The 144,179-nt window shown below is 51.2% G+C and overlaps 1 protein-coding gene across 1 annotated transcript; it reads right to left on the reverse strand.

The window, feature by feature from the left end:
• Window positions 1-4,889: 4,889 nt before the first annotated feature.
• Window positions 4,890-105,470, reverse strand: CHL1 (cell adhesion molecule L1 like; the record flags this gene model as incomplete). The annotated part of the gene is made up of 31 exons (XM_079795049.1): window positions 4,890-5,106; window positions 6,819-6,891; window positions 10,278-10,409; window positions 11,309-11,470; window positions 13,624-13,803; window positions 14,641-14,763; window positions 14,934-15,138; window positions 15,244-15,359; window positions 16,178-16,400; window positions 17,167-17,237; window positions 18,519-18,716; window positions 18,880-18,981; window positions 19,359-19,483; window positions 21,033-21,198; window positions 21,620-21,786; window positions 23,266-23,377; window positions 24,084-24,224; window positions 24,927-25,058; window positions 29,305-29,400; window positions 30,600-30,784; window positions 34,058-34,178; window positions 34,856-34,903; window positions 35,928-36,098; window positions 38,684-38,806; window positions 47,786-47,973; window positions 48,383-48,488; window positions 53,559-53,733; window positions 77,013-77,095; window positions 102,823-102,965; window positions 104,803-105,036; window positions 105,424-105,470. 31 exons carry the CDS (start codon window positions 105,468-105,470, stop codon window positions 4,890-4,892), a joined length of 4,365 nt encoding a protein of 1,454 aa, XP_079651175.1.
• Window positions 105,471-144,179: the final 38,709 nt, after the last annotated feature.

The following is a 144,179-nucleotide window of genomic DNA, read 5'->3' on the forward strand; positions in this document are numbered from 1 at the left end:
CTGGGGACTCTTTCTTGGAAACACTGCCACCTAGTGGGTGAGCCTTTTCATTACACCTTTTATGAAAAACGGTACAACTATGAGATGCCTCCAAGGTTTAACTTCAACAAAGAGGCTTGTTTTGGGTGTTTTTTAATCCATTTCACACACAGTCAGTTCTTACTCTCGACACGGGAACTTAACGTGTGATAATGTAAATGTGTCTCCCCCGGAATTACGCTTCCGCTCCTGAAACGTGCACTTTGAGACAGAGAAGAGAGGCGTGTAGGAAGTCAAACATACAAGCCTCAGATCTCAGAGGGATCCCGGGCTCAAATCTCTCGAGACGCCCTGTGTGCGAGTGACAATCAGGCCTTGGATGGTGAGACAGTGAGGGAGACAGGCGGTTACGACAAGACTTAGACGGAGTCCGCGAGGCGCTGCAGGCTCCGGAAGACTGGCTACTGCGTCCGTCCGGGAGAACGGCCGTGCGGCACATTTACCAGTTTGTTTCAATGATTGCTTTTCAGGCCGTACCATTCCACGGCCGATATGCACATACAGCACTAGAGGCCCAGGGCCCAAAATTTGTGAACGGGTAGGGTCCCTGGCGGCTGCAGCTGCCAGCCAGGGCCTTCCTTCATTCCACACTGCCCCCCGGGGGTCAGTGCACATCATAGCAAGTGATCGAACTCCTGCTTTGTTGAACTCCCGAGGGCACACTTTGCATATTAGGCTTTTATATATAGAGAAATGTATGTTTTGACCATGTATATAAAAGCCAAGTTCTTCTAAACATGATCAATCAGTCAGCCTTGACCCCAAGCTCACCTTCCTTCAGCATTTCTGAGAGAATGTGAGGGGGGTGGGGAGGAAATGTACCAGCGTGGCTCAAGCCCAGGTTCGGGAGTCAGACAGCTCTGCCCAATTCTGTCTCCAACCACTGGCCACACTCACCAGGGAGCGTCCCGTGCCTCCATCCCACAAAGAGAAGGTTGTTCCGGACGTCAGCCGCCAACGTATATAACGTGCTTAGTACACATACAGCACTTTCAAAATTCAGTTTCCAAGAGATTGTCTGCTGAGCCCCACTGGGAATCCCAGTTACCCAGCAGCCTTATTGGAAAGGACAGCGATCGGCCACTTTCTTGAAAAGTGACATTTCTGTGTTGTCTTACAAACAACCAGATATGAGTGTGCATTCGCCTCGGTTTTACATTAACCTTCAGTATAGAACTTACCGGCAGAGGATATGTTGGAGATATTGATTGTAAATGGTCTATTGTAAATACAGGCATTCAAATAAAAATACTGTCGTTATACTGCATTTATACCTCGTTTATACTTTACAAATATATAGTTCGTGTATAATGGTCCGGGATCAGAGGCCACTGAAGGTAAGGTTGATATGTAAATTCTGATTCTCGTCTGGACAGAAAAGAATACAAATGTGTGTAGAGTTCATGAAGTCAAACTTTTATTTGGAAAGTTGAGTGTCGTGTATAATGAAAATAGTTTTAAACCGTACGTATTCACAGGCATAGTACAAACACCACCTACAACACAAACACATTTCAATAAAATTCTGCTATGAATATCAATCTAAGTAAAAAAAAAAAAAAAAAAAAAAAAAGCAGTCCGGTAAGCCAGTTGCACATACCTTTCATTTCTACTGATGACATCATAACGTAGTGTAAGACACACATTGGGGTCAGCTTCGCCTCCGCGTGCCCACTGCCTCACGGGAGCCTCGGTGTCCAGGCTACCACAGCGTGCACACCAGCCCCTTAGGACCCACCCACCTTGTGCCAGGAACCCTATCTTAGTGGCATGTAAACAGAGCTAGGGTTTCGACGGGCAGCCGTGTTTTCAATGCTTAGAAAAGCCAAACAACATTTCTCATGATCGGTCTCTCTCTTTAGCTCATCTCCTCCATGAGTATAAAATAGGAAAAAAATATTATTTGAGGCTTCCCGCACAATTCCATTGTGCTTTTACATTTCTTACAAACATGGGGACATCCAAAATAGCAGACGCCTTTACACAAATAGAACAAACCCACCGAATTCACATTGGCTCATGAACATACGTGCAAAGCTCATGAAGTCACTTCTGTGTAGCAAAGACCCTGCTTCATTCGCGTCTGACTCGTCATTTTTTGATGGCGTGTGCGCATCGCGCTGCTCGCGGAACAGCGGAGCTACTTTGATTCCTGTAGGTTTGTTTTCCTATAAAAATATATTTATGTGCTCACAGGAAAGCGTCGCGTGGGTGTGCGTGGGGTGACTTTTCGATACATCATCGGAGGATGGGTTTGCTTATCAAGTTCAAAGGCATCTTAGCTATTATTATTTTCAAATTTTTCTCCATAAAGAAGAACACCCTGTGACAAAGAGAAGGTAACTGAGATCATTGTTAGCACTTGAGAGTTGAGACCATTTGAAGCAAAGGGGTCCAGCAACGTGCCGATGTCGGGGTTTCTGTACAAAGTCGGTGCTGGGACCGGGAGGGAACTGGGGTCTCCCCAAGCCTCGGTCATTCCACCAAGAGTCCTCGCGAGAACACACAACCTGTTACATCAGAGAAGCACTGACAGTGGGTGCGAGAAAGTCAGTCTCGGATCTAGTCCTTCTGTGCGGAGGTTCCCGGGAGAAGAGGCCAAATGCACGGAGAAGCGGTCACGGGAGATCGAGGAAGGCAGTCGTATGTTCCACGTCCCTTGGTTTGGGCCACTTGGAAGGGACCTCCTTGCCCCCCAGCTAAGGGAGCGCTAAGATTTCGGACAAGGAAACATCTGGCCAGTGTTGACTTCTAACTGGAGGTTATTAAATTCATCATAAACGAGCTCCCGATGCTTTTTGGAGATTGCTTCCTATTTATATGATTCTCTTAAGACCCGATGACAAAGAACAGGAACTAAAGTCGCAGAAGAACACAACTCCCAAGTCACGACCTTGGCCTCGTCAGGAGCCGGGGACCAGACTTCCCCTCGGAGCAGTCAGCACGTGAGGATCCCGCCTCCAGAAAAGCGGATCCTTAGAAACCAGATGCGGACAGAGTTTGGGGTGCACCCACGGGTGTGCGGGTCCCCACCCCCACACAGGGCGAGGACCAAGGCTCCCCGCTGGAAACACGTGCTTGGGGTCGGGGGGACGCTCCGATCCTGACCCGTAAGTCACTGTTTTAACTCAGACATTCTTTCCTGCCCATGCATTTTGGACGACACACGAGGTTTAAAACGACAGCTAGATATAGATAGATGCAACAAATACCGAAGTCAAGGGTTTAACTAGCAGGGACGCCCACAGCCACAGCTCCAAAAGGAAGGCGGAACCTGGGAACCAGTTTGGGGCAAACACAATTATGGGTTCTGTGGTGAGGATGAGCGTTATTTCCACACATTGAGAGCTGAGCGCTGCAGGTCGCTGACGCGCATGCACGCGCCTTCATCTCTTTCTACACGTTTTCGTGGACAATTTTAGACGGAAGGGCAGCCCACGTGCCAGAAAACGAGTCCCCTCCCTTGGCACTGACATCGCCAGGGGAACACGGAACACGCCCCCAAACACGGCCAGCCCGTGCTGGAGGGACGTGTGAGAACGGCTCCTCCTCGGGGCTGGGGTCGGGGCACACGCCCCACAACAAAACTTAGGTTGAAAAAATATGAAGATGTTCCCTCCATGTCTACGGGACATTTTACTGTGAGACCCTTGGCGGAGGCCCTGGAGACAGAGTCCAGGAGCTGTGTGCAGAGCCGGTGTGGGAGCCGCCCGGCCCGGGCGTGGCCCTGGGCTGGTGGGAACGGCGTCTTCCATGTCCTCCCCGCGCACACAGCGCTCTGGTCCTCCCTCTCCCCTCCAGCCCCACCTCCTCCGGTGTGAACATCAGCATGGATGCGGCGTACAGTTAGCGGAACAGCAGGAGGTGGGGCAGTCGCGGTGGGAGCGGAGGTGTCACGGAGCCACGGCGGCCACCCTGGGCAGTGCGAGCAATCACCATCTTTCCTAAGCGGCCTGGGACGCGGCCTCTGCTGCAGCTGAATTCAGTCCAAGAAAAAACACCCCCGGGACGTGTGCCGGGATCACAGCCGACAGGGATGAACCATTCCCGCTGCGCTGAGCAAGTCCGGCTGCTGTTTGAACAGGCCTGTCTCTGGGCAAAGAGCGCTCAATACGCACGAGCGGGCCGGGCACCTAAGACTTCTTCTAAACTTAAATAATAAACTCTGACTGCACACAGACAACCAACGGTTTTAATAAGACATTCATTTTCCTCTTTACACTTAAATAACGGTGTGCTCCCCCGTCTACCTTCTAACCTGCAGGGGAGCAGTCACCCGGACTCCCCAGCGAGGAGCACCCTCGTGCAAACAGAGACCCCGCGGGGCCGCCACGTCTGTGCAAACGCGGCCGGTGGGGACGGAACACGCTGACGGACACTTTGGATTCCTGGAGGTGGACCTGCACACGGCTGCTCCGTGTTCTGCATGTTCAGCACCTGGAAAGAACACGAACAAACGGCAAGAGGCCCGCGGCGCGCGGCGCATTGTGACTGTTCACGGCAGTGCTGTCTGCTCCGCGTGGGCGCAGGGCGTGGGGGTCTGGCTGGAGCCTCTGGCAGTGCTGGGTCCCGGGTGCACGCTCTGGGCCCGCCAGCCAACAGACAGGAGGTCGGTGGGAACCACGGACGCCCACACGAGGCAGCCACGCTTGCAGGGGGAACAGGGCCCCCACAGTGGAGGCGACGCGGGCAGGGGGACCGTGGCTCCCACACGTGGTGGCCACATGGGCAAGGGGAACATGGCTCCCACAGGCAGTGGTCATGCTCACAGGGGAAACGTGGCTCCCACAGGCAGTGGTCATGCTCACAGGGGGAACGTGGCTCCCACGTGTGGTGCCCACACGTGGCACTCACGCGCGCAGAGGGAAGGTGGCCGTGGAGCTGCCGTTGCTCTCCACCGAGCCCTTCTCCTTGGAGCCCGCATAGGCACCGATGAAGGACCCGTCTTCGCTGAACAGGCCATGGTCACCATCCCCGTAGGGGACCAGGCTGTCCGCGCTCTCCGTGGCCGGCAGGTCCCGCGTGAGGGACCGGAGGCTTCCCTTCAGAGGCTTCTCGTCGCTGTCGCTGGGGGAGGAGAGAGAGCAGGTCAGCAGCCTTGCACCGTGGCTGCCCCCGCAGAGCGAGAGGGGAGCAGAAGTCCGTGCTCAGGGTATCGTCACCAGGGGAGACGGATACACTTTCACAGACACACGTTTCAAAAGTCACAACCCCTCTGTGCCATTCTGAGCAACTGAGAAACTGTTTTCCTTTTGTAAAAAATATTTTTTTATTGATTTCAGAGAGGAAGAGATAGAAACACCAGTGATGAGAGAGCATCATTGATTGGCTGCCTCCTGCACGCCCCACACTGGGGATCAAGCCCACACCCCGGGCATGTGCCCTGACCGGGAATCGAACCGTGACCTCCTGATTCATAGGTCGACGCTCAGCCACTGAGCCACGTGGGCCGGGCCTATTTTCCATTTCTCACAGCAGCTCTGCTCCCCTTACAGCGGGGAGCTTCCTGGGAGGCCTGGTGCCTCCTGCTGACACAGGACAGCGGCTGCCTCCTTAGCTGTTCGAACTTTGGAACTCGGGATCCCCAAGTCCTCACCTTCTGTCTGACCTTTGATCTGATATGTTCCCCCAAATCCTCCCAAAAATCACTCTTTTGTTTAGGTTACTCAGTGAAATCTTGTTTCTTGTAACTAAAGAAGTTAATTTAATAGTGTATAAACTCAGGTTTGTTAATTTTTTTTTAAAATGCCTGGCATTTTTAGAACATTAGCATCCTATACTTATGGTTTGGGTTTTATTCTTAAAAAAAAAAAAAAAAAAAGCAGCTGTGGCCCTGGCCTTGGTTGAGCATCATCCTGTGCACCAAAAAACGGCCAGTTCAATTCCTGGTCAGGACACACGCCTGGGTTGTGGGTTCCATCCCTGGTCAGGGTGGAAGGAAGCCAACCAATGTTTCTCTCTCTCTCTCTCTTGCTCTCTCTCCCTCTCTCTTCTCTCTCTCTAAGAATGTCCTTGGAGAAGGATTAAAAGACAGTAATACTAATAAAAATATTTTTAAGAGCAGCTCTGAGTTAGTGAATGCCTGTAACACAATACAGTCTTCTGAATTCCTGATCAGGATTTACTTAAGTACTAACAACGATCACACTGTAAAAGTTCGTCTGCCAACCTGAACAGCTTTGTGGACTTGGAAAAGGAAGGCTTGAGAAGTGTAGGTGGAACGTGGGAGCACTTGGGAACACGTGGCCACGGGGCTGCGGGCCAGGGGTCCTGCCCTCACGCTGGCGGCCGGGCCGGGGCACTGCCCTTCCCCACCTCATGGGACGCATTGTCGCCGAGGAAGCAGGAGTGATGTGCCAGCGTTCAGGGCTCAGGCTTGGCTCCTGGTCTATGGGGGCCTCGGGGACCTCCCCCCAACCCCGGCCAGGCACCTCCGTCACCCCCACCCCAGAGCAGTGAGAGCTGGACACACAACTCGGAGGAAGCACCGTCAGCTGCCCTGACGGATCCGGCCACTGGCTCGGGGCTGGGGTTCTGCAGTTACGACGACAGAAACCCTCAGGGCGGCACCTGCTCCAAGCGCGCAGGTGCGTGGCCAGGCATCCACGCCCGGGACACGGTCTCCTGGGAGAATGTGGGGACAGGGGGTCTCCCGAGGAGCACGCGGTTCGGGGGAGGGACGAGAACGCGCAGTGAGGCGTGCGGGTGACCACGGGGTCTGCACCTGCGGCCCGAGGAGCACCGGCCCCGGGCCCGTGCGGGCCGGACGCCACGCTCACCTGTAGTCACCAAAGGTCTCGTCTTTCCCCGACTGGACGTCCGGGTCCGGGTGCAGGTCCTCCTTGTCCTTCACTGGAGAGAGAGAAGCGAACAGTGGGAACGTGTTTAAAGGCACGCCAGCCGCGAGGCGGGGCGGCGATCCCTAACCTCTGCGGAGCTCACACCTCCGGTGAGCCTGGGTCAGGGGTGTCTGTGGTGGACTCTCACACCGCCCGTTCCCTCGTGAAGGAAAAGGGGTTTTCTGGGTCCTCCCTCTATGTGATCGAGTCCCGGCACCTCGCCGGTTCCCAGGTATTCACTCTGACTCTGTGGCTCCGAAGCTCGGCCGTGGCCGCTGAGGACCCAGTGACCACGCCCACCCGGTGCTCTCCTAACCTTCTGGAAGATGCCACAGGCTAACCTCAGACCCGTCACTACGCTGAAGAGAGCAGACGTCAATTATTGACCCAGCTGCGTGGCTCAGGGGTTGAGCATCAACCTATGAACCTATGAACCGGGAGGTCACGGTTCGATTCCTGGTCGGGGCACATGCCCGGGTTGAGGGCTCGATCCCAGTGTGGGCCGTGCAGGAGGCAGCTGATCAATGATTCTCTCTCATCATTGATGTTTCTCTCTTTCTCTCCCTCTCCCTTCCTCTCTGAAATCAATAAAAACATGTATTTTTTTTTTAAAGTCAGTTAGTTGCCCTACTCTCTCACTAGAACCGTCAGAATATTCGGGTCCATATGACGTCTCACAGGAGGTGTGTTCTGAGCAGTGGGACATGGGACGTGGGACGTGGGACGCAGGCCCTGGAGGGTCTTGCCTCACTCGCTAGGGAAACGCAAGGAGAGCGCCTTCCTCGCGGCACCGCCCACACGTCAGCGACCCTGCGCCTCCCTGCTGCCCACGGGATGAAGCGCTGACTCCGTTCTCTGAGAAGCATCCTCTGACGAAGCCCTGTTAGAATCTGGAGGGGCCCCACTTTGTGATGACTATTCGTGAGCAATACAGAAAGCGAGTGCGAACGGCAAGTGGGAACCTGGGCCCTCCCCATGCTCCAGCACCCCTCCCACCGTGGGCAGGCAGTGAAGGCCGCCTGCGAGTGGACCCTGAGACCGTGGGAGCCTAGCCAGCAACTCGGTCCCCGACCCGCCAAAGAGAAACGGCCCCTAACGTGAGGCTGGATCGTAACAGCTGGTGTTTTGCTGTTGTTGTTTTTTAAGTATATTCTTATTGACTTCAGAGAGGAAGGGAGAGGGGGAGAGAGATAGAAACGTCAATGATGAGAGAATCATGGATCAGCTGCCTCCTGCACGCCCCCCACTGGGGATTGAGCCGTAACCCGGGCATGGGCCCTGACCTGGAATTGAACCGTGACCTCCTGGTTCAGAGGTTGATGCTCCACTAATGAGCCACACCAGCCGGGTCAGCTCATGTTTCGATCTCACACAGCTTGCACATGGGCCTGCCCCCGCCCCCGCATGCCCTGTGTTTCTCTGCTTCCTGTCCTCTGTAAAACTTAGTGCTGGGAAAGTCTGGGTGGTGGTGAAACCGGAGCACCTGGTGTGGGCCTGCTGCAGGCCGAATGGGGCTTAGTGGGACAACTTCACTGGTGGCCGCAGGTGTGGCGGTAAAGGCCCCTAGTCAGCCCCACTGTGTGCACCTAAGTCCCATAAACCCACGTCTTTCTCAGCCAGTCCCCCCAGTGATTCCTTCGGGTCCTGAGGCTCCTGGGGCCGCAGCACATGGCATCACAGAACGCAGGGTCTCTGTAAAGCTGCCAGTGAGTTACCCAGGACAGTCATCAGTCCTGAAAATCGAATTCACGGCAATCCCTCTTCACAGACAGAAAATGAGATGTATAACTGCATAAACGTTACAGAAACTTAGACGTTATGCTCATCTGTTTGTTCAATATAAGGGTCCCCAATAAGCATGTGCTGGACGAATCCCACGCCAATGAACTGTCCCTAATGTGAACATCATCAAACTAACAGCCTTGGGTGTAACCCCTTCCTACATAAAGGCATCGTGGATACAGGAAAAATAACAGGAACAAAACACACTGCGCACATCTGAGTACGATAAAATAAATTTGGAAATTGAATGAAATTAAGGCAAAAACAACCATTATACTAAGGCTAGAGGCCCGGTGCATGAAATTCATGCACTGGAGCGGGGCAGTGTCCCTCAGCCCAGCCTGAGCCCTCTCGCAGTCCGGGAGCCCTCGGGGGATGACCGCCTGCTCGCCGCTCCTTAGCACTGCTGTGGAGGTGGGACAGGCTCCTGCCCCCACCGCTGCGCTCAGCAGCCGTGAGCTTGGCTTCTGGCTGAGCGGTGCTGCCCTTGTGGGAGGATACTGACCACCAGTGGGCAGCTCCTGCATTGAGCATCTGCCCCCTGGTGGTCAGTGCGCATCATAGTGACTGGTCGTTTTGGTTGTTCCACCATAAGGGTCGTTTAGACTTTTATTATATAGACATTTTACGTGCCCCTGATGCAGGGGCAGCGTAGCTGACATCGGTCAGAGTGGTAAGAAGTGCACCCCCAGCAACGGCTGACTCTGCTTGGTTGACTAGTGGGGCCGGTGTTATGAGAATGCATTAGTGCAGAGAAACCCCTGGGTCTCAGATGTGACCAGAGGGATCCTTCCTTCCTGATATATTAAAATATGGAGTCTGTGTGTGACTCAGGAATAAGTCTTCTCACCATCTTTGATATCTTACAAATAAAAACGAGAAGCTTCATAGGTTGAGCATCGAGCTATGAACCAGGAGGTCATGGTTTGATTCATGGTCAGAGCACATGCCCAAGTTGCGGGCTCAATCCCCAGTAGGGGGTGTGCAGGAGGCAGCCGGTCAATGATTCTCTCTCATCATTGATGTTTCTATCTCTCCTTATCTCTTCCTCCCTGAAATCAATAAAAATATTTTTTTTAAAAAAAGAGAGAAGCTGGGAAGTATTGTAAGTCTCCTCAGGGCCCATGTTAAGTACTAGAAACTGGAAAGTGTGTAACCCCCTGGAGACAACGCCCGCCTTGGTCAGTTCATACAGGAGTGGTTTCTCCTCACAGCACACGGTATCTCTAATGTGCTCACGTAAATTTAACCTATGTGTGTAATTAGAAGATAACAGACATCTCGAAGAGTGCCCCCTAGAGGATAATATTTAATCAATCGGAAGTTCTATTAAAAACAAACTTACCTGTTCATTGGTTGCTTTTTAATTTTATTTCACATAGGAGTGAAATCGCATGGTTCGTGTCCTTTTCCGTCTGACCTATCCGCTTGGCATGACACTCCCAAGACTCACCCATGTTGCCACAAATGGCAGCATCCCGTCTTTTTCACGGCTGTGTAGTATTCCACTGTGTATAGGTACCACGTCTACGCCAGCCACTCGTCCCTCAAAGGATGCTCAGGCTGTTTCTGGGAGTGCATCGCTGCCCCAATAAACATAAAAGAGGAACCCTCTACCTGAGTACTTCCCGCCTCGGTTCCTCTTCACGAAGCAGACGGTCAGCAGCACGAGTGTGAGGACGGCGATGGCGCCCATCAGCCCGATGAACCAGCCCTGCGTGGCGATGTCGTCGTACAAGCCAGCGTACTCTGCACACAGAAGTCACACACTGAGGGCCGGAGAGCCAGCAGCACCGGGCCCCTCTGGGGGAAGTGACACCTCGTTGATAAACACACAACACAGCATCCGTTTTGTGTCTCCCTCTGGGGACCCTGGAGGGGAGGGGACCAGGAGGACACTTCCTGGGGAGAATGCGGACCAGGGCGCACTCTGGACTGGGCACGGCCCCGCTGGCCGGGTGAGTGAGGACAGAAGGCAGGGACAGGCAGGCAGTCGAGGCGAGCACGCAGTGGCGGGAGCGCAAGCAGAAGCCACCTCGGTCACTGCTGGTTGCCATGGTGATTCTGGGGTCCGAGTTTCTTTTTAGTTTTTGTTATGCATGTGTGTTAATAAGCAGGAGCTAGTTTAGGCAACTATTCCAGAAAGAGCAGTCAGGGCGAGGGCTCCGTGGAAAGCCTTTCATCTGGGTAGTTTTAAACGCTATGCTGACGCCCTGGCCGGTTGGCTCGGTGGATAGAGCGTCAGCCTGTGGACTGAAGGGTCCCCAGTTTGATTCCGGTCAAGGGCATGTACCTCGGTTGCAGGCTCCTCCCCAGCCCGGGACCTGGTCAGGGTGCGTGCAGGAGGCAACCAATCGATGTGTTTCTCTCACATCGATGTTTCTCTCTGTCTTTCCCTCTCTTCTTCTCTCTCTAAAAATCAATGAAAAACTATCCTCGGGTGAGGATTTAAAAATACCTAAATAAATAAATAAATAAATAAATAAATAAATAAATAAATAAACTGCTATGCAAAACAAATGGAAACTGCTTCCTGATAGCCAGCACACTGCACACTTTTACCTTTAATGTGTGTATGTGGGGGGCAATTAGCAATCTACAGGCCGCAGAGGTACTGCCAAGGCTGCCCCGGCAATCCCGTTCCTCACCTCTCCCTCTCGCCTCAATCACATCTTCAAAAATGCTATTGTTCCCAGCCCAGTTCTTGGGCAGGAGGCGGACTGCGTGTTCGGCTCCGGGCTCGGGCGCCTCGGGGGGCTGAACCTTTTCAGTGGCATTCACTCCTTCCGAGAGCTTCCCGAGACCTCTGCCTGAGGAAGGCACACAGGGGAGCACACGAACCGGGAGCATTGCGAAGCGGGCGGAAAGGTGGGAAACAGAGAGATGGTTATTCGAGACGAACAAGAGAGCCGCAGGTAGCATCGCTCCCCCTGAGATAGTTCTTGAATTACCAGGAGGATCAATACAATGAACATGTCCCGTTTTCTTTTTTAGTATCCTGGAATTTGGTAAATGCCTTGAGCTGGATGCATGGCCTGTTGGGATGATGTACAAGCTGATAAGTAAATGCTGTACATACTAGTAAGTCTACCTGGTCAGGCGAATGGTTCAAAACCAAACATGGACCTCAAAAAAAATTGCACGTTGTCATTTTTCGGAATGTGAACTGTTACGCGCCTAGCAGGCGACGGAATGTGGCCACGGGGGCTTGTCCCTGGAAGCACAGGCCACCTTCACGCTAAGCTGCTGCTTTTTGCCTTGCTCGTCTCCATAGAGATCGATGCAGTAGCATCCAGATATGGCCGCACAGTAAGTGCGGGAAATTTGTAGGGACGTGAGCAACATAAAGTGCAGTTTCCGGGCACACTTAACCAAAATGCACTGAGACCTGGACGTGCTCTGAGAAACGGACACTTTTCAAAGAAAAATATGAGTGTGCCAACATAGTCATTGTAAACACTCATCGCTGCAGAGAAACGTATGAGTCAAGTGTGATTGAAAGGCACACCTAATTTCTGGTCTTGCAACAAAATATCCAAAATACCTATTTCTGCTAAGAATCGACTCAACAGACTAAATGGGAACCGGAAAATGTTAACAACGTATTCGGAAGTAAGATACATTCCCTATGTTGACGGGTCATGAAACTCTGTTTGCAATGGGATACGCTGTGACATGTTGAGCTTTAGTGATGACGTTCCCAATGAGGGGGGAGCGACGCAGAGTTTAGGGCCTCGCTCGCTCGCCACCGAGGGCACCTGGGCAGGAGGGGGGCGGGGACAGTGGCGGAGGAGAGGTAAGCCTGAGCACCATCCAAACAGAAGGCAGTTAGTTCTGACTTTGAGGAACAGAAGTATTAATGGACCATTAAGTAGCACAAGCTTTTGAAAAACAGAGAAGCAAGTGTTTTGTGCAGACCGTTAAAGGCACACAGAAGCCTATTTCTGACGAACCCCGTCTTCTCCCTCTGAGACTATGGACCGTGGACATCGGCGTGACAACCAGACAATAATCAGAAAAAAGGCAGACCCGTCCTCTGAATGCGTGTGCTGCTGAGGCAGAGCGAGAAGAAAGACACGCAGAAATACACCCCAATTTGACAAAAGGCATCATTTTCGGAGGGTTTTGTGATGTCAAGATCTAGCTCCTCAGTGGAAATGTGTGTGTGTGTGTGTGTGTGTGTGTGTGTGTGTGTGTGTGTGTGTTTTCCCAAGGATCGTGCTGAAATCCAGCGGGAGGGGTTCCCGGCCATCTCCCTTTCCTGCTTCCCGTCCCCAAATATCCCTCCAGGTCCTATCGCGTGGACCTCACACAGGCCATCCGTTCTCACTCCGCTTTCTCATTTCTCTCCTGAGGCCCTGCTGGTGGCAGGGTGAGCTTAGCAAGAACACGGCTCACGTCGTGGTTGGAGAAATAATTTGGGGAGAGAAATGGTTCTGAGTTGGAAAACGAAAAGTGCAATTAAATTAGACAAATTGTGCGAATGAAACCAGACTGGCTGGCCATTTCCAGGTCAGACATGCACCACCATCCCCTGGACAGGAACATAAAATCGGTGCACGAGTCAGCATGTGTAGGGGTCTGGCAGGGAAGTGAAATGTGCTAGATCAGTGTTGCACATCGTCCGGAAACATTTCCAAAAGGAAAATATGCTCCCACTAACCTTATGAATGACTTTATGTCCTCACGTCCCCTATTTTCATTAAGTCAAACAGCAGCCCCTGACCTTATACACACGGAGCTACCCCTGGATGAGTCGTGCAGAAACCCATACACTGAACCAACGTGAACGTTACGAACAAGAGAAATGCATTCTGGGTCTATGTGGGTGGAGAACAGGAGGGCGACCGTCCGAGGTCACAGGATCCCTAATTTGCATGACCAGCAGACTAGCACGGCCCTCCTTCCTGGGCATAGTTAAATATCATGGATACAGATGTGTCCTCTCAGCTCCTGTACTTACTGCCCTCTCCCAAGGTGGCCGTTTCCTCCGTGACGGGTTTCCCGCAGCCCCGGGACGTGCAAGCCCTCACGTAGAATTTGTACTTGGTGGTGGCGTTGAGGTTCGACAGACGCCAGCTGGCCTTGGCCGGGGCGGTGATGTGGACGTCATTTAGCTCTCCGATCTCCTCGGTGTCGTTTACTAGGAGACAAAGAACCATACCTTAGCCCCGGCCGGCGTGGCTCCGTGGCTGAGCGTCCACCTATGAACCAGGAGGTCACGGTTCGATTTCTGGTCAGGGTACATGTCCGGGTTGCAGGCCAGATCCCCAGAGTGGGGCATGCAGGAGGCAACCGATCAATGATTCTCATCATTGATGTTTCTCTCTCTCTCTCTCTCTCTCTCTCTCTCTCTCTCTCTCTCTCTCTCTCCTTTCCTCTCTGAAATTAATTTTTTTTTTTAAAGAACCATGCCTCACGTGGCAGTTGTAATAATAAAAGTGCCGCCGCCCTTAGTACTGCTTCTCTGTGTGCCTGGGGTCTGCCCAGCACTGATTATTCAGAGCTACCCCCTCACTTCATTCTCCGAGGCTGAGCAAGGGTGAACTGAGGTCCTGCTGGATGGAGAGCTAGCCGTTGGCTCGAAGTATCTTATACATAAACATCACACACATGTTCCCTGCTACCTGGCGGCATGCTGTTTTCCTAACCCAGGGTTTGGCAAACCTTTTGGAAAAGGACCAGACTGTAAATATGCTAGCCCTCAGGATCCCCACAACCTCTATCTTAACGTGGACACTGTCAGGAGAAACCGCTTTGGACAAATACAAACGAACGCACGTGTCTGTGTCCCAATAAAGTTTCTTTCTAAAACCCGGCGGTGGGCGGGCTGTGCCTCTGAGCCAGTCCTACAGGCCCCGCACCAGTACGAGGCTCGCTGCCTGCGGGGCGGTCACGAGGCCTCCGCAGACGGGCCAAAGGCTCCACACAACATGGAGACGTCGACTGGTGGGTGAATCCAACTCAACTTTCCACCTACTGATCTGGTACTGCAGCAGGTAGCCGGTGAGGTGTCCGTTCAGCTTCCCGGGCGGCCCCCAGGCCAACGTGGCCGTGTCCTTGTCCACTTTGATGACCTTGAGGAAGGCTGGCTGTTCGGGTACTGAAAACAAGAATGGACACTTGGAAAGTTAAAAACAACCACCCCGGAGCCCCAGGCGTTGTCATTTTTCATTGAAATCAAGAGGGGAACTCGTGGGTCACAGATTCGCTGCCATCAGTTCAGCCGCTGGACCACCCCGTGTGGCATACTCCCCACGGCCACTCCCTCACCTCCTTCTGGCGTCTGGAAGACGTAGGGCTCGCTCTCGGGACCAGCGCCCTTGGCGTTGAAGGCCAGGACGGTCAGGTGGAACTCGCTGAAGGCGTCCAGCGCGGGCAGCATGCCGGAGCTCCTCTGGCCCGGGAACCGCAGGACGCTCACCTCCTTGGGGAGCGCTCTCCCGTCCGCCAGGCTTTTGGTCTTCCACCAGTTTATCTGCAATGGGAACAGGAGCCGTCACCCTGACTGCGCGCCGCGGGCTCTGGGGCTCCCTCTGGAAGCAGCGGTGGTCATCAGCACGAGAAGGAAGCGGGTAGGAACCTGGTATCCCTTCAGACGCCCGTGCACTCTGTCCTTCGGCACCGAGGACCAGGTCACCTTCGCCAGCGTGCTGTTCACCACGTCCACGCCGTGGATCACCGGGGCCGCGTCGGGGTCTGCGGGCACAAGAGGGAGGTCAGGTCTCAATAGCCCTGAACGTGGCTACTGGGACACATTCAAAGCTGGATTTTCACCCGGACAGTGTGGCTCAGAGGTTGAGCGTCGATCTATGAACCAGGAGGTCATGGTTCAATGCCAAGTAAGGGCACATGCCTGGGTTGCGGGCTTGATCCCCAGTAGGGGACGTGCAGAAGGTGGCTGATCAATGGTTCTCCCTCATCATTGATGTTTCTATCTTTCTCTCTCTCTCCCCCTCTCCCTTCCTCTCTGAAATCAATAAAAATGTATTTTTAAAAAAGCTGATTTTTCACAGGGTGTAACCTCACAAAAGCTCTGCTGTGGAGCCGGTTCCCAGGGACATGGAACAGGAGGCAGGAAGGGGGCGGGGCATGGAACAAGAAGCATGACAGGGGGCGGGGCATGGAACAGGAGGCATGACAGGGGGCGGGTCAGGAGGCAGGGGGAGGGGCAGGAGGCGGGGCACAAGGTCTCTGAGGTGTGAGGGCAAAGGCAACTGGAAACCAAGGACAGTTCTGCTGTGTACTGACTGCGGGGATGACGGCAGGTCTTTGCTTCTCAATATAGAAATAGCTTTCTTGGGGATTAAAGAGAATGAAAACCTTCCTCACACATCCTCCCACTCTACACCGACCAATAGCGCGTCCCGCCCTCCACCCTAAGGAAGGAGCCACAGTCCAGTTCCCAAGCCCCTCCTGCAGCCAGAACCCTCCCCGCAGGCAGAGGCCGCTGGAACGTCCTGGACAGAGACGCAGCCTCCTGGAGAGAAAAGGGCCGCGTGTGAGGAGTCACTCACAGTCTTCCCCGGAGTAGAGCACCACGGACTGGGGCTGGGGGCCGGCGCCCAGGTGGTTGAGGGCTTGGACCTGGACCTCGTAGGGGGCGTAGACGGCCGGCGTCATCACCCGGAGGCTGTGCTCCCGGACCGTCTCCTCTTCCCACTCCCCCGGGGCCCCCAGGGGCTTCCAGGCCACTCTGTACTCCAGCCCCGGCCCGTTCTGCTCCATGGACTTCAGAGGCTAAAGCAGAGGCAGGACACGTCAGTGACACGGACACGCAGTCAGGATGGTGACAGTGTGTGTGGTGTGAGGAAGGCTGGACAGCCGGGTCACCTCTGGGGAGAGCTCACCCCCTCTTCAGATAGCACTGCTGTCACTCAGGGAAGTGTGCAAGTCAGTCCCTCACCTCCTCTCATCTTAAGAGTCCCACAGTTCAGATGCTTGGATTCTATCCTTGGGGTTAAGTCTAACTTTTCATAAGAAAGAATCAACTAAGAAATTCTACCCAGCCCACCAATGTGGCTCAGTGCATCGACCTATGAACCAGGAGGTCATGGTCCCATTCCAGGTCAGGGCACATGCCCAGGTTTCTGGCTCGATCTCCAGTAGGGGGCATGTAGGAGGCAGCCAATCAATGATTCTCTCTCATCAATGTTTCTATTTCTCATTCTCCCTTCTTCTCTGAAAAATCAATAATATATATATATATATATATATATATATATATATATATATATATATATGTAAAGAAATTCCCCCCAGTTTTGAGTCTTGGTCTAGCCTGAATATCCTTCTTTAAATTATTTACTGCCATAAAACTCTTTTTCACAGCATTGAAATCCCAATGTTCTTTAACACATACAAATAAAATATATTCGTAAAATGATAATATAATCTAAATATCTTATCTTCCTTTTCTTAGAAAATACTGTCCTACCCTTGTACTTAGCAAACAGAGCTGAGAGAGAGAAAAAGAACACGGAGAAACACGTTAAAGAATACACACCTCCCACTTGATAACCATTTCCTTGGGCTGAGAGGCTTGAACCCTTATGTTTTGTGGATTCTTGTCTGGAGCTGAAAAATGACAAGCATTAAAATTATTTTTCCCATTGTATGGCCCATAGACAAATCATCATATTGTCCCCCCTGTAAATAAATATATTAAATAACCTTGATATATTTATTGATTCCTATCAAGTTCAGTCTCTAAAAAGATTTAAGATAGCATTATTGAGATATAGTTGACATATAACATTGTGTAAGTTTAAGGTGGGCAATATAATGATTTGATGATACAAGTCTATATTCAAATATGGACATACATTTTATGCTTATCTATATATATAAAAGCATAAGTGACTGAACAACCGAACAACCAGTCACTATGACACACACTGACCACCAGGGGACAGACGCTCAACGCATAGGACTGGACTCCCTCCTGTCTGGATCAGGCCTGCAGGGATCGGGCCGAAACCAGCTCTCTGACATCCCCCAAGGGGTCCTGGATTGCAAGGGGGCACAGGCCAGGCCGAGGGATCCGACCAGTGTGCAAATTCGTGCACCAGGCCTCTAGTATGTATATATTGCAAGATGATTACCACAATAATTTTAGTTAACTCATCCATTACCTCCCATGAGGTGGCTTTAAAACATATGTTTTATTTAAAGGAGTGCAGTCCTGTTCCTAGAGTCAGAATTATTCCATGGAGAGCAGCAGATGGTTTACTTCCATGTATCTTAATTTTAAAACTGCTCTTCAAATTTGGCTTAGTGGATAGAGCACCAGCCTGCGGATGGAAGGGGCCCAGGTTCGATTCTGGTGAAGGGCACATACCTCGGCTGCAGGCCCGATTCTTAGCCCTGGTTGGGGCACATGCGGGAGGCAACCAATGGATGTGTCTCTCTCACATCAATGTTTCTCTCTCTGTCTCTCCCCCTCCTTCCCTTCCACTCTCTCTAAAAATCAATGGGAAAATATCCTTGGGTGAGGATTAACAAAAAACAAACAAACAAAAAAGTGGAGTCCCTGACTTTCTCTCTATACACTGAGATTCAGCTTGAACTTACTCGGCACGTGATTTTACCATGATATTCCGCTATCAGAAGTCACTCAGAGGAAAGCTCACTCACATCCCTCCCCGCCGGTTTCTGCTCTGTGGCCAACATTTACATCCTTCCGAAGGAGACAGTGTGATCTGAGTATCTGGTGTGTTGTTAATTTACAGAACTTTTCGAGCTCTGTCTTGGGGAAAATCTAAAGTCTAAAAGCCTAGACCACTCTAGCAATTCTTGGTCGAGGCAGACAAATGGGCCAGACTGAAGTGCTGGATGGAAACCCATGCACAGACCCACCTGCAGGAGGCGTTTCGTGGTGCTCGCTCGGCCTGCTGGGGCGGCTCCTGCCCACCTCGTTGGCGGCGATGACCCTGAACCGGTATCTCACGTAGGGCGCTAGAGGCAGCAGCACCGTGGTCTCCTCCCCGGGGACGGCCGCCAGCGCCTCCCACCGGCCCGGCTCCTCCCTGCTGCCCTCAAACTCCACGACGTACTCTGGGGAAACGGCAAAGGAGCGTGTGTGAGTCAGAGGGAGACTCACACACAGCAGCCACAGCAGCGAAGGTTGTAAAGGAGAATCCGCCAGCCGCGGTCAGACGTGGCTTTGAGGTGCGTTTTGTCGGGAGGGTAAGGAGCAGGGGTCCCAGGCCGTCCCTACCGCTGATGTTGCTGTTGTGGTTGTCCCCGGCGTCCCACGTCAGCCGCACACTCCTGTTCTGTCGTTCCGACAAGTGGAGGTTTTCGGGGGGATCCGGAACATCTGGTTGAAAACAAAAGGTAAAGGTGAGGGGAGAGCAGGTGGCCCGACTTGCCGACCCCTCACCCAGGCACCTGGCCAGCCTCCCTTCTCTCTGGGCCGCGTCCCCTCCTGGTCCCTGTCACAGGCTGAGATCTGTGCTGACCCCCCAGCATCCCCAACAGCATCACCTGCCCCCCACTGCGCCTGGCAAGGGTATGCGTGGAGGAGAAGGAATGAAGCACCAATGAACGTCTTTAAGGGAAGATGAGGAGAAAGTATTTGAAACTGGGCTACTACTTAACTGAAAATATCCAAACTAACAACCTAAGTGCAGGGGCCCAAGTAATCACTGGCTGAATGTCATCGTAACAGAGGAGGCCCCACAGCGAGCCGCTCACCGAGCACGGTCACGCGAGTCCCGTCGGCAGCGCTGTCGAGAGCTGTGTGAGCTGAGCAGGTGTAGACACCTTGGTCCTCCAGGGTGAGGTTGGAGATGGTCAGGTGGGCTCCGTCAATCAGTATCCTGCCGGGAACAGCGAGCACAGGATGAGGAAGAAAAGACCCAGAATGACAATCACAATCCTTTCAAAAATACGTATTCCTGCCCGGCCGGCGTGGCTCAGTGGTTGAGCGTCAACCCATGAACCAGGAGCTCACGGTTTGATTCCTGGTCAGGGCACATGCCCGGGTTTTGGGCTCAATCCCCAGTAGGAGGCGTGCAGGAGGCAGCAGATCAATGATACTCTCTCAGCACTGATGTTTCTATCTCTCTCTCCCTCTCTCTTCCTCTCTCTCTAAAATCAATAAAAACATATCTAAAAAAAAAACATGTATTCCCCACTGAACACCATTCGAGGAAGAGTAAACGTCACGCAATGCAAATGTGGTTAGAGAACTGTGCAGTTGGGAACCGGATGTGAAAAGCATCGCTCAAGCACACACACATCCACCCAGCACAAAGGGAGCAGTTTTACTGTATTTTGTTTTGTGTTTGGTGACCAAGCCCAGCCACGCGCAGGACGGCTCCGTGTGGACCTGTGCTGCTGGGTGTGCCTGTCTCACACCTGCCACACGTCTGAGTAACTCTCAGCCGGGTGTATGTTAGGGAACTCCACGCAGAATCAGCTGGGCCACTTCTTTCAAAGGAGCTGCTGTGGCTGCCCCGGACCATGCCCCCTCCACCCCCCGCCCTGTCCCCAACCCCCTCCCCCCTCTCCCAATGGACTCAGATAATCTCTATTTCTGACCTGCTTTCATTTCCATTTGCCCGCCCTCCACCCCTGAGCAGGCTGCCACCTGGAGTCTGACAGCAGCTAAACTGTGGGATTCATCCGACCAGCAGGGGGCAGACCAGCCCTTCTTTTCCTACATCCTCTGCCCATAGCTTCTATCATTCCTTCCACTTTGGCCACTTTGTAATCAGATCACTACACGAAAAATTGTTAAGATGAATTACAACTTTTACCATATCTATGTACTGTTAACTTAAGTATTCAAGTGTTTTCTTAAAAAATAAAGTTTCATTACATCTGAAATATGTTCACAGCAGTTTGCTCTTTAGTTGATATAAATGTGGGGAGAAAAACTGCTATAATTGAGGGGTTTTTATGTTCTTTGTTTTTCTTTAATATGTTTTTCTTATTGATTTTTTTAAAGAGAGTCAGAGGAAGGGAGATGGAGAGACAAACATCAATGAGAGAGAAACAATGATGAGAAACATCCATCAACTGCCTCCTGCACGCCCCCTACTGGGGATCAAGCCCACAGCCTGGGCATGGGGCCTGACCAGGAATCGAACAGTGAACTCCTGGTTCACAGGTCGACACTCAACCACTGCGCCAGGCCAGTTGGACTCGTCTGCATTTTTTCTGTCCCTCTGTACACAGGACGGAGGCACACACGTGTACTTCCCAAGCCTCTCCGGCAGGATTGGAATCAACGCTCAAAAATGGTTCAACCCTGTCTCTGCTGAATTGGCTCAAGCAGTGACAGGCAGCCTGGACCCACTGGTTGTCCGGTTACAGATCCAGTGTTGACCTTTCACCCCTGCGCCGGCTACCCCGCTCGCCCACCTTCCGTCCTCGGTGCCGTTGGTCTCGAAGGCGGCGCCCCCTTTGCTCCAGGTCAACCTCAGACTCGGCTTCAGCTGCGGGTCACACTCGCTCTCGCAGCGCAGCTCCAGTGTGTGCGATCGGGGGACGCGGGGGTCCCTGGGAGAGACCTGGAGCTTCGTGGCATCTGTGGCACCGAAGGAAGGAACACAGAGGTTAGGACTGCAGGACACACCCGTTCCCCGGGCCTGACAACTCCATCAGCCACAGCGTGGGCGGGATGGGGGATCCTCCGGCAGAGCCTGTCGCCGATATCCCAGCAGCACAGCGCAGTGCCGATTCCTTCCATCCGGGCCTGGGCAACTGGCGAGGTTCACGTGGGAGGGGTGACCAATAGCTTAGCGATTTCCCTGCGTCCTGGGCTCAGCGAGCAAGGAGTGTGAGCAAAGAAAGGCCTTGATGTTGTTGTTGGTTTTTTAAAAATTCAATTTAAGAAAACTCAATTTCTTGCCCTGCCGGTGTTGCTTAAATCCCATTTCATGCGGGAAAATGGAGACCTACGGGACCCGCATAAGAATTCACGGCAGGCAGAAACAGAGCAGACTCACTGCGGATGTCCAGACTGGCCGTGACTGCGGTTTTCCCCTGCGCGTTCTCCACCCAGCAGGAGTAGGCGCCCGCGTCCTCCGCCGTAGCCTCGCGAACCTGCAGGGTCCCGTTCGCGTGGACGTGGTACCGTGGGCCTTCCAGAGGCCTGGCTGCGTCTGCCTTCTGCCTGTGGACAGAGGGCAGGGGTCAGCTGGGCTGTGTGAACCGGGCACTAGCAGAGGTCGTGCGAGCTTTCCCTTCCGCGGGAGCCTCGCTGGCCTCACACAGTGTTCCCCGCTCACATTCCCCCGCCCTCCCCTCCCACGGGTGACTGACTGTCGTATCTGCCCCATCGATGGTGCCCAGGGGAGCTCAGGTCTGGGCCCCACGCTTCCGCTGTATTTGTTTAAATATGTTTTTATTGATTTTTAGAAAGAGAGTGAGGGAGAGGGAGAGAGACAAACATCAATGATGAGGGAGAATCATTGATCAGCTGGCTCCTGCACGCCCCACACTGAGGATCCAGCCCATGACCCGGCATGTGCCCTGACCAGCAATCAAACTGAGACGTCCCAGTTCATAGGCCTGAAACACACCTGCAGGGAGGGGCCCTGGATTTCTCCGCTGGTCAGACCGCCCTGCAGCTGTCCTTGGTGCTGAATAAACATTCTCTGGCTTCTAGATGGTGAACCCCTTACTGAACCATTGCTGCAGGGCCCTGGATAGGAGACTGGGAATTGAGGGACCATGACCCTCCACAACCCCTGCTGTGCTGGGGGACAATGGTCAGTGGAGACGTCACAGGCTTGGGGGTCCTTCCTGTCCTGTGGGCCTGGGTTCTGTCTACCCTGCAAACCCGAGTCATTTCCCTACATCACCATCGTCCATGCATGTGCTGCCCCAGCCTGCACACTTTCCAGCAGTAGGCTGTGGGATGAAATTTCCCAGGACACACCACTGTCTCCACCAGATTGCAAGGGCCGGGGCCTGGGCAAAATGGAAGAGGTGCCCCAAATCTCAGTGTTCAAGATCAGTAACATGTCAATGGAGTATTTTTAAAGATCAAAAACACACACTAAAAATCTGCAATGAACAACATCCCCAAATTTTAGGTAAAGACAGGCTCTGACCCACACTGGGCTGGCCCTGCTCCACCCACTCTAGTCTCAGCCCCCAGCATGTCGGAAGTGATGTGGGAACCCCTGAAACACCGCGTGTGGCCAGTGAGGCAACACGCATGTCGGTCCATGTAACAACATGGCTGGACGCATGACACCAGCAACAGAGTGACCTTAAATGCAAACCCACATTGGAGAAGTTGTCAGAGGGTTAGAATGAATGCAGGCTCGATCATTATCTAGACATGACCTCAAACAGCAATAATTCAGGGCACAGGCCCTTCGAGGCACCCGGTGTGGGACACACCCCAAGTTCATTTTTATAATCACCCCGATTCTTTGCTTTCCCCCAATCTCCCCAAATGAGCAAACCCACGGGGCTGGTCCGGGCTCCCGGGGAGGGTGGCGATTAGGGTGCTTCCCCATCTCCCCTGGGTCTGGGTACAGGTGGCAACGCGGAAACAGGGTGCCCGTCACGTGACGGAGGAGGAAACGAAGACCGACCCACGGCCGACCTTCTCTCAGGGACGCGGGACGTGGTCACCTACCAGGACACCATGGCCGGGGGCGAGGCGAAGAACTCGCAGCGCAGGAAGGCGCTGGACCCCGTCACGGCGGCGTAGCTCTCCTCGTCCTCAGTTTCTATCAGTGGACGGACATCTATTCGACAATCACGTGAACAGTTTTAACGTGCAGCTAAGAAACAACACGTGCAGACCCTGGCGACTGTAAATTGTGCTGCTATGAATGTAGGGGTGCACACATTCTTTTGAATCATTGTTTCAGGTTTCTTAGGATATATTTTCAAAAGTGGGATTGCTGGGGCCAATGGCAGTTGATTTTTAATTTTTGGAGGAGACTCCACACTGGTTCCCACAGTGGCTGCACCAGCCTGCATTCCCACCAGCTGCGCACTAGGGTTCCCTTTTCTCCACATCCTCACCAGCACTTGCTTGTTGATTTATTAATGGTAGCCACTCTGGAAGGTGTGAGGGGGTACCTCATAGTCATTCAAATTTGGGGTTACATGGGAGATACCTATAATACTCTCAACCATGATAAATTTAAAAAATAAAGAAATAACATGTGCAAACTAAATGCTCTTTATACAGCCATGGGAATGTTATGAGAATGGAACAGAGCAGAATATTAGCCCCTGTTCTTGAGTCAGGAGACTATCCAAAATGCACACACGTGTGTGAGTATAATCTTAGTAGAAAGTCTGGCGCCCACATGTCAGACAGAAGGGCTCTGCCTGCCCATGTTTTATGCGTGAAGGATTCAACGTGCTGGTGTGCGTGGCCTTGACCGCTGCGCCCTGGACCACGGCCGAGGAAGGGCCCTCTCGTGGGCGGGGGGCGCTCACCGACCACGTCGACGTTGGCGTTGGCCAGGATGGTGCCGTGCGCGTTGGAGGCCTCGCACTGGTACACGGCCGTGTGGTTGGGCTGCAGGTCCGTGAAGCTGACCTCCCCAGGGGAGACAACATCACCGGCAAATGGATTTTCTGCAGGAGATTAGAGAGTCCGTGTGAGAAACATGGGACCTAAAATATTCATGCACCGTCTATCACGCGTGTCACACAGCATGTATATTTTAAGAGCCGTTGAGGGTGAGCGATTGTCCACTGCATCTAATTCTTTAGACTTTCCCAACTTCAGCCGTGAGTTTCATTCCCAGAACCCTCCGCAGTTTGGTATTTGCCAAAACGGCGACTGCCTCAGGCTCCTCGCCTCTCCACAGCCACACCGGAGGGTAACATGCCCAGTTTCCCTTTAGCAGGCCCGTCCGGCTCTGGCCTGGACGTCACTTCTCTTATAAATTCAGGTCCTGATCCTGCCCAGCGTAATGCCCACATTCACCCACCTGGTGCCAACCCTCCAACACTGGCCCTGTCCCCACACCTTCCCTCTGTCTCCCCTCCTGCCCTCTTTGCTTTTTTAAAAAATATGATTTTTATTGATTCCAGAGAGGAAGGGAGAGGGAGAGACAGACAGAAACATCAATGGTGAGAGAGAATCATGGATGGGCTGCCTCCTGCAGGCCCCCTCCTGGGGATGGAGCCCGCACCCAGGCATGTGCTCTGACTGGGAATCAAAAAGCAACCTCCTGGTTCATAGGTCAATGCTCCACCACCACGCTGGTGGGCGTGGCCCTCCGTGTGGCCTTCCATGGCTTTCCGCCCCCGTCACCGCTGGTTGGCACTTACCCTCTATGGGGACGCCGTTGACTCGCCACCGGATGACGGGCTCGGGCTCGCCCTCCGCCTCACACAGCAGGATGCCGCTGGCCCCCGTGCTGTACACGCCACTCTGGGGTTTCTTCGTCCAGTGAGGGGGCTCTGGGAACAAAGTCACGGGCACCTCAGAGATTTATCCACATCAGAGGGTCCACCAACACCAAGGCCCGCACTTCCATGACACACCAGCAGGTGGCAGGCACAGCAGGGTTCAGGGATGTTTGCTGAGTGTTCTGTAAGGTCAGGGTGTGTGTGTGCGCGTGCACATGTGCTTGTGTATTCACGTGCCTGCATGCATGCATGTCTGCACATGTGCTTGTGTTCAGGTGTGCGCGCACTTGTGTGCATGCATGCATGGATGTGCATGTGTGTGTTCTCATTTGGTCTGTCAGCACTGATAAGAAATTGAACATACTGAAAACAGTTATCTATACTCGCTATTTCGATATTTTGCTGCACGGCATCCATCCCAACAGCAGAGCATGGGGGACGAGGCAGACGGCGCTTATGGGGTTCTGGCTGCAGCTCATTTTCAATAGCGGCAGGGAACTGAACGTGGCCGATATTGAGAAAGAAAATGTCCCGCACTTGGCGTAAGTATCTCTGAATGAATGGCTTTGCAGCATTTCACATCCGTACCAACCCCTACCCGTCTATCTAGGAAAGCACGTGGGCAGCATTCATTCCCAGAGAGTCTTTTGTAAGAGGGAGGGAAGCCTGACAGCGGCGTTTAGCTTCTGCCCTTGAAACAATGAGGAAAAGACACACTTCAATTATTTGCACCTCTGTGTGCCGAAGGCTCCGGATTACAATTCCAAGTGGAGGCTCAGGGCAGAAGGAGGCGTGTTTCTTTGGTGCAAACATGACTGTGATGCTTGTCACCTTAAGCGCATCACTGTGTCAGGAGTAAATCACAGATTTCGATGACAGTGTGAAGGTTTGGATAATCTGATTTCGAGAAAACCGCACCATTCCTGCAGGCCGCCATTCCCTTAGAGTGTCGCTGTGTATTTCCCCCAGACGACCAAATTCCCATTTTAGTCAAAAAGGGGAAGTCTTCAAAGCACATGGCTATGTAAAATGAAAAATGTCATGTACCCATCCTTCTAAAGCGAAGAAGGGAAAATGTGATTAGGTGGAAAGAAAACGCCTATAGATTTACGAGGAAAACGAAAAACATACAAGTAACCCTGGCAAGTTCAAGTTCAAGCAAGAGAAGGGCTTCGGTGTCTGTCCCACCGGTGGGGGGGGCGATGTAACTCTTACCCCAAAAGTTAAACATCCATGTTCATGATCTACAACCTGTAAATATTGAGTTTAAAATGCAATCGTCACATTATACACTGCACCTCACTCACTAAGGAGCAGGGGTTTGTTCTTTGTGTGTGTGTGTGTGTGTGTGTGTGTGTGCGCGCGCGCGCGTTTTATGGTATTTTTATTTTTTTGTCTTCTCATAAACTACATTAGAATGAACTACTTGAGTTAAAGCTCCGTGAACCTGAGAATTATCACATTTTCCACAGAAAGCTCTCAGAGCACGCCACCGCGAAGGAGACTCGGGCTGTAATGTACAGCATGGTGACGCGATTATGAACACGGTGCGGTGTGTTTGCAAGCTGCTGAGAGAGATCTCGAAGGTTCTCATCACAAGAAAGACCCTGTAACTGTGGATGGATTTGGAAGTCAATGGGGTCACCGGGGTGATTCGAGCACAATGTACACAAATATTAGTCATGACGTTGTACACTTGCAGTGACTTCATGTCAATCATATCTCAAAACATGTCAATCATATCTCAAAACATGTCAATCATATCTCAATAAAAACAGTAACATAAAGGAGATTTGGTCATAATGATGTTTCCCTCCAGCTTCACACGTAATAAAACCAGGATTCTATTTCTCTTGTCGTTGATTTTGTGGTGTCTGCCTGAATATCTGTCCCTGTCGGAGCTGAAGGGGCTGAGGCGGCACCGTGTCCAACCCTCTCACCTGCGGATGGAGGCTGAGCTTTGAGAAGTCCCCCACTGAGCGTGTCCCCAGGAAACAAGCCCCACTTCCTGTCCCTGCCTGTCCTGGGACCTGCGAACCCACCCACAGTGTGAGCAGCATCGAGAGGCCAAAGCCAACGCTGTGGGTTCTAATTCACTCTGACTCTATCCTTTGGACCGCAGAGAGGAGCTGAGCCCATTTAATCTACCCACGTCCCCGTCCTCTTCCAAACCCAGGTCCTGTCTGTCAGCTGACTCGGGGTTCTGTGTACTCACTGGGAATCCTGGCGAAACCTGCCCCTAACCTATCCTCGCAGCTCTCTGTAGGAAACTGCTTGGACCTTCTTTTTAGCTTCTCATCCCGTCTCTCCTGGAGAAGTGAGCTGGGCTTGAGGCAGGCTGGCCTGGCCATGCTGTGAGAGAGACCTGGTCGGTCCTGCTCAGAATCCTCTCGGGCCACACTGTCCTGCCCGCAGCCCAGACCGAGACCCGCCCACGGGGGTCCTACGGGAGCCCGGAGACCCTTGACCCTAACGGCCCAGGCACCTCTTCCTGCCTCCCTGGCTGGGCACAGTGAGAAAAAACACAGGGCGAGCAATTCTGAGTTGAACTGAAATGATGGACCCCAAAGATTCCCGTGAAAAAGGCCTAATATGGGGGGCAGTCATGGTGGGGGGGGTCACTAGTTCCCGTTGTCCACAATCTCCCTTTCACGTGTGGTTCGCTAAGGACCTACGCTGAGTCTGAGGGCGTCGGCGACAGGGCAGGTGAGGTGAGGCTGGGGGCCCGCCGGGATGTTTTCCAAAATCAGACCCTGCAACTCTGTTCTTGAAAGGCAAGATCTGGTGGAAAAGATTTTTTAAAGAGGCTCAAGCGAGAGAAACTCATGGTTAAAATGGGAAATTCTGAGAGAAATCCATCATCGAGTCCCATTCTTTTATCCTAAGATATAATATGGTAACTGATGCACAGGACCCATGTCGAAACGGCACCCATGTTGTCGTAATGTAATTTAAAAATATGACGACACATGTACCCGATGCTGCTGGAGACTGCGATGCAGATGTCGGGCACTGAGGATCTAATGACGGAATATAACGACTGTCGTGGGTAGAATAAGCTGCAAAACGCCCTTCTCGGGAGCTCTGGCGCCCCCGCCGAGATTTCCCTTCCCGGCAACTCATCCGTTTGGCTCAAACAAACTCATAAAAGTTCTCTACAGGTTTGAACTCTTCTTAGGTTGACATAATAAACAGGATATGTATAATAGAGAACATAATACTATGTGTGTATATCTTAATATGCCTAGCACGTGTTCCCTTACATACGTGATACATCTCCTTTACTACATGTGCAGTATTTACAAGGTGGAATCTGGAAGGAACCGTTTTGCCGAGTCAGCTTCCCGGCTGCTTTCGTTTCTGCTGATCACAGGACATGCAGCTTGCCCCCATCTTCAGACTGTTGTGGTTCAGTCACGGTGTGCTTGTGTCCGGGAGTAAAGAAGGAATCTCACATAGGGGGCAGGGGGGGGGGGGAGCCCCACACAACGCCTGCTTTCACTGAGGCAGAGGGGGCTTTCAGATGGACTCGAATTTCAAAGTTCAAGGCCGCCCTCCCCTCCCCATGTGGCCCATGTGGCCCTTTAATTTGAGTTTCTAAGCCAAAGACAAAGGGAGGGAGAGGAGGCAGGCGAAGGCAGAGGAAAGCTGAATAAAAGCAAAGCGCGCTGGCCTGCCCCTGTGCCCAATGAGGGCTGCATTTATGCGGCTTCCACACTAAAACACGGGAAGGGCTCTTGGAGGTCGCTGCCTTCGCCCTGGTCCGTGAATTTGTGAAGGGCAACCCCAAAACACAACAAGGCAGTTGGTGGTGCCTCATTAAGGGGAAAGGATTAAGTGTCCCCAATAAAAACATGATTTGCATCTCAATAGAGCTCCTGGCTGGTTTATGAATGGTGGGACAGTCTGTGCAGAAAACCTGTATTCCTTTGCAGTCCTCTAGGCCACAGGGCAAAGGGGATAATTTATTCTACACCCTTGACTTCCCTTTCTTTTTTCTTTTTTCTTTCTTTCTTTTTTTTTGCAACCCTTGCAATTCTTTTGAAAGCTTGCCTTCCAGCCGGGAAACCTCAGCCAGATTGCTAAAGTGTGCAGCTCCCGCAGCCAAGCCCGCCATCTGGAGGGGTTTGCAGGAGTCAGCAGCTCCAGGGCCAGCGGCAGCTATGGGCCGGCCTGGGTCCCGGTGCTGGTGCTGGTGCTGGGGCCGAGGCGGGGTCCCGGAAAACAGCCCTGCTGCCCGGCACAGCCAAGCCATCCAGAAACGCCCAGGAGGACTAACACCACAGGTAACAGACACCTCTCAAACGCCTCCTCTCCGAACGATCCAAGTCCCCGGTTGCAGCCTGTGTTCTCGTGTGTGCACAGCAATGGCTTCTCCCGTCTGGTTTGGCGGCTGTTGGACAAGAACGTTATGTTCCCAGCCGTGGGTCCGGGTCCTCCTCACCCAGCGAGTCACCCAGTGGGAGAGGCCTGGGGAACACGGGTTCCCCGCAGACAGCAGCCTGGCTAAGCCGTGGTGATACCCTCTGTGTGTGTGGTGGGGAGGGGGGAACGTGTTTCTCCATCTTCCTTTTCCCCAGTAACTGGAATGGGGGTTGGGGGGACGGCCTGGACCTAGGGGTTCCCTGCGCAAACTGAAGCTTGAAAGGTAAACTCTATTGGAATACAAATGGGAGCCCCGAAGGGAACAGGTCCCCTCATCACGAGGCCCACACGGTGCGACACGGTGAAAGCCGGTGATCATCCCATGGGCTCGGCCAGCACAGTCCACCGCCCACGTACAGGTGACCTGGGTGTGGTCCCGCCCAGGGAGGAAGCCTGCTTCAATCAGATTCCCAGGTGACGAGGGAGCCTCCCCTCCCCCCAGCAGGCACGGCCCCGGTATCTACATTTGGGGCGCCCTTTTTAAACGATGGCTTCATTGCCCAATTACATCTGTCCCACCACACACAACGGCCCCCCTGCTGCTGACCAAAGGCCTGGGTTCACAGAGCGAACCTCACTGTAACAGGCGGGTGTGCACCTGTGGGTAGAGAGTTCGTCTTTCTGCCACAGCCTGGTCCTCGTTCCCCATGACTAACCTAGAGCATATCCTCTGGATGCGGACGGGACAACAGCGTGTCTGCCTCGCTCATCTCAAGGGGGAAGAGCAGGTTCAGAAAGTGGAGGGGACACGTGGCGGACACGGCGAGCTAGTGATGGGGCTGGAAGCACGGCCGCGCTCTCCTGGATTCATCCTGACCCTCCTTCCATCTCAGAGCTCACCGCTCTGAGCTCCGACCTCAGGCAGTGTCACCGGCACATTCATATAAACGTTTTTTCTCACAGTTCGAGGCCAGGAGGCCAGATTGAAGGACTCTGTGAGCGAGTCCCGGAGGCCTCTGACTGAATCCCTGCTGTGACATCCTTCGTCACTGTCCCCTCCCTGTGGTTGGTGGTGAGTGACAGACCAGGGGGTGACATGACTCCCAGAGCCCGCTCCGCAGTCCCCGTGGATCAGTTACTGCCGTAACACACCTGCTGTGCCGGGGAAGGTGCGCCACATCCCCGCTAAACAGAAGAAAAAGTGAATCGCGTGGGTGGCCAACGTACCTTCTACGGTGACGTGGAAATCGTGCGTGGCCACGCCCAGGAAGTTGCTGGCCGTGCAGCGGTAATTCCCTTTGTCCTGGTAGGAGACGTTCTCTATCTTCAACATCTTGCCGTAATTTTCTTTCGTTTCTCTTCCTTTTGGTAAATCACCACCCACTTTCTCCCAGTCGACCTGTGGTGTTGGCCTGAAAAACAATCAGGAAGTGATACATGGCTTTAAATGGGCAAAGGAAACGTAAAGAGCCCCACGGGACACACCCTCATCGCGTGGCTTTCCTGCGTGCCCTCAGAGTCCCACCGAGGGACGCCCGTTCGCATTGCCGGGGCCCAGACCTGCCCACACCACCACCAGGGTGAACGTGGGGGCTGGCTCAGGCCTCCGCCCTCAGCACCTCCTCCAACAGTCTCCTCCTCAGACCCTTCCTCCTGGGAAAGGGGCTCGCTGCAGGGAAGGGCTGGACTGTGGGTGTGGCAGGTGAAGGATGGACAACTGGACGCCTAGACATATCCTATATAATAAAGAGCTAATATGAAATTAGACCGAACAGCAGAATGACTGTTCAGATGACCTTCCAGATGACCGTCCACATGAAGCCGGGGCTGTGAGGGCTGGCCGAGGCTGTGAGGAGCTGCGAGGGCTGAGCCCCTTACACGAATTTCGTGCATTGGGCCTCTAGTGGCAAGAGATGTGTCAGGTGTGAGATCTCCCTGTGAGCGAATGTAAGTGGCCAGAAATAACAGTCCCTTCCCTGTATGAGTTTGAACACAAGATAAAGGAGGACCCAGCAGCCGGCCGAGGGGAGCCCCGAGATACTGCAGACAATGTCCCAGGTGATTCAGCCGAGGGCTGGCTGCAGACCTGAGTCCCCTCCCTCCCCCGCCCCCACCAACACGGGCAAGGCTGAGAGCACACAGCCCACAGGGGCCGCACGAGTGCATTCGCCACGGGCCTTGGAGCTCACGGCCTAACAGGTGCTTCGCCCGAGTCTCCGAATGGCTGTTTCCCACCCCATCTGTCAACATGGAGATGCGCCAAGTCACAGCCTGCTTGGACCGCGGTGCCCCCAGCCCGGAGCCCTCACAAGCCCAGGCTTTGGCAGTGCCAGCCCTCCCTTTCTGCCCGTCCTGGAAATTAGTCTAATCCTCTAATCCCCATCCTGGAAGACAGAGGGGAAGGCGTGGGAGTGTCAGGCCATGACGGGGAAGCATCTTTCCTCAGGGGTGCAGCCACACCTCCGCAGCTCGGCAGCTATATTCTCGCCAAATCGTTTTCTTGCTCTTTTCTATTTAATTGAAGGAAGGTGTACTGACAGCGTTTGAGCATGGAAGAGTTGAGGGAAAATACAGAGTGTGCCCCCCAAAATGTATACACACGTAACAGCTGATAGCTCAACCGCTGCTTCTTCCTTTCCAGATTTAACCCATTGGGGATGTAACTCTTCCAAGAGTGTATACTCTTTAGGGGACATTGTTTAACCTCCTTATTCTGTGAGAAGGTGAAAGGTCAGGTTGGGCACCAGCGTCCCTGCCGAATTTCCTGTCTCATGATTACTACCCACAGGTGGAAACTTCTCCTACATATCCTCCGATTCAGAGACAACCCATCCCTTGACTGCACGGAGCAGCTCCTTGGGTTGAAAAGTGCAGAAACAAGTTAAACATCGAGGTGGCTCTGATTCTGGAGACAGACAGGAGAGGGGACTCCAGGTCTCGGGGCTCCCCTCCCCTTCCCTGCCCCGGGGACATGGAGAAATCCAGCCGACACGTGGTGTGCGAGACGCCGTGCCTGACACAGGAGACCAGGTGGGTGTCCAGAGATGATTGGTGACTGCAGAGGGCGTGGTTTAAAGCTCCTGAGGAAGGTGAATGTGCAGCTCTCTACAATCCCCACAGCATGCCCCCTGCATCTGAAACGACCCAACGGGCTCCGGGAACACCCCAGCACCAGGAGGCAGGGCCGTGTCAGGGAAATCGATGCACCAAGGCCCCGGGTCCCGGGACAACACGTTTCTGTCCTTCCTGCCGATTCCTCCTGGGGCTGCATGTTCTCCACAGCACGGGCAGCACTACTGTGATTCTGAAAGCAGCCACGCACCACCAGCCCCCCAGGAGGAAGACCATGGCCTTGTGGGAAATAGGGAGGAAGGGCTGCTGAAATGTCGCCGGGCCCAGAGGGCCAACGGGCACGGTGACGAATCCTGAAAGAAGGTGACTTCTCCCACGACAAGCTCCTGCGATCAAACCACAGGGCAGTGGCTCCCACATGGTTCCCAGTGGCCTGACGCACCCACCTTCTCACACAACAGAGACCAGCTTCCGGAACAGGCCAGGCCAGGGCACCTGTGAGTCACGTGCCTCAACACCCTTGGGCGGTTTAGGACCGACAAGTGACCTGGCGGTGTTGGCCTGATGGAAAGTGGCATTTACAAAGCTTAGGCTGTCACTCCATGGAAACGTGCCCCTGAAGTCTGATGTAAAACCACTCACTGGGAATGTACACTGAGCTATGGGTGACCACGACTTCCAAACTCCACGTCCCGCCCCGCTGACCACCGCCCAGCGACGGGGGGGCGGGGGGTGGGGGGACTCAGCTCGCAGATGAGGAAGGAACTCGGGTGCTGGGCCTGCTTCTCCCGGAGGCTGGCAGAGGCGGGCAGCACAGACAGGCGGAGGCCGGAGAAAGGCCACCTGCCTGCCCACGTGTTAGAGAAGACGGGCCTTGTTCACAAGGACTTAGGAAGGTTACTCGATAAACGCAATAATTCCAAAATGTGGTGACGGTGGAACCTGTTGCCTTTTGGCAGTGGACATGCAATGCTACATACAGCTCACGTATCATGGAAACGCACACTGGAAACCGGTATGATCCAATTAACCAAGATCGCGCCCCAGAGTGAATTAAACAGAAGATGTGACAGGTGAAGGACCGCATGCTTTCCTGGGGGGTTGGAAACGTGTGTTTTGGGTGTTTTTTTCTCAGATAAAGTCCAGGGAATTCTAGGCTCACGTGAAGCTGTCTTAACTTATGTGGACAGGCCCCTCTCGTGCCACGGGAAGCAGGGGACAGGAGAGGCAGATGGGGTCCTGGGAACCTGATGGGGAACCTGATGAGGAGCTGGAGGGACAGGGCCAGCCCGGGACCAGGACCTGTCCCCGCCTCCGCGGCTGCCGGCTCCAGCCTGGGCCCTCGGGGTGGCACCCACTGACTGAGCAAAGGGGCCTTCTGTCACCGTCACCCCGTCCTCCCTCCCACACTGACAGGGGGAGCGGCTTATAGGTCAATCCCAGGGCCAGCCCGAAGTCTGGATGGTGGAGTGACAGTTACTCCCTCCAGACATGTACGCACTCATGCTCTTTAAAAAGGCAATGGTTGAGAATGGGTGTGCAGGCGCGCCTCAATGGGCATCGTATTCCTGACACAGCGGACGGATGGACGGTCGGACGGGACAGGTACTCACAGGCCTTCGGCGAAGCACTCCAGCACCAGGGTGTCCCCCCGGAGGACGGTGACCGCGGACTCGGGGCCCCTCGCGGCCGGAGGCAGCAGCAGGCTGGGCTTCCTCTGCTTGATGGAATTTGCTGGAGGGAGAAGAACAGTCTCCTGTTTTTCCCGGGCTCCGAGAGTGACCGTCCTCAGGACAGACTTAACCCGAAGCCTCTGTGGGTGCGAGCGTGTGGACAGACACAGACACACCTCCCGCATCTGGTGTGTCTCCACTGAGACGCCCTCCTGCACGCGGCCGGGCACCCCACCCCCACCCCGGGGAGCAAGGTGAGTGAGGCAGAGGAGGAACCTGTCCTGGCCATGCCTCGGGTCCAGGATTCAAACAGGCGGAGAGCTCATTCTTAATGGAAGCCCTTCAGTTCCCTGACGTCTGGTTCTATGGTCTACACGTGAGTCGTGCCCGGCCCCATTCGGTAACTCTGTGTGTCTCTGTGTCTGTGTTTTTCATGTAAACATGTAAACCAGGACGAGGAGCCAAGGGCCTTTGGGTATTTATAACATCATTAGCGGGCCACACAAAATTATCGACTTAAAAATTAGCCTGCTGTATTTGGTCTAACATCTAATTCACTCACCCCTAATATATTTAAGGGGGGTAATAGACACCTCTATGTTAAGGGATCTTCCTTACCGTGAATATTAGTGTTTTAATAAACTCACAAAGGAATCAAAGGACAAATTCAAATTGTGAGACGGCAACGAGCTACGACGCTGAGAATAACTGCCAACACGCTACGCATGACCGACTTACCCTCGGAGCCGGTTGCTGTGGATGAACCCGAGTCATTAGCATGCTTTACTGAAATGAAAAAATGGAAGAAAAAACTCACAAACACAGTGGTGGGTGTGGATGCCAATAGAGAATGAAGAGTCACATTTCTTCCTGAGAAAAATCACAGCGTGAGGCTTGGCATGCTTCACTAGAGCACCGTCTTTAGGGAAACAGTGGGAGGAACATTCGTACGGAGCTTAACCTTGAACTATCACAGGCGAATCCAGGTGGGCGGACACAAATGGCAGCTCCAGGGAGGAGAGCGGAGGCTGCCAAGGACGCTGTAGCGGAGCCCTGGCATCATGCACCACACATAACGATGAAGCAAGTCACCCACCACATTAGACAATGAGATGGCCATGCCCACCCGACGCTAGCAGAGCCGATGGTCCTCCCTCGGAACCTACGGGTCTTTCTTCCCTAACGATGCTTTCCCATTTGGCACCCGGACTGGAGTGGGGGAGAGAAGCAATTCAAATAACCTTGTCAATTTCGGAAAGACAGAAAAAATTATGTGATAAGCATTGTAATGGTGCCCGGCCGATGGGCTCAGTGGTTGAGCTTCAAACTCTTGAACCAGGAGGTTGCAGGCTCGATTCCCAGTCAGAGTACCTCCCTGGGTTGCGGGCTCCATCCCCAATAGGAGGCAGGCAACGAATGATTCTCTCTAACCATTGATGTTTCTCTCTCTCTCCCTTCCTCTCTGAAATCAATAAAAAAGAAAACAAAACTAAATTTATTTTAGAAATGTGTAATATTGCTCCTCTTTTAGTTTTGACTGTTGGGCTTTCCCATCTTTCCAGCCTGCTGGTTTATCCCGGAAATCAAAGCCCGACGCGTGCTTGGGAGACCCTGGAATGTCCTGTATGCTGGCCCACTGGCGTGGTGTTCAGAGACAGAGCCGGGCAGCTGCAGGGGCAGGTGTCTCCTGTCGGGGGACCTCCCTGGGGTCAAACTAAACAACCCGGCTCTCGCTGGCATCGGCTGGAATGAGATTACAGACAAGTCTGTGTTCAGCGTCCGCGACAGAGGGTACGTTATCTGGACTTACAACTGTTGACTGTCAGCTTCATGGGCATTTTCTGCACGATGGTCCTCAGCCTGGGGAAGGCGGCGAAGCAGCAGTAGTCATTCCGGCTGTCATGCTCCTCCACGTTCGCAAAGTACAGGTCCCCCTCCTGGCTCATGTACACTCTCTCGTCCTGCTGGATGTGCTCCAGTTCTGGAAAGGAATATGTCGTTAAAAGGGCAACAGTCCTGCCCCAGCCAGTGTGGTTCAGTGGGCTGGAGTGTCATCCTGTGCACTGAGAGGCTGCAGGTTCGACTGCAGGTCAGGACATATGCCCAGGTGGCAAGTTTGATCCCTGATCAGGGCGCATGTGGGAGGCAACCAATTGATATTTCACTCTCTCTAAAATCAATAAAATCCTGCCTCAGGTGAGGATTATAAATAAACTAGTGATCCAGTGCACGAAATTTGTGCACAATTAAAAGGGGATTAATTAGAGGAAATAATTTAATATTGCTATTTGCCCTTTCTCTGTAATAGAAGTATCAGAGATGAAAGAAATTTAGTAAAATGTATATGAAAACCTTCCTCCTGTCAGAGTCTGGGGCTCACTATGGGACCCAAAGTCAAGTCCCCGCCCACCCACATGCACCTCAAAATTGCATGAGACCCAGACCCGGCTGCCCCCGCCCCCCGCATTGGGTTAGATCCAGACCTGACCAGTCCCACCCTTGTCAAGCCCTGCCGGGCAGGGGGCGTAGCCTCAGGTCCCCTGGCCCAGTGCCAGGATGGGGGGCGTGGCCTGAGGTCCCCCAGCCCAGACCGAGGTGGGGGACGTGCCTTGAGCTCCCCTGTCAAGCCCCGCTGGGTGGAGGGGCATGGCCTGAGGTCCCCCGTCAAGCCCTGCCAGGCGGGGGGCAGGGGCACAGCCTCAGGTCCCCCGGCCCAGCACCGGAAGGGGGGCCCAGCCTCAGGTCCCCTGTGAAGCCCCACCAGCAGGAGGGCACAGCCTCAGATGCCCCATCAAGCCCCACTGGGCAGGGGTGCAGCCTGAGTTCCCCCGACCCAGCACTGGGGGTGCACCGTGAGGTCCCCCATCAAGCCCTGCCAGGTGGGGGGTGTGGCCTGAAGTCCCCTGTCAAGCCCCACCTGGTGGGGGGCTCTGCCTGACATCCCCCAGCCTGGCGCTGGGGCAGGGGGAGCAGCCTGAGGTCCCGTAGCCCAGCACCAGGACGGGAAGCGCACCTTGAGGTCCCTCGTCAAGCCCTGACAGGTGGGGGATGTGGCCTGAGTTCCCCTGTCAAGCCCCATGGGGGCGGGGGAGGGCGTAGCTTCAGGTCCCTGCTGATTGCTTAAGGCTCCTTATGGGAACTTGGCCTCAGCTGTGGGTGCAGCCATCTCTGTGATGGACTGATGGTCAATTAGCATATTCTCTCTTTATTAGATAGGATAATCTCATCTCTCTTTTCTTTTCTCAGCTTCTTGCTTTTCCATTATTTCACTGCATGTGGCAGGTGAAACATTACTAAAACAGAAATATAACACTATCCGGTGAGGCTCAGTAGTTGAGCAGTGACCTAGGAACCAGGAGGTCACATTTCAATTCCCGGTCAGGGCACATGCCCAGGTTGTGGGCTCGATTCCCAGAAGGGGACATGCAGGAGGCAGCTGATCAATGATTCTCTATCATCATTGATGTTTTTGTTGTTTTTTTTTCTCTCTCTCTTCTTCTCTGAAATCAATAAAAATATTTTTTTAACAAAAGAAATATAATGCTCACAGCAGACACCAGTTGTGCTGGGTCCTGACATGGGTGCTGTCCCAAAGGTGAGTGAGTGGGTGCTGTCAAAGGTGAGTGAGTGGGTGCTGTCAAAGGTGAGTGAGTGGGTGCTGTCAAAGGTGAGTGAGTGGGTGCTGTCCCAAAGGTGAGTGGGAGCTGTCAAAGGTGAGTGAGTGGGTGCTGTCAAAGGAGAGTGAGTGGGTGCTGTCAAAGGTGAGTGGGTGGGTGCTGTCAAAGGTGAGTGGGTGCTGTCAAAGGTGAGTGAGTGGGAGCTGTGAAAGGTGAGTGGGTGGGTGCTGTCAAAGGAGAGTGAGTGGGTGCTGTCAAAGGTGAGTGGGTGGGTGCTGTCAAAGGTGAGTGAGTGGGTGCTGTCCCAAAGGTGAGTGGGAGCTGTCAAAGGTGAGTGAGTGGATGCTGTCAAAGGTGAGTGGGTGGGTGCTGTCAAAGGTGAGTGAGTGGGTGCTGTCAAAGGAGAGTGAGTGGGTGCTGTCAAAGGTGAGTGAGTGGGAGCTGTCAAAGGTGAGTGGGTGGGTGCTGTCAAAGGAGAGTGAGTGGGTGCTGTCAAAGGTGAGTGGGTGGGTGCTGTCAAAGGTGAGTGGGTGGGTGCTGTCAAAGGTGAGTGAGTGGGTGCTGTCCCAAAGGTGAGTGGGAGCTGTCAAAGGTGAGTGAGTGGATGCTGTCAAAGGTGAGTGAGTGGGTGCTGTCAAAGGTGAGTGAGTGGGTGCTGTCAAAGGTAGGCAGGTTGTGGGCACAGGGAGGACCTTCCTCACAGATGCACCTCGTCCTATCACTGGCCTGCACGCTCTTCAGATGTGACAAGATTAAGGGATCTGTTTGGTGGTTTTCTAGTGTTTTCATGGACACCCTGAAGTGTGTATTTAAAACTTGGAGCAAACTCCAGGCGATAGTTTCTAACTGTGTTTGACTCCACAGTGATAACCTGCTATTATTATTATTTTTTTATCTTCAGCTCCAGTGTGTCACCTCACATGCATGGGGCTGGACAGACCTCACTCACCAATGTTCATCCAGTAGATGTGCAGCGGGGGCAGCCCCGTGGGCGGGTTGCAGGGCAGGACCAGGGGGTCTCCCTCCTCCACTTCAAGGGGCTCGATCTTTTCTTTGGGGAATTTTGGAACATCTGGTATAAAAAAAGTCATTTCAAGACATTGTTAAAGTTAACTTTCAGCGGCACAAGTAATACTTTGATGCATTCTTCTTTCACAAAATTAGAGCATTCTAAATAAATTCAGCACCCCCATCTTGGCTCTCCGATCTCCCCTGTAGAGAGAGATGCTGGTGGGAACCTGGCTGCGTCCTTACACACGTTTCCAACTACCTGTGCACGTGGGGACTGCCCACCAGACATTTTCGCGGGGACGTGGATCTGGCCACAGCACGCCCCTGCGTGCGTCTGCACCGAGTGGGAGCGCCCAGCCTCAGGCTCTGTGCATGTGAGACGCCGAGAGACGTAGCCCTTCTGCAAACATCGCGACTTCTCTCCCGCAGACACATGCTCCCTGGCTCTACGGTGACGCCTGTGCATGTGGCTGGCGCGTGCTCCGTTCAGAGCGTGACCACGCGGAAGAAGGGGTTCCCAGCCCACAGGGGTGGGGGGAATGGCACACCTGCCTGTGAGGCGGAACGTGACCACGGCACGGGGCAGAGAGCCTGCCCGTGGGAGCCGCTCCGAGTAAAAGGGACTTCGAATGAGGGGCGCAGCGTAGAATAGGGGCCCCTGTGAGAGTCCAGCTTGTGCTTCCTCCTGGGGGGACGCTCCCTGAGAGCGAGGCAGTTACACAGACGCGCAGTCACAGCCCTGCCGGACTCCACACCAACACCAACACCAAGGCCAAGGCCAAGGCCAAGGCCAACGCTGGGATCTCTGTGAAGGTCTTTACAAAACAGCCCTAAGAACACTCAGCACGTGTTCGGCTGGACCTTGTGTTGGCACCTTTGAACCTGTGGGGGGACCTGCGTTGGGGACTCACCCAGCTCTCACGGGGCGGAAGGGCCTCGGGAAGGATTCCTCACCCTGGAGGAGTGGGATGGGCTAGGGTTCCCCTGCCCTGCGCTCCCTTCCTCAGGGCTGGTCACGGAGGTGGCGGGCACTCTCTGAAGCCGGAGACACGCTCACTCACTGAAAAGTTTTTCCCGCTGGAGGAGCTCCGTGCATTTCCCCGGTGCCCCCCTCTGGCTGGGGGAATGTGAGGACATTTCTCTGATGCCGCACCAGCTGCAGGAACTGCTTTTCTCACAGCCAGGACCTTTCCCAGCGCAGCCTTCAGGGGGCAGGGTCTTCCTCCACAGCCTTGGCCACTGGGGAAGGCGGGTTCCCTCCCGGTCACTTCCTTCCAGCACAGGTCTCCCTGCAGGTCTGGGCAGGCACCTGGAATGGCAGCCACCTGGGATCCTGCTTCTGCTCCGGGTAGCTTTCCATCCCCATCAAGGTCAAAGGCAGGAGCCTGCTCAGTCGCCCCCAGGCTCAGGCGCTGCGGGGAGTAACAGCGTCACCTACCTGTGGGCGGCAGCTCTGACTGAGCAGGTGCCCGCGGGTCCCTGGGCAGGAAGTCCAGCTCTCTGAGCCCAGCCTAGTGACTTCCAGACTGTCCCTCCCTGAGCTCCAAATCCCCACCCCTCGCTCAGTGTTCCGTGCCGACGCCCAGCCTTCGTGGCGCTGAAGGTCGCAGGGCCGCCGGGGAGCTATGGGATCTGCTGATCCTCAGACACGAGGGCCGGCCAAGAGAGGGAAATCCAGGTCCAGAAATGCAAGGAGCAAGCAGTTCTGACTGTAACAAGCAGACGCCACAGGCCCACCGGAATGCGCACTTCCCAGGGGACACCCACTGCAAAGCAGGACTAATAAGACGCAGAAAGCCCTAATTAAAGAATCGCCCCTCCGAGCACTCAGAAACCTAACGATTCCCACAGAGCGCACAGCCAGGGAGCCTGCATTAATCAAACCTAGCTTATAAAGCTCCAATTCTGGAGATGTCAATAGTGTAATTCAACTGGCTGCCAAGGCACCAATAATAAAACACAAAGTAAAGTGAAAAGTGTAAGTCCGCCAAACCTTTTATTCCGGGGCAGAAGTCTCCGGAACAGCTTTTGGCCAAAGATGAAATTAGTATCTGGAGGGAGGGGGGAATATTTACATGTGGAATAATTTAAGGTCTGAGAATCGGTATTATGAAGGACATTCATTTGTTGGTTGTTTGGGATTATTTTTTAGGTCTTACTGTTTAACTTTGAAGCCGTTTCGCGAGCTTGATGCCGGCTGCGAAGCAAACGCTGAGGAACTTAATTACCAGAACTCACCAGCAGGCAGGACGTCGGCTTTACTCCAACGGAGGCGTGGCTCCTGTTTAAAAGGAACCCTCACCGGTGACTTTGGCTAATTGTGTTTCTCTGGTGACAAACATCAGCAAGGCCGAGTTTGGACACAGGCAACACTGTCTGAGGCAAATTTACAAACACTCATTTTTCTTCTGGGCTCCAGCTTGCCGACTCATTTCAGAGGAACAGTCCATCATCACGCAGAACAGCCTCCTTCCTGCAGCCTCGGAGAGCCGGGCCCTGACCGGGGATGCTCCCTGGGCGGAGGCTTGGAACCCCCACCCGCAGAGCAGAGAGCTGCAGGACACCCAGCCCTTCCCGCACCTGCTCGCTCCTCCTCTCCAAGTGGCTCCCACATTTATTCTTCAGCAGAAGGATGCACTTCAGGTAACCGCTCCGAGGGTAGAGGGTCCTGAAAACCCAGCCAGAATCGGCGTGGGACACTTTCCCAGAGACCAGTGAGCTGCGCCCTGTGCCGCGTCAGCACAGCCAAGGGTTCTGCGAGCCTGAAGGAGGGCCGGCGAAGGATGAAGAAAAGACAGACAAAGAGAATAAGCTGGGTCTAGGTGGATCTTCTGTGCCTGCCTGAGGCCACAGAACAGATCCAGACTGCAAGCTGATGGTTTATTTTATAGCCAGAGGTAAACAAGGTAGTGGTCACCATAGTTACAATGTTCTTGTGAGTTTCACTTGTTTTGGCAGCACTTGCTGCACCTCCCACAGCCCATTAGGTACCCAGGAAAGATCTAGGGAGCAGTCACAAGATCAAGCTTAATTATGCTTGTAGAGGGCTGTGCCCTCCAAGCTGGGACTTGTTTGCGACTTTGCCAGCAGGTCAGTCCGAGGCTTAACCCTATAACCGCTCCCTACAGCACCCCAGTCTTCTTATCAGAGAGACCAACGCAGCAAACCCACAAAAGCAAACCTTCCTGGCTCTCGAGGTGCGGGAGGGCTCTAAAACCCACCATCCACTCTCAGCACCTCACACAGTGAAAGCTACGGCTTTGCGCCTGAAACGCCGGAGACGCCTGAGAAACACTCATCTGTAGGCTGCCCTGTAGGATGAACCGAGCCCTCATACTAACACTCCTTGGCAACGGGGCTTCGTCCCTTTCTCCTTTTCTCCGGCACCCTAGCGTCCTAAGGGTCATCGCTATGGGATCCTTGGAAGGGGGACTAGAAGTTTCTGGGGAAAGAGACTATGAGACCTAAGCTGCATAGTCCCCCCTGGCCATTTGCCTCACCGTAGGTAGAGTCACCAGGCCCTGGCCGGTACGGCTGTTGGTTGGGCATGTCCTGATTCCTTGTTGGGGCAGGTGCCTGGGTCGTGGGCTCGGTCCTTGGTGGGGATCATGCAGGAGGCCGCTGATCAGTGTTCTGCTCTCACATCAATGTTTCTCTCTCTTTCTCTCCCTCCCTCTCCCTTCCGCTTTTCTCTCTAAAAATCGGTGAAAAAAGCATTAGAAAAAAAAAAAAGAGTTGTCAGGGAGAGTTAACACCACTAGTCACACTAAGTAACCAGTCCAATGACATGTCCTGGGGACTTAGCCCCCAGGCACGGACTCTGCAGAGGGTCCTTCCTGGGACTCGAGGATCAAGTCAGGCCCTGAGTCTGATACCCGACGGTCAGGTGCCTTCGACAAGGCGGACGGCGCCTTCAGCTCACGGAGAGGATGCTGCCCACAAGAGGGGGCACAGGCGGCCCTGGTAGCATAGGACTGTGCGCACACACCCTGGAGCCGCTGCCAGGGCCACGCTCTGACTTCCCCAAGCACCACGTGACCAGAACCTGCTCCCTAATGTGCTCCTGTGTCTCATTCATAAAGTGGCACCGCACTGACCCCTCATCCATTGGTGTGGTCAGAGTTTAAAGAAACCACTTCGCATAAATTAAAACAGTGTTGGCACTTAAAGGTTTGGCTCAGCAGATAGAGCATCAGCCTGAGGATCCAAAGGATCCCAGGTTCGATTCCAGTCAAGGGCATGTACCTTAGTTGCAGGCTCCTCCCCGGCCTGGGCCCTGGTCGGGGCACGTGCAGGAGGCAACTAATCAATGTGTTTCTCTCACATCGATATTTCTCTCTGTCTTTCCCTCTCTCTTCCACTCTCCCTAAAAATTTTTCAATGGAAATATCCTTGGGTGAGGATTAACAACAACAAAAATCACTAGACATGCAGTGGGTCTTGCTCAGGGGTGCTCCCCCCGCCCCCCTGCGATGTTCACCCCATCATGAGGGCAGACACACGGGCCACGGGGGGTTGGGGGGGCCGGACCCTCTTCTCCTGCGTGAGCTTCTGTGATGTCTGTGAATATTTGGGATTAACTTCTTCAGAGGAGGCGGGAAGGGGCCAGAATCATTGTGTAGAAAGGTTTGTTTGTAGGGACAACAATGAGATTTCCAGCTAATGTGCTCACGTTGGAACTTAGGTGGCTATAGCCTTCGAGGTGACGGATGAAAACTTTAAAACATGAGAGAGATACACGATAAAGCTCAAATCACAAAGACCCTGTTAATATCAAAGGAATCCAATCTCTGCCGCTTTAGAAAAGACTCGATGAAGGTGTGGAAAGCCCCGCCTGGTCTCTGATGTGTGAATCCCCTGGGAGCCGGGCTTGGGGTCCTCTTCAAAATACAAATGATCACAGAACATGGCCAGGTGATGAAGTCATTTCAGAAGAGACGGAACACGATGCGTCAGAAACTAATTTATTTTTCTCTCTTCTGAGCAGCAGAAACACGAAGCAATTACCCACCGCTCAGCTCAACTCTGAGCGCGGCTCTTAATGACCATGCCAGCGGGTTCCGGCCAGAATCTCCGCACATTGTTCAGGTCTTGGCTCCGTCGGCTTCGAGAGCCAGAGAACATGTTGGTAAAACCCTTTCATGGAGAATCGTAGGCAAGAATGTGCCGTTTCTCTCTCTGCACCAGGTCTAGCTGCTGCTTTTGCCTTTGTGTTTCCATAGCAACCATCAGAATTCAGGGTAGGGACCAGCCGATGCCATGTCTTCTACAGGGATTTTTAATAACCTCTCTCTGCCTCTCTCTTTCTCATCTTATTTCAGCTAATTGATTTCAGATGGATGATAGATAGGTGGGTAGACAGATAGAAGATAGATAGATAGATAGATAGATAGATAGATAGATAGATAGATTGATAGATGATGGATGGATCGATCTAGTTTTATCATCCTCAACCACAATTTCCATGGCGACAATTTCTGATCCAGAATTCATTAACACTTCCGACTGAATGTCACTTCAAACCCAAACTCTTAAGGTCATTTCCAAGTTTATGTGTCACTGCTCTGCCCATGACTATGCTACAAAGTTTAGCCTGCCAGCTCAGTAAGGTTAATTCCAACAAATCGGCATCCTGCATGCTTATTCACTTCACGTACACGAAAGGGCCCTTGGTAAAGCAAACGTAAGTGATAACGAGAAGGAAAGAGATACCAGGAACACTCTTTCAGCCACCACGCCTTACACAAAAACCATAATCCTGCCACGACCTCTCTGCTGTCCCCCCTCATTCCAGGAGAGATCATTACTCCCCTGCGTTTTATTTTTATAGATCGCTTGTTTTTCACTACATGTTTGCACTATAAGTTTCACACAAAATGATACCCCCAAACAATATTTCATGTTGATATATGTTTGAACTCCCATAAATGAGATCACAGTGTCTGTGTGTTCAACATATTCCCAAGGCTCCTCAGTCTTCACTGCTGGGCTGTATTTTTGTCTGATTATACTACAACTAGAGGCCGGTTGCACGATATTCGTGCAAGAATAAGGCCTTCCTTCCCCTGGCTTCACTCCCAGCCGCCCAGGAGCCAGCAAGTCCTCGCTTCTGTCCGGAGCACCGCTCCTGTAGCTCCCTCTGCCGCGCCCCCTTCCCCTCATAGCAGGCATCCCGCCCCTCCCAGCCACTCCACACCTGCATATGCAAATTAACCTGCCATCGTTGTTGGGTTAATTTGCATACTCACTCTGATTGGCTGTGGGCATAGCGGAGGTACAATCAATTTACATGTTTGTCTATTATTAGGTAATATCTATTTATTCGTCCGGCTGTGATGGGACTCCTGGGTTTCCCCGTGTGTGAAGCTTTAATTCGTCTTGTTGAAGAAAGCCTCCCAACCCTGATGTCAGAAATACTGTTCAAAATACTCTTCTACCACACGGTGCAGTCTTTAATCCCCCGGGAAGGAAGCTGGTCTGTGAGGTGAGAGAGGGCTCCAGAGACAGGCTGTCTGCGTGGATAGTCAGCGTTTCACACCGTTCCATCCCAAAACCAGAACGGAAGAGAATTGGACTGGCTCTTCCATACCTTTGTCAGAGCTGCGTGGGTTTGTTTCCTGGTTCTCCGTGCAGTTCCACGGCCTGCACTCCGCCATGCGGCCTAGTGACACAGTCTTTCCACGGGGTCACGCACCCCGACTTGTCCTTAGTCAAGAGACTCCACCCATGGTCCCTCTGTTCCTCATATCCTTGAGTCAATAGGTCACCCTCCACAGACAGACAAACCAAAGCAACCAACAGAGACTTTTGTTCCGTTGTCCTGTAGACCAATTCATGGAGAATCGACAGTTCGGCTTTCCTAGTCTTTCGATCCATAAAACTGCTATTTTCCCCATTTGTGTAAATCTTTGACAGCGGTTTCCATACACATGTACACCTTTCCGCTATAAAGTTCTCACGCCTCTCTGTTGGACTGACTTTCAGCGTCTATATTATCCCCCCCTTCACTCTCCTTCCCGTGACTTTGCTGTTACCTCGAGCTAGCGCGTTCATTTTCATCTCAACACGATGACCCCTAACATCACCAACCGCCCCCTCTCTCTTCTTTTCTGAGAGCAGTTAGGGGGAGAAGTATCTGTCCGCGGACACAGTGCTCTAGCTGCGCCCGGCAAGTTTCCCGGAGCAGAATCTCCACCACTGTCACTTCAGAACGCATTCCAGGGCCTTTGCCATCTCTCCTCTGACTCAGAAAGTCCTTAGAAATACGGTTATTCATTTGCAAAGATGTAAGACTTTTCTAGTTTTCTTTTCATTATTGATTTCTAACTTAATTGCATAAGGTCATCTTTTCTTCCTAGCTAGGAAATCACCAAATATCGAGAAAATGTGCTATTCTGGCTAGCGACCGCGCTGTGCCGTGGTCATTGGCTGGCTTGTTAAACCTTCTATGTGCCTGGCATCGATGATTTTTCTGCTTGAGTTCCCAAATAAGGAAAAGATAAGGCGAAATGTTTTTCATCATTATGATAGAGTTGTCTATTTCTCCATGTAGTTCTATTGGTTTCTTTGCATAGTTTATTATCATGTACCCCTAGTGAACTAACCTCAGGAAGCCTTTTTAAAGGAAGGTCGGTGGTGGCTGGCATTAATTTAGCCACACCTGCTTTCGTTGGCATAGCATTTAGCTGGGATATCATTTCCACCTTGTGGTTTAATGATTCTGCATCCTTATGCTTTAGGTGTGTTACGTTGTAAATGGCTTATGGCTTTTTATTAACTGGAGCATTTAGTCCATTTGCTTTTATCGTTAATCAGTGATATATACCTGAATTTATTTCTAGTTTTTAAAATGCCTGCTCATTTCACTTTGTATTTTCTCTCCTTTCCTTTTCTTCCTCCTCCTCACACCACATGGTTTGATAATCATTCATTTTTTTCTATACTTTTTGAGTAATTACTCTATAAATATTAAAATGCACATGTAACGTGCAGAGTCTACATTGATTTAGCTGTTCTCCCCTCCGCAATCATTTCAAACCGGTCCCCACCCCGGCTTTTGGGGTAAGTAAGGCCCACGTGTTGTTCATGATGTGTGTTTTAGAAGCGTGGGCCTGTTCTTCCGCTGTCTTCTGCGAGCTCTTCGCTGTTCTTTGAGTTCGTCAAAGTGCAGAGGTCCGTTAGGAGAAACTGCCACATAGCAGCTGATGACGGTGTTCTACATAAGAATGGATTCTGTGAGCCTTTGGTTAGAATCACATGACCCTGCCTCCTTTCAGATCAGGGAGGAGAGCCAATTGTGATGGTTGGTCAGCAGAGGTCTCATGAGCATGGCAGTGATGAAGTCTGAGTTTTGGTGATAATTATTGACCAATGACCCCCTCCGTAGTAAGTAGCTTGCAGTTTCCATGACTACTGTTTATGGCAGGCATGACTGATAAGCATCCTTCTGAGGGACTCCCATGGTGAAGTTAGGTGGGCTTTAGGATTTGCTCTGAGCCACCTCACCACTAGAAGTTACCTGTGTGACTTCTCATTGGAAGCAAATTTTCATGCTCTCTGCCCCAGACCCTAACCTGGTGCCCAAGGTCACATGCTGCAGCCACAGCATGAGGGTGAGTCGCCCAGGAGGCTGTGTGGGGAACAGAACAGCTGCTCCGACTGACAGCTGCCAGATCCATAGTGAACTGCGTGATTTAGGAATGACCTGTGTGAACACCGCTTGGGGATGACTTGTTACTGCAGCATAATGCGCTGACCCTAACTAATACCATGTGCAACTTAGTTCTCATCACAAGGCAATAGATACTATGTTTCCCCAGATTAGACACAAGGTTACTGGATGGAGTGCAGCAACCTCCCATTGCTTTCAAGGTCATCCACTTCTACGTGTCAAGACCTGGAAGAGAATTCCCCTTAGAAAAAAGATATCAGGCACACATGCGCTGATTGGATGAATGATGTGTTGTTTCATTAGAGCCCAGAACACCGCCTACCTCACACGTGATAAAAACAATCTATAAATCCCCACTGTAATACTCACTGGGAACTATAAACTCTATTTCTTCAGACATAGCCACTCCCAGCTTGTTCGAAGCGAAGCAGCGGTATTTCCCTTGGAAGTGAGCTATCTGCCCCTCGTTTGGGATCCGGAAGGTCCCTGAGTTGTTGGAGACAATGATCCGAGGGTCGGAGAAGTCAAAGGGCTTGCCATCTTTCGTCCACATAAATCTGTAACGAAAACTCAGCTTAATGACCTGGGAATATGATACCGTGTCCAAAGGCATTGATACACCAATGCACAGAAACGACAAAACCAGGATGTTTAATTTCTGGTAAAAAACATGTTGAATGGACCATCATAGAAGACATCTGACAAGCTGCTGTGGACTGATCCCAAATCCCTGTACTGAAGCTCAGTCCCCAGTGTGATGGGGTCAGAGGCTGGGCTGTGGGAGAGGATGAGGTCACGAGGGTGGGGTTCTCAAGAACTGGGTTAGTGTCCCTAGGAAAGAGAGCATTCTTGCCCCCCCCCCCCCGCCCCCATGTGAGGTTACAGAGAGGGGGCGGCTGCCTTGAACCAGGAAGCGGAAGGAAAGGGGGTTTCATACCTAACAGCCTCGGGTGGGGGGCTACTCACCTTGGCTCCGGATTGCCTTTGGCTTCGCATTCGATTTGGAAATATTCATCAAAGGGAAAGGCGACTTGCTCCTTGGACTGTTTTGTGATGGTTGGAACCTGTTGAACTAAATGGCAAAAACACGGATGAGGTGAACTAGTTGCCACAGAGACGCTGTCACCTGCTGTCGGTGTTGACGAGAGAAAGGTCTGAACAAGTGGAAACGACAGGATGAGCTTGGCTTCCTCTGTGTGCCCTGGGTTTCACTGCTTCATGCTGTCGTATATTCCATTTTATTAGAAATTAGAACTAAAAATCCTTAAAATGTGTATTAGTCCATTAAAGATAATCCCATCACAGGTTGAAATAAATGACATGTTTTATATTTTAAAAAAAACATAGAATAGAATAAGAGACCTGGCATTGCTTCATTTTGCTGCAAACCTCTTTATATCCTGAGAGACGTGGGTTCTCATATACATCTGCAGCAAATCTGTTGCTGAAACTGTTTTACTTCAAGATCTCAAGAAAAAGAAGAAGAAAATAGCTGAGCAGGTGTGGCTCAGTGGTTGAGTGTCGACCTATGAACCAGGAGGTCTTGGTTTGATTCCAATCTCTCTCTCTCTCTCTCTCTCTCTCTCTTTTCTTTCAACATTTGATACAAACGTTTTTGTTAATCCTCATCCGAGGATATTTTTCCAAAGATTTTTAGAGAAAGTGGAAGGGAGGGGGAGAGGCAGAGAGAGAAGCATCTATGTGAAAGAGACACATAGATGGGTTGCCTCCTACACACACCTTCACCAGGGCCGGGATTGAGCCTACAACTGAGCAAGGTAATGCCCCTTGACCAGGGTCGAACCTGGACCCTTCAGTCCGTGGGCTGACACTCTATCCACAGAGCCAAATCAGCTAGGGGAGTGGCAGTTTCTTCATTGCAATGTGGAGTCTGAAACCATGGCCATAAACTGTTCATACTCTGTTGTAGTAAAATGTCTGACCTACAGATTCTTTTTAATCATGCACGATCTTGTAGCATCACACAATAACCGTTTGGAAAAAGTATTTGTTCCCTGAGTGACAATCATCTGCCAATCTTGATACATTTCATTACACAGTATTCGAAATTCACTTTTGTCAATATCCTCACTGATCTGACCAGAAGAGCCGTCCCTGTTGGGAAGCTGTCAGGCTCCGAGTGGAGACTATTGATTTGCTGGTTTTATCAATGGCAACACATATTGTCAGCTGTCCACCTTGATGTGACAGGGTCCACGGATCCACGGGGAGCAACATCTGCCCCGTATCCGTTTGCGTCACTCGGTCTGTCGTGGTCTTTGGAGTAAAAACGGTGCTCACACCACCACTCTGTGAAGGAGCGGGGCCACCTGGGCGCTGGTCAGAGGCAGAACCCCTTTATGTGGACGTCCTCGCTCAGCCACAGATGATGAAGAATGTGCTCAAGGATGACATTTAATAAGAGCAACAATGTTTAATTGCTTCAACAAGGACAATCATTTTTAAAAATAATTTTTTATTGATTTCAAAGAGGAAGGGGGAGAGAGGAGAGATAGAAACATCAATGATGAGAGAGAATCATTGACGGCTGCCTCCTGCGTACCCCCTACTGGGAGATCCAGCCCACAACCCAGGCATGTGCCCTGACTAGGAATTGAACCGTGACCTCCTGGTTCATAGGTCAATGCTCAGCCACTGAGCCACGCCGGCCGGGCTGCACAGGACAATCTTAAGCAAAACTTTGGTTTGGTTTGGTTTTACTGAGAGTAGATGGTTGTGCAGAACACCCTGCCTGCTGGTCCAGCTGGCTGCCAACACCTCGATCTCGGTCAGGGCGACACCATCTACCCCCGTTGCTTTTGTGACATAATGCACCTGTTTGTGCAGCAAAAAGCAACAGTGCCAGGTGGTGTTACTGTGAAAGGTCTGATCACAGACTGCCTGGATGTGCCTCGGGGACCGGAGAGGTACTAGGGTCATCTAAGACGGATGCTCAGCCTAGAACCATGGTCGGCAAACTGCGGCTCTTTGGCCCCTTGAGTGTGGCTCTTCCACAAAATACCAGGGCCTGGGCGAGTCTATTTTGAAGAAGTGGCGTTAGAAGAAGTTTAAGTTTAAAAAATTTGGCTCTCAAAAGAAATTTCAATTGTTGTACTGTTGATATTTGGCTCTGTTGACTAATGAGTTTGCCAACCACTGGCCTGCAACAATAACTCCATGCCACTTCCAATTTTAAAATTCCGTTTTCTTTATTTGTGCCTAATGAATCTGATAATCGTGTTTTACTAACTGAGGGGCATTAGCCCAGATTCAGGCTTTATCCACTGGGTACGGATAAATACGTCAATAACATCCATAGCTGCACGGACATTTACCTTGTTTCTGGTTAATGCTATGTCTATGTCATGCAGGTCTTGAGCTGAATGCATATTCATGTTATTCAAATTTTACTACAGTTATAAATGGTGAGTGATGGTGCACCATAGCCACAGTCCCTGAGATACCAGCTAATGGCTTGTGAACAACTTGTTTGTTAGAGCATTATTCTGTCCTAAATTTGCTAAGGTTGTAAAGTCTCAGCATAACTAATTATTCAGGGAGTGGAGCTCACCACCTTTGGGTGTTTATAAGAATAGATATTCTACATTATAAATCCTTTCTCCATAATTAGGCCAATTACACAGACACCAGACGCGCTGACATTCCATTTGAATACCTGCCTCCGTTTCATTTGCTCCAGAGTCCAGAAATAAATGGGTAATATTCACTTGCTCTGAAAACAAGTCATTAATATTTTATAACAATTGTTGTCGAAGGACCGTGCGGCACAAAAACTCCTAAGTAGCTGAGACAACCGGAATGAAAATGAGCATTGGGGATGGAGACAAAATCTCACTCCCTTCACCACCAATGGACCCGAGGAGGAAAGATGGAGAGGAAGCGGATGTTCTCAGAGAGGGGGGGGGGGGGTGAGTCAGGAACGGCCCTGGGGCAAGTGTGAGGTTAGCTCCTTTCCCTCGAGGATCACGGAGAACCTCGCTCCGAGTTAGGCATTGCGACTCAAAGCCGAAGAACCTACTGAGGATGAAGTACTTCAGGCCCTTCCCAGCGTTTCTACAGCGAGGCTGGCGTCCAGTGCGTGTGAGCCGGCAGATTTCACCTCGACTTAGAGGACCTCCAATCTGCACGTCTGAGGAGTGGGTCAGTGGGGTTCCTTAAGCAGGGGGCCATGGAAACCTGTCCGGCAGAGTGGGGCAGGGACTCTCATGGGGAAGGGGGGGCTCCAGTACAGGCTGCCCCCAGCATGTGATGTCCGGTAACTTAAGGAAGCCTCAGAAAGTGGTTCCCAGCACACTAGCTAACGCAGTCGGCATGACGGCCTCTTCTGGGCACAGTGGGACTGTCTGGTTTTTCGAAGGGCTAGCGCCTGCGTATTGGACTTTCTGAGGCCCAGACCAATCCCCCAGAACTCGGACGGCCTGGAGGCCCTTCCCAATGCGGAGCGTCTAAGGAGCCCCAGCACATACTGTTTATAACTCTCAGAGTTACAGGCGGAAACCCAGGGGGGATAAGCCGTGAACTTTATGGACAAAATATCTAAGGAACTTCTCAAGGGTCTCTTTATGTCCCATCCGCTTATCTCACAAGAGGATGTCCCCAAATCTCCACACTGTAGTTAACATACTATTACATACATTGCATTTGCAGATGATAGGAGCAGAAATAGAAGGTTGGGGACCAGCTGGAAATGTAGGCAATATTAATCCTGCTCTGTTAACCGGGATTGGTTTGTTCTGATTAAAGAAGCCACATTCTAACCTGGCTGGCAGCTGCACGTGGGACCTGGGAGCTCACCTGGACATGCAGCCCACCCTCCCCATCCGGGAGCTGCCTGTTATCAGGGAAAGATTAACAACCCTGTTGCGCCGAAACTGGTTTGGCTCAGTGGATAGAGCATCAGCCTGCGGACTGAAATGTCTGAGGTTCGATTCCGGTCAAGGGCATGTACCTTGGTTGCGGGCACATCCCCAGTAGGGGGTGTGCCGGAGGCAGCTGATCGATGTTTCTCTCTCATCGATGTTTCTAACTCTCTGTCTCTCTCCCTTCCTCTCTGTAAAAAATCAATAAAATATATTTAAAAAACAAAACAAAACAAAAAAACAACAACCCTGTTGCTGAAACCAGAGCCGCCAGCCCTTTGGAGGCACCCAGCCCTTTGCACATCACTAGCCCTTTGAAGATCCCCAGCCCTTGCATATCACTAAGCCCTTTGAAGATCCCTAGCCCCCATTACCGTTAACTGCCCACGTGGCCTAACCTTTTGCCTACTTCACATGTAATCTTTGTCCTTCTACCCAATATTAACACCTGGCTTATAGTGAGGGGGGGGCAGAACAGATTTTTGTGGATACTGCCGGCAGGATTGGAATAAACCCTCATATAGGATTCAACCCTGTCTCTGCTTAATTGGCTCAAGTACTGACAGGCAGCCCGGACCCACTGATTGTCTGGTTATACAGACACGTTTTTTTTTTTTTAGTTTTTAATTACTCTAACTTAATTAACAGATTTATGATTTTTTAGATCTGCATTCATTCTACCAACATATGCTAAGATGTAAACTTCCATAAAACCACAGACTAAGCTCTTGCTGTAAATTCACAGGACAGGTACCTACATCTGCAATGGGCGCCATCGGATGTGTGTATCTGCGCACTATAAAAATGGCTGCTTAATACTTCCCTATCTCATTTTTCATTCCTAAATATATAATCATTTTTTAAAAAAGAATACAAAGTGTACTCATTTCCTTTTTTTTGTTATGATTGGTTGGGTACCAGTAATTTCTAAATCATACTTGTCCCTAAAATAAACTAACCTGAGTATATAAAAGGAACAGCTGTTGGTCGTATTTGAGACCATATTATACGGCAAAATACCTCCTAATCTCTAGCTCACGTTCTCACAGGCCAAGTCTGCAGGGAGGCAAAAAGCCTGGCCTGGAAGGAATGGCATCGGGCAGCGCAGTGCAAGCGACGCCAACGGGCAGATTCTGACAGGGTGCTGGGAAATACAGAAGTACAGTCAAAAACGCCTCCTTGATCTAGACGTGTCCTACTTGAAACCAAAATGCACACGAGACCCCAGAAAGCCAGCGCTGCTGCTGTCACTGTCACCGTACCTGAAAGCGGGATGTCAGAGGCGCTGGCGAAATGCAAGAGGAGGGAGAGGAGAGAGAAGACGGCTCCGCTGGCGCCGGGCGGCCTCTCCATTGCTCTTCCGGGAGGAGGATGCGCAGAGGGTGGGACTCTGTCCCCTCTGCCCTTCAGGTGAAAACGGAGGGGAATGGGGTCGACCTGGAAATGCAGACAAAAATACAGAATAACACAGACTGGACGCTCATATACCCTAACATGTCAACACCACGGAAATTAAATATATTTTTCTTTTTTGTTGTTGTTAATCCTCACCTGAGGATATTTTTCCATTGATTTTTTTTTAGAGAGAATGGAAGGGAGGGGTGGAGACAGAGAGAGAGAAACATCGATGTGAGAGAGACACATCAATTGGTGGCCTGGACAGGGCTTTACATTAGTAATAAAAAATATTTTCAAATGTGTCTTTCTGTAAAGAATTATTCCGATCCACAAAACAAAATGTGTTAAAAACAACTGCTTCCATTCTGAAAAGCTGAGCGTCGCCAAACTGCAAACACTAGTTCTACCCACTGGGGAAAGTTCGGGACACTCAACCGTGTAGCTGTTTCTAAGGGAGAAGTATGAGGGGAACGCGGTAATGCCTTGTCCTCCAACTTTCCTGGTCCTTCTCTCTTCGAAACACACCGAGAACAGCAATCCGAGTTCACTGTCTATAGTTATGTATCACTTGTCACCTGCAATCTATTATTTAATACTCTCTGCCATTAATATTCAATGCCTATTTCTTGAAGGCCACTGCATGTGTTTGTTTAATGAGCTGTCCTATGTGTGAAGGGAAAGGCTTCCAAAACCATGATGCTCTTAGGAAACCACATTTCCAGATGAATACATCATCCTACCCTGAAACGGAGCATAACAACAACCGGAGGGCCTCGCAGGGAGGACAGGCTCCGTTTCAATTACTCTCCCGACGCCTCCCACAGCCACGGTAAAATAGCTTTGGGTGCTAATTGCTCAATAGCCATGATCTGACTTTTGTAACTACATGGTCTTGATCCAAGAAAATCTCTCCCACAAAAAGGAAGGAACATTGAGCCACCGGCTTAAAATGAGACTGCAAGGACCCAGCTGGCATGGCTCAGTGGTTGAACATCGACCTATAAACCAGGAGGTCATGGTTCGATTCCCAGTCAGGGCACATGCCCAGGTTGCGGGCTCCATCCCCAGTGTGGCGTGTGCAGGAGGCAGCCGATCAATGATTCTATCTCACTATTAATGTTTCTCTCTCTCCCTCTCCCTTCCTCTCTGAAATCAATCAATATATATACAATATGTGTGTGTGTATATATATATATATATATATATATATATATATATATATATATATATACATACATACACACACATAGTTGCTACACATCAATGATGAGAGAGAATCGTTGATCACCTGCCTCCTGCACGGCCCCTACTGGGGAATGTGATCCAGCAACCCAGGCATGTGCCCAAACTGGGAATTGAACCATGACCTCCTGGTTCATAGGTCAACGCTCAACCACTGAGCCACACCAGCAGGGCAATAAGTACATTTTGAAACAGAAAGATAGCTACACAATTATATTCCCATCCATCTTCCTTCCAAGAACCTGAGTCTGAGGCCGCACACCCGATGAAAGCATTTATGGAATCTCAGGATGGAGCTGGAACTAAGGCAAGGAAATACACTAAAAATGTTGGAGAGCCAGTGACCTCAAGCTGATGTCTGATTAGCCAGGTCCAACGACATCACCTCTGGTCAAGAAAAAGAACCAATGAGCTTCCATGAATTGGACAGGGTGGTTTACATCTCCCTCCTCACCCCACTCATCCTGGGGAGGACGAGATCATCCTGACATGGAACTCGAGGACACAGATGTCTTAGTGTGGCCAAAGGGACCCTTCTCGCCGGACTCTGGTGCCCTGGAGTGATTGGTGTGACCGGGATGGGGAACACGCTTGTTTCCCGGAGAACGGAAACACGGGCCGATATGCCTACTGCACAGGAGTGCCCCAACATGACGAGACGGAAACACGGTCGTTTCTCCAGAACAGCCCCTAACCCACGTGCACCCTTCACGTGACAGTGGCCTCAGATTGCCCAGATGTCCCTCGAACAGAACCACGTCACTCACATTCCTCTGCTGCTCTGAGAAGTGGACGTGGGGGCGGGCTCGGCCTCTGTCCATTTGCCGGGCCTCCCTCTACACGCAAAGGCGCTCTGCCTGCTGACCAGCGGACAGGAGCGTGACGTGTGTAAGAACACGGCCCTGAGTCAGCAGGTGACATCCACAGCCTTCCTTGTGGCCCGGGGGCGCCCACCTTTCTGGCTCATCTGCACACGGGACAGAAGCATCGCTGCCCGTGGCATAGGGTGAGGTCAAGTGAGGTCACGCATGCTTGTCAGACACAATAGAACAACCGATGGAATGCACGCTGCACACTAACGTCAACCGTGTGTTGTACTGTGTGTTCGCCACCCACGTCAAGTCTCCTTCCGTCACCATTGATCCCCCTCTACTCTCTCCCACCTCCCGCACCCGCCTCCCGCTGAGAATCACCACACTGTTGTCTGTGTCTATGAGGTTTGGGGTTTTTTTGCTTCATCCCTCCACCAGCCACCTCTAAAGGAGGCTCTGGGCGCAGAGCGGAAGGGGCTACCCTGACCCCTCCTCCCCGAGAAACAAGCGCTGTGCCGGCCACACTGAATCCTAATGTTGGAATGAACTCGGAGCATCTCAATTTTAAACAAGACTTTCCTACTCGGGAAGCCTGAAACAGATCAGCAGCTTTTATTACAGTCGCAGGAAGGGATGCGTTATGACCATGGCGTCCGAAGCGAAGATTTAAGAATGACGGAGTGGGTTTATGCAACCGTCAGGAACAGCGCTCTCACTCACTAGCAGAATGGTTTACATTTCATTTTCTTTCTGCACACTGGGCTCAGCAATCAATCACTGCGCTGCAGAAGTGAGCGATGATAGCAGGCACCGGGCCTGCTCGCGATGGGGCGGGCATCACCCTCACTTCCTCGAGCCTGTCCCGTTATGAAACGCCTCTTGATGACTGTCAGGATGGGGAAACAACTCCCCAGTTCCGCAGTCAGGGCTGCCAGGGAGGGAGCCCACACTTCACCCAACACCGTGAAACTGGGCAAGGATAAACATAAAGAAAATTAAGAGGCTTTTGTTCCGCCTCCTGCTTGGGGAAGACCATACATCAATTTACAAGTGTCATGAACACAGGAATGCTGAGATAACTGTTAATGGCTTTCTGCTCCGAAAACAAAGGGAATATTGTACATCTGGCCATATCCATTCACACTGTTTCATGTCACTGACGTGACAAAGGAGTGGCTCCCAGCGATAATCCATCCTCCGCAGAAGAGCAAAGAAATGCAGACTTTTCTCTAAGCAACCTGATCGCATTGGGAAAATGTCAGCTTTCTCTGATAATTATGTTGGATGGACCAATATCATTAATAACACCATTGATTTAATTAAATGGCAAGAGACGGCGGCTGAGCTCCAACAGGAACAGAATTGCACATATGTGACCAATATTTTTGGTTCCCCTTCTATTTACTCATACTCCCAAATTCTGACTAAGGAGACGCTGTGCCGACATTTAACTCAGACTCTTTCCTAATGGAGGGAAAGAAAGGAAACCACCCCAAATCTAGACGGCGTGCTGCAGGAAAGGAGACACGGTCTTCCATCCTGGCGCAGGATGATTTCTGGTGCCTGCACCCCGTCCTGCTCAGTGGGGAATTTTTTGTTAATTGAGGAGGAACACAGGTGTGATAGGGGCAGAAATAGAATATTGGGGTCCAGCTATAATTGTAAGAAATATTAATCCTGCTCTGTTAACCATGGTTTTTTTCTGATTAAAGAAGACACATTCTAGCCTGGCTGGGGGTTGCAGGTGGGACTGGGAGCTCACCTGGAAATGCAGCCCACCCTCCCCATCAGGGAGCTGCCTGTTACCATGGAAAGATTAACCACCTTGGTGCAGAAACCAGAGCTGCCAACCCTTTGCACATCTCCAGCCCTTTGAAGACCCCGTTTGCCTGCTTCCCCATGTAACCTCTGTCCTTCTACCCAATATCAGCAGCTGGCTTATGGGGAGAGGCAGAGCAGATTTTTGGGATGACCTGCTGCTCTTGCATGCTGCCGGCAGGATTGGAATAAACGCTCATATGATTCAACCCTGTCTCTGCTGAATTGGCTCCAGTAGTGACAGGCAGTGTACACCCATTGACTGTCCAGTTACAGATGCACTAAAATATACACGACTCAGGTGTACAGCTCAGTGAGTTTTTATGTAAGTTTAAATTCGTGTAACCACTTCTCCACCTTTTTACAGGTTCTCGTCCCAGGAGCAGTCCACTGCCTTCATTCCCAGCAGATTTCCAGGTCCTGAGAGAGATCTGTTTGCACGCCTCTGACTACTGGATCCAGCCAGGTGGCATCTCCCCTGCGTGGTGTGTGGGTTAGGTGGGGGACAGGTGGGTAGTCACCATGACTGGGGAGTGTTACTGGCTTTCGTGGGCAGGAACTATGGACCCTGACTGGCCTGCAGAGCTCAGCAAAGTCCCGCCCAGGGAAGAGCTGCCCCTCCTGGCACGCCTGCACCCCCACCCCGGCCCCACTGTGCGCCACCCTGGGATCAAAAACAGAGTCTCTTTCTAGCACAATGGTGTTCAACTATTATACATACAACCATTTGGATATAATAATCTTCAAATTTAAAGATATTTATTTACCATAAGTTACAATAATACTAGAATAAAGCCTATCAAATTAAGTAAGAAACATATGGAACAATTATAAAAAATTTCCTACTGATTAATTCCATCAGTTATTGACTATTATCTCCTTAAAAAGTTTGGCTAAAATACAATAAGAATATTTTCTCCAAAGGAAAAAAAATATATCTGCAAGTACAGAGTCTAAAACTTGACATCCTACCTTTCAAAATCTCAGCCAATTAGTTTTCCATCTCTTCTAATTGGAGTCAAAACTTTTGTGGATTATATTCTCATCTGAAATAAATGATACATTTTCTAAAATTTGAAAACTATAAAATATGGAAGAGAGAAACCCTAAGTGAGCTCTGACGACTATAACCAAAGGTCAACTTCGGGAAGCAAGTTGTTGCATTAAAAAAAAACCCGTCATAACTGCTGTCATTTCTCTCCACCCGCCCCCACTTCACAAAGCTCCAAACCAGAGGTCCCAGCAGCGCCCACCAACCACGCTATTGATGGGCAGCTAGCCTTAGATCAAACCCCAGCTCTCAGAACTGACTTTCTCCTTCCCACTTTTCCCAGGTCTTTAAATACCTTCCCTCCATTCATTCTCTCTTCATTTATTCCTTATGTATTTCCACTTTGTTCGACACCAAGAAAAAAATGTCCCAAAAAAGAAATGGGGTGCTTCTAGGTGGAAGTACTTCCAGCTGGGAAGCTCTTGTCTGAACCCCCAACAATAGACCAATGACATAAAAAATAGGTGCAAATAGCGCCCACTGAGTCTGCCAATCCTATATAATAAAAGGGTAATATGCAAGTTGTCCCCTCGACCAGGAGTTCAACCAGAGTTCAACCAGGGGGCAGGGCCGGCCTGCCAACCTCCGGGGACCCTCCCCCCACCCCAATCGGGGGTGGGGCCTGCCAGCCAACCTCCCATGTCCCCTACCCCCGGCCGTCCTGGCCCAATTGGCGCAGGCCAGCCAGACCCCACCCATGCACGAATTCATGCACCAGGCCTCTAGTCTTTGATAAAAAAACAATCAGAAGCACGGAATTTGGAATTGTTTTAAAGAAATAACAAATTACATGGAAAGTATTTTATTATAGCTATTATGTTTTTATTAATAAAGAACTGATTTTAAAATATGCCTAAGGTTTGGGTGCTTTTCATCTGCTTCCCACTTTCCTGTACGAATCAAATGTTTTGAATGAGGACTGTGACTTATGAAATGAAAACAGGGCTCACAAGTTGTCACGCACCTGCCTCGCCCACGTCTGTAAGAGACTGTAGCTTCCTGAGGCCGGTGCCAGGTCTGTTCGCCCTCCCTGTGCCCGCCCACAGTGCAGGAGACAATCGGTGAATCTGAGTGAGTGAATGAGCGCGTGAATTTCATCCACACGTCTACAAAAATACACTTGGTGTAAACGTAAAAGGTCAGTGAAATTCCAGATATCCTTCTTTCTCATTCATCGAAAGACAACGGAGAAATTAATTTTCTGAATTACTTACTAAAGTAAATATGGGTTTGATAGGTAAAACATGGATCTAAACCTTGCTAGGTGTGTTGCAATAACACAGGCTAACAGAAATAGAACTTTCAATGAATCTCATTAACTTTATCAGTGCCTGCTTGAAGCCAACTATATTCATGGCTCCGAGTGGCCCTGACAAGTGACAAGCAGCAACGTGTGCCGCTGTCTCAGATTCACTTTAGATTTCTTCAACGTAGACTGTGTGAGGGTTCTGTGGACGTGACTGAATTTTAATCTATCCCTTGCTGTAGTTAGGTAACATTTGAAAGGTTTTCATAAAAACTCTTCTACATGTCTAGTCAAATGTAGCAAAACTGGCTACTATAGCTATCTTTATTCTTTTTAAATATCAGAAGGCCTATTAATCCGCATACTAGATGTTAGGAGAATGTCCCATCGTAAAACATGGGGGGTTCAAGTTACAGGCGGGTTCGCTAGATATGTCTGTCGGACACCAGACATTGGGTGACCGGGGCGTGAACTCTGGTTGGGGAGCCCAATCCTGTGGCCAGAACTTCACAGCATCTGCCCTGGGGCAGCTTCCTGGCTGAGTTCTATCAGCAATGCCCCAAACAAACCCTAAGGACTCACAGACACCCAGAACAAACATGCCAGTGGCTGCCAGAGGGGCGCGGGGTGGGGGCGCTGGGGAAACGAGGTGAAGGCGGTTACAGAACAGTCACAGGCCGTAAAGTACAGCACAGAGAATATAGTCAGTAATATTGTAATAGCGGCTATGCATGGTGCTGGGGGCGACTAGACTTAGGAGAGGGGATCACACAGTAAGCTATATAAACGTCTAAACACTATGCTGTACACCTGAAACTAATACAATATTGAATGTCAACTGTAATTAAAATTTTTTTAATTTTAAAATTAAACAAACCAAAAAAAAACAAAAAACAGCAATGCCTCAAAGGTTACCAGCTGGGACTCCACCGAGCTGGAGCTGACAGTGGGGTGGGGTGGGGGCATAACCACATGCGTGTGGAGTGTGCGCATGCACGTGAGCAGACGTGAGCGAGCAGGTGAGTCCAGCTGATGGCTGATGAGTATTTGTTCACCTGGGAAACCTCAGCCGAACACTGTCACGTAGCACCTGCTCCACGGGTTACGAGTGACAAGGACAATACACCTCATCTTCCTCTACGCCTTGGAAACTACCAGTATCTACAAACAGAGCCCAAAGATTCAAAAATGAACAGAGCGGACTGAGTCGGGCTGCTAACGTCAGGAATTATTACATGCCGTAAACGTTCCGGGTGGAGGTTTTATCAAATTAGATGCGCGTATAAATCTGAAGACACACCATTAACCTTAACCCGAGACCGGGCGAGCGCTTCACGGAATGAACAGCAATGACAGGCACTTGATCGTCAAAAGGCACTTTAGGCTCTGACAGCGACCAGCAGGTCATCCTCATTATCAACTGCATGAACATTAAGCCAGTGACCAGGACGCTGATAACCTTCCGGGGACAAGGCCGTGTGAGGAAGGGGGACCCACAGTGCGGGGCCGGGGGGAGGGCCCATTCTGATTTCTGTCACAACATTTCACAGCCCTCTGCTATTTTTTCATCTCTTTTGTTTCCTGCCCACATTTCTTTGTTCATTCCGAGGCAGAGGCATCCAGGGCAATTTATTGTTTACAAATGGTGAGGCTGGATAGTGATACTAAAACGTTAGACTTATTTGCTCTTCAAATTTGTAATTCCTACAAACATACCTCTTGTGAAGACAAAACTTTCAGGGGGAACATGATGAAGCAAACCAACAGTGAGCGAGGAGGTCGGGCACAGGAAGGAGATATACGTGTGCATAACCCCAGGCCAGAGGTTGTCCAAGCGGTACTTCTTGATTTAAACCCCAAACCGACGTGTGGGTATTTTGTGGCAAATAGTCTAATAGATGCATGAACGCCTAGGTGTGTTAGAAACATTAAGCTTATCGCTCTATGGATCCTAAAAAGCAATCTTGTTCTACTTAAGTCATGAAATACCAAGTTCGATTTCTTGGTACTTACGAGAAATTTATAAACAGCTTACAGTTCCCTTTGGCTCGTGGTCACTACGGCGACGGATTTAGCGCTGACAGAGCCGACCTATGACCTCTGCACTTGGTGAGAATTCGTGCAGATTCCTGGGCTGCTGACCTAGGTCTGTGGACCCTTCACATCCTGTAGCCACTTCCCATGAATAAGAAATAGGGACCCAAAGGCAGTATCAGCCCATGTGTCCTTCTGAACTGAGGACAGTCAGACCCGATGTTCTGGGTCGGAGCTACACGGCTCACTCCAAGATGTACCAAGATGTATGCCAGCAAGAGAAATTAATCTCATGCCTTTTGCTTCCAATACTAAATTTTTTAAAAAATTATATTCTGTTTTCATTATCACCTAACATTTTAAATTAGCTTTTATGTATTTTACAATAAAAGTGTATCCCTATAGCCCTAACCAGTTTGGCTCGTGGATAGAGCGTCGGCCTGCGGACTGAAAGGTCCCGGGTTCGATTCCGGTCAAGAGCATGTACCTTGGTTGCAGGCACATCCCCAGTAGGGAGTGTGCAGGAGGCAGCTGATCGATGTTTCTCACTCTCTATCCCTCTCCCTTCCTCTCTGTAAAAAATCAATAAAATATATATTTTTTAAATAAGAAAGTGTATCCCTGTAAAATCCCAAAAGAAAATATTAAATATATTAATATAGATTATTTTTAAAAATTAGATCAAGAATGAGCGTTAGAGTAAAGACCACATATCTCCCCTCTCCCTCTCTAGTCAACAAGGTGTGAACACTTCCAGACAGTTTTCTAGAGAAATATATGTACCCTATAATACAGTACCTGATTTGTCCACTGTTACATACATGCCATCATATATCGATGATATTCAGTTACGTGAAAATGGCGAGTTATTGAGTGATCTGCACAGAACTCAGGTAAAGATGGTCAGGCTCTTCCTGGGACAGTCATAACTTACTGGATATTCTGACTTCAATTTAGGAGCGACGGAAAGATCTCCAACTTCTCTGGCCATAAATTTATCTTGGCAACAGAGGTCACTGCCAACATTCTGAATGTTCTTGCGTTTGTCGACTTCCCCAGCATGAATTCATTCATTGGATAGTTCTCAGTCCAAAGGACACTCACCTACGCCGTGGCCATTTTCTTTTACATTATATTCTGTGACTATTTGTGAAAATAACCTGAGTTGCTAGCAAGCGGCCGTGACAAAGAAGGCGTTATGTAAATATTCTGATAAAACTTGAGGTGAACTGTGAGCCATGTTAATGTCTTCCTTGTAGGGGACCCATCCCTTGAATGAGACCTCACGCTAATTTATTGGAGAGTAATGGATAAATAAAAGCTTTCTTTTAGGAAGAGGGGCCCCAGACAGGGAGCAGTTTCCATAGTTACTGCACGACAACGCTAACTACCATCGGGCAACGAGGCACGTCTTTGGGAGTCGTGGTTTCGCAGCAAGAACTCCACAATTTTCTCCTTACACTTCCACTGGGCAATGCCGAGCCTCAGCAATAAGCAACGTGATTCCAAAAGCGGGCTCCTCAGAGCAGCTGGAAACCACCGCCTTGCGTGCTGCCGCGCTCAGGGGAGGGGAGGGGGCTCCCACACGTCGTCCCTGTCGCTTGTTGGCTGAGATAAACAAGTACGAGGCACGACCCAGCGACCTCCAGTTACCAAGCAACTGCTCTTCCTCTGTCCTGGGAGTGGCCTCCTCCCCCGGGAGGTCCTCCGGTCCTTGGCTCAGGACACCCCTCAGCCTCCACTGCCCCGCTCGCCCCCAGTCTCAGGTCTTGAGAATTCGTGCAGATTCCTGGGCTGCTGACCTAGGTCTGTGGACCCTTCACATCCTGTAGTCACTTCCCATGTGGTTGCGCACATAGGAAGTTAGATTTGCTTTTCTCCTGTTCACCTGCCTCACGTCAATGTAATTATTAGAGCGGCCAAAGACGCTAGAAACAAGAAGGGAAACTGTTCCGCCCTACAGGCCCTGGTGGGGTGGATGGTTCGGAGCCCAGCAACGGCTGCTGAAGGGGAGAAGCGTTTGGCCTAAGGGTTACCTTAGTCAGATCATTTTCAGGAAACAGCAGGCACAGGCCAAGCTCTAAAAACAGAGAACTGCCCAGCCGGCGTGGCTCAGTGGTTGAGCATCGATCGACCTATGAACCAGGAGGTCACTGGTTCGATTCCCGTTCAGGGCACACGCCTGGGTTGTGGCCTCGATCCCCAGTGGGAGGCGTGCAGGAGGCAGCTGATCAATGATTCTCTCTCATCATTGATGTTTCTATCTTTCTCCCTTTCCCTTCCTCTCTGAAATCAATTTTTAAAAATGGATAAGGTGCCCTTCTGTGGAAAACATTATCTCATTGGAAAGGGGTCTCACTCACTGGGCGAGGAGGAGGAGGAGGAGGAGGAAGAGGAGAGGAAAAGGAGGAGGAAGAGGAAGAGGAGGAGGAGGGGAGGAGGAGGAGGAGGAGGAGCTGAAATCGCAGCAAACTCTCACCTCACCTTGCGGAGGGCAACAGCCGTCTGCTGCTACTGTGTCTTCCTGGCCGCCCACAGCCGCCTTCCTCTCCCCTCCCAACACTCTGGCTTTAGCTGAAGGCGGTGTCTAAGGTGATGGATTGGGCCATCTTTGGAAGTTACTCAGTTTCCCTGGGCATCTCCCATGTTATTAAAAGTATTTGGTTTTTCTCCCATCACCCTGTCTTTGTTAAAGGGCCTCAGCAGAAAACCAAAAAGGGTTGAAATAAAATTGTTTTCCCTCCCCCACACTCTCAAAGCACACGATGTTGGGTAATTCCTAGTCTGGGACCCCTTTCTCATGACTTCGCCCTACCTGTGGGATTACTTTGTTTAAGTCTTGCACATAAATCCCTTTCTCTCCCCCGTCAAAGGGCACGCGTGTTTAAGCAGCTGCTCATCTGCAGCTTTGGGGCGTCAGAAACCCTCCCAGTTAAACACCATGTGCTCTTCAGTGTCTGCCCCGGTACTTTAGTGTGGCGGCCGGTCCTGTAAGGGGGGGGTGGACCCCCAGCTCCTCCTCAGGCCTCCCCACAAACGCAAAGCCCAGCCCTTTCTCTAAACGTGTTAGATGAGCGAGGGGATCGGGGGGCAGAGTGTGCCTTACACACAGAATGACACGTGGAGATTGACTTACGGCTAAAACACGCAAGAAAGAAAGAAAAGGAGGGAGAAAGGAAGAAAAGCCAATTCCATCTATCTACAAGTCACCGCTTTAACATGTGCAGTTACATAATAAGTGCCCTAAAGTATCTCAGGATGGCATTACGGTGCCTGCACACAGCAGGCATTGCATACATGTTCACTGGGTCAGTAAGGAGGAAAAACTACTGACAGTGACTGGGAGGGTCAGGCATAGACCATGATGCATCTCATGCTAGGCGGATCGGAGCTAAGCTCTTGAAGGTGTTGCATCCGGATGGGGGGAGTCACACATATTAAACACGTTGATTATGCTAGCTTCCACAGCGGTGTGTTGTTTGTGATGTAGTATTTTATGTAATAAAGTAATATCCAGGAAAGCAAGAATTATTTCAGAAGGACTAACCTTTCAAAACCCAGGAACAAAAGCAAACCTGGAAAACAATGTGGAAGGCTTCTCTTTGGTACCAAATACACTCAGAGGGACCTCAGTGCCGTTCGAGGCGGCCACTGTTTATAGACCATCAGGCAACATGTAATCCTGGTGTGTGTGCCTTTCTAAGCACACCTGGTAAGGGATACCACATGGGTAACATGGGTTCTGATTCATTTCTTTTTCCAGTTAAGTCAGAAGACTGACAATTGCCTGGATTCTAGCTGTCATTCTAGAATCTTCTGTGGCCTTCCCAGCCCGCCAGCAGGAAGCACACAGCACACACGTGGTGTGTTCAGTGATGTCTGCACGTCACCGTGGCTCGGACCCTCACGGAATCTTTGACGGGAGCACAGAGGGGACGTGGGGGTTAGACGGAGTTTCACCAAACACCGGGCGCGCCCTGCCTGCCTGGCTGGGATTTCTGCCTGCGTCGTCCATAGCGTTGTCTTTGTTTCACATTTGATCCTTTTTTCAGGAAGACGGGGAACGATCCTGCCAGCGCAGAGTTCAGCATTTCTCTTCCAGCTGAGAAAGATCTGGAATAGTTTCCACCTCAGCATCTTTAAGCCTTCGCCAAGGTCCCGAGACTCTACTACTGGAAAGCAGGACAATGTTTATTTAGTAAATTCGCCTAAAGCACTGTGCTGTGTCTATGTATTTAGATCCACAACCAATCAATAAACATTTACTGGGTCTATGATAAGCCCGTAAGTCAGGTTGATAAAAACCATTAAAAAAGCATCGGCACTTTATTTAGGTAAGAATATCAATCCCCCCCCTCCCAGCCCCAACAATATTTACCTCCTGGGCGTGGCGACTCACACTGAGCCATTACACTGGTTGTTAATTTCCACTGTGGAGCTATGGAAAGCATTTCTTTTTTTTTTTTTTTAAATATTTTATTGATTTTTTACAGAGAGGAAGGGATAGAGAGTAGAGAGTTAGAAACATCGATGACAGAGAAACTTCGATCAGCTGCCTCCTGCACAGTCCCCACCGGGGATGTGCCCGCAACCAAGGTACATGCCCTTGACAGGAATCGAACCCGGGACCCTTGAGTCCGCAGGCCGACGCTCTATCCACTGAGCCAAACCGGTCAGGGCTGGAAAGCATTTCTAATATAATAATTTATGCAGAAAAGAAATACCTTTATGCTAAGTGAAATGAGCCAGTCAGAGAAAGACAAGTATCACATGATCTCACTCACATGTGGAACCTAATGAACAAAATAAACTGAGAAACAAAATAGATCCAGAGACATAGAAGGTTGGAACAGACTGATGAATCTCAGAGGGAAGGCAGGGGAGGGTGGGAAGAGATTAACCAAAGACCTTGTATTCATATATGCATAACCCATGGGCACAGACAATAGTGTGGTGAAGGCCGGGGGAGAGGGAGGCCTGGGGGGGGGGGGGAGGAATGGAGAGGAGGGGGTCAATAGGGGAAAGGGGGACATATGTAATACTTTCAACAATAAAGATAATTTTTTAAAGGATTTACTGACTAAGTATAAAGGCTGACCCTTGATTCCCATAAGTAAACTGGCAATAATAAGTAAATGTGAGAGGGAACAAAACCGTGGGGTCCAATATAACCGTGGGGTCCAATATAACCGTGGGGTCCAATATAACAATGGGGTCCATTATAACGGTGTCACCGCTCCGGGCCTGAACAACTGGCCCCATCCGGGCAGCGGTGGCGACCCTGCCTGCAGCCCAAGGTGCCCTGCAGGTTCCCGACCTGAGCATCTTGAAGGAGAGTGATGAGTCTGCCACTCAGATGCTCACAGGATTTAAACTCGAGTCAGCGTTTCTGAGAGAGAGAAATTGCTAGAAACAGCTTTATCATTCCAAGAGCTTGTTCAGAGCAGAAAATGCAGTAAGGAGTGAAATAAGAAGTAACAGAGTTTTAATATTATGACAAGTGCAGGATGAATCCCGTCAGCTTTTCTTTCTTTTGTCTCACACTGATATAAAGCAAGCACTTGAACTCCCGGAGTAAAAGTCCTGCCGTGGAAGGAGTATTTGCAATATGCAAAGATGACATTCAAATGGTGAGCTATGAGAGCCAGTTTTCCTGTTGTGAGCTCTAAGGGCCCAGCTGTGGGCTCAAGGGCCCAGCTATGAGCTCAAGGGCCCACCTATGAGCTCAAGGGCCCAGCTGTGAGCTCTAAGGGCCCAGCTGTGAGCTCTAAGGGCCCAGCTGTGGGCTCAAGGGCCCAGCTATGAGCTCAAGGGACCACCTATGAGCTCAAGGGCCCAGCTGTGAGCTCTAAGGGGGCCCAGCTGTGGGCTCAAGGACCCAGCTGTGAGCTCAAGGGCCCAGCTGTGAGCTCTAAGGGCCCAGCTGTGGGCTCAGGGCCAGCTGTGAGCTCAAGGGCCCAGCTATGAGCTCTAAGGGCCCAGCTGTGGGCTCAAGGCCCAGCTGTGAGCTCAAGGGCCCACCTGTGAGCTCAAGGGCCCAGCTATGAGCTCAAGGGCCCAGCTATGAGCTCTAAGGGCACAGCTGTGAGCTCAAGGGCACAGCTGTGAGCTCAAGGGCCCAGCTATGAGCTCTAAGGGCCCAGCTGTGAGCTCAAGGGCCCAGCTATGAGCTCTAAGGGCCCAGCTGTGAGCTCTAAGGGCCCAGCTGTGAGCTCAAGGGCCCAGCTATGAGCTCAAGGGCCCAGCTATGAGCTCTAAGGGCACAGCTGTGAGCTCAAGGGCACAGCTGTGAGCTCAAGGGCCCAGCTGTGAGCTCTAAGGGCCCAGCTGTGAGCTCTAAGGGCCCAGCTGTGAGCTCAAGGGCCCAGCTGTGAGCTCTAAGGGCTCAGCTGTGAGCTCTAAGGGCCCAGCTGTGAGCTCTAAGGGCCCAGCTGTGAGCTCAAGGGCCCAGCTGTGAGCTCAAGGGCCCAGCTATGAGCTCAAGGGCCCAGCTATGAGCTCTAAGGGCACAGCTGTGAGCTCAAGGGCACAGCTGTGAGCTCAAGGGCCCAGCTATGAGCTCTAAGGGCCCAGCTGTGAGCTCTAAGGGCCCAGCTGTGAGCTCTAAGGGCCCAGCTGTGAGCTCTAAGGGCCCAGCTGTGAGCTCTAAGGGCCCAGCTGTGAGCTCTAAGGGCCCAGCTGTGAGCTCTAAGGGCCCAGCTGTGAGCTCAAGGGCCCACCTGTGAGCTCAAGGGCCCAGCTGTGAGCTCAAGGGCCCAGCTATGAGCTCTAAGGGCCCAGCTGTGGGCTCAAGGCCCAGCTGTGAGCTCAAGGGCCCAGCTGTGAGCTCAAGGGCCCAGCTATGAGCTCTAAGGGCCCAGCTGTGAGCTCTAAGGGCCCAGCTGTGAGCTCTAAGGCCCAGCTGTGAGCTCAAGGGCCCACCTGTGAGCTCAAGGGCCCAGCTATGAGCTCAAGGGCCCAGCTATGAGCTCTAAGGGCACAGCTGTGAGCTCAAGGGCACAGCTGTGAGCTCAAGGGCCCAGCTATGAGCTCTAAGGGCCCAGCTGTGAGCTCTAAGGGCCCTGCTGTGAGCTCAAGGGCCCAGCTATGAGCTCTAAGGGCCCAGCTGTGAGCTCTAAGGGCCCAGCTGTGAGCTCAAGGGCCCAGCTGTGAGCTCAAGGGCCCAGCTGTGAGCTCTAAGGGCCCAGCTGTGAGCTCAAGGGCCCAGCTGTGAGCTCAAGGGCCCAGCTGTGAGCTCTAAGGGGGCCCAGTTGTGAGCTCAAGGGCCCAGCTGTGAGCTCTAAGGGGGCCCAGTTGTGAGCTCAAGGGCCCAGCTATGAGCTCTAAGGGCCCAGCTGTGAGCTCTAAGGGCCCAGCTGTGAGCTCAAGGGCCCAGCTGTGAGCTCTAAGGGCCCAGCTGTGAGCTCAAGGGCCCAGCTATGAGCTCTAAGGGCCCAGCTGTGAGCTCAAGGGCCCAGCTGTGAGCTCTAAGGGGGCCCAGTTGTGAGCTCTAAGGGCCCAGCTGTGAGCTCTAAGGGCCCAGCTGTGAGCTCAAGGGCCCAGCTGTGAGCTCAAGGGCCCAGCTGTGAGCTCTAAGGGCCCAGCTGTGAGCTCAAGGGCCCAGCTGTGAGCTCAAGGGCCCAGCTGTGAGCTCTAAGGGGGCCCAGTTGTGAGCTCAAGGGCCCAGCTGTGAGCTCTAAGTGGGCCCAGTTGTGAGCTCAAGGGCCCAGCTATGAGCTCTAAGGGCCCAGCTGTGAGCTCTAAGGGCCCAGCTGTGAGCTCAAGGGCCCAGCTGTGAGCTCTAAGGGCCCAGCTGTGAGCTCAAGGGCCCAGCTATGAGCTCTAAGGGCCCAGCTGTGAGCTCAAGGGCCCAGCTGTGAGCTCTAAGGGGGCCCAGTTGTGAGCTCTAAGGGCCCAGCTGTGAGCTCTAAGGGCCCAGCTGTGAGCTCTAAGGGCCCAGCTGTGAGCTCAAGGGCCCAGCTGTGAGCTCTAAGGGCCCAGCTGTGAGCTCAAGGGCCCAGCTGTGAGCTCTAAGGGCCCAGCTGTGAGCTCTAAGGGCCCAGCTGTGAGCTCTAAGGGCCCAGCTGTGAGCTCAAGGGCCCAGCTGTGGGCTCTAAGGGCCCAGCTGTGGGCTCTAAGGGCCCAGCTGTGAGATCCTGTGAACCAGGATTGTGAAATGGGGGTAATGGACTTCGTTAATTAGGTTCATTATGAATTTGTTCATTTATTGTTCACCATTGTAATCTTGATCCATTATAAAAGTGGGAGGAGATAACGCTGCCGGCGGACATGGAACGGGGGAATCTGAACAGAGTCATCAGGAGACAGGCGCACTGGCCCCTCCGCGGCAGCCCTGGCCTTTCCCACTGCGCACCAGGCAGGTCCCCTTCAGCAGTGACCCTGGAGCAAGGGAACCCTGGCTCCGGCCCCGATTACGTCATTTCTGGAGGAATAACGCTGCTGATGACAGAGCTGACCCTTGTCAGGCACAGGCTATGGAGGATGCATGTTACTCCCAGAAGACAGGAATCGTCAATATCCCCATTCTACAGCTGGGTAAACTGAGTCAGAGTCTGAATAACCTGAGAGCCGCGCTGGGAGGAGACAGGCTGGTGCTCCAGGCCCAGCTGGGCCCGACCGCTTCACGTCTAACCCCCCTGCTGGAAAGGGAATTTAAGGGGAGAACTGAGACGGTTAGCTTTTCCGGCTCCTTTATCCGTCTGATCACGTTCCCACCGACTCTGCATTTTGTCCTCAATCACTTAATTGCAGCATAAAAATATACTTTGGCTTCTCGAGTGGCACTCAAAGCCCATGATTTTTGTAGAGAAAATGGTGGGAGGGACTTCATCAGCTTTCACTAAAATGCCCGCGTCTCCAGCTGCAGTATCTTCCAACGAGAAGTGTCACGTTCATTTCTTCTCTTTGTAGGATTCTGCTTCCCATCAAGACGCTGGACCGACTGTGAGCGGATCCACATCTGGCATAAGCTGATGATGTGTTCAGAAGCCGGGACCCTGATTACTATTTCTGTCACCCTTGCAACCAGCCTTTCCCTTGCAGCACACACACCTGCTTTTATTTATTATATATAGTTTTTTCATATATATTATTTCAGAGAGGAAGGGAGAGGGAGATAGAAACATCAGTGATGAGAGAGAATCATGCATCGGCTGCCTCCGGCACACTACACACTGGGGATCGAGCCCACAACCCGGGCATGCGCCCTGACCGGGAACTGAACTGTGACCTCCCTCACAACACAGAGCTTCATTGGCAACACAGCACTTGTCTTGCTGAGTTATTTCTTTCCCTTTTATTCTGCTTCTAACCACAGGGGTGAGCCCTCAAGGGAGGGGACTTACACTCCACTAACGAGTCCCAAGACCTAGCACAGGACACGCACGTAACCACACACGGCAGGTGGCTGTTGGGTGACAGTGAGTGTGTGGACCAGTGAGTGAGGAGAGTGGCGGCTCGGCCGGTTGAGCATCCTCCTGTGCACCAAAAGGGGGCAGGTTTTATTCCTGGTCAGGGCACACTCCTAGGCTGTGGGTTCGATCCCCAGTCCATGTTTCTCACGTCTGTATCTCTCTCTCCCTCCCCCCACGTCCTCTCTCTAAAATGAATAAACATATCCTCGGGCGAGGATTAAAATCAGGCTGGACAACATGGGTCAAGATCTATCTTCCACGTGAAGGTTTATGCTCTGTGAGGAAAAAGCAAATGCTTGCCGAGTGGAGGCACTCACACTTTTTCAAGGGCCTGGTGGAGCGCCACCTCCTCCCCGGGCCCAGCATTTCATTTTTACGGCGTCAATGAATCGCCTCTCGGCAGCCTGGGAATCCCGGTCCAGGTGCGTTCGCGCCACCGCCTCCCGCCTTTGTCTGGGTGTCATCCTGCTGTGTTCCCCCTGGTCTGGATGCAGAGCTTCGCCCCTCTCCCTCCCTCATCCCCGCGCCTCCCTCCTCGGAGAGCCGGGCCATCAATTTCCCGGACCAGACAACAGGACGAATGTTTACACTTTCCGAGGGAACCCGCGGAATGATAAGGACCATTTATGAAACGCCGGGAGAAACGGATGACTCCGGAATTCACAGCCCCCGGTCCCGACCAGGAGCAGCAGCGCCGGGCTCCCAGAATCCGCACAGAGAGAAAAGGGAGAGAGGGCCACATCGCTGTCCTTTATGGTCCTTGACTATGAAAACCCGTCAGAATGTGAGAGACGCTCAACTGATCGCCAGGGGAAGGAGCCCCTGGAGAAGACAGCTTCCTGTCAATTAAAATGAGCATTTCAGCCCAGCCAGTGTGGCTCGGTGGTTGTGTCGACATATGAACTAGGAGGTCACGGTTCGATTCCCGGTCAGGGCACATGCCCAAGTTGCAGACTCGATCCCCAGTGTGGGGCGTGCAGGAGGCAGCCGATCAATGATTCTCTCTCATCACTGATGGTCCTATCTCTTTCTCTCTGAAATCAATAAAAAAAATATTTTTAAATAAAAATAAATAAAATGAGCATTTCAGAATCTAAAGGTGTAACAGGGTAAGTGGGGCCATCACTCACGTGGGTGTGAAAATCCATACACCTCGTTTACTGAGAAATCGTTTGAGCCAAAGTTTCACGATTTCACTTCGGCGGACAGTGACACGTGCTGTTCATGTCCGTGTCCTCATCCTTAAAGGAACTGATAAGCTGCCCAGGACACGGAGGCTGACCATCACTGAGGGACTTTCCTCAGACATCCCTCATCGTTCTGAGTGCTGTTCACTGGCCCGTTCTGTATGTGTCCCCGTGAGAACGGGAAGGTGTGGGCAGGAGAAGGGAGAGAGATGGAGGGGGACGCTGGAGGTGGCTGGAAGGACCCCTGGATTTTTTTCCCACGATGACACTTGCAATGGCGCCATCTCTCGCCTCCTTTCTGTTCTTGATGGAGCTCTGACACGCCGGCCTTACTCCTGGCTGAGCCTGGCAGACGGCCACTCGGAACTTGACAAAATGCCCCCTTTGCAGAGTGGCTGTGTGTCTGCAAGGCGTGGTCTGTCCGCGAGATGCCATTGCACCCCTCCCTACACACTGTGCTTCCAAATACAACGCCTTCTCCTTCCTGTTGCGGTTAGACAGAAAAGCAGCCAATCCAAGAGGAAAACAGGTTAGCTGTGTGCCCATCACGAACCCTGTGACAGGTGCCATATGTTGCGACAAGGTCTCCTGGCCGAGGGTCACTGCTCTGAGAGGAACTCGTGCGTGGCGAGCTGCGATGTGACACCGAGGGCCCCCTGAGATCCCTGCAAAGATCGAATGACGGGACGGAATTTCGTCCTGGCATCGCTGTGTTTTCCCAACGTGACAGCGCCCAGACATGCTGCCACTGAGCACAGTGGGGACTGTGGGGGGAGCGGCGACATCTCATAAGTGACCCCGTGGGATGTCCATCTAGTAAGTGACCCACAGGACATCCTCAGGGCCGTCGGGAGAACCAAGCCCGAGAGGAGGACTAGAAAGGTTACCATATGGAAGGCAGAGGTCAAATACAAAAGGTAAGCAAAGCCATCTGTTCAGAGAGTCTTGTGATTCTGATGTGCCTCCTGGACTATCTCCACGGAGAAGATGAGTGAAGTTCGGTCCTATAGTTCTGAAGACTGTGTATCTCTTCCTTGAATTAGAACAAGAGTTTCAGTCGTGAGCTAAGGAAGCTCTGTAGCAACCATGCATCCTCCCTAGATACATGCACACACACATGCATGCACACACTCACGTACACATACATCATAAGCACTCACATGCATAAGTATGTACACACATGCACTCACACACGTGCACACACACACTAGAACTCACATGCACACACAAGCACTCACATGCACACACTCACCCTCGAATGCACATGCACTCACATGTGCACACATACATGCACAAGCAGTCACATGCATATATATCCACACATATCTGTACACACGCACACATACATGTATAAGCACTCACATGCCCGCACACATGTGCACACATGCACACCCAAGCACTCACACATACACACACACAGGCACACGTGCACAGACCACATCTCTGTCCCCTGGATCAAACACAAATGCCTACGCTGTCACTACACTTTATAATCCTCCTACAAGCGCAAGTGTGCAATCTGTAACCACAACTGTAAAACTGCCCATTAGAGAAAAGAAAGATGTTAGAAGAGCAGAGCCATCCAAAGGTAAATAAAATAGAAGTACCAAGGAACTGTTCTCAAAATATACAAGCCCTTCAGTCCTTCTGCTCAGCCCCTAAGATTTGTCACACACACTCATGTGAACACACACACACAAAGCTGCCTCACCCCCACCCCGTCCCCTCGGTTGAGAGCTGAAGGTTTTAGAAACCTTCCCCTTAATGCACAGAGCCGCAGGGAAACGTACTATTCTGTGTGGCCTGGGGGAGACCGAGGCAAAGGAAGAGCCATCTTTGCCAAATTAATTTTGCAGGTGACAAAGCCTTGTACACAAACAGAGACTGCAGCTGCCCCAGCAGCACAAGAAATTCTCTGCTTCTTTTCTCGTTGCTTCTCTCCAGAAGCCTTCCTTTCAAAACAAAACAAAAAAAAGAGCAAAGCCAAACATTTGCATCATATAATAAAAAACGTGTCCTAAGCTTCCTCTACCGACCTCTGAGTTAATTCTCTTTCCTACATCAAGTCCAAATGTCATGTCAAAGATACCAGGCAGAAACCGGCAAATAGGAAAAAGAAGAACAAGCTAATTTAGCACTCAGAAATAAAGTCACATAAGGTATTTATTTTCTTTGAATTCCTAACACAAAATCATGCAAGTTTTGAATGCCACTTTTTTTTTTGCACAATTTTCACAGAGTAAGATAAGAGAAATAAATTAAAAATACAGTGATTATGGTTTAAAATACAAGCAATTTTTAGCCCTAAAAAAGATCAATGTAACATGTGGATATGAATGTGGTAGAGAAAGAGGAAATTACATGAAATTCAGTGCTATATTCTCCTGCCAACAGGCAAACTGGGTGCAATAATGTCATGTGTGTGTATAGATATAGACCATTCAATTCCCGTTTCATAGACTGGACACTAGATATTAACTCCTGGTTCTGTATTTTGCTTTTATAAATATAATTTTTCTCCAGAATTCATTTATGATCCTAGCTGTGAACATTATAATTTAATTCTAGGACTGGGAGTACATTAATTATTAAATAACATCCTTAATTTCCATGCAGATGTTCAATACATTTACTTATTTATTCTTACTACTAGAGGCCCGATGCACAAAATTCGTGCAAGAGTAGGCCTTCCTTCCCCCGGCCGCCGGCACCTGCTTCCCTCTGGCACCTGGGACCCAGGCTTCCCTTACAACCCCAGCTTCGTCTGGAAGGTTGTCTGGAAGGACGTCCGGAAGGATGTCTGGTCTAATTAGCAATTACACTTTTATTATTATAGAGATCTTTATTGTGTTCAATACATTTTTTAAGATCAGTAAGCACTGGGCATATATTCGAATGATTTTGGAACACACATTACATAGCAATACTATGTGCTAGGCCCTGAGCTAAGAACTTTACAAGTAATTCATTTTATCTCCATCATAACACTCCTATGAGGTGGGTACTACTGTTATCTCTGACTTTCCGGTAAGATAACCCAGGTGTAGAGAGAAGTCCTTTAGCAAGTCTACGGCTAATCCGTGGAACATTCTGGAACTGAACCAGCGCCCACACTCTTAACCTCCACGCTGTGATGCAGGGAAGTCCAGCCAGGTCAGGGTACCCAACCCTTCTGGTCATGAGGTTTTTCTGGGACTTATTTAAACCTCATGGACAAGGAGAGTGGAGGCCATGATTTCATTAGTTATAACTATATCTCCAGCTTCATAAAACACCAGCTGTTGTCCACACCAACAGGCTAAGCATTGCTCTTCCCCAGCCCCCCAAAAACGTGTCTGAAGGAAGATGATAACAAATTTAATTGTTTTTGATAATCCTCCCCTGAGGGTATTTTTTCCATTGATTTTTTTTTTTTAGGGAATGGAAGGAATGGAGAGAGGGGTGTAGGGAGAGGGGGAGAGAGAGGGAGAGGGAAAGAGGTGGGAGAGAGAGAGAGAGAGAGAGAGAGAGAGAGAGAGAGGAGAGAGAGGAGGGTTGCCTCCATCAGGCTGAAATAGGAATCAAACCCAAGACCCTTCAGTGCCCAGCCAATGCTCTAACCACTGAGATCACTGGCCAGGGCACAACCTTAATTTGTCAATAGGCCGGCCTTTAGAACCCAGGGGATTCATTCAGTGAGTATTACTGAGCCTCTACGATCGACATGCCTCCTGCAGCTTATGTACATTAAACAGAGTGGTTAGTGAAACAGACTTAGTCTTCACCTTCACAACATTGGTGATTGATGGGGAAAATACAAAAGTAACCTTGGCAATAAATTTATAATAATTTATTTTAAAATATGTTTTAAAAGGATGGTATAAATAGGCGATTTAGACTTTGGAGGTCAGCAGGTCCTCAACCCCAATGACTCTGATTACTGGTTTTGGGAACATAAACTACTTCCTTAGGCTTTCCAATTGCCAAGTTTTTCATAAATGGGATAAAATGTAAAAACTTTAGAAAGTTGCTTGGCAGAGGGAGTATACTGAATTAACGGTAACTTCATCTTCGGGCTAGAACGCTGAGTTGCACACAAGTTTCCTTTGACATAAGTCATCTTCACACAAGTGTCTTTTTCAGACGAGGAGCCTTCCTTTTGAATAGCAATAGTGCCGTTTCATTGCAGCCACAGAATACTTCTCGTTACAGAACAATAGCAAGTTCATTGACTCCCCGTTCAACGTTCTTAGGAACGCATAAACGAATCAGGCGGCTGGGACACGGCAGAACACCTGCTCCCTCCGTGTCCCCTGCCCACGACACCGTGCAAACCATCTGCTCCCTCTCTCCACCCAAACATGTCACCGCAGCTGACAAACTGTCATTCCGCAGGGCGACTCAACCAATTCCTAGGGTAGGTGTTTTCTTCTACAGAGACGAGGCAAATGGCCACCAATACCCACGGACAGCAATAACGAAATGAAACCACGACGTTAAAAGCACCCACAGGTACCCGGAAAGCAAGTGAGATACTTGCTTCTGTGCTGTGAGTGATTGAGAATTCTCAGTGAGCCCAGTCCACTTTATTTCATTAGCTACTCCGAGAGCCGTACCACCTTGACATCAATACCACCCTGGGGAGGAGCCTGAGTTAGCCCCTTCAGAGGCGGGGGGTGCGTCTGGCAAATCACCGGGGGCCCGGGCCCTGGGTGGACAGAGGCGGGCAACGCAGCGGCCCCTCCAGCTCCCGAGGGCGCCAGCGGCACCTGCACCCACACCTGTGGCCGGGATTCTGCCACTTGGCACAGCGTCTGGGCTCACGTTTCAGGCCATTCTGAAGTCTGCGGGAAGGACGCTCCTGGGAAGCTGTCACTCAGGACTGCCGGGGGCAGTGGCTCACCTGGGAGCCCGGTGGGCGGAAGGGGGCTCCAGAAACCCCAGGATCCAAGGGACAGACCACTCAAGGGTATGTTCTGTTTCGCTTGTGCCGTGACTTATTTGAACTCCTGCATTAGCATCCATTTCTTAGACACCAGGAGTTTTAACATTAAATTTCTGATTTCTGTCCTTTCTGCCCTGGCCGGTTGCTCAGTGGTTAGCGCATTTGGCCCATGCACCTAAGGATTGCAGGTTCAGGGTTCAATTCCCAGTCAAGAGCAAGTACCTGGGCTGCAGGTTCGACCCCTTGCCCCGGTCCAGGGTGCGTTTAGGAGGCAACCAATCGGTATATCTCTCTCAACGTTGATGTTCCTTCTCTCTCCTTCCCCCTCTCTCCCTCCTCCCTTCCACTCTCTCTAAAAATCAATGGAAAAAATATCTTAGGGTGAGAACTAACAAAACAAACAAAACGTGCCGAGGCAGGACCTTCCTGAGCTGAGCAGAGCCTCCCGGTTTAGAGGAGGCTGTGGTCCCCAGTGCACTCCAGCCCCCTACTCCCTGCTGTCCTGCTCTAGGGCATCAGCCTGAGCACCTGAATGTGTGACCCCTGCCCTGTAACTGCTGTTGAACTTGGCTGTGAACAGACTCACCTATTAAAATCCTCCAACTAAACAACTGACCTGGAGAAGTTATTGAGAATATATATTGTGCAATTTCTTTCCATTAAAATATGAAAGACTGAAGTATAGCCCAGTGATCATTGTACTCCAAAATTATTGTCAATTAATCAAAATTTATTTCCCCTCGTAATACCGAGCTGCCTCTCTCAGACCTGAACCTCAACTCTGAGGCTCACACATTTCAATAGTTATTCTGGCCCGGCTGGCGTGGCTCAGTGGTTGAGCGTCGACCTAGGAACCAGGAGGTCACAGTTCGATTCCCGGTCAGGTTTGATCCCCAGTGTGGGGTGTGCAGGAGGCAGCTGATCAATGATTCTCTTATCATTGATGCTTCTCTCTCTCCCTCTCCATTCCACTCTGAAATCAATAAAAAATATATTTATTTTTGTTGGGTTTCTGATCGACAGACAGAGTCTGAGCCACAAAGGGGCCCAGGTGCCGAGGCTGGGATGGTTCCAGCGTCACTGACCTGCAATCCACGCAGCTTTACAAGAAATCTTAATACACGAGTGACCTTCGAGGGCCCACAGGGAGTCCCTGTGAGATTCCAGGATGGAATATGACTTCTCGACCTCAGTTCCTGCTTAATGTTGGGAGCAGGTGGCCTGAGCTGTGCCGGGAAGGCTCAGGAGGGGAAACAGTACCATTTTCTGAATATGAGAGCTCCTTATTCTCTCATCTCTCTCCGCCTCCCTCCTCCCCTCTCCCTCTTCTTCCTTTCTTCCCTTTCTAAGGCCCAATCATTTACTTGGACGTAAAAATCAGCGAAATGCCAAGTTAGACAGATGCCACTCCAGCTCCGAGTCCCCATGTCCGTGGTAGCGACTCCAGGCCTTGCGTTAGTGCCGTGGTCGGCAAACTGCGGCTCGCGAGCCACATGCGGCTCTTTGGCCCCTTGAGTGTGGCTCTTCCACAAAATACCACGGCCCGGGCGAGTCTATTTTGAAGAAGTGGCGTTAGAAGAAGTTTAAGTTTAAAAAATGTGGCTCTCAAAAGAAATTTCAATCTTTGTACTGTTGATATTTGGCTGTTGACTAATGAGTTTGCCGACCACTGCGTTAGTGCAATGAGCAGAGGTGGAGTGTGGGCCGGGCCCGCCCGCTACCCAGAGCAGGTGCGACAGCTCACCTCACCCTCTCATGACTGCCTGACTCCTGAACAACAATTGTACCCCGTCATGTGGCCAGTGGCCAGTGGCAAAGGGCAGACAGAAGCTTCTGGACCCGCCAGGGGCGGGCTGACTCCGAAGGCTGCTGGTCTCAGCCGCGGCGCCACGAGGGGAAGTCTGAGCAAGATGATTTCATTTAGAAACCATTAGCTTTCCTAATCCTGTTTGTCTCCCGCTGCTCTGGCCCATTTTATTAGCAATGAGGGTGGCCAGGCCCGCTGGCTGGGCAGAGGTTCCTGGGAACCCTTTGTGAGCCGAGATGGAGGCGTCGGAGAAGCAGCCACCGTTAATTTAGATGGAAAAGTGCGGGGTTTCCCAGACCCAAAACATGACTTGCCAAACCCTGCCAAGGACAGCGACGCCGTCCAGGCTGACACTGATGTCACAGCCCTCGGAGCGCCTGGCTTCTCGGTACCTGAGCACACACCTTGCTGAGGAGGCACACACACCCTCAGACTCCAGTTACCCCCACACCCAGTCACACACACATGCACACATAGCAGTTACTTCACACACCAGTTACACACATACATGCATACCTGGCAGTTACCCTCCCACACCAGTTATCACACACACAAATACATATACCAGTTACACACACACACACACACCAATTATCACACACACACATACATAAACCAGTTACCCCCATACCCAGTCACACACACATGCACACATAGCAGTTACCTCACACACCAGTTACACACATACATTCATACCTAGCAGTTACCCTCCCACACCAGTTATCACACACACACACACACACACCAATTATCACACACACACATACATAAACCAGTTACACACACACCAGTTATCACACACACACACACATACACCAGTTACACATACACCAGTTACACATACACATACCAGTTATCATACACACACATACATATACCAGTTACACACACACACCAGTTATCACACACACACATACATACACCAGTTACACACACACACCAGTTATCATACACACACATACATATACCAGTTACACACACACACATGCACACATAGTAGTTACCCCACACATACCAGTTACACACACACACACATACACCAGTTATCTTACACTATACATACACCAGTTATCACACACACATACACCAGTTAGATACACACACCAGTTACCACACACACAGTTATCACACACACACACATCCCAGTTACCACACCCACAGTTATTACATACACATTAGTTATTACACACACAGAGTTATCACACACGTACACACACACAGGATGGCACAGCTCCCAGCTGCGTCTCAGTGACCAGAAGTCCCTGACCGCTAAGGGTCACCGGATGACCCCGATTGTGAGTCCATGTGGTACAATGGTCACTTCAATGTCTGAAAAGGCCCCGCGATGACAGGACATTCTAGGAATCTCCCGCTGCCTCTGAGTCACAGCCACTGGAACGCTGGCCTCTGACAGAGAGATTGTTTGACTCACACAATCGACCAAGTCACAACTCACAGCCGAGAACAACCTTTTCCCGAAAACAAGGCTTTCTGAGGCTCCGTCCCCGCAGGAAGCCAGCGAGAGGTTAGGAGCGAGAGGGCCTGTGAATAGCATCGGAAAGAACGAAACTCAAGTGCCACTTCCTGGGCCCTCACTCACCCCGCAGCCACCGGGTTCCCCCTGGGAGGTGGGATGTTCCAGCAGCTGAGGAAGGAGCATTGCCAGTCCTCGTCCCCATGGAGCGTACGTTTCAGGACCAGGAGGAGGGAAAGCAGCCGTGTCTGTAAGTAACCCGTCGGGATGGAGGAATCGGTGTGGCTTAAGGCCGTGCGCTACTGGACTCCGTTCACTGGTCTCAGGAACCCACATAAATCTGACACCATCGAGGGGAACTCATTGGCCCACAAACAAAGCTGGCACCCAAACATCGGCAGGCCGTCCTGGTCCCGTCTGGCTCGCTTGCTGGCCACAATGATTGAGCTTTCACCACGTATTGAATGTAACACAGGGTGTCATTGTACCTGTTAAAAATAAACTCTGTACCATTCCCTCCTCTTTACTGAGGAGATGACCAGGGCTCAAAGACCTACGTGTTTATTAAACTACATTTCCTTTTCAAAATTGAGCTATTGGCTATTGGAGCATATATACATTTCTTTGGGACATCCTGTATATAAAACATATGTATTCTTTCTCCTATCTGTGGCACTAAAAAGAGATTAAATTGTGTAACATACTCTAGTCAAAAGTAGACTTTGTAAAGCTGAAACAATAGTCATTTCAGTGAAGTATAAACAGAGTAAAGATGAGGCAATCAAACAAAATATGGAACTATTTAAACAAATAACAAGGTGTAGGTCATTTTCCCTTTACTAGGTTTAGAAATGTTATGCAATTTTATTTTGACCAAAAGGATCTCAGAGGTGTTCTTATGGATTTTATAAGAAAAAAGAGGAAACATTTTTGTAGTGATCTTTCTAGAGGGTGTGGTGGTTGAACGCTTCAGCCCGAAGCCACATTCTTATCATTTGATTTTACAGTCCTTGGATTTCAATTTCCAACTCAGCTTGATATCTTCAGTTGGAAAAATAAATTTATTTTAAACAGGACTGTAAAAATGTGACAATTACAAAGGGAGGAATTTGAGAAACTAACCATAATGGGAAATTAAACGTCCCACGGCAGCACTTTAAGGGCTTCTTAGCAGAAGAAATATGAGCTATAAACTGTAATCTATGATAACAGAAACTTCTAAAATGTAATTTTAAAAATATAAGGAAAGCTGCTAAAAGGCGGAACTTTGCTTGTTTCCAAAGCGTTTCCCCAAAAGCAACACCCCCCTAACTGCATCAGCCAGGCTTCCCGCCTGGACTAACATGTCCAGGTGTAGATTTGTGTGGAAACTATGGAACGTTACAGCAGAAAGGAATCTTGAAATCACTTAATCCAACACCTCTATTTTATAAAAGTATAAAGTTGATACTCAAAGTAATGAAATGATAAGCCTAAAATCAGTGCTGGACCCCAAGGTGATGATGATGAAGATGATGTTGATGGAGATTATGGTGATGATGGTGGTGATGGTGGTGGTGATGATGGTGACAGTAATAATGTGATGGTGATGATGGTGATGGTGGTAATGATGGTGGTGAGAATGATGGTTATGATAATGATGATGATGGTAGTGATGGTGATGTTAATGAAGATTATGGTGATGATAGTGGTGATAATGATGTTGGTGATGGTGATGGTGGTGATGATAATGACAGTGGTGATAATGATGATGATGGTAGTGATGATTATAATGGTTGTGATAATAATAGTGATGGTAATAATGGTGATGATAATGGTGATGGTGATGATGATGATGATAATGATGATGGCTGTGATGATAATAATGGTGATGGTGATAGTGGTGGCAATGATGATGATGGTGATGATGATAGCTAACATTTATCGGGGCAATTCTATGAGACAAGGATTACAGTCAACAGCTTGAGGTTCAAAGAGGTTGTCGAATCTGTCCAGCATTCTCAAATGAGAAGTGGCCCGATTTCTGATTTTCCTGGTGCTAAAACCCATTCTCTGAATCAGTACACTACCTGCGGCCCTGTCCTCTGCCTGTAGCCAGACTGATCTTCCACCACCACCCACTCCCGGGAAAAACGTCTAATCAGATGTCTCCTTCTTGCCGTCCCTCTTGTCCAGTTACTTCCTCTCTCTGACCAGGCAGCAGTTCCTCCGAGAAGCATTCGCTGACCTCCACAAGTCAAATCTGTTTCACTCTCCTAGCTGGCACGTAGAGAAGCAATGTGGCATTGTTTGAATGACAATCCGATCTACAGGTCTCGGCCCTATTAGACTGTAAGCTTTAGGAGGGTGAACACTGGGTCTGGTTTTGTTTGTTGTTATACCCTCAGCCGAGAGGCTCGCAACAGTGAAACAAAAACAATTTTTGAATGAATGAACGTTTTTTAAAGGTTTAATTCTTGCAAAGGAAGGAAACATCCTGTAATAGACAACTGGACAGTTGTTTCTAAGATTTATTTTCCTTTAACTGCCATTTTATCCATGGCACAGGTTGAAAATGTCACCAATAACATACAGTGTGAATGACAGAAGAATACGGAGGACGGGGACCCACTACAAAGTGGACGGAAGCAGCAATCATCCCACGAGGGTGGATGCACTGAGTAAGGAGACGTTAACAATATGCCCACGAACACAGACTGATGCCTCCGACCCAGCTACACGCAAGAGACCATCTTTTCTCCATATGAACTCCTGGCCCTGCTCTCTGCAGAGGGTGGAGAGGACCTCACTACCGACGTAAGGGCTGGCTACCCGGGAAGCAATGGCCCCATGTGCGTCTGCAATAAGCGGCCAAGCCTAGGGTGCCACCCTCCCTGCTTGAAAGCGGAACTCGAGCTCTCTGTCAAAGCGCCAGCACGATTCGCTCCGTTTCTCGGATGGAGCCAGCTGCCCTGGAGAAAGGGAGATGGCACCGTGGGGCTCTGAGTAGCTTTGATGTGTTTCCTCTGCGTTCTCCCTGCTCTGGGTTTTCTGAGCAGAGAATTTGGGGTGCATGGCGAGGCACTCATCTTTGATCTCTGAGCACAGGGCCTCCTTCCATGGCAGGAGTGTTTATGACAGAGGACTGGAGCTTTGATGGGAGCCTTTGATTTACTTCTTAATTCCCTGCTCATCTCATCGCTGGCTTCGAGAGGCGTCTGCCCTTCCCTCCCCGGTCGGGCCGGTGAGCGCAGTGATGTATTTCATGTTTTACTTCCTCTCCAAGGCCTCAATCAGTTCTGCTGTTGGGGGAGCTGCCTATGATTTGTGTTTGTGTCACACGTGGTATTTTTCCAACATGGATGTCTTAGGGAAAAAACGGCACTTGGTTGAGGAAACAAAATCTCCCTTCACTGGACTTGACTCTGAGTCATTTCTTTGGTCGTGTTACATAATTTTACGGGCATTTTATTTTTGCCATCTGTCATGTTGTTACTTGAAAAGTCCTTTTAAATGTAAGATCCAAAGGGTGAGTTTATTAAAAAGACCACCCAAGTTTTGCTGGGTTTCAGTGTCTGTTTGTAATATTTTAATGGTCATTTTGTTAGCGTAGCTAGCTCGATATTAATAAAGGAAGGGAGCCAAGGGAATCAGATATTATTAAGCATAATCAACCAGGGAGCATAAGCCTGCTTCACCAGGAAGTCAGAGGTTCACACACTCCCCAGGGAACCACGGGTCTCTCCCCACAGATCACAGGGAAGGGATAGAACCAGAAAGGGGAGGTGAGCACCTGCTCAGTAGCAGCCAAGATGGCACCCCAGAGGCTGTCAGCCTCGCCTGGGAAAAGATCGGATTGGACAAGAGACACAACCTGGAAGACCTAGGACATAGAATGGTTTAGGACAGTGGTCGGCAAACTGCGGCTCTCGAGCCACATGAGGCTCTTTGGCTCCTTGAGTTTTTAGCAAAGGCCAGCTTAGGAGTACCCTAATTAAGTTAATAACAATGTACCTACCTATATAGTTTAAGTTTAAAAAATTTAGCTCTCAAAAGAAATTTCAATCGTTGTACTGTTGATATTTGGCTCTGTTGACTAATGAGTTTGCCAACCACTAGTTTAGGAGGTAGACCCACCAGAAGCCTGGGAAAGCTCGGGAAATTCACTGGTTACTTTGACAAGGCACCTGGTCTTTCCCAAACCCGAGATGATCTGATCCCAGCTAACAAAGAACTCTCTCTCTCTGTCTCTGTGTTTCTGTCTCAGTCTCTCTCTCTCTGGGTATCACACACTCACCCCTTTTGCTCGCCTGTTCTCTCTGTAGCAGCCATGTGGACCTACTAGTAGCAGCCACCCGGGGCCCATGGTAGACAGGTGGGCTCCGAGTGTGGTCCTGGACACAGAGCCAGCCCAAGCACAGTCGGGAACACAGGCTAAGCTGGCCGGATGGGAGAAAGGCTGGACTGGCATGGCCTTGGCAGGGCACAGGGTCTCTGGACCTTGGCCCTACTTCCGGGCCCGATGAAGGCAGGATTGGACTTTGTCCATGGCAGGACAGATGGAGATGAGATGTTGGGTACCCAGGGCACTCCTTTCATTTTGCATCTGATGTCACAAATAATCTTCCCATGCCACGCCCTCCTGTGCATGGGTCCCAGAATGCACTCCTTTGATATGAACCCACTCCCACCACCAACAATGAAACTTCTGACTCTTCTCTGGAACGGGATGGCAACTGTTTTCCTACTGATAAAGGACTCTACCTTGTAAAATTGCGAAGGAAGAAAAAGTGCATAAAATTTTAGAGAATGGCTATGAGGACTGAACCCAATCCTATCCAAGTCTTAAAAACCAGGCGGCTGCTTGCGACCACGGAGATCTTCACAGTGATCCCAGACCTAGGCTTGAATCAGAACTCCCCAAATCGCGCTCCTTCTGAGATCTCTACATTCCCGATGCCACTTCCCTGGGGACCTGCGACCCACGGGAGCTTTTTGACACCCTATCTGTGTACCTCAGCTTCCCTGAGGGGCCTCACTGAGTTTCCAGGCCTTAGAAATCCAAGTTATTGGGGTATGAGATTTGAGTGAAAGCGACTTCAGTAAGACTCCAGTTGAAATGACTATATTTTTGGCACCTCGATACCCAAATTATGTATGCAAACTGGAGGCCATCCAAAGACCGCGCAGGAGAATGAGGAAGGGAAGGGAGAGCTGGCTGCGGAAGGAGGGCAAGGCGTTCCAGTGCCCGGAGCGGGTAAACAACAATAAAGGACCCAGCAGCTCATAAATATTTAAAGGTGTAAACACCAAAAATGGACAGGCATGATTAATGCTGGGACAAGGGGATAGAGCTAGCCTGATGTATTTGTGCAACGGCCAAGAGAAAGAAAGAAAGGGTACCGGGCTTTCAGCTCCAGCAGCCACCCCCCACCCAGGTGTCTTCCCACCAACCGCCCATCTTTTCAAAAGCAACTTGTGAAATGCAGGAAGTGTTTCCACCAACACACACACACACACACACACACACACACACGCTCCTTTAACTGCCCATCGCAGGCGATGTGAGGATTGGCTCTCCTCTCCAACGCTTGTTCCAGAGGCCACCCCAGGAATGCACTTCTGTCCACCTAAGATTTTCCTGTTGAGATGCGGATGGTAGGAATAAAGCAAAGACTTTCCGTGTGCCATTTCTCCTAATGTAATGAGTCTCATCCAAACCACTCAATTCCACCCAGTCATTCTAACTCGTCCTGGCAGAAATGAGGATGGAAAAGGATGTATAAAGCTACAATATCTTCGGCCCCAAAAAAAGAAGAACGGCTAACGCATCGAGCGGCTCACTTCCTTTCCGTGCAGTTGGACAATCCCTTTGGCCTCATTCCAAAAGCTCCTGCCAAATAGTTGCAGACAGATTGGGAGGCCTCTGGAGAGAGCCTCACACCAATTCACCGAAACACAAAACCCCCTGCCCCCACCCCCATCCGCACCGTGAGTCTCAGAACGGTCCCCACTGCTGTCCAACTGACCGAGTGACACTCCACACACTGTGCCTGTCCACTTTGCTTAGCGACCGCATTCCAGTCCCATTTCAGCTGCCCTGACCCGGGTATTATGTGCATTATTAATACAAACAGGATTGTTTAGTGATGACTGGCAATGCCCAAGCAGCAGTTAACCTGGCTCCTGGCCCTCCTTGGTGGCGGTGCGTGGGTCCGACTGTTTCCTGAGCTCCCGGCTAACAGAGCGGTTGCGCTGTTCCCTTGAGCAGAGGATCCCAGAGGCGGCCAGTGTCCGTGGTGTCCAGCATCCTCCACGTGGGACAGCTGTCGCTCAGCAGGAACGGAAAACATGGAATGTGTGCACGTGTTGGCTGCCAATGAGACTGGCCGATCCTGCAGCCCCAGTTCCTGGGGCTCAAGTGAGATGATGTGAGCGGGACAGCCTTTCTAACCCCCAGGGACGACAACACGCTTTAGAGTTTCATTTTGCCTCAAACGCCTAAGATTACAAGAAAAATGTCTCTGACAATGGCTGTGAAGGACGAACAGAGAAGGCAATTAAAACATCCAAGATGCTGGGTCACCAGACTCACGCAGGGAAGACTGAGAAGACTAGAATCTTTAATGTGGAAGATGAATACAAAGAACAGATCAAAACCGAGAAACCCTTGAAGGCTACATGCCAGGTGACATAACTGTATTTTCTACAATCTTAGGCTGTGGTTGGGAGGGGGGGAGAACCCTCAGAAATAAAGGGAGGCAAATCACACACAACAGAATTCTATTGCTAAGGTAAGTCATGTATGTTACAGAAGTAAGTAACTTCAAGAAGGTTGAGACAGTTTTGGGGAGTGCGCTCAGAGGTTAGAACAGGGAGGAGGGTCCAGAGTTCACTACCTGAGAACATCAAGGAGAAAGAACACAGCCCCTCAGGAGCCCCTCCCTTGTCTACAGATGGCGGCCTGGGAGGACCTGGACTGACCAACCACAGCCGGGCCCCCCAGGTCCCCAGGTTCTGGGCTTTGAGCTCTCCCAGTGCCACAGCAGGTAATCAATACACACCTGCCTGAACGAATGGGCACCTACCAGGAGTGTTACCTTGGGAAAATGACCTAATTTCTACTTTCTCTACCATCCAGTGAGGATACAGTGCATCCTGCTGATCATCTCTGAAGTCGGAGCCAACAGGACTCATCTCCTGCAGGACAGGGTCTCAGAGGTTTGCTGGCCAGTGTCCTGGGCAACCAGGTACCTGGAGCCAGGAGTGTAAGGGGGTTGGTGGGAGCAGAGTCCTCAGGGGAAGGAGGGCCCGGGGGCTACAGAATCAGGACAACCCTGGAAGCCAAGCTTTAGCCACAATAGTAGCCAAACTCATAGCTCGGCCCCCAGCCACTGTGACACCCGAGGGGGGGAGGGGCTGGCGCTCTTCCAAATTTCACCACTTACAGCCCCACCTCCCAGAAGCCACCAGCTCCCTCCGGAGCAGAGATTCCCGTTGTCCCTGCGGAGTGTGACAGGGGAGGTGTGCCCTGGCCGGTGGCTCAGCTGGCTGGAGCAGCCTCCTGTACACCAATAGGTTGCAGGTTGGATCCCCAGTTAGGACGCATACTAACGGGAGGCAACCAATCAACGCTCCTCTCTCATATCAATGTTTCTCTCTCTCTCTAAAATAAAATAAATAATAAAAAACATCCTTGGGGGAGGATTAAAAAAAAACAACTGGAAAAAATGAAACAATGTTTTGATTTTAAAAATCAGAGATAATGTCTAAAATAATTGTTATTCTGTAAGTGCTCACTAGCAAATGGAAACTTTGTTCTGTAAAAAAGTTCTAAGTGCAAACACCTCACTTATAAAACTGTGAAAACAAACAGCTCATCGGAAGAGCATGCGTTACTCTAATCACTGGAGAAAACCTCAAACTGCTAAAGAGACGTCATGAGATGTGCAGAGATCCAGGTAGGCCACGGTTCCTGGCTCTCTAAATGTTCACTGCTTAACTCTGACTCTAACTTAATGAAATGCTGCTGTTTATAGGTGACAATGTATACCAAAATACGCCAATGCAATGACAACTCTCACCTCGCTGTAACAGGGACCCAGTAAGTAACTGTGTGAAGCGCTCCAGGAACTGGAATGACACAGAAACATAATCGTGTCCCCCAGAGACCAGGTTGGTACTTTGTAACAGCCTCCAACGTGCAGACCGGAACCATGACTCAGCGGGCCTCCCCCTGAGCTAGCACAGGGCAGTGCCCAGCCGCTCACAGGAGAGAAAGAGAACACGGGGACTCAGCGCACAGCCTTCTGGTCGACCAGCAGCGGGTGTCCTGACCGCCCCCACTGCCAAAAATGGGTCAGTTAATCTATCAGAAATATAAGAGGGTCCAGAGATTTCTGACGTGAAGGGAGTAAAAAATGCTTTGAAAAATATTCATCAAAACGAAATTTGTATTAGGCTAAATGAGTAAGCGGAAAGTATAGCTGAGGATCACACCCACACTTTTAGGGTGATAGAGAATAGGAAATAGTCTACAGATACACTCCCAGCCTGGCCAGCGTGACTCAGTAGTTCAGCATCAACCCGTGAACTAGGAGGTCACGGTTCGATTTACTATCAGGGCACATGCCCGGGTTACGGGCTCGATCCCCAGTCGGGGGCATGCAGGAGGCAGCCAATACATGATTCTCTCTCATCATTGGTACTTCTATCTCTCTCTCCCTCTCCCTTCCTCTCTGAAATCAATAAAAATATATTTAAAAAATAAAATGACCCAAAATGAACTCAGCCCTTCCGTGGGAAAGCGAAACCGTTTCTCCCGGGGCAGGTGGCTTCCCAGGGCCCGGGGAGGCTGCACACAGCTGTCCGGGGACGTGTCCATGTGAAGCCTCGGCTCTGGGCTCCTCTGTGGAATGTGGGGCACAGCCGGAGAGAAGCACCCTCCTTGTCTCTCCACGGGGTCCGCTCACCCGGAGCACAGCCAGGCTCTCCTCCCTCAGTGTGCGCTGAATGCTCTGAATTGATGCTGCAAGAGACCCTTTGATCCTCCACAAACAAGGCCCCTTTGAAGCTCGGGGAACAAAGTGCTGAGGAGGGTTTTCCCACAGGGGCCAGCCGGTCACCAGTCACCGGGCTCACTCTGTAGGTCTGTCCTGACTTTCTGCAGCTCCTCACCGAGCCTCCTCACACTGCTGACACCCAGGGTGCAGGGCAGGCACGGGGACCCACGCACAGCAGAACTGAACCACAGCAGCGAAACCGGCGCCGGGCCCAGGTCCCGCCCTGGACAGACCACAGAGCAATGGAGAGGGGGAAAATTCTACCCCATCACGTCTGGATGCGGGAGGGGTACAGGCAGGTCATGGATTTGCAGGCTCAAGACAAAAGCTTAAAGATTAAGGTCTAAATTGCATGCAGCCAACATTATTTTTTTTGTTTTTTTAATATATATATTTTTATTGATTTCAGAGAGAGGAAGAGAGAATGGGATAGAAACATCAATGATGAGAGACAATCGTTAATCGGCTGCCTCCTGCACGCCCCACACTGGGGAGTGAGCCCACAACCCAGGCATGTGTCCTGACTGGGTATCAAACAGTGACCTCCTGGTTCATAGGTCGACACTCAACCACTGAGCCATGCCAGCCGGACCAATCAACATTATCTTGTGTTTTCTGGAAACTTCTTTCAATGTTAGAGAGTATAGTCTGAACTCTGCTATAAGGAGCCCCCTGAAATCTCAGTAGGTGTTTTATAATCCCACAAGAAGTGGATAAACTATACCTTAGAGCTGAACTAATTATCTGAAAATTTCAAGCAAAAAACCCTTTCCTCTCACCTGCCCATGTTCACAACTATTTCAGGAACACGAGGCCCTCTCTAGTCTGGGGAAAGGGCTGAGCTCTGAACGGCCCACTCTCCCTGGACACGCACATCCTCCTGCCTTGAGGAAGGCAGACCCTCGTGTTATTCCTGCATCACCTACTCAGGATGCACCTGGAGGGAGGGCCCTGCATGTGCTCTGGGTCCTGGGGAGAGGTGGGCGGCACCTGACAATGGACGCGGGGAGAACGGCTGGTCAGACAGCTCTGGGAGTGGTGTTCTCTCCTGCCACTGTTCACACATCAGTGCTCAGAATTAATGAAGTTTCTGAAGGACATAACAATTAGGGGGGGGGAAAGATTAGGAAAGCGTTTTAATGAATGGAATCAGGCATAAACCATGTGGGCAGAAATGATAACTAATAAAAAGTGAAACGTATCATCACCTGAAAACACAAAGCAGCATCTCCTTAGGAAACACACGTGAGGCTGATGCGGGAATCGATGCTCACCGCGCGGCCGCAGAACCGCACCATTCATCCCGCGTCCACTCACCGGCCTTCAGCGTGTGAGCGGCGGGACTCCGGGTAATATCAGCTGCACAGAGTCCTGGAGGAGGACTCTAATGAGGTCCCATGAGACGCAGAGGTTTAAGTCACTTTTTCTCCGTAAAAGAGCATTTTTCGCCCACTTAATGGACATTACCTCCCATATCTCGTACACACGCTGTCAGATCCGCTATTACATCTCCCATCAGGAACGGGAGGCAGCCTACCTCTCCTCTAAAATATGCCATGGAGCTGACTGCAATGTAATGGGGGATTTAGAAATCCACGTGGGAAAGATGCCACTTGATCTCGGATGGATAGCAATCCCTCTCCACCCTCGGTCACCGGCTCTCCTGGGCTAATGAGCCATTCACAATCCTATCACCACCCTACACGCCAGCAGACTCGCAGTCCCCTGTGCACTCGATTTATGCAAATTATAATCAATAGAAATAAAGTATCCACTTAGGCATAATCCACTTAGGTATAATCATTGTAAAATATTGCCCGTTAGACACGCGCATACATTTACACAACCGAGTTTGTGGAAAACGTCAATAGTCACACGTGTGGGTCTGGCCGAATATTAACCTCTAAGCAGACAATTGTGCACCGTCAAGGGGAAAAACAGCCCATGTTTTCCCGGATGGAAGCCTTTCTCTTAGGTCCAATGGCCTCCCAGCGCAGGCCGGCCGCCTGGGTGGAGGTGGAGGTGGAGGGTCTCCCCACTCGGCCCTGTGCCCTCACCACACACAGACTTGAACTGAAATCCCCGCAAAGAAGCAAACACCTTGTTGTTAAAACCACGCATTCCCACAACATCATTAAATTGGGTCTCAACTCCTCCTGAGTCCGGATTCTTTAATCCCAACAACAACCTTGCTGCAGATCAAATCCACTCAGGCGCTGTGGGCCTCCACTGCAGAGCCGCGTGCCAAGGAAACGAAGGCGGGTGGATCGATCCGGCGCTCCATCCACGGGCTGACGGACATCAGCTATTAGCTGCAATGAGCGCGGGAGAGATGTGCTGTCACTCATCTGCCCGGGCGGTGTGGACCGAGGCGGGGGCAGCAGGTGAGGAAGGCGGGTGAGGACGGCGGGTGCTCACAGGGGATCCGCCTACACTCACCACCCCCTGACAAGCACGGTCCAGCTCCTGCCCTTTGGCGAATACTGAGAGTCACTCCTGCGAAGCCAAAGTGTAGGCATCTCCAGGTAGGAAATGGGGCAACGTGGGGACAGAGGAAAAGTGGAAGACGCAGGAGAGCATGCCCAGGCCCTAAGGACAGGGAGCCGGGAAGGCTGGGAGGCCTGGCAGCGAGGCAGCCGGCAGGTCTGTGCCCCTCAGGACGAAACCTGCACAAGCCACACAGAATCCTCCTGCCGAGCTAGGGCTGCCGAGCATCACCTGCGACCCCTCCCAGGTGCCTCTCCTGTCCTGGCTCCACACACATCACCGACTGCCGTCCAAAGGGACGTGTGCCCACCCTTTCGTCCTTATTTTCACGGGACAGCGATTGAATGTGTCAGAGAAGGGACAGGGTTTCCTTTGTGTTTGCTCCCCTTTAGCTCAGGAACGCCCCCCCTACCCCGCCCCCGCAATCAGCCCCATCAGCCCCAGGACCAGCAGACATCCCTGGAGTGTGCCTGAACGCTGCCCACACAGGAGCTGTTCGCAACCCGCCTCCCGTCTACCTTCTGGGTAACACAGCCTTCCTGTCCCCCTGCTTCTTCTCAGATTGCTTTTTTAAAAATATGTTTTTACTGACTTCAGAGAGGTAGGAAGGAAGGGAGAGAGAGAGGGAGGGAGGAAGAGGGAGGGGGGGGAGAGAGAGAGAGAGAGAGAGAGAGAGAGAGAGAGAGAGAGAGAAACATCAATGATGAGAGAATCATGGATCGGCTGCCTCCTGCACGCCCCACACTGGGGATCCAGCCCGCAACCCGGACATGTGCCCTGATCGGGAATCAACCATGACCTCCTGGTTCATAGGTCGATGCTCAACCACTGAGCCACACCGGCCTGACGCAGATAGCTTTTCTATGAGAGCCATTCAGCAGAAAAATATGGAAACTGGTTTCCAGGACGACTCCCCGCTTAGCAGTGACAGAGGCGCACCTGGGGGTGGTTATGAAGGGGAGCCGGGTGCGTCTGGGTGCCGGTGCGGGACGTTCATGCCCCTTTGCAACCCTGGCCTCTTCTCTTCTTGCTCCCTCCCTGTACGACATAAACATGAATGTACCGACGCGGACTTCTGGTGAAATCATTCACCTGAAATAATAAGCATGAATTAACCTGACGTGCATCTCAGCTTCTGCCCCAAATTTCCCGGTTTAAACAGGAAAATATTTTGACAGGAACTAACACGCCCTGCTTGTTATGTTTGCAAAACTCCCCCACGTGACGGCGACTCAGAAAGCCTCTCTCCCGACTGAAGAGTCTCCGAGGCACTGGGGCGAGGAGGAAGCATGTGGAAAATGAGGGGGAAGATAAAAACACACGCACCACAGGGTAAACGATGTTCCCTAAGAAGTCACAGAAATGGTTCTGCTTTAAAGAAGGCAGACGGGGTGGGGGAATTGCCCCCCTAGTTACTATTCCAGCTATTCCTCCCTGAATTTCAGGTAACCTCGGGGAGCACAATCGTTTAGCTCCTACACAATGCTGTTGTGTGTGTGTGTGTGTGTGTGTGTGTGTGTGTGTACAAGTGTGTGACCACTCATGTGTGTGCCTGGGCATAAGAAAACGTGTTAGTGTCTGAACCGGCTTTCACGTTTATTTTTTTATTTTACATTTTTAATCCTCACCTAAGGATATTTTTCCATTGGTTTTTAGGAGGAGTGGAAGGGAGAGGGAAAGACAGAGAGAAACATCAATGTGAGAGAAACACATCAATTGGTTGCCTCCTGCATGCACCCCGACCAGGGCCCAGGCTGGGGAGCAGCCTGCAACCAAGGCATGTGCCCTTGACCGAAATCGAATCTGGGACCCTTTGAGCCAAACCAGCTCTATCCACTGAGCCAAACCAGCTAGGGCCATGTTTGCTTTATGACCTGTCCTTATAAGGAAAAAAAAAGTTATGCTAAGAATCCATTCTGGCTGCACCTTTCTGGATGGTTCTCTACTGTATTCCTCTTCAGACTTCAGAGATGTTACACCTGGTTTGACTCTAAGGGTCAAATGAAGGGCAGTCTGATACCCTGCGCCACGCCCATCACAACAGGCCTGCTATTCACCTGGAACGTCCACCTGCCAGCTGCTGGGGGCCCAGCAAGCAGCTCTCCCAGGCAGCCCGCTGCACTGCGTCCTCTCTGCAGGCCCATCCTGGGTCCCCACCGCCCAGCCCCACTGGTCCCCCTCCCTCTGGCCTGCTGGCCCCAGTTCCCTCTGCCCTGCTGCAGGAACACCCTCCTTACAGAGCCTTCCTGTGACGCCTTACGCCCAAACCCCTGCATCAGCCGACTAGAAGAATACACTGCCTCCCTTACAAAAGCCCTTCTCCCAGCCCAGTTCAGGCCCGGCTGTTCCCACCTCCCACGGGGAAGCCTGGACCTGGCTCACCACACCCGCCCTCTCCCAATGGGAAAGGGGAGTTTTTATAAATCAGAATCCGCGTTCTCACCCAGCACCAGGAGGCCCTGCAGAATCTGCCCCAACATCCCCTGTAGGACTCACCCATGAAGACTGGGAGGTCAGGCCTTCTGTGGGTCCCAGAGACACCAGACCTCTTCCCCCGCAGCCCAGCCGCCCTCCTCCCGCTGCCCAGACCTGTTCCTCTGGCGGACCCCTCCTGCCTTCTCCCCCCTCAGGCTCAGCTCCTCAGAGTCACCTTCTCCACTCAGATCCTCAGAGTCACCTTCTCCGCTCAGATCCTCAGCTCCTCAGAGTCACCTTCTCCGCTCAGATCCTCAGATCCTCAGAGTCACCTTCTCCGCTCAGATCCTCAGCTCCTCAGAGTCACCTTCTCCGCTCAGATCCTCAGATCCTCAGAGTCACCTTCTCCGCTCAGATCCTCAGAGTCACCTTCTCCCCTCAGATCCTCAGAGTCACCTTCTCCCCTCAGATCCTCAGTCACCTTCTCCCCTCAGCTCCTCAGAGTCACCTTCTCCCCTCAGATCCTCAGAGTCACCTTCTCCCCTCAGATCCTCAGAGTCACCTTCTCCCCTCAGATCCTCAGTCACCTTCTCCGCTCAGATCCTCAGAGTCACCTTCTCCCCTCAGATCCTCAGAGTCACCTTCTCCCCTCAGATCCTCAGAGTCACCTTCTCCGCTCAGCTCCTCAGAGTCACCTTCTCCGCTCAGATCCTCAGAGTCACCTTCTCTGAGAACCTTCCAAAAGCCACTTTCCCACTCTCAGGTTCCTCTCCCGCAGACCTCTGTTTCTTTCCCTAATGATTTGTTTGTTTGCTTACTTACTGGCTGGCATTCAGTCGGGGTGCACTTGGGGAGGGCGGGGAGCTTGTCTCCACCCTAAAGCTTAGCACAGCCCTGGGATTTATGAGCAGCTCAATAAATATTGGGTGAGTGAATGAATGACTCCTTGGACTCAGAACCACACACACAATGCACACGCACACATGTGCATCATACACATGCATGCACAAAGGTGTCATGTTCACACACGCATGTGCACATATATGTACACACAGATGCACACACAGATGCATCACACATACATACACACACAAACATACACATGTGTACACACACTTCACTGGGAGGCACGGGCTCTTCTGTCTTGTTTCTGGGGCACAGGGACCCCCCAAAAGGTTTAGTTTCCTGATACTGCTCTTCCCCAGCAGGAATCCGGTGGAACCAAATTGCTCAGCAGGTGCACAGAAGGCAGCTGCCCCCCCGATGCACACAGGACTGAAGGGGAGAAAAGTGAAGCTTCTAAAAAGCCCTCCCTCCGCGGCTTCCAGCTGCTGATGCTGCTGACGGGCACAGCAGCCGGCACAGAGGTGCTGAGCTGGCACCGGCCAGCTGCAGGCGGGCCAGCAGCTCACCTGGCTCCTGGAAGCACTGACAAAGAAGATGATGACTTGCAGTTTCTCTGCACCACAGCGCTGGTGTGAGCTTCTGTGCCTCTATCAAGGCACTTCTGTAAACCAACACGGCTGAAGAAAGCGCACTGGGCGTAGCTTCTGGGACCAAGTGCCAGGCCGGGGGGGGGGGGGGGAAGGGGAGGGGGAAAGTGGAGAATGCTCCTGTTCTGGGTAAGAATGGCCTGGTCAGTAGCCCTTGCCCAGAGGCATGGTCCCTCTGTGTTGTCTGAGGAACCTCCAGCAGCCATCTTTGGGGGCCGATGGGCTCTTGGGAGGACGGAGGCAGCACACCTCCTAAATGCCTGGCCAACACCAGGGGAGGAGTGCTCAGAGCTAATGAACCCCCATCCTCCGCAGGAGCCACAGCTGACTCGGGGCATCTGCACCCACAAACACTTGTGGCTTTTTGTTGATCCTCACCTGAGGACGTTGTTCCATTGATTTTTAGAGAGAGTGGAAGGAGGGCGAGAGACAGAGAGAGAAACATCAATGTGAGAGAGACTCATCATTTGGTCGCCTCCCGCATGCACCCTGACCAGGGCCTGCAACCCAGGTTAGTGCCCTTGTTCGCAATCGAACCCTCCTCGCTGATGTCCACTCCCTGCCACTTGGGGGAGATGGGAGTGTCCCATGGGCAGCAGCTGTCCTGCCCACCCCCTCTCCGTTCCCACGGTGTGGTCAGTGACATGGGGAATGTGGTGTGGCAGTGGGCTTAATACCTCCGTGCACGGGCAGGTCTTTCCTGGATGCCCCCTTCCCTGTCCACTAGAGCCCGCCATCGGGGTTGGATGACAGTGCCCGGCCGGTCTCTGACCACTGGACGATGGATTACAGGGCGCGGTCAGTGCGCCTCCGGCCCCCACAGTCTTCCTGGGGCTCCCGGGGCCCTGAGACCTCCTGTAAGAGGTCCACGGACCAGCGGAGAGACCGGGCACACACACAGCCACCTGAGTAAGCTCGCTGCCTTCATGGAACTAAATAACCAAAAGGATCCCAGGGTGCATCTTCAAGGGCAGGAAATGCGGAGTAAATCCAGTGAAACAAAACCTATCTGGCCCAGCCGGCATGGCTTAGTGACCAGGAGGTCATGGTTCAATTCCTGGTCAGGGCACATGCCAGGGTTGTGGGGCGTGGAGGAGGCAGCTGATCAATGATCCTCTCACATCATTGATGTTTCTATCTCTCTCCCTCTCCCTTCCTCTCTGCTATCAATAAAAATAAATAAATAAAAATAAATAAAAAACTAGACTGGGCACTGCCTCCTCTTCCAGGTCACAGAACCGAAGTGCAGGCGAGCACTTCCCCAAGGGCCTCCCTAAAGGCAATCAGCAGACCTCGCAGCACCAGCCTGGGACGCGAGGACACACCCCGCAGCCCCTGCCATCAGCTCTGAGGCTTGCAGGGCACAGGAAGTGGAAGGGATGAGGCCTGAATGCTGGGCCGAACCAGACGGCTTCATTGCTAAGTACAATAATGGGTTTTTAATGGCTGCTGTCCAATATCACACAGGAGAAAAATGCTTTATTAGTAATAATAATAGCTGGCACTTTCCTCTTCAAAGCACTTATTAGCTCATTAATCCTCCGACGACCACTGGGAGGCCCCGGTGCACGTTTCTCTCCCCAGTTTCCGGCTGGGGACACAGGCAAACAGGAGGCAGTGACCAGTCCTCCACGGGAGGCTCTGTGCGTGGAGGTCAGCGACCAATAATCGGACGGCATTCACTGGGATGACGTGGCCCTTCCGGAGGGGATGGAGGTTAAGGTCAACTCCAGTTTATGTGAACTTGACTAGCAGAAGCTCCCGTGAGTTGCACCTGAATTGCTCTTTGTTGGTCCTTTATTCTGAGTGCATCAATGGTGTTCAAAACCTATTCAGCCCAAATCAATTACAAGTGGAAGCTTGCGTGCCTGGCCAACGCGGTCTGTGAGACCTTTGAAATCGAGCTCCGCCGAGAGTGGCTGGAGGTTACGGAGCGGAGCGGGATCGAGGTCAGGCATAAACACCTTTCTTTCTTTGCGCTTTGTTTTCATCCACTCGCTTAGATCGCTGTCTCAGAACATGGAGTATGTCTCCAATTGGTGAGTAATAACAGACAGCCTCAAGCAGCCTATTATTTGTTCTGATGTAGTCTATAGATGTTAACACGGTTATTATTTTTGTATGCTCACCATTGTTGGCATTTTTTTTTAATTTCTTGCCATTGCATGTAATTCCTTAAATATTTTAATCCAGCCCTAGCTGATGGCTCAGTGGGTTGAGCATCATCCTGTGCACCAAAAGGTCATGGGTTCAATTCCCAGTCGGTGCATATACTGAGGTTGTGGGTTTGATTCCAGTCAGGGCTCGTATGGGAGGCACCAATTGATGTTTTTCTCTCTCCCCCCCCCCTCCACTTCCTCTCTCTAAACGTATCCTCAGGTGAGGATTAAAAAAACATATTTTAATGTATGAATCATTCTTCATTGTGCACCAGGTGCCTTTTACTGAAGTTCAGAAAGTCTCTGAATTTACAACAGAAAAATAAACGTATTGATTGGGAAGCCGAGCACCGTGCTCTGGAGAAACAGGCAGGGCTCAAACAGAAGCTCAGAGCACACCGATCCCCCAGGGTCCAAGGGAACAAGAACCGGCCTGGCCAGACCGGGAGCAAGCGCGTTTCACTGCCCCCGCTTCTCCACACAAGCATCGCTGCCGTCACTGAGACTTGAGAGTGGTATTTCTATTTCACACATAAAAAATCAACATTGGCTTCTAATCACCTCAAACCAAAAAATCAAACACCTTTCTAAAACCCCAAGTATATTGGCCATGCCTAGAACCCAGGTGGATTGCTGTTCCCTCTGAAAACGCATCTGAATTGACAGCTGATAATGAAGACCTGTCCTCAGAGGTCAGGTGTCATTTCCAGAGCTGGACGCCTGCCCTCCCTCCGTCGGAGCCTCCATCTCAGCTCAGGCTCCGTTAGGGAAGAACCTCAGCTGAAACTACAAGCTTGTTAGCCTGGCTGGCATGGCTCTGTGGCTGAGCGTTGACCTATGAACCAGGAGGTCCCAGTTTGATTCCTGGTCTGGGCACATGCCCAGGTTATGGGCTCGATCCCCAGTAGGGGGCGTGCAGGAGGCAGCCCATCAATGACTCTGTCTCATCACTGCTGTTTCTGTCTCTCTTCCTCTCCCTTCCTCTCTGAAATCAATAAAAACATAGTTTTAAACATACAAGCCCGTTGCCATAGAAGCTGAACCATGCCCTCTGCATGTCCTCTCTGCTGTACCCCCGTATCTCCAAAAGGAAAGCAGAGGTAACGTGGAAAGGACAGGCGTGTTCTACAGTTTGGAGGCTGCAGCTGACCCCCCTCAGGACAGGAAGGAATGACCAAGGGAAGTGGGCAGAGGGCCCTGAAGGCGACATCAGGATCCTCCACTCATAATGCTTCGTGCTCCCCGTCACCTCGGCCCACAGACCTGAGGCGTTCGAGGTGCTGGGGGCCTTCATCAGGAAAGACCAGGACCCCAGCAGGCTCAGGTGTGCCCTCCCCTCCCTCCATCCACAGCATGGAATGGAAGGATAACAATTATATCAATTAACGCCAGCATTAACTGAGAGCTTAGTACATTCACTAAGCTGTCTACGTAGATTGGCCCACTTCACACTCACAGTAATGCCCACGCGCCGGGTCTGAATATTATCCATTTCCTAGGAGAACTCAGTCTTAGAGGCCACCTGACCCAGCCAAGGCCACCCACACAGGACTTAGGGGACTTGGATGCAGCCCCCACGGCCCCCTGGGGTAGCCAGTGCACCTCCCCGCACACCTGTGTCTCCCGCTGTGCCAGACAGCACAGGGTTTATGAGATGCATAAAATGTGCCCGAAGGGTTTTACGACCCGAGGAGGGAATTGCGAGGCGCACTAAAATTCATAGGCTGAGTCGGGAAAGTGTAGATGATCGCTGTCCCTGGAGGCGGGAGGGGAGGCTGAGGAGACAGGCAGCCAAGGGCTTTGCTGAGCTCCTGCCCGGAGCCTCCAGGGGCAGCGAGAGGCACCCGACACCCAGCCGGAGAGGAACCCGGGCCCAAGAACAGCGGGCATGCCTACATCTGCCAAACTCAGTGCATTAGCATCCCTGTCATCACCCTCCAGCGACCTGCGGACGGGATGCCCATGCCTCCCTACACTTACCCAATGGTCAGTCCAACCCGCAAACCATGATTGCTGAAGACTTCATCTCAGTTAAGATTCTGTTTCTGGCTCTTACTGAAAAACTGTGAATAAATACACACACACACACACACACACACACACACACACACTCCTAATAATTTGACCTTCCAAAGAGATAAAACAAGTTGTAATATCTTGGTAGAGACAAATTCATATGAAAATGAAATAAACCTTTTTTTTTTTTACAGAAAGTCAATGTTAAAAAACTGAAAACAGAATATGCTTTGTATTTGTGTCATCTCAGCACGACAGGAAGGTAAGCAGGGCCATTTTTTATCCACAACACATAAAATCTCAATTAGTGATGGTCTATTTGTGCACTGACTAAAAAACATTCGTTAACAAAACAGAATTTTCTAGTTTACTGGATAAATATCCCAGAAGAAACTGCAGAATAATGCTAGGTTGCCAAGCAACCGCAGCCCGACTCCCCGTCTGTGCTCAGCCACCTCATTCATCAGGGTTCCTACCCCAGAGCTGGAGGATTCCAACCAATTTGCTTCTTGGGAAAATTATAGTGACTTTCGGTAACACAATAACACTTTTATTCTCAGAAGATAAACTTAGATGTTTTTTGATCCGAGGGATGTGTTAATTCATTATTCTCCACACGGTGCTAATGAGAAGGCTATAATTAACTAACGACTCTACTGCGACACACAAAAAATAAAATGCAGTAATTAGTAACGTTTAAGGCGCTAACCAGCCCCCAAAATTAGAAAAGACAGACTCTTCCCTCCAATAGGATGTAGAGAAAGGAGAAAGCACCACGTCTGATGAAATGGAGACCTGCTTCCCTCCTTTCCCCCCCCCCCCCCCAACCCCAAAGAGCTGTGAGAGGCATGTGATGGCCAACGTGAGAGATTCCACCTTAATAGCCGAGAAAATGGCTCCGTGCCAGCTCTCCGGGCAGGTAGACGAAAGTGCTGGCGAATAATGGGATCTCTTCTTGGAAAGAATGCTTAGCACAGTGTTTTTCTAGGAATGCATGGAAGGACTAGCGGGCTTTCGCTCATTAGCTGTGTTAACTTAGCATATTGTATGTAAATCACCATAACAATTGCATTCTCTTCGGGCTGAATTCGTTAGGATGAAGCTGTAATCTAAATGTTCATAATTGAAAAGGCAGTATTCTTGGTCTGAGTGTGAAAAAACCACAGGGAACATGGATGGCATCAGACAAGAGAGGGCATCATTAAGGACAGCCCCCACCCCCACCCCACCCCCAAGTGCAGAGACGGAGGGCTCCGAGCACACCTTGGCAGGCCCATCAGTCCCCCGTTTAGAACTGACACCTCCAGGACTGTCACAGCTTTCCCTGTCCCCTTTGTCTGTAGCCTAACTCAAGCTTCTCCTGTGCACGGCTGCTCGGATATTTAGGGAAAACACAACGCACTGTGAGGCTAAATTTTTGTCTCTAAGATATATTAGGCTCCATGGCACGGTGGCCATCATAAATCAAAGGCCAAAATAATTTCCAACAAGTGAAACAGCAAATGCCAGCGCTCCCGGGAAACGCTATGTAAATGACCATGTGAATGTCAGGCCGGCTGTCACGCTAATTCCTCAAGGCACCTTTAACGATGACACAGTCACTGGAGGGAGGGGTGTTGTCACGGGCCGTCACCCTCGAAGGCAAACTCTACACACTGAGCTGATGCTCCTGGGGCCTCCTGGCACCCATCCCTCAATCCCTCAAACCTGAGCCACCAGCCCCCGTCTACGACTTAAGTTTCCTTCATGAGATAAACACTGGTTAGGATCTAAAGTCAGCCTTGATCATTCCTCTGACGCAATTCTTCATCAGAATGAATGGGCCTCATTACTTCCACAAAGCAATTTGGGGCCCAACCACCTCCCACCTTCCTGGGTGGGTCTGCTTTATAGTCCTGGGAGCTCTGTGCGGGAGACATCTGTGGGTTCTCCTAGCTTCAGATCTGAGACAGGCCTACCTTTTCACAAGCGGTTTGTAAAAGAAATGATGTAAAGCCAGGTCACCGAATGTGTGAACACAGGTGAAGGGAATGTCAGCTGCATGTCAGTCCTGTCAGCCTGGCAGTCCCGTCCTTGGTGTATAATTTGCTCATTACCAGGTAATGGAGCACCTACGGACCCAGGAGGGAGCAGTCAACCTCCACAGCCTCTTCCTTTCTTTTTTTCTTCTTTCTTTTTTTTTTTTTTAAGGAAGAGAGAGATAGAAATATCAGTGATGAAAGAGAATCATAGATTGGCTGCCTCCTGCATGCCCCCTACTGGAGATCGAACCCACAACCCAGGAATGTGCCCTGATGGGGAATCGAACCGTGACCTCCTGGTTCCTAGGTCCACACTCAACCACTGAGCCATACCACCGCGTCTGCCTTTTTCTGAAAGGAAAAAATCCATCCATACAGGTGAAACAGAGAACAGTCCAGAAAACATAATCATCACCATAGCCTGGCTCTTCGGCCCTGAAGGGGGCACAGACATGCGAGAAAGAGATTTCTAAGGACTGCTCTCACACCTGCCCAGACATGGCTGCTGGTGTCCACGCAGTCACTGTATGCAGGAGCTTGTGAGGCGTGATCACACACGTGCTCTGCTATGACCTCAGCATATAAGGCAGTCACACGGAAAGCTGGCTCGCACACCAGATCCCAGATCCACCTGCCACGGAGGCCACAGGAGAAGGCCACAGGGGAGGCCACAGGGGAGGCCACAGGTGAAGGCCACAGGTGGGGGCCACGGGGGGGGGGGCATCACAGAGAACGGAATTCAGACACACCCACGGCGGCCTCTGCAGGTACCAGAGGAAACACCAAGTCTCACACACATTGTTTCCTTGTCACCACGTTTCCCCAAATCACCGTCTGAGTCTCTCTCCACCCATTTACGGACAAGCCAACCTGACCAGCAGCGGTCGGTGTTAGCGTCCCATCGGCGGCAATCCAGAGCTTTGGGGGCTGGGCCGCGTGGCAATAGTCATACTCCCTGATAGTCAAGGAGATTGGAAAACAGAGGCGTTTGGCATCGATAGGCGAGCGGGGAAATGAGAAGGCACCACGAAGAACAGGAACAGGACCCGCCTCCGCAACCAACACTCACTCTGGAGCGTCTATTATGCTCCACTGTCTACTTGGATGCTCTCATTCCAGCCCTGCAACAGCCCGGAGGCAGGTGTGGACATGACCCCTAGGACCGGAAAGAGGAAACTGAGGCACGGTGTCCTGAAGTCGCTGCTGCCAAACCACACCTCCAGGTGGGGGCGCTGGAAGTGGAGCCACGTGGGCGCGGAGGGACTCTGCCAGGCTCCCCCCAGGGAGCTCCTGGTGCCACCTCCGAGCGCATGGCCTGCCAGCACCCCTGGCCCCGCCCGCTCCTGGAGCTCCGGATGCGCAGCTAGCTCCTGCCTTGGGGCTCCCCGGGCAGAACGCGGAGCCGGGCCTGGTCCCCGCCCGCCGCCCTGAGGCGCCGCTGCACACCTCTCCCTCCGGGCCGCGGCCTTCCCCGCCTCCAGCACGACCCCCGCGCTACCTGGACCGCGTGCGTGGCTTCTCCGCGGCGTTCGCGGGAGTCCGGCCCCTGACCGAGCTGCACAGCCTCAGGGAGCGGGGCTGCGGGCGGCGGGGCTGCGGGCTGGCGGGCAAGCAAGCCAGCCTCCCGCTCCAAGCCCCGCTCTTGGAATCAATCACTGCGCCCGCGCCCGCCCCAGCTGCCCGCACTCAGGAAAAAGGGGGGGGGGGGTGGAAAAGAGGGAGAACGAGAGAGAAAGGACAGGGGGAGGGGCACCCAGCGCAGGGGCGGCGTGACCCGCATCTCCAGCGCCCCAAGTCGGTCCCGGGAGCCATGGCAACCACCATGCCCTGCCCTCCGCACCTCCAGCCCCCCCTCCCGGTTTCTCCCCCCCACTCCCGCTGCCCACAGGTCTCCCGCCTCAAGCTGGCAGGGCCTACGGAACCCCGCGGGGCCCTGGCATCCTGCTCTGAGAGTGGAGGGCAGACAGGGCGGTGGGGTACTGCGCCCCGCTTCCCCAGAGGGGTCGGGTCTGGAGGGGGGAGGCGAGGCCGGGGTTGCAAACCCAGCTGGACCTGCCCCTCCCCCACACTCCCCCGCACCCCCGAAAGGGCTGTCCTGTCCTGGGGGGTCCGGAATCCTCCCGGAGGGCAGGGGGGCGAGGGGTGGGGAAGCGGGAGGCTGCCCGCAGGTCCTCCTGGTGGCCCCGCGGAGAAAGTGGGCGCCTAGGGATCGGGGACCCGCCGCCTCCCCCTCCCCGGGGACCCCGCTGTCTGAAGGCAGCCTCCACCCCCAGGGGCTCGGCTGGGAAAGGGGGTCCCTCCCGGGGAAGGGCTGCGGGGCCAGGAGGGAACCTGGTCTCGCCCCTCTGAGGCCACGGTGGGATGCCCCCTCCCAGGAGTCACCCCAGCCTCCGCGCATCCGCCCCCAGAGTGGGGTTTGGCGAGCTGGGCGACCCCCCGGCGAGCCAGACCCCCGCCCACCTGCTCACCGCGGACACACCTGCGTCGCCGGCGGCCCCCGGCCCGCTGAGCACGTCCCTGGGTCCGGCTGGGAGCGGGAGAGGACGCCCAGGTCCCGGTCCGGGCGGCGCGCCTTCCCGAGTCCCGGCAGCGCTGCTGTGGCCGCGGGCGCGGGACCTGCTCCGGCTGCCTCGCTCCGCGCCTCCCGCGCCTGCCGCTCGCGCCTCCGCTCCTCCCGCGTTTGCGCCGCCTCCCTCCGCTCCCTCCCGTGGGACAGGGGCGGTCACGGCTCTGGACTCTCCCGAGCGCAAACTTGGGTCATCCCAGCCCCCGTCTGCGGTCGGAGGAGGTGGGGGTCCCTGCCGCTGCTGCGGGCGCAGGCTCTGCCCAAGGCCTCCTGCTGCGGGGTGGCTGGGCTCCGATGCCGGAGGCGCTGTCCAGGCTGGTTCCCTTCGCCTCGGGAGGAGGGCGTGGTGCCCGCCCCGAAAGGCGCCTTGCTCACTCTCTCCCCTCACACCAGGGCGGGGGGCGGGAGGGGGGGGCGTGCTCCCTCCCACTCCGGGCCCGCTCCACAGGCTGCCTAATTTAACATGTAAATTAAGGCACCTACCCCTGTTCCCACTTTAAAACATGTGTGTCCTGATACTTACCGGTCTGGGATTTCACCATAGTGCTCCCCAATGTTTTTCTCAGGCATATGGGGTAGAAGAAAGCCCCTCCACTCATTCCCAATGCCAAAGGCCATTTCCCAGGACTCCCCGGGGCCACCAAAAAAATGTAAATTTTATTTTCGGATCCCAAAAAACGATTTGGGGAAAGTGACAGTCTTTTGCGGAGTAAGGGATTTGCATATCTCTTTCATTTTATTCTCACCATTAATCAGATTTTCCAATTGTTCACACAATACCACTTTTTTAAAAAATGCTGTTGCATTGAAGTCCCCTTTGATGGGAAGAGAATCACTGATCTAATTTTCGCTCCGCCAGGGGAGTGAGGTGGGCTCCGGTCTGGCCTTGTTCTCACCGGCATCAAACAATAAGGACATTCAGGGCTGTGAGCCACCCTCGGGGTGGGTGCCACTGTCCCGAGGGGCACAAGGGTGGACTCAGGACTCCCCTTCAGAAGCCTCTGCGTAAGATATTTTGAAAATGAGAGAACTTGAAAACGAGTGAATCTTACTAATTGCTGGCCCTGGATCCGGCTTCTGCCGGTTCATGTGTGGGCACTGGGCCCGCTGACTGCCTGCCTTGGCACTGCCAATGCAAGTGAGGGCAGGACTGGCCCTGAGTTTCAATTGCTACAGGAATCTCTCCGCCGGAGGCATCGTTATTCCCGTGGCATGTTTTCTAAAGTAGAAACAAAGACAGAATACTGACTACAATTTCCAACAGGGAAATACTGTGCCTGTAGGAAAACACGTCCAAGGTCAAGGAGACCCAAAGCCAAGTTGGGTTTCTGGAGCCGGCCACCCTCTGGGTGCGCAGCCACCCAGCAGAAGGCTCAGAGCCCCGCCCGGGCCGGGCCTACAGGCCACTCCCAAACAGGCAGCTCTTCTTTTCTCTGCGATTTGTTTGCTTCGCATTAGAATCATTTAAAAGTCAAGTATTTGCCCAATCGGCGTGGCTCAGGGGCCACGTGAATCAGGAAAATCAGGAAGTCACAGTTGGATTCCTGGTCAGGGGACATGACCGGGTGGCAGGCTCAATCTTCATTGGGGGGCATGCAGGAGGCAGCCAGTCAATGATTCTCTCTTACCATTAATGTTTCTCTCTCTCTCTCTCTCTCTCTCTTTTCCTTTTCCCTTCCTCTCTGAAATCAATAAAAATATATTTATAAAAAAATAAATATAAAAGATAAGTATTTATTGAGGACCTACTACTTATCAGTCATTGTTCTAGGTGCTTAGTCCAGTGGAAAATTCAATAGATAAGACCAGCTGCTTTTCTTTAAATCAAATATCCTAAATGTATTAGAGAATAGCAAGGCGTGATACCCACGGCAAGATGAAGGGTCGGCTCTTAAATAAGGGTTTTTCTTTGAAGCGGAACACCTAAGTCCGAGCACCTGACACCTCCTATAAATGAGGAACCAAGAGCCCCACTGTTAGCCTGGGGCTTACCAGGGGCCGTCCTGAGGTCAGCATATACATAGTGCTCTCTGCCCCAGGCTGGGGGCCTTAACACAGGAGGAAGGGAGGGGGGGAAAGGTAAGTGAGGAAAAAAGAAGGGAGGGGGGAGGAGGAAGGGAGGGAGACAAATCACCAGCCAAGAAAGGGAAACAGTATTTGAGAGAGAGATGGAAAGTACTTTAGCCAACGCAAGGATGTCCCTTTAAAAGCATGCCGAATGGAGGCAGGTGACGTCCATTTCCACCTCCAAGAAACACTCCTAGCTTTATCTCCGAGGAGAGGTTCCACTTTCCAATCACCAAGAGCCGTCAGCCAGAGGGGACGTGTGTGCACAGAGCCTTGGGCTGCTAAGCTGGACTCCTCCCCGGCTCCCATCCTGTCTGACACTTTGTTCAGACCCACCTGCTCTCTATGAGGACCCTAATCTACCAGGCACCACGTGCTGGTAGAGGGTGCTGGGGAGAGGCTGGGCTCTCAGGCCTCACGTGGAACTGCCCCTGCATTCGCTTTGAGAGGTGTGGATTTATCTCTCCCAACGGAGGTCGGCTGCGTGCAATAAAACCACACTATCCAGCCACAAATGAGGCGGCGAGGGGGGCTGGTTCAGGAACAGAAGCAGAAGGTGAGAGAGATAGGCCGGTCATCTGGAAAGAGAGAAGGTGTTGGGGGCTGGGGCGTGTTCAGCCCTTCCTGCTGATTTACGGCCCACGCTGGCCTGAACCGGGGCCTGGTGTCATTCGCAGAGCGAGGCCGAGGGAGGAGAGGGGCCTTTGGCAAAGCCCAGAGCTGGTGATATGGCATCTTTCCTAGAAAAACTGCTCAGCAGAAGAGCTGCAGTTTGGAAATGCCAGTCCTGTCTGGCAGGTCTGACACTCACAGCCCAGCTGGCTGCTGCATGAAGGAGGGCAGGCTGCTCCGTCCAGGGAACCCTGCCCACAGCCTCCAGGTACAAAGCCGCACCTTCAGCTCCCAAGTTAACAAAACAAAACCAGAACCTGCTAAGCGCAGAAAGGAACTCACCGTAGATACTCCTTGAATGCGTCCTTTAACGCAAGAACAGAAGACGCCTTCTGCAATCAAAGGGCAACGCCTCCGGAACAAATCAAAAGGGAAACCTTGTCGTGTGTGCCATGGATCATTAATATGTGTGATCCAGCTTCGGGGCCATGGACCCAGATAACTTGGCTGGATTTTAAAGAAGCTAGACAAAAGAAGGGCCACTGATAACATTACCCTTACGGAGCTAAGGTCGGGCTGTGTTCTCAGATCCCATGCTTTCAGCATTGGTTGCTTCCTTCTGAGGCACATGCCCACCTGTCTCAAGTCTATGCTCCCAGGATCCCTGGTGACCAGGTCTGGCCCCAAGGCTAAAGGGACATGAGGAGAACTGCTGTGGGCAACTTCCAGGTCACCTCCTTAAAGGCAACGTAGATTCTTTCCCGTTTAGCAGCCCCACCGTGAAGAAAGCCTCATGTTGAGGGGAGCAGAAGGCCCCCCCTTGCCTGAGTCCCCAGGTGACTGCACCAGAGCCCGCATATCACCATGAATATCTCTGGAATCTCTTCATTATAGCTGCTTCGTCACCCCCCTGATGAATGCCATTGTAATCACTGTCATCAGGACAACCTTAGAACAGTCAAGGAAAATAAAAAAATGGAGGCCACAGTGGTATCTGGTGGCTTTTCCTTTGCCCAGCATTTATCTACATTCCTGCAGCTCAGCCCTAGAGAATGGTACCTATGGCATGTGGCCCAGTAGAGGCACTTCCCGATGCTCCCTATCAACCTCGGGTCCAGGTGTGTGGCACAGGTAAGCACAACCAGCATTTCCATCCCTGTCTGGGGTGATGGAGTGATGAAAGGCATCAGACTCACAGTGAGGAGTGAGATGGGATCAGGCAGGTAAGGGGAAGGGCCTTGGGGAGGGAAGATGGTAGATAAGGAGGGAATGAGCCAGGTGGTCAGGATGTGAGCAAGACAGGCAAAATGTACCAGTCAACTTAGAGTTGCCCTTCCCTCTGAACCCAAGAGCAGGAACTAAAAGCTGGGAGATGAGGGCAAAAGGAGATTGGCTGGTGCTTGTGTGAAAGAGACCATAGAGGGCAAGAGCAGGAAATATAAACCCCTAGACTAGTGAGCTTCTGCAGCTACTCATTTCAGAACCCCTCCCGCATGCAGAGAGCTTTGTTACTTTCAATGTAATAAACTTCGCTTCCCTTTGCTTACACCTCCCTTGTCCCTGAATTCATTCATCACCTTCTGGAGACAGTGAACCCAACAGCTCACACCCCTGTCTCAAAAGGAGCCAATGGGAGACCTGCTTTGGACTTACACTGGAGCTATCGGAAAAAATGAGGACACAGCAGGTGTGATGTAAGCAGGAGAAGCTGGCTGCGTCCAACACCCCTTAGGAAGAGCATCCCTGAGAATAAGAAAATGAGGGACAAGAAAAAGAGAGAGCCAGACACTTGACACTCCCATTTCTCATCAGCTGAGCATCTATTGTTTATGAAAAGCTGAAACTGGAATACATCTTGACCCTGGATGAGGTGAGCAAAAATTGTTGTAAGCTGAAACAGCTGGAATTGGTCATCTGTTTCTTGTGATCAAAATCATTGTTATTCACTACAGATTCCATAGTTAAGATTATTCTCTCAGGATAGGTTGGTTAGTAAAGGGATGAGCGAGGCAAAAAGTCTTCCTTTCATGAAATAACCCATCTAATTGGTAGTGACTCCCTGAGATACTGTGTCCGGAGGATCCCAACCCTGTGTGTGAGTCGGCAGAAGGGACAAAGGGTTCTTTTAATGACGCTGGTCACCGATATTATAGAAGGAATGGCTCTCATGTGCTAGATATTCACCACCCTTGCTTTAAGACATTCCTCGTTTAACGATGGCATAAATCTAGACAGGTGGGGGGGGGGTTGTAAAATTATGGTATATTGGTAAATTCTTTGTGGGCACATTTTTAGCAGTTTTAAAGAGAGCCATGGACCAATTAATCCTCTCCACGCAGTATTTAGGGGCCATAATTCATGCTTTCAATTGACTTTTTTTTTCCCCAGCAAAATAAACAAACTAATTAGCAGACAAGCATTTAAATCACAAATTGCTAGCATGTGATACATTGTGTTAACACCACCCATGACTCAGGTACTGGCACTGCACTGGATTTGTCTTCTTTCAGAAAAATGGTATTTCTTTCCATTTATTTAAAGTATAGAAAGCTGTTCAAACAACAACAAAAAAAAACAAAAAAAAAGAGCCTAGCTCTTGCTTTCAATAAAACTGACAAGTCCCCTAACTCAAGAGAAAATGCACATTATCACACGTACATAAAAATACTTTATATATGAAGATATGTTTCAATACTCTGTATTTCCTGAACCCAAAAGATAGCATTTTCATAATGTTGCTTTCACCCAGCGTGTTTATTATTAGCACAACTACAGAAGCCCACAGAGGTTTTGCAGAAAGATGGTCCCAATTAGATAAACATGAGAATCCTCTTTCCAGATCCAAATCTGACATCATTATCTCCCGGGAAGAGATCATTAAATTATGATTTAGTCACAGGCTCTTCCCAGATTAGAATGCAGAGCACTTAACTATTTGCATGGGAAAACCAAGTGGAATAAAGATAGCCACTTAAAAACAAAGCAAAAGGACTTAAAATGTACCTAAACCTGACTGACTTGCTCAGGGGGAAGAATATAGCAGATTTCTGTGTAAAGAGCCCTTTCTGATACGTGTGCCCAAAGGAACACGGTCTGTGGTGGGAACAGCGAGGGCGGACTCATTGATCAGCATCTTCTACACAAGGCAATGAACAACCATTCCGGTTCACCAAACATGTTTTCTTTGCTTTATTCCCAACGAGGAGTGGATTTTGGGTTGGGGGAGACAGGCTCATTTTCGATTCTGATGGTTACTTGAGGACCAGATGCAATGGCTATGAACCAAGAGGAGGTTTCTCTGTGGTATCTCATCTGCTCTCATGTCAGACCTACCCGCTCACGCAGCAGCTGGATACCGTGAGCAGCAGAACGATGATATTTCTAACTTTTCATAATATCCCAATAACCAGAGATGGTGAACGCGTAATGCCTTTCTCTGAGTTCTCAAGACCTTGACAAGTGCTAGCCATCCAGTTAAAAGGGGGGACAAGATGGGATAAAGAAGGATCTTTTATATTCCCAAACCCTCTCCTTTACGAAGTCGAGGACACTATACTTTTGAACATTCATACAAATACCACAAATATAATGTACATACAGGAGATACAATTTTCCATCATTGCTACTCAAGTAAATGCAAATGAAGTTTGTATAAACTGATACTATCTGGCAGCCTAGTACGTCTTTAACTGGCCCACCCATGACAAACATTTAGCTATAGCGCACATCTAAAATGCTCACCAAGACATCGAACGAAGCATCGTGGTAAGCCTTTGGAGAATGTGAAGTGCGACGGAAGTGATGTGCATTTGGATAGTGAGTGAGTGTAGTTACGGGGATGGAGTACCCACCTCACTGACTGATTCTCACGGAAATGACCCCAATTCTCAGTGCTGGCGCCAGGCTTGGAAGATGTCCCTGGTAGTGAACTTCCCCGAAAGTTGGTGAGCACAGCCAGGCAGACGCTCACACTGACAATCACGCACATCCATCCCCAGAGCCAGGAGAAAGGCACTGCCATGCCAACCTTCTCGCCCGCCCCAAGAATCCACTCAGGCCATAACTCGACTCCGAGGACCGAGCAGACCACAGCTGATGGGGACTCTCCCAAAGGCCTTGTTTACCGAAGGGTCAGAGGACGTTTCCCGTAAACCGCGGTCCAGGCCCCACGCTTTTGTCCTGTTTTATACTCTTACTGTAATAAACTCCTGTCCCATAAGTTATGGGGTTTTCTCACCACCACGTGACCTCAGATGTCAGGTGAAACTGCCCCTTGTCAGGATCATCTCCAAGAGGGGAAATGGATGTGCCCCCGATGGGACTGGGGTTTTGTTCCGATCCTTTGGCAAATGAATCTGTTTCCTCGGGAACCAGTCCTAGTGCCTTCTTGCCAGGAGCATCCCCATCCTGTCCACTCTGGGCAGTAGGTCTGACGCTGTCTGTCTGAGGAAGACAGGCAACTGGTTTCCCATCAGGAAAAGGACACAGAAGTGTTGTTAAACGGGGCAGGGACAGGCATATTAAGTCAGAAATGTGCCCAGTTGCCCGGCCAGCATGGCTCAGTGGTTGAGCATTGACCTATAAAACATGATTCGATTCCCAGTCAGGGCACATGCCCAGGTTGTGGGCTTAATCCCTAGTGTGAGGTGTGCAGGAGGCAGTTGATCAACGATTCCCTATCATCATTGATGTTTTTTCTCTCTCTTCCTCTCCCTTCCTCTCTGAATGCAACAAAAATCTATATATATAAAAGCCTAAGTGACCATCTGACCAGTAGCTATGACACGCTCTGACCACCGGGGGCAGACACTCAACGTGGTAGCTGCCGAGCTGCAGTGAACCGCCCTCTTGCAATCTGGGACCCCACTCACTACTCAGATACCCTTGGAGACACAGCACGCCTCCCCCCCACCCCCCAGGTGCGCCCAGCCAGGGAGGGACCATGGGAGGTTGGCTCCAGGGCGTGTCCTGCCCTTCGTGCCCACTCCCACCAGCCACCTTCTAATTAATTTCCTTACAGTGTGCACGAATCTGTGCACCAGGTCACTAGTATATTATTTAAAAAAATAAATGTGCACAGTAAGGTCAGAGACATAACAAGCCAAAAACCTGAGCAAACACTTCCCTGAATAAACAGAGGTAATGGGGAGGGAAAAAAATAAAAAAGACACAAGTTCCATGATGCAAACTAAAATGCTTCACCCACAAAACACATATTGATACCCTTACTTCACATTTCTTGAGAAATGAATATTCCTATCCGTAAAACACGAGGTACACGAGGTGCAACACGGTAACGTGGGCTTAAAACTAAGATCATGAAGACTTTAAAAGGGAAGTAGAAAAAGATGCCCCGTGAGCAGCTGACGATGGGAGGCATTTTGTGGACCTCACACTTTGCACGTATTTCTCGGCCCTGCGAGAGAAGGCTCGGGCTCAGGAAATTGCATTGATACCGTTGTCCCTGTGAACTGGTTTCGGATACCGAGTAGTCTGGGTGCCACCCGGATCACCATCTAACACACACACATATACACACTGTACAGGCGCGTCTCGTAGATAGAGAATAACCCACTTCCTCACATTTGGAATAAATGGAACTTGGGTCTGTTTTACAGTTTCCTCTGTGGTTAAAGCACCGGGGGACGCAGCGAAGACCATCCTGGACACCTAAGGAAGCACCGGCTCCTCCCACACCCCCCTTGGAGAGACCCCTCCAGGGCCTCCCTAAGTCAGAGCCCTGCCCAGGGAGCCCTGGCACTTTCTCAGGATGGCATCCGGGGCCTGTTCGTCCCTGTGAGGCTCTGACAACAGGTTCACCTGCAGGACGCTCCGGATGAAGAGGATGAACATCCTGCTGTGAGCTGGAGAGCAGGGCGGGGTCCCCCCCTCGTGGGATGCCCATTCTCCGCAGCCCACGCCACGGCTCCAAAGACCAAGGGGCTTCCCAGTGGCAGGCACAACCCCACCAGGTAAAGCGCACCTGCTGCGGCCCACGTGCCTTCCCAGTCATTACGGTCCCTTTCTTACAAGCAGCCTTCTCGTGAAGGCCCTCGGTGAATCCGCGAGGTTATGCTGAGAGGTGAACTATTTTCAGCAGCTCCTCTGGCCTTTATAATCAAAACAATGAACCACCACAGCAGAGCCAAGCAAGCTTCTCTGATGAAGAAGGAAATGTCGTAAAGGCAAGAGATAAACAGGAAAGTGCGACTCCATGAACACAGCAGAAAAGTATGTCAAGGAAATGGAACTTGGCAATATTATATAAATAACAGGCTTTGGATTAAAATATTGCTGACTTTGGTGATATTTTGGTAGGATTCTGCTTGTATAAATTGTACTGCATTCAGGATGGGGTTATTAAGATATTAATAAACTATCACCAAGCTCTTACCAGGTACCAGGCACTGATCTGTATCTAGATGAACTCAGTAAGTGCACACCAAGCAGACCACCCTCATCTGCTGTCATGCTGTATCCACATAAAGGATGAAGAAACTGGGTCTGGGGGAGGCCAAGTGGGGGCCTGAGTCCCAGGCAGCGAGTGAGGGTCCAGGGGCCACAGCGGGGTCTGACGGACTCACACATGCTTTTTTGCACAATTTGGCAGATCTGGCAAATGTACAGAAAAGACAGAAGATTCCAAAGAAGGTACTGCTGACACAAAGGAGACGGGTGAGTGTGGAAGGACCACGAGGAGACCATCGCTGGAAATAAGGTGAATACAAGACTCCTCGGGATTTAAGTAACAGTGCTTCTGTTTTCATGGGCAAGAAGGAACAACCCTGCCTCGAAGACAAATCAAGGTCAGGGGGACTAACCATAGCATCCTCAAGCCATATCCCACATTGTCTTCGCTTCCTGCTTCCTCTTTACCTCCCTTGCCAGCTCCAGCAGGTACCTGTGGTTCCAAGGCCAGTTTTCCCAAAGTACTTTGTTCTTACTGAGTGACAGGGGATAGTCCATGGGGCCACTCAGGTAAATCAGAGCACAGCACTGCCATATTTAAATATATTTATCGATTTCAAAGAGGGAGAGAGGGATAGAAACATCAATAATGAGAGAATCACTAAATATCTGCCTCTTGCACGCCCCCTACTGGGGATCGAGCCCGCAACCCAGGCATGTGCCCTGACTGGGAATTGAACCATGACCTTCTGGTTCATAGGTTGACACTCAACCACTGGGCCACACTGGCCGGGCAGCACTGCCATACTTTGGTGGCCCTCCTGGCAGTCATGCAGGCTCAGCGCCCGTGCACGATTATTCAACCACAAGACTGAAATTCTTGCAAAATGACAAATTCCCTAATATGCTGGAGGTAGGGCTGCCAAACCAGGGCCTGTAGGCCGAGACTGGCCTGCCAGCAGTTTTGTAAAGACTTACTGGAACGTTGTCATGCTCACTTGTTTACATATTTCCTGTGCATGCTTTTGCGGACTACTCCGTAGTTGAGTAGTTTCCACAGAGACCATCCGAACCCCCAACGCCTAAACTATTTACTACCTGGCCCTTTCCAGAAAAAGTTTCTCAACCCTGTCTTGCTTGACCTTTGGGATTGCCAGCAAATATTTACACTGTGAAGAGCAAATCCTCCAAATGCCGATGGTCTTCTGAATATGCTTGATAGAAACATGTCCCCGTAACAACTTAGCTACTCGTGTCTCCCTCTCCATTGTGCGTAACTCTGCCACTAAACGTCTGCGGGATCACCAGGCAGAGGCTGCGGTGTTGGCCAGTGTCCATTCTCCTTTGGTTCCCAGGCACACCACTGAGCGAGATGTCCCGGGATGCCTTGCACCTGGGTGGAATTGGGTGCCTGAATTCCAGCCATTGGAAGGTTGGAAGAAGAAACACCTGCCCCTTCTAAGGAGAGCAATTCTGTTCTCTCCCTTCGTCCCTGTGGCTCGGAGCCCAGGGGTGGAGGGCAGTGCTCTGAGAGGGAAGAGTCCGCTCTCTGGATTAGCCCTCAGAGAGGAGACACCCGGCCTGGAGCACTGACAGTGGGCGATTTTTGGTGCCTTTATGGGCTGAGTTGTGTCCCTTCTGGAAGCATATGTTGAAGGTGTAACCCCAGTCCTCGGAATGTGACTGCATTTGGAGATAGGACATCAGTAAGGAGTCAGTAGGTTAAGTGAGGCTGTGGACGTGGGCCCCATCCAGTCTGACTGGTGTCCTCGGGGGAGGAGGAGACTTGGACACGGAGACACCAGGGAGGTGGGCACGAAGAGAGGCCGCATGGCCAGGGTGGTCCTCACCATTTTCCTCCTCTTGTTTCAGAGGTCAGACCTTTATGGCTTTAAAAAAATGTCTTGTTTTTTTTTTTAGAGTGGATAGATGAAATACAGTACTTATAGCCACCATTACAGTATATAATAATATTTATATTTATACACACACATTATATTACTCAAACATGTCTACTTGATAATGTATATCAACAAATTAGAACTTTAACGTTACTGAAACACAACCAATGAATTATTGAAAAATCATGACGATTTATTTTAATGCCATGACTTTAACCATATCTGCACCAAGAAAAAAGTGAGTAACTGAAGTAGTCATCAAAATAATCCTGAGCAAAACAATTTTAGGACAAACTATGGAAGCAATTTTTCCTTCTGAATCATCCTGTTCATTGTTTTACCCTGAACTTCACTGCACTGTGTGGAAACAGCATTATTTCCAAATCAATATCACTATTAAGTCTGGATCATTAATTAGCAGTCTATTTTCTGAGTTCAGAGGAAATTACACAGGAGGCTATGGCCATAAGGGGTTGGCTCTGTCCAAAGACTAATTTTACGATCAATACAGTAACAATCAAAATTCAAAACGGTTTTTCAAATTGGTTTAGTCAAAACAATGGAACCGTATCTGTATAAAATTATAGTTTAACTCTCACTTTTTCCATGGTGTTCTCAAAGCTAGCAAGAGGAGCCCAGCTGGCGTGGCTCAGTGGTTGAGCGTCAACCTATGAACCAGAAGGTTATGGTTGAATTCCCAGTGAGGGCACATGCCCAGGTTGCAGGCTCGATCCCCAGTGGGGGGCATGCAGGAGACAGCCGATCAATGATTCTCTCTCATCATTGATGTTTCTATCTCTCTCTCCCTCTCCCTTCTTCTCTGGAATCAATAGCAATATATTAAAAGAGAAAGAAAGAAAGCTAGCAAAAGGTGAAGACTCATTCATGGACCTTCTCTCCCGGAGTGCCCTGGGCAGTCCATAGAGGGGACATTCATCTTGGGGATTGTGAAGGGGGTCTTACATTCCCAGGGAACTCTCCTAGTGTGTTTGGTGGAGGCAAAGGGACTGAACTTCAGCTTGAACTGTGGGGAAGATGATGGAGAGTGATTGGGGCTGTGTGTGTGGATGAGGTTAGCAGCCTGGATCATGACCTCCTGAGAAAATGAGACGGAGCATGCCATGGATTTCTCTTAATCTAACGAAGAGATGACGTTGAGTGATGGCTCTGAACCAGCGTCCTCCTCCTCACCTGCCTTTGCTGTAACAGCCACAGTGCGCTGGGTTCCCACCAATGCAGAGCTGAGCCCCAGGGCCGCTCCTTCTCTGCCAGGGGCACTAACCCTGCCCAGGGCAAACCAGGAAAGACGTCCCCTCCACCTGCCCACGTGTGACTTCCGTTTGTTTTGCAAGGTCATCCAAAGGCTGGACAAAGGACGCACGGAACACACCTACTTCCTCACAAAACTAAACTATTTACTCTGCACTCATGACTCATCAGCTTCAGAACCACAAACACAGCAGGAAGAGGCTGGTGTGGTGGGGACCCCGTCACGGCTCTGCCGTGAGCACTGAGTCCTCGCACGCTAGTTCCTCCCACGCTGAATAATGGAAGGAAAGGGGCAGGTTTGTTTTCTCCTTGTTGCTTAAAAAACAACAACAGCCTGTTGTCCTGCATTCTCCTCTGTGAAACAAGGAAAAAGTCAAGATAAAAAAGAATAAGTATCTGAAACCCTTCTCAGTAACCTGTTGCGGTTTCCGGATCTGTGGCTAACACAGCCCCTTGTCCACAGGGCTCACTTGTCTTGTGAGATTTCTCTGGAAGTCTGGTGAGAACCTCACACTGATGTAGCATGTTTGCAGGTGGCAGTTGGGGCGGGGGCTTGCTGTTCTCACCCACATTGTAAGATAACCTCACATCAGGAAATGAATTCAACTTTCAGAATCATCCCAAGGCCTCATCTGCAGAACCTTCACAGCTGGTCACATGCACTGTAGGTCATATGCAAGCACTAAAAGTCATAGGTCATATGAGAGCACTGGAGGTCATACGAGAGCACTGGAGGTCATATGAGAGCACTGGATGTCATATGCAAGCACTAAAGGTCATATGAGAGCACTGGAGGTCATATGTGAGCACTGGAGGGTTTTGGTATAATGGGGTGGTCATTTCAGGGTTGAGCTGACATTCTTGGGCTCCATCAGACACCTGTGCAGAGATGACCTCCGCCTGCAGTTTGACTCCTCCTGGCACGACACATGGTAAATTCTATGGCTTTGCAGAGTGGACATGCCAATGGCAGCTGTGACTGCAGATCAGGAGGTAGCTGGGCTGGTCCAGAGGAGGTGGAAATACTATGAAATCCATGAACTAAGTCTGACCCTGATAAATCCAATCATAAATTTCAGGGGTGCATTTAAGAGGCAATTTCATAGCACCCCTTGAAAAAACAACCCTGATGCCTACTATTGCCTGTGATTCCTCATTATTATTGTAATGCTGTGTCAGTCACCACAATCACCATCATTTCTGGAGTTCTCAACATCACTGCGTCATGGACTTGGCCCCGCCGTGTCTATGAGAGGGGTGCATCCGCTTCACTCAGCCCTGCAGACACCCTGGCGCACAGCTCGAGTTTACACATATTTGTAAAATAAGAGTTCCTTAGTTGAGATAAATATTTATTTTAAATCCACGTAAATTCTGGTGGGTTATTTATAAGGCATGATAAACACTGAAGAACATAAAATAGGAATTTTAAAAAGAGAAGACATCCTACATGAGCTTAAAACACTTGGAGGAGAAGGAGAAATGGGAAGGTATATTTAATGGGGACAGAGTTTCAGTTTTATAACATGATATCTTCCCAGAGATCGAAGACACAACAATGTGAATTTATTTAACATCAGTGCACAGGCCTCACGCACGCACTTGCGCGCACACACGCACGCACACACGCACACGCACACACATGCACACACACACACAGCTATGCTTTCGTTGTATGTGATGGTGACCAGTTCCCGTGCACCACGATTTAGGGCCTGGAGGAAGGCCTGTCTTCCTGGCACCGCGATCTGTAAGGCCACCCGCTCTTGACTTTACCTGTGAGAAAGCAAACCTTTAAGAAAAGGACATTGCCCAGCCAGCATGGCTCAGTGGTTGAGCATTGGCCTATGAACCAGGAGGTCAAGGTTTGATTACTGGTCAGGGCACATGGCCTGGTTGTGGGCTCGATCCCCAGTGTGGGGTGTGCAGGAGGCAGCCGATCAATAATTGTCAGCATTGATGTTTCTATCTCTCTCTCCCTCTGAAATCAATATATATATATATATATATATATATATATATATATATATATATATATTTTTTTTTTTTTTTGAAAAGAACAAAAGAACAGGGCATGTACAGGCTAGGTGTGAGCGTGGTTGGGGGCTTCCCATCCACTTGCTCGATACCAGCTCCCTGTCAGACAGACGGACGCTGGATAAATACTCCACAGACACAGCTGAAGGATGGGAAGAGCGGGTCATTAGCAACTCGGTCACTTTCCCCTCCCAGGTCAATAATTACTATTCAAAACCGAACCCTGGTGTGGAGCGTCACAAGATCACTGCACGAGAGCCGCCACATCAGGGAATGAAATCTCATTGTTAGAGAGGAAAGGTGGCTTATTAGCTCCTGCCTCCCTCCCGGGGGCTGTCCGCAGGACACGGGCAGTGTGTTCAACCTGGCGCGCGAGTCCCAGAGACAGCCTTAATCGGGGCCTGCATCTTCTCACTGTTTTCAATCACATGCCTTAATATATAGTTTCCCTGCACCTCGGGTCAGATAATAAAGAAAATTCATTATACGGCAGCTCGGTGGCTCCTACGCACACCTCTGCCAGGGAATTTTAATAATCAAAGAAGTTGCTGATGTAGGACTGTGATAAATTGCTTTGCTACAGGGTAATATAACCCTCACCGGGTGTGATGAACACTGCGGCTTCCAGAAAAACGTCAATGCTGAGAACCATCTAAATGGAGATAGTCGTGGGCAAATATTTTACAGGAGTCGCAACGTGTCTCCTCCAGGAGGGAAAAGAGGCTCAAAGCAGGACATTTCGAGAAAGGAAAGGTCTCCCGGCACCATGCACTCTGCGGGAACGGCTTTGGAACAATGAGTTTAAAAAATTCATTTTCCAATTGACAATTATCAAAGTTAAGAATAATTGGTTTTCAAAATTCCTTCTGCGTGCTCATTTTCATGACTGATAATGAAGGTCTTTAACAGCGAAATCCCGGGGGCTCAAGGTCATTTACACTCCAGACACTTGCTTTCTTAGCTTTCCTCACACTTCGATGTTAAAATGTCACACACACACACACACACACCCAGCTGAGGGGTCACCGCACAGACACACCAGAACAGCAAAATGCCGAAATCTCACAAAAATGTGGCAGCAGCAACACGCTGGCGTGTCGATGCGCAGCTGGAGCCTCCTTGATCTGGGGGTGTCCGTTTCAGATCGTGATTAATATGCTGCCTCTTCATTAATGCACCCCCCGCATTTGATTTTCCTGAGGTGGTTCTCCTACCTCCTGGATTTAATTTCTTTTTAATTTTTCATACATATATATATATAATTTTCTCCTTTTAAGACTTAGTAAGGAGTGTGTGCTTATAATCTTTCAACACATAATGCTTGGCTATTATTTAATTCTCAATTGTCTAACTTTATTTCCTCTTGATTGAATTATTTAAGCTGTATAATTTCTGCTTGGAGACTATAAAATTTTCCTTTTTGACCTAATACTACAAGAGCATAATTTTTTAATAGTTCATGTGTTTAAAAATATGTCTCTTAAGGCCCAGCCGGTAGCCGATCAATGATTCTCTCTCATCATTGATGTTTCTCTCTCTCTCTCTCTCTCTCTCTCTCTCTCTCTCTCTCTCTCTCTCTCTCCCTCTCCCTTCCTCTCTGAAATCAAAAAAAAATATTTTTAAATTAAATTAATAGGCTTTATTTTAAAGAAATGTGTCTCTGTAGAGTTTAAAAATCAAGATATTCTTATTCATTCTATGAAGCTTATTAATTATATTATTCATATTCACTTTCTCAACTCATTTATATGGTCAACTTGATGGGTCAATTGTTAAAAGGGAAATGACTTCCATTGCGATTGGGTCTTTAACTTCTATGAGATTTGCCGATAGTATTTCAACTTTATATGCTCATGAGGATACCACATTGCAGATGGTATAGAAAAGAGAGAAATCTTGAAAACACCCATCTCCTCTGCTGGATGCTTTGGGCTGGAGGTGACAGGTCCCACCCACAGGGAAGGCGGTCACGCAGGGCACGGACCCCGGAGGAAGGGAGCGTGGGGACCAGCTGGGGGTTCTCCACCCAGGCAGAAGCGGGAGGGGGTGCGTGGCTTCACTTAGGGGCATTTTAAAAGAAGCAGAACTCTTCCAGGAAGAAGGGGCTACCCTCTGAGGAACGGCCCGGCCAGCTGGGTGGTGGGGATATCAGAGACGGTCAATGTGGCCGAGGGCCGTTCCCGGGAGCCCGGCCACCATCCCCGGCAGCCCGGCCACCATCCCCACGCGCTGTGGCTTCTCCAGAACTCTGCCCCCAGAGCGGCACCCCGACTTTTCTTGAATCACATCCCAGTCGTTTGCTTTGGAGACCAACACCTTCCGAAGACACGAGCAGCAGGAAGAGGGAGGAAGATGGAACAGGCCCGGGACCGCCGCTGTCCCCAAGCACCTGTGAAACGTCTTCTCCCAAGACCCACGCCTTTTCCTGTCATGTTGTTGAGAAGGGCAGGGATTCACCTCACAGAGACGCAGGTACATGGTCTAAAGAAAGACAGCGATTCCACTGGCAGAGAGGTCTGAACAGAGTCCTGACTGAGGAGTTTAACAGCTGCACTCGCCAGCCCCTGTGCAGAAAACAGCAACTGAGCTCATTAAATATTTGTTTGACGCATAACGCACGTTGCTTGAAGTCAAGAGCGAGAGTGGGGTGGGCTCTACCCCTTCCCGACAATTACTTGGTGTGACCCGGGGCAGGTGACCTGGTTGCCAGGTACCTCCATTTCAGCATGGGGAGGGGAGGGGAGAGGAGGGGAGGGGAGGGGAGGGGAGGAGGGAGGGGAGGGAGGGGAGGGAGGGGAGCGATAACACTGCTCCTCAAACAAGAGCCGTTTCAGGATTAAGTGGATTTACTCCTGTCAGTCTGTGACAAGGCACGTCCTCGGAGCTTAAAACCCGTTAGCTATTTTCATAATCCTATTGACTCAAAATGGATGAAGGATGGAGGGGGAAGACGGCTCTGGAAATGGAAGAGTCTTTTTAAAAAATATATTTTGATTTTTTACAGAGAGGAAGGGAGAGAGATAGAGAGTTAGAAACATCGATCAGCTGCCTCCTGCACACTCCCTGAGTATGTGCCCGAAACCAAGGTACATAGCCTTGACCGGAATCGAACCTGGGACCCTTGAGTCCACAGGCCAACGCTCTATCCACTGAGCCAAACCGGTTAGGGCAGAAGAGTTTTTTTAAACTAACGGGTTCTTGCTGGTAAGTCTGTAAACACCACCTGAGCTCAGCCTTCACACTCTGCCACACCCGCCCGTGGGTAGGTCACGGGGCACAGAGGGCAGGAGCCGGTCCTATTTGCTGCGGCCCCACCACAGAGCTCTTGTTATTCTTTTATTAAAAATGTTTTTATTGATATTTGGAGAGAGAGGAAGACAGAGGGAGAGAGAGATAGAAACATCAATGATGAGAGAGAATCGTGGATCCGCTGCCTCCTGCACGCCCCCTATTGGGGCTCAAGCCCACCACCCGGGCATGTGCCCTGACTGGGAATCGAACAGGCTGCCTCTTGGTTCATGGGTTGACGCTCAGCCACTGAGCCACGCAGACAGACCGCCCGGGCCTTTTGTTATTCTAAATGAGAACCTCCAGGAGACTGAAATGCAGGAAAAGAGGTGGTTTTGCTCATTTTCATAACAGCAGGGTAATGAAGCCTTCCCTTCCCAACTGAATTAATAAACTGTCCCCGTTTTGATCCAAAAGCAGTAACAGCTTTTGGTAAATACCCGGCCTGCCAATATTAGTCCAGCTTTTCACACCAACCGCAACCACTTGGCTGTAAGAGGCCCAGCAGCCCTCCCCGGTCTTCCCAGGGGCCTGTGCGAGGAAATCAGCTCCGGAAGAACAGGAGGATTTGGCAGCGCTGATGCGAACATATCAGAAGGCGTCTCCCAAAAGTCCTCGCTGACATCCCCGCACAGGCTGAGCACGCTACAAATTCCTGAGCAGCAAACAGATTCCTTCCCTCCCTCTCTTTGTCTGAGGGGACTGACCGAAGAAAAACTTACACTGATGCTGTTTCTGAACTAGCCCGACGCTGAAACAGAGCGGCCTATCAGAACGCCCTCCTCAACCAGAAGGCTTTCCCTTTAACTGAAAAGTCACACCCAGGGCCATGAGGGCGACAGACACCGGACGCCAACGGGAAGGACTTCACCATGTTTCCGCTCAGGACCAATCGGATACCAGGAGTTTCTAAGAGGCGGGATTCCATCCTCCATCCCTACCTTGCCAATCCTCCTGTTTGTGAGACAGGGACACACTCTTGCACTATTTGTATAATGACAAAGTCACCCATTACATCAAGAGTGAGCCTGAGGTAAACCGGGGACCGGGAGGGATTACAGTGGATCACGGTAGGTTCTTCCTCGATAAATGATGTACCTCGTATAATATAGAAACCCACACCTGAAACCTATATATTGACCAATGTCACCACAATCAATTAATGTAAAATAGTAAAAGCAAATAAATTACACATATGTGTGGGGGAGCGCTACATAGAAAAATCTCTGTACTCTCATCTTAATTTTGATGGAAACCTAAACATGCTCTAAACAATAAAACTCCCTTAAAAAATTCATGTGTTTTTGTTTTTATAAATTTATCTTTATTGTTGAAAGTATTACAGATGTCCCCTCCCCTCATTGACCCCCCCCAACACTACACCCCCCCCCCAGGCCTTCACCGCACTATTGTCTGTGTCCGTGGTTATGTGGATATGCGTATACGAAATGAAAGAACTACGAGGAGGCAATCCTTCACAAAGCACAGAGCAGCCGATCCCACTAACCTGACTCCTCACAGCAGAGGCCCCCGCCCAGGCTGAAGGCCCAGCTCACAGCGTGCCCTCTTCCCTGTGCCTACTCAGTTACGTGCCCATGAACGCGGTGCCACTCTATCTGCAACGTGAGCACCTGTGTCCCAGCCACCAGACCAAGACAACGGCTGACTTCACGTTCCATTGACCGGCAAATAGACGGCGTTATGTCTCAAGCTATCCATTTCACCCACATCTACACACATGCCCATGACCCTGGGAGGTAGAGAGGGTTGGGCCAGCGAGAAGAAATGAGAGGGAAAAATAGGAAGGACAATAGAACATTTCTTTTCTGAAAATGCGCCAACGTTAACCTAGAGAAGTGACAGAGTATAAGAATGCTCTGGACTCAGACTGTCTGATTTCGCTTCACACGGCCTTTGGGCCAGGCATTCGGTGCTTTGAATCTGATTCCTCAGTTTCTCTCATCTGTAGAATGGGAATAATGATGGATTCTGTATCACAAGGTTGTTATGCTAGTTCAATGAGTTAAGACAAGTAAAGTGCCCAACAGCATCTCATCCATTGTATATAATTAATGAATACTAAGTAGAAGAAATTTGAATAATTGTAACAGCCACAGCAATATGAGTTTATCTTCTATTTTTTCTGAGTCCAACAAGAAATTATATAGAAGATAGATGGAAACACTGGGCAAAATCCTTAAAATGGCAAGCGTCTGCCTTTCTTTCTCTATCCTACCCCTCAAATAAAATAAACATGTTCGGTTCATATCAATGACAAATATTTCACTAAAATTCCTATTTTGTGGGGCATAACTTACCTCCAGGAAACAGAAATATCCTTTGTGATAAACACTGCTTTCAAACAAGGTGTGAGAACTGCTAAAAGGTAAACTGAGGCACGAGACAATTTTTTTTTTTCAGGAGTCTGAGGATGCATTGACCGGAACAGGGCCATGTCCAACCACAGGTGGTTCTGAGCACTGCACCCGGAAGCGGTCAAGGTGTTTATAGAGAAGATGCTGAAGCAAAGCAGAGAATTTGATTGGCTGTGGCTTCCGCAGCTGCCTTGTTTGAGAGAGCCGGGTTGCTGTTTGTGATTGGCTGTTCTCAAGCACCCTTTTCTGCGCTTTGAGTGTCCTGACTCAGCTCGGGATTTGCACGGCTTATGTAGGTCACCACAGCGAGAGCAGCTTCCGCCTCATGGCCTGGGGTTTGACTACTTTCGCTTGGTGCTCCAGCGTGACTGTGGCCACAGGACATTCTGGCGAGGAGCCGGCCCACTTTGCATGGGGTCCTTCCTGATTAGAGCCACATTTACCACCTGTGAGCACAACACGTGTAGAAAAGGGACTTGCTATTAACCCTTTCAGAACCAATCTGGAAATATTATGCATTGTGATGGAATTCACCTGTATTTTTCCTCATTGATATTGTTCTTCTTGCAGTGGCCATTTACATTGAAAAGATAATCATTTACTTGATTTATCTTTGCTTTAAAAAATAAAGCGAAAAGCGTGGGCTAAATGGCATGACGCATTAGGTGGAAAGAACGTATATTCTTCTTCTCTCTCTTCTGTCTGGAGAAAGGGCTGGTCTCAGGGCCGAAGGAGGAAAGGAACAATGCACCACGTGAGGCTGGACCACCTGGCTAAGTCAGAGAGCAGGGAGCTCTCACCCAAGGCTGGAGCAGGGCCAGCGGGGGCGGGGCCAGCGGGGGCGGGGCCAGAGGGGCAGAGCCAGCTCAAAGAAACCCCACTGGGAAATGAGCCCCAAGCCCCAAATAAATCAACAGCAAAGGCTGAGGCCTTGAACAAAGAAGGATCCATGTAGTCCAGTAGAGACATAGTTAATGAACTAAAAGTTGAATGATAAACAGACTATGATATATTTTCTAAGTACCTCCCAATAAAATAATGATTTAATGACAAGGAGAAAAAGAGGATCCTTACGTTGGGGAAACCTGGCAGACCAATTTCTTAATCAAGTGGCCAAGACGAGGGAACAGAATGAGATAAACGGGAATCGCTTGCTCGGTAGGGACGGGCGAGAACAGTGCCCGGCTGTGACGTCCCTGCCCAGTCTGACTCGGAGGAGCACCGCACACACTCAAGCCGGGGACGGGTCTGGACAGTAACCGGCCTGGCCTTTCCAAAGGGTCCGGGCCATGCGTTTCAGGGACATCAGGGACTGCTCCAAACTGGAGGCTCTCCCAGTCACACTAGACGTGGCCGTGATCCTGAGCGGCCCCTTTGCCATGAAGGCCCTTACCGGGACAGTTGGTGAAATGCCACGGGGTCTGAGGACTCGATGGAGGTCATGTATTAGTTCTGATTTTCCGCCCTGAGGGCTGCATGGTGGTGGTGGCGGGGGAGGGGGGGGGGGCGCAGGCATCTTTGTTCACAGGATACTGGATGGTTCCATACCCTCAAAGGCTTTAGGAAAAACAAGGTCTGGGTTACGATGCTCGAAACCTTTCTGTAGATTAGTGGCTGTTTCAATAATTTTTTTTAAAATTATAAAATCCTTTGTATCAGAGTCTCCCACAGGGTGATATGTTATTCTCTCAATTTAAGGACAGTTGTAATATAAGTCCGGTTGCTTTGGAATCTCTGAATTTTAATGGCTGTCATAGATGTTGACCTCCCTGGGGAATTTCTATAAAATTCAATTATTTTTCCAGCCGGTTCAATATCTCGCCGTGATGTATTTACACACAGCACCCTGGGACCCAAGGATAATACGGAAAATCAATTGTTAAACCACGTGGACCGCGGGCCTGCGACAGCAGGCGCCAGCCTCGTGCTTGGTTTCAAGCGCCTGTGTAATCCGTTTTAGAGTGAAATCTGATAAAATTAAAATTCTGTTAACGTATTCCCCGGAAGTTAAATGAATCCCCTAAGTAATTAGCCATAAAGAAATGCCAATTAGCTTGATGAAATCTGTCTTTTAAGCCGTTGGAAATTTGGAGATCCAAAAAGAGGATGTTGGGTTTCACTTTAAAACAAAAACAAAAAAAATGAAACCAGGAACTGAAATGCTCTGTGTGAGAGGAACAGGGACGTCCTCCCAGCCAGCGCGGCCCAGGTGGTGTGGCCTGTCCCTCCACAGTCCTCTCTGTGGTCATGACCTTGCGTGTGGGTTCCAGGGCCCCCCAGGTGGGCAGTACTGGCCTGGAGTGTGAGTGCCGGGATGAGGGCAGACAATGTGGATTAGCGACATTATATTGTACTTGAGGCCAGACAGGGCAATGGGCATGACCCGCAAACCCCTGCTATCAGGGCACAGCCGCGGCCACTGCCCTGCGTCAGGGTGAAGTCTCTTCTCAGAGCCGCCTCCTGCGAGGGCTGGGAGCTCCTCTCTGTGTCTGCAAGGGCCTCACCTCAGGCTCCGGGGCTGGAGCAGCCTGTGAATTGTCGGGAGGAAGCATGGCCAACCCAAGGCTTCCAGTGCTATAGGCTGTGCGGCTGAACTTGCAGACTGGGGAGACCAGCTGCCTCCCCCGCTCCGGGAATCCCAGGGAGCTGAGATTCCAAATGCCACCCATCAGAGCCTCTGTCCCGGGAACCTGGCTGCTGTGCAGATTTAAACAAAGGCCGCTCAACCCTTTCTGCCCTCATGCTGACGGTTTCTTCACTCATGGTTGTGTGGTTTTGTTTTTTTAACAAATATATATTTTTATTGCTTTCAGAGAGGGAGAGAGAGAGATAGAAACATCAATGATGAGAGGGAATCATTGATCGGCGGCCTCCGGCAGGCCTCTACTGGGGATCTAGCCCATAACCCAGGCATGTGCCCTGACTTGGAATCAAAGGGTGACCTCCTGGTTCATAGATTGACACTCAACCACTGAGCCACACAGGCCAGGTTTCACTTGTGCTTTGTGCACAGTCCCAGGCACGGAGAACAGGGAGCAGACACACCAGGATCCCACCTATGGGTGCTTTTACCTCCAAACTATAAATGCAGGGCGGGGCAGAGAGAGGGAGGACATATGAGCAGGGATCATGGGCACTTCCTAGTTTTATAGGCAGGTGTTCAGAAACAGAGGTGGCCTGGAGACCCCCAAACCCTGCTGGCACCTGGAGAGAGGACAGGCTCACGGGGGCCCTGCCCTTCCACCCGTGGGGCCCGGTGCTCCCCGGGTGTGGCGTCAGGGGCCGTTAACGTGCTCCCGTGAAACGTGAAGGACCGAGGCTGGAGGCATGAACGGCGCCTGGAATTCTACGATACTGCCTGCTCTACCGCCCAGGGTTTCACATCATTTATTTTAAAGTTGCCAAGACCCTTTGAGAACAATGAGGCCCAGACAGGCTCTGTCCATGGTAGAGACCTACAGCCAGGACCGCTCACTTCCTATTTGGATTTAGTTACTTTGTTGCTCATTACATGATACATCTTACCTTATAATAGACAAATATGCAAATTGACCGCACCTTCACTACGCCCACCAACCACGCCACGCCCACCAACCACGCCCACCAGGAAACCGTTGCAGGGACGTTGGGGTGTGGCGGAGCCCAAGGCCGGGAAAGCCTCGGGCGGAGGCTTTCCGGCCTTGGGCACCAGCGGGGAGCCTGCACCGATCGAAGGAAACCACTGGGGGTCGGCTCCTGCGATCGGTAGCAGGGATGCTGGGTGCGGCCGAGCCCAAGGCCACCGCCCGGGGCCAAGCCCCGACCCTGAAAAAGGCAGAAGGCGGTGGCCACAGCCAAGGCCTGGGTCCCAGGTGCCGGCAGAAAACTGGTGCAGGCAGCCAGGTGAATGAAGGTCTATTGCACGAATCTTCGTGCAAACAGGCTACTAGTTTATTTATAAGGTGCCAAAGAAAGCGGTCAACACATAGGCAGTGCTCCATTCACGCTGTCTTTTTTCATACCCACCTCTTCCCAGAGCTCAAAGTATCTCCTACCAGCACAGACTCTGAGAAGGATAATCCAGTGGCAAAGAAAAATTCCCCCTTTTAATACCTGCTCAGAAAAAACAGGCCTCCCATGCCCAGCCGGCGTGGCTCAGTGGTTGAGCGTTGACCTATGAACCAGGAGGTCACAGTTCAATTCCCGGTCAGGGCACATGCCTGGGTTGTGGGCTCAATCCCCAGTGTGGGGTGTGCAGGAGGCAGCTGATCGATGATTCTCTCTCATCACTGATGTTTCTCTCTTCCTCTCCTTTCCTCACTGAAACCAATAAAAATATATTTAAAAATAAAAAAGAAAAGACAATCCCCTGGGAGGTGGGGGGAGGACTCCATCAGAACAGAAGAATGGTCCCCACCATGGACCAGTATAAAGGCCTCATTTGCATTCTCGTTTCTGTTCTCACTGTCATCCCCACAGCAACTATATCTGAGGGAAAATGCATGATTTTTTGGCATTGGGATTGGGGATTTCAGAACTTATTCTATAAAACCACCAATGCTTTCCCAAGAAAATGAAAGAATGGGTGTTAGAGACATGGGTTTCTGGCAGGAATGAGGCGTTTGGGATGAACAGAGGTCAGAAATGATGATCAGTATCCGGGGAAGGACCTCAGTCACAACTGGGATTCGGTTCTCTTTGTATGAGAAGACAATTCTTTTGTGAACAAACGTTGGCTTCTCTGGAACGCTCCCTGCCCTAATTCCTCCCATCTCCGGGGCTCCGGCTCATTTGCATGAATGACCCACAGAACTAACCACCCCCTCGTTTATGCATCTCATTTTCTAAAGGTCGCCCGGCAAGTCAGGGATGACACTGGGCGTGTTCTCTGGGGTTTCTTCTAATAATCGCTCTCCCTCCCCAGTGTCTTCGGGGTCTGGCACGTTTGTAATTGACAGAAGGGTACCCATGCACTCTGGCTGGCGTCCAAGGCCACCTCAAGTACAGCTGGATGGCATGAGATGGGGGAAGCTGCTCACACTCATCCCTTTGCTCCCAGGAAGGCAGACTGAGAGAGCAGGAAGGGAGTAAGAAAATCCAAGATAAATAAATTATCTGATTGCATCATTGTTTGTTTCCTTCATTTAAAAAACGCATTTAATTAGCCATGTGGCTGCTTCAGCAAGCTGTGAGCTCCGAAGGCAGCTGAAACTCTCTCCACATCTTAGGGCGGGCAGTCAAGAGGGCACATCCTATATAATAAAACCCTAATATGCAAATCGACCAATTGGCGGAATGACTGGTCACTGTGATGCGCACTGACCACCAGGGGGAAGACACTCAACACTGGAGCTGCCCACTGGTGGTCAAAGTGCTCCCATAGGGGGAGCACCGCTCAGCCAGAAGCTGGGTTCACGGCTGGCGAGCGCAGCGGCAGTGGCAGGAGGCTCTCCCACCTCCGGTGCAGGCGGGCAGTAAGGAGCAAGGGGTTCCAGACTGCGAGAAGGATGTCTGCCAATTGGGCCTAAGTCAGCAGGCGGACATCCCCAAGGGGTCCCAGACTGCGAGAGGGTGCAGGCCGAGCTGAGGGACCCTCCCCCAAGTGCATGAATTTCGTGCACCAGGCCTCTAGTATTTTGTGTCCATGACACCCTATTTTTTAATATGTTTTTATTGATTTTAGAGAGAGGAAGGGAGAGGGAGAGAGAAACATGGATGAGAGAGGAACATCAATGGGCTGCACACACACCCCCCCCCTCAATGGGGATTGATCCCACAACCTGGGCATGTGCCCTGATTGGGAATCCAACCAGTGACCTATTGGTTCATAGGATGATGCTCAACCACTGAGCTACACTGGCCAGGCATGACACCCTATCTCACTCCTGCACCCACCTCACCATCGTCAGCCAGGAGACCTGCTCTGGCATTCCACCGCCGCTCCTGGTCGGGCAGAAGGACACGTCGTCAGGAGCCCGGGTTCCACCACCTGTGGGCGCTCTTCACAGTCAACAAATGAGGCAAGACATGTATTTGTCCGGAGACCCACCCATAGGGCCATCACGGTTTTCTGGATCAGTCTCAATCTCACAAACACTTCCCAACAAAACGGAGGGTGGGGCTGGCTCCAGTTACAGCCCTGACCCGTTTTCCCTGGCTCGGTTCCTATCACTCCCGTCACATCTGGTTAGGGAGGCCCTGGGGCTCCCAGCTTGCCGCTAAGGGCGCCGTGTTTGTATAATAAACCTCGCTGAGTGCGCAGTGGGCTCAGGATCGGGGGTCTCGGGTGTAAGAAACATCCAATCATCTCGTTCCGACACGCATCCACGGTTCGACACTTTCCCCAATACTCCCTTCAGCCCTCTAAAGAAACACAAGGACAGGCCTGTGAGACAAGGTCTGTGCTGGTCCATGATGTGGGTCATTCTCATACTGAGACCCACAAAACGAAGGCCTCTCAGTGGCCAGTGGAGCTACACTAACCTTCTCCTTGACTAAAACCCGTAAGCATTACACAGTTACGTTGCTTTGCATTTCAAAGATATTCTACTGCCTTTTGTCTGAAAACACTATCTGGTTTTCACATGGATACAAAAAAACACTGAATTTTCGAGAGAATTTGGGGCCTATCCAGTGGACAGAGCCTTGACGAAAAAGTGTGGCTGGGCGGCGGGCTGGTCTTCACCGTCCATTGTTTTATTGATCCACACCCTTTTCATTGTGTCCTTGTTTTAACGGTTAATGATACAATGTTTCGTTACTAAGGCGTCCTTTCACAACAATGAAACAATGCAGGTCAACTGCCTGCCCTCCTGCCTCCCCTCCCCAAGAGAGTCCAGGCCCCTGAGAACCTGGTGATCAGGTGAGGAAGCTTCCTTGACCTTTAATCTCGGTCTCATTCAGCATTTTGAGTTGGATTAAGTTTAAGTTTAAGGTACAGGAAATCTTACTGTCTGCCTGACTCAGGGGTCCAGTCCAGATAGTGGACCAGAACAGGAAAGAGAGGGTCATGGAGCAGAGACATGGCCCACACGTGGGTGTCAGGGCTCTGATACTCAGCAGGAGTCCCCGGGAGAGAGGGGCCCCTCAGCGGGACCTGTTCTAACCAGGCAGGCTGGGTGGCCCCCGGGGTGCTGCACAGGTGCCCGATATTGTAGCAATGCGCCTGTCTGCCACCCTGGGCCCGCCCATGGCCAGAGGACCTGAGCCCCTGGGTGTGGGAGGTAAATGAGCTCCGAGTGGCAGATGAGGCCTCGTTCCCCTGAGTTTCTCTCCGCGTGAAGGGCCTGAGAGTGTCTGACGGGCTGGGCTGGTGTCTCCCTGCAGCTCCTCTGCCTGCGCCCCTGGGACTCACAGGAGAGTCAGAGGTGGAGCCGAGTGGGAATCCATGCCGGCTCTCGCCGTGGTTTCATCATCACTTTCTCCGGTGACCAATTCTGTTTTTACTGCTCTGCTGGCTCCAGAGTGGCGTGCGCCCCGCCCTCCCTCACTCTGCCTTCTTACTAAACAGACTCCCAGGCTGCGTCCCCATCCGGCCTGCAAGCTCAGACGCCTCGCCTGGCAGGGAAGGGCGGCCCGCGGGCAGGAGACATCCCGTCCAGGCCCGACCCACGCCCGTGCCTGAGCGTCCACACCCTCCCAGTCTCAGTCCCATCCTCACAGCACACGCCTTCCCCGTGGGCGTCTCTGGCCTCTTCCGTCAATGCCGGGGTGGCCCCTCCTGGGGTCTCACAGGTGGAGTCAGCGCGGCCTTCGCTTCTCCCCGCTGTGTCGCCCCGGGGTGCTCGCAGGTCACAGGAGTGGCGCTCAGTGGGGAAGGGGCTGTTCTGCCCCCGGAGACCCCAGGCAAGGGCATTCCCGACTGTCAGGACTGGGGCGAGGCTGTTGGCAGCCGGTGGGTGGGCCCGGGCTGCAGCCACACAGACACGCAGCCCTGGGCAGGGCACCCCACCCCCCAACAGAGATGATCCAGCCCCAGGGCTCCCGTGGAGAAACCGCTGGGTGAGAATTCACCCTCGCTGTGCGCCGCATGCTAACCTCCTGTCGCCACTTCTCAGGGAAGGTAAGCAACACAAGGGCCTCTCTCTCCGCCTTACTCTCTATCCGTGGACTGGGCCAACGGTGCCATCTATTCTGGTACCCCGCCGCCGTGGCTCAGGGATAGCACATGATTGGCCACACAACTACCACGGAGAACAGAGGTGCGGAAAGAAACACGCTGCTTGCTGCCAGTTTCCTTTCTCCTCCTCCGAGCAGAGAGAGGCAGTCACCTTCCGCTTTGCTCCTGCTGCTTCCAGCCCGGACGTGTCCTTCTGGCTCAGAAACGACGGAGGCACAGACACTGCTGCTGGGAGAACGGACCCGGGCCCCACGCAGTGCTGAGCCCGAGGACGCCCGGGACGTCTGCACAAAATGAGGACCCTGTGCATGCCTGGGCTCTCCCAGTGTCTGTCCATTTTATTTGATTATTTTTTTAAAATATATTTTATTGATTTTTTACAGAGAGGAAGGGAGAGGGATAGAGAGTTTAGAAACATCGATGAGAGAGAAACATCGATCAGCTGCCCCCTGCACACCCCCCACTGGGGATGCGCCCGCAACCAAGGTACATGCTCTTGACCGGAATCGAACCTGGGACCCTTGAGTCCACAGGCCGACGCTCTATCCACTGAGCCAAACAGGTTTCAGCTGATTATTTTTTAATATATATTTTTATTGATTTCAGAGAGGAAGGGAGAGGGAGAGAGAGAGAAACATCAATGATGAGAGAGAATCATGGTTCCGCTGCCCCCTGCACACCCCACACTGGGGATCGAGCCTGCAACCTGGGCGTTATATGTCCTGACTGGGAATCGAACTGTGACTCCCGGTTCACAGGTCGATGCTCAGCCACTGAGCCACGCTGGCCGGGCAGCGTCGTCTATTTCAGACGGTGACATGTCCGCGGTGACGTCCCTGGAGCAGGCCTGAGCGCCACCAGGGCGTGGGCACTTCCCGGGCCCTTCGCTGTCCTCACGGCGGCCCAGGCCTTGCACGGAGCCAGGACGGCGGCGTGGCGGCACCGTCTTAATTATCAGAAGCAATCTCACATGTGGTTTAACAGTCGTGATTGGAACTGTGAGTTATGCTTCCTCCACAGTAGCCTGTTTCCTTTGTTTGGATACACGCAGGCCTGGCGACATGACATATGACGGCCTTTATTTAACACGCGGGCTTCGCGGGCGGGCGTGCTGTCCGCCTCCCGCAGCGGGAATGTGTTTCCCAGACAGAAAGCAGGCCATGCGGCCCGTTCCTAGCCCCCGTCCTCACCAAGGCCTGCGGAGGGCCCTGCCACCCGGGCTGCCTGCCCAGGGGCCGTGGGTCCCGGGGAAGGAGCCGGGGCAGGGAGGGCAGCCTCGGGCAGGTGGGAGGGGAGGCGCCTCCGCTCAGAGCGGCCGCGCGCTCTGAGACCCACACAGACCTGCCCACGTTTCCCCCCGGCTGAGGACCGCACTCAGCCATACACCCTTTCCCAGGGGTCCTCGCCTGACGCCCTGGCCGATCACATGGTGTTCATTTCTCTCCCTCTGTGTCCTCAGGCCACTGACTTCCTGCTTGGAGATCTTGGGGATCCTCATCCCCCCTGCTGGTCCTAGTGTGCAGTGAGCCCCCTGCGGACCAGGGCTGACTCGGCATCTCCAGGCTTGTTCTCACAACAGCCCCTGGGTGGCGACAGGTGCTGCAATGTCCCCCATTAAACAGATGAGAAAACTGAGGCTGATGGGGTGCAGCAATCCACTGAAATCACACGGCTCATGAATACTTAACCTGAAGTCAAGGTCATATTGGTCTGATACCAAAACCCAAACTCTTAACTAATAGGTTATGTCATCTTAACATGGTATTAACATGCATGTTTTAAATTACATTGCATTTATTATATTATATATTTTACATACATATACAAGGTGGGACAAAAGGCTTACAGTTGTATAAAATACAATGATTAAATAATAATACAAGAATAAACCGTTTCCCATACTCACAACTGTAACCCTCCTTTTGCTCCACCCTGTATTTATCACTATATATAATATACATGTGCTCTTTTTATATGCGTGCACATACTAACATGCCATGATCTATGATAGAATGTTTAATACAACATACGACGAAGATGAATTTGGTTACTTAAATTACCTGCCTCTTCCCCCCTCCCCAGGCGATTACGTCATTCATCTGGTATTGGTCAGGGTGGGGGTATTGTTTACACCTGGGCGACCACAAAGGCTACAAATCTGAGTTATTTTTTCCTAAAAAGCCAGGTAAACATTTACCCACAAGGCTGATTATTTTATTTTGTAGTTGCTGGCGTAAGCATCCATGTCCCATACCCCATTGTGAGGAGAGATGGTGTCTTAATGGCATTTTTTCAGAGGTTGTCTAAGACTCGGCGCCTAGCACGCAGTAGGTGCGTGGTAACCGTTCCTGTGTGAACGAGTGAATATTCTACAGCATCTTTCACAGCTTTCGCAACATTTGCTTCCATTAGTCTAGCAGCCTCCACATCTGAATCATCACTACTGTGTGCTGCCCAGGGACAGACTGTCTATCTGTGTGCAATTCTTGCTCTCAGCCAAATAGCTCCCTGGCGGCAGGTGCACAGCCAATACCCACCCAACACCTCCATTCACCTGAAGTGGCGGCTCTCCGGCCACACCGAAGCCCACAGCAGCTTCCCACAAAGGACCACAGACACTCAGCTCAAGGACATGTATTGGACCTCTCATACTCGCCTTTTCTTTTGTTTTGTTTTTTGTTTTATTAATCCTCACCCGGGGATATTTTTCCATTGATTTTTAGAGAGAGTGGAGGGAGGGGGAGAGACAGAGAGAAAAACATTGATGTGAGAGAAACACATCAATTGGTTGCGTCCCCCACGCACCCTGACCAGGCCGGGGCTGAGGATCAAGCCTGCAACCAAGGTATGTGCCCTTGACCGACATTCAACCTGGGATCCTTCAGGCCATGGGCTGAATGCTCACCTTTTTATGTAACAGTCAAACCTCGTTTCTTGAACATCCATCTCGAACCATTCGCTTTCACGCTGATGCCTGTAGACTCTCTCAGGGGACAAAGGAGAGAATGCGCGAGTCTACTCGAGTCAGTTCACCTGTTAAAATCTCAGGGCATCGTGCTGTGAATGTTTTCCTGTGTTTTGCCCTTGTTGCTGCTTATTATTATTATTAAATTTTCATTTCTTACTGTACACTTCATTTCCTTTTTGTTAAATTTTCATTTACATTACATGTCCTTTTTGTTTTTAATGTGTTTATTTATAGGTTAAACAGTAGATGAGACATGTACTGTACATAAGGAAAGGTTAACCCAGGAAATCATTTGGAAGTCTGGAATGGACTAATTCAATTTACATGATTTCTAATGGGAAAAAAATGGTTCGGTTTTTGAACAGCCTTCTGGATGAAATAAGTTTGAGAAACAAGGTTCCACTGAAGCTCTTTGGTTTTCCCTCCCCCAGGCCCCCACCCCCGCTGTTCTTTGTCTTAACTTGGCTTTTACGAGATCCTCGAATTACAATTCTAGGTCTCATTATAAAAGAGAATTATTTCCACAATTAATAAACACACAACCTCAATCACATCTCACAAATGATGATGATGATGGTGATGATTTAATCCAGAAATTTAATATTTTTATAGAAAAATATCCCAGAAACCATTCTTATCTCAGATGAACACAGACGTCAGCATTTAAGAGACTGTTTCTGCATCCAGCTCTGCCCTGACCACTGCGTGGCCCTGGCCTCAGTTTCCTCTTCTGTAACCCAGGTGCACTCTGCACAGCACAGAGTCGAGTTTTTCAACATCTAGCACATGACTTTTAAATTAATATATATACACTGAGTGGCCAGATTATTATGATCTCTGATGGCCACTCAGTGTATTTGTATCTCAAATGGGTACCAAAAGTATTCTAGACTTTTGCTGGAGATCAACCACCTATTTGCCCTGAGCTTTCTATCAGCCAGTGCAAAGGGGGAAACTGATCAGGTGCATGATTTATAGTATCTTTGATATCAAATAAGTGAGTAATCAAGAGAAGTACACTGAGTGGCCAGATTATTATGCGTTCAGAGATCATAATAATCTGGCCACTCAGTGTATATATTAGAGGTCCAGTGCACGAAATTCATGCACTCAGAGGTGGGGGTGTCTTCAGCCCAGCCTGTGCCCTCTCACAGTCCAGGAGCCCTTGGGGGATGTCCCACTGCCTGCAGTCGGACGTCTTTAGCGCTGCTTCAGAGTGGGAGAGGCTCCCACCACCACCGCTGTGCTCGCCAGCCATGAGCCCGGCTTCTGGCTGAGCGGTGCTCCCCTGTGGGAGCGCACTGACCACCAGGGGACAGCTCCTGCGTTGAGCAGGATCAAGCTGGAACCAGCTCTCCGACATCCCCCGAGGGGTCCCAGATTGCAAGAGGGTGCACGCCAGGCTGAGAGACCCCACTGGTGCATGATCAGGGCCGGGAAGGGATGTAGAAGGTTGGCCAGGTGGGGAGGGACCACAGGAGGGCTCCAGGGCATGTCTGGCCCACCTTGCTCAGTCCCAATCAGCTGGACCCCAACAGCAAGCTAACCTACCATTCAGAGCATCTGCCCCCTGGCGGTCAGTGCACATAATAGTGACTGGTCGACTGGTCAACTGTCTGCCCCTTGATGGTCAGTGCACGTCATAGCGAGTGGTTGAGCGGCCTTAGCATATCAGTAACATATTAAGCTTTGATTGGTTGAACGGACGACCAGACGACCGAACACATAGCATATTAGGCTTTTATTATATAGGATGTTTAAATATATTTTTTTACTTCAGAGAGGAAGGGAGAAAGAGATAGAAACATCCAGGATGAGAGAGAATCATCGACTGGCTGTCTCCTGCACGCCCCTGACTGGGGATCGAGCCCGTAATCTGGGCACGTGCCCTGATCGGAATCGAACTGCCCAACCTTATGGCTCATGGGTCAATGCTCAACCACTAAGCCATGCCAGCCGGGCTTACATTAATATATTTTGAGTGAATGACTAAGCGGGATAAATAAAACTAAACCAAACAAAGATGAACAGCTCCTGAAGGTTTCAGCATGCACCCCCTTTCTTCTAGCACTGTGTGGTAAAACCCTGCGTGATGCGGGGGGGGGGGGGGGGGGGGCATTATGGGTCTCTGCCATCCAATGTGGTGGCCGCCAGCCCCGTGTGGCTATGACGCACTGGACCCACAATTTCATATCATTTCAATCCATTTAAATTTAATGCCTGCAGATGGCTTGTGGCCACCGTATTAAAATACAGTTACAGAATCAACCACATGAAACTAGATTATATTTTGAACTCAGAACAACATTTTCAGAAAGTACTAGGCATTTTTGAAAGACAAAATAAACACATGTGTCCTTTTTTGGCCCCAAGCCTGCTCTCTGTCCCTTCCTTATGCTGTGCCCACCCACAGAACTTCCAGTGGAATCTCCTGCTCTTGAGAGGTGGCTTTGTGCTCTGCGATTATAGCCCCTGTAGAGAGCCCAGCAGCCTCCCGGGAAATGTTTAAGCTCCACGGAATCCTGACAGGCACAGGGGTCCATGATGGGGGGCAAGGTCGTGAGAAGGTCGTGGTGGCTGGTCCGGGTCCTCCAGCCTTGTCACAGCTCAGAGGCAGCTGAGGTTAAAGGTGGCAGCAATTACGCTGTGTTTGCTGCTGATAAAATTGACCCGGCAGCCCTGCTGGCTTCATTTATTCTTAAGTACTCGATGAGGGAGGGCTACGTACATAAATTTATTTCAGCTCCTGCCCCAAGTAACGAGGAGAAAAGACGCTACGTGCACTGAAACCAGGTGTGGAAGATAGATGCTCTGAGTGTGGAAATCTGCAGGCGTTTAAACCACAGAATCACACACATCGTGGCCCTTGGAGAGCGTCTCACGCTAGGGACTGTGCTGCTGAGGGGCTGAGACGTGAGCGGCTTGGGCCAAAGGACAGCAGCCAGGACAGAGGACAGCAGCCAGGACAGAGGACAGCAGCCGGCTAAGGCTCAGGCCTCTTTCTAAGCCCCCGCGGGCAGTGCGCACAGAAAATAAAGAGCGGCAGGCCTACTGGAGAGACCGCAGGAAGGAGGAGCCCGTGCCTCGGAGAAGAGTGACAGGTAAGAGACTGTAATGTGATTTGGGGGGGAGAGAGGGTCCTCCTGGCCTCTCCCTGGCCCCCACTCCTGCCTGCCCACCAAGGCATACACTGACCGGGTTCTGCCGAGGACGCCACACCCTCCTGGCGTCAATGAGGGGGATGGAAACTGTATTACGAGCGTCCACTCCCCGGGGACACATTTGGTAAATGCCTCGTGTTCTGCCTGGTGAGTGGCTGTTGCCCTGGAGACCCGGGCTCATCGTGTGCCCAGAGGTCAGGCCCACATTATGGCGACTTTATTGCCAACAGAGGAGCCGAGCCTCCCACGCCAATCAAACAGCCACACCGGGCCTGGCGGGGGCTCTGGCTAGGCGATTTCAAGGCCACCACGGGACAGGCTGCTATCGGTCCCCGTCCAGACACTTGCCTGTAGCAGCCACTGCATTTGCAAACTGTCACCTGGTGTTACGCAGCCTGACCTCCCTGGACCCTCAGACTGCCCCACGCCTGCCATCTAATCGGCTACGGGACGGAGAAGCCACGCGGGTCGGGACTCCACCCCATTTCTCCAGCGCACACTCTGAGCCGGACGCGGCCGTGGTCGGGACCAGCATGGCTTCCATGTGGGAGGCCCGAGCAGCGTCATCACCTCCTCAAGGAAGAACTGCTGCCTGTCCCACGCATCCCAGCTCCCTCCGCATTTCCACACACACTCTCACACACACACTCTCACACATACACACTCACACACACACACACACACTCACACACATATACATACACACTCACACACACACATACACACTCACACACATATACATACACACTCACACACATATACATACACACACACATACTCACACCCACCCACACACACATACATACATACACACTCACACACATACACATACTCACACACTCTCACACACACATACACACTCACACACATATACATACACACATACACACTCTCACACACATACACACATACACATACACACATATACACACACGCACACATACACGCACTCATACATACACACATACACACATACACACACTCATACACTCTCACACACATACACACATACACACACACTCACACACACACGTGCTTGTCTTCCTCTCAAGGGAAAAAAAAAGCTAGAATTCTCCCACCAAAGATGAGACTGCAAGTGCCCTTCTCGACTCCAAGGGCATGGGTTTTAGAAAATAAAATAAGAATTCACGATCCTGGGAGTGGAGTTTTTTGCCTGGAGAACTAAATTCAATCAGCATTAACCTTCTGGAATCTTCTCCATGTTTTCACCAATTTGCAGGGAGTAAGTCGAACTGTCCCCACGAGTGGTAAGGATTTCCTTCCTTCAGCACTTTCAGGGGTGCACATGGAAGTGAGGGGTGCCCTGGGGTGCCAGGGGGTGTGGCCCGGCTGCAGGAGCCCAGGCAGAGCAATCGCAGGGGCCAGGAGCCGGCTGGGAAGGGGCCTGGGCTCTGGGGTTCCTTCCAGGAAACCTATCTGCCCCTCTGGGTGCCTCCTGCTCTTCTCTCTCATTAGGAATCAGAGCAAACAATCCCGAGTTAAACACCCGGAGAGGGTTCCAGAGGCCGGGCTGATTTTCATAAATGAGCTTCAAGGAGCTCCCCTGGGGCTAGGGGCGGGGAGGTCCAGGGAAGGTTCCTGAGGAATGCATCTCATTACCATGGTGATGAGATGCAACAGGCAGCCAGGCTGTGGCACCAGCGCCCTGGCTTGGGGGAGTGGTCTCCGGTTTTCTGGGGGAGCAGGAAATATCAATTGCTGGTGCCAGGGTCCCAGCAGCTGTTCCTCTCTGAGCAGGATGGGGAGAGGGTTGGCAGGGGAAGCCAGATCCAGGCTCCAGCTCCTAACGGCAGGATGCGGTGACTGAGACAGCTCAGAACATCCTGCTTCCCAGGGTGTGGGGCCCGCAGGGACAGCGACGCATGCTTGGTGGAACTCAGACAGCTGTCTAACCCAAGAGAAACAGCACCCACCGGGCACAGGAGAGAGACAGTGCGGTGGGGAGCCCCCCGGCTGGGAGGCCACGTGAAGTGGCATAGCCCTGCCTTGGGGCCTTTGCACTGCTCTCCCTGCCCCCCACACTGTGCTCCTGGTCCCCGAATAGTCTGCCCCTCACCACCAGGGACTCATTCTAACCAGAAGCGCCAGGGAAAGGATTGGCGGGATTCCTTTATCTGGGGTGCCTGCTCCGCCCACCGTCACACTGCACGCACGTTACGGATTCATGTCCTTGAAGACGTTTTATTATCAGAAATCCTCTCATCTAGTTACATGTCATTTCTGTTGTCTTTCTTATTAGATTTGAGGTCTAAGAGGGCAGGCGTGGGGCTGTTTAGTTACTGCTAATCCCCACTCCCAGTGTAGAGCCTTGTGCACAGTAGGTGCTCAGTTTATACTGGCTGAATAGGTGCTATGGGGGGGGGCAGTTTCTGACTTAATGGAACAGAAAGATACACGGGGTGTTTACACACCTGAAACCTGAGGATTATGAGTGTGACGTAAGGGTCAGGGAGACCACGGCTGAGAAGGATCACGGGTGATGGAGGGGGAGCTACGGTTCCATGGGCCAGGGAGACCCCTCCCCAGAGGAGTGAGACTCGGGGTGAAGGGAAGGCTGGGAGGACGGTGAGACTAAGACGGCACTTCTGAAAAAAAAAGTTAAAAAGGGAAGAGATCCTGGGGACGAACCATATGAAATTTGCAGAAATAACAGAAACTTTATTAACCATAAAATCAAAGTTAATGAAGTGGCTGGGAGCGCATGCACGAGGAAGGAAGCCTATTTCCAGTCACATTTCTCAGTCCCGCAAGTCTGCGCCGGAATCGGGAGGAGAGAGCGTTTGCTCTCCCGTATGTGGGGGGGGGGGGCACAGACAGATGCCCACGGACGCACGGACAGGGCCCCGGATCAGTCCCTGTCCCTTCTCCGCCCTCCCCTCTGACTCTCCCACTCACCCTGGGTTCCAGCTGCCCTTTCCAAGGGCTCTCCCTTTGAGAGGGGCAGGGCCTGGTCTCTGGTCCCTTCCTCTAATTCAGGCGCCCACCCTCCGAGACAAGTGGCTGAATATGCCACAGGCAATGCAGGCTCCGTGCTCAAACCTTCCCCAGCCTGCCCAGCGTGGACGCTCGGATGCTCATTCCAGCCAGAACTGCTAACGTCCCGAGCTGTGCGGGCAGCTGCTCTTGTACCTGGAAACCCTCTCGTCGCCTCTGCCCACCCCCACCCCTTCGTGCCCACATCCAATTCACCGTCATTTAGAACAGAGGCGGGAAACCCCTTTTCTAGGGCCATTTGGGTGTTTATAACCTCATGGGCTGAATGTAATTCCCAGACGCTCCCCACCCCCGATTTAGAAGCTCCAATGCTACCCTCTCCTTGAAATCTTTTCGAGTTCGCGCAGCCTGTTTCCTTCAATGACGGCGAATTGAAGCAACGCGTGGATCAGAGCTGAGCGTGACGTCCTGTCTGTGAATGTGTCCCTGCATTTGATCCTCCTGACTCCCTGTGACTTCACTCTCAGATCGATGGGGATCGGACGGAAGATCCTCGACCCCCACGAGTGCCTGGAGGAGACGAACGATCCATCTTCCATCGTTAAGTGGTGACATCTGCCCGCATGTGGCCCGGGTCCCCGCGAGCCTGGCTTTGTCTAATTCCCTGGGTCATTAGCTACGTAATAATAATTATCCTCCGCTGTGCAGATCGCTGGGATTTCCTCATCCATTTCCCTCCCCCGTCTCCCGTGTCCTCGGTGACGGGAACCAGGAGCTCGCCATCTGCGGCCACCCTGAGAGGCGGGCGTGGGGCAGTCCCTGCAAGGCGGCACCGAGGGACCCGGCCTGTGGGGGGCTCGTTCCTGTGCCTTGGCTGCTCTCACGCCATCGACTGTCCCCCCACCTGACTCCACACAGACCTGCCGCCCCATCACCTGGCTGTCTCGAGCTGGCTCTGCCGAGGGCCTGCCACGGGCAGGGATTAGGAATAACTCTTAGCAGAGAATGAACATTTCCTGCTCGTCTACAACCGAGTCAGGCAATGACACAGGAGCTGTGGGTGAGTATTCCCATAACTGGACAAGCCCCCCGTGGGGTCGGTCACTGGACTGTGGGGCTCCGGCTCCCGAGAGCAATCCCTCCAGGTGCAGACGATGCCCACCCTGGAGCAGCTGCAGGAGCCCTGCTCAGGGGTAGAGTCGGGATGGAAAGGTGGCAGAATGAACATTCCCTCACCGACCACAGAGAGAATACCACAGAGAAACAGCCGCAGGGACCAGCCAGCCAGGGCAAAAACCAAGGTCCGCGTCATCAAAGCACCGGACAGAGGCGGAGAAGGAGGCAAAGCTGGAAAACCACTCACAGAAATAAAGGTGAAAACTTCCGGATTTGCAGGAGACATAAAACCTGCAGAACTGAAGAAGTGGATCCGATGCAGCCCTGGAGGAGCCCAGAGAAAGCCATGCCTCGACGAACTGTAACCTTCCGAAAACTGAGGTCAAAGAGAACCTTGGAGGCACCGTGGGCGGGGGGAGGGGGGGGAGCGGAATGGAGAGTTGAAACAACTGGGACAACTTGTCAGAGACTCAGAGACCTTGGTGCCGGAAGGAATGACAAAATAGTTTCTAGTCCTCAAAGGAAAGCAATGTCGACACAGAATCCTCGGACCAGGGAAAATACCATCAAGAAGGATGGGAGATGCGATAAACTCAGATAAAAAAAGCAGAGAATCTGCCGCCATCTCGTCATGTGTCTCGGGCAAGAACTCTGCCACCAGGGCCACCTAGCTGCAAGGGACCCGGACAGTCCTGCGTTGGCTGGGCACAGGGGCATGGGAGGAAGGAGAAGGGCAACATCAGTGTGGGCACAAGCAGTGTCTGAGAGTGACTGTGAGTCAGTGGCAGATTCTATGAGACGTTGTCTTTAAAATGCTTGTTTGAAAAGCAAAATTCAACCGGGTAAATGTGAAGATCTAATTGGCTTCACTAAGCGCTTGGGCAGCAACCCAACCAGCAGTTAGAAGGGGCTCCCAAAGGCTGTGAAATAGAAGGCCTTTATAGGAAATGGGTGGGCAAGGGGCTGTTAGGGAAAGAAGAGAATGCATTTTGGGGGCCAGAACATCCTTCCTGCGGGGGAGAGA

This window comes from Cnephaeus nilssonii (genome assembly GCF_951640355.1).
Source record: "Cnephaeus nilssonii genome assembly, chromosome: 17".
NCBI lineage: Eukaryota > Metazoa > Chordata > Mammalia > Chiroptera > Vespertilionidae > Cnephaeus > Cnephaeus nilssonii.